The sequence below is a fragment of the Nelumbo lutea genome, chromosome 6 (genome assembly GCF_056320005.1).
Source record: "Nelumbo lutea isolate HS-2025 chromosome 6, American lotus-T2T, whole genome shotgun sequence".
In the NCBI taxonomy this organism is placed as follows: domain Eukaryota; kingdom Viridiplantae; phylum Streptophyta; class Magnoliopsida; order Proteales; family Nelumbonaceae; genus Nelumbo; species Nelumbo lutea.
The window spans coordinates 18,206,065-18,327,960 of record NC_142689.1 but is presented as its reverse complement, the minus strand read 5'-3'; the positions used below and the strand labels follow the sequence as shown (position 1 = coordinate 18,327,960).

The 121,896-nt window shown below is 37.2% G+C and overlaps 3 protein-coding genes across 14 annotated transcripts in view; 2 read left to right on the top strand and 1 right to left on the bottom strand.

Moving 5' to 3' along the window:
• Positions 1-1,407: 1,407 nt before the first annotated feature.
• LOC148847685 (mitochondrial import inner membrane translocase subunit TIM22-4-like) lies at positions 1,408-38,507 on the bottom strand. Of its 2 annotated transcripts, XM_088952611.1 has the most exons (7): positions 38,121-38,350; positions 32,134-32,291; positions 10,166-10,292; positions 9,804-10,062; positions 9,302-9,504; positions 9,136-9,208; positions 1,408-1,809 (listed from the first exon to the last, which is right to left on the bottom strand). In XM_088952611.1, the coding sequence occupies exons 4-7, from the start codon at positions 9,973-9,975 to the stop codon at positions 1,724-1,726; spliced, it is 534 nt and encodes a 177-aa protein (XP_088808737.1). In that variant the 5' UTR covers positions 9,976-10,062; positions 10,166-10,292; positions 32,134-32,291; positions 38,121-38,350; the 3' UTR covers positions 1,408-1,723. The 2 variants fall into 2 exon arrangements, with proteins under 2 accessions (XP_088808737.1, XP_088808736.1); XM_088952610.1 differs by lacking the exon at positions 10,166-10,292 and having other exon boundaries at positions 38,121-38,507.
• Positions 38,508-41,279: 2,772 nt separating this feature from the next.
• On the top strand, positions 41,280-71,668 carry LOC148847684 (calcium-dependent protein kinase 20-like). 2 transcript variants are annotated; one of them, XM_088952606.1, is made up of 8 exons: positions 41,293-41,468; positions 42,137-43,197; positions 49,138-49,281; positions 49,385-49,537; positions 67,790-67,905; positions 68,598-68,765; positions 71,001-71,222; positions 71,295-71,668. In XM_088952606.1, exons 2-8 carry the CDS (start codon positions 42,327-42,329, stop codon positions 71,370-71,372), a joined length of 1,752 nt encoding a protein of 583 aa, XP_088808732.1. In that variant the 5' UTR covers positions 41,293-41,468; positions 42,137-42,326; the 3' UTR covers positions 71,373-71,668. The 2 variants fall into 2 exon arrangements, with proteins under 2 accessions (XP_088808731.1, XP_088808732.1); XM_088952605.1 differs by having other exon boundaries at positions 41,280-43,197.
• A 36,994-nt stretch (positions 71,669-108,662) lies between these two features.
• ABCG22 (ABC-2 type transporter family protein) overlaps positions 108,663-121,896 on the top strand; it is a 14,694-nt gene continuing 1,460 nt past the window's right edge. For 2 of the 10 annotated variants that reach the window (XR_016101373.1, XM_088952251.1), the window contains exons 1-11: positions 108,663-108,801; positions 109,400-109,805; positions 114,986-115,059; positions 115,297-115,365; positions 115,965-116,200; positions 117,751-117,906; positions 118,093-118,276; positions 118,814-119,122; positions 119,351-119,635; positions 121,335-121,447; positions 121,549-121,619. Coding sequence is in view for 7 of the 10 variants with exons in the window: in XM_088952251.1 (XP_088808377.1) it covers positions 109,400-109,805; positions 114,986-115,059; positions 115,297-115,365; positions 115,965-116,200; positions 117,751-117,906; positions 118,093-118,276; positions 118,814-119,122; positions 119,351-119,635; positions 121,335-121,447; positions 121,549-121,619 (1,903 nt within the window). In the remaining 3 variants the exon portion in view is untranslated. Of the gene's footprint in view, positions 108,802-109,399; positions 109,806-114,985; positions 115,060-115,296; positions 115,366-115,964; positions 116,201-117,750; positions 117,907-118,092; positions 118,277-118,813; positions 119,123-119,350; positions 119,636-120,127; positions 120,282-120,508; positions 120,562-121,334; positions 121,620-121,896 lie in introns of those variants that run through there. The other 8 variants (XR_016101374.1, XM_088952249.1, XR_016101375.1 and 5 more) reach the window with 7 other exon arrangements.

Genomic DNA, 121,896 nt, shown 5'->3' with positions numbered 1-121,896 from the left:
CTAAGGGGATGCTTGAAACTTCAATCATGGATCATATGTGTAGTCTAAATCCATTCAAGAAAAATTGAGTGTTTTGTTGAAGAATTTCCTTATTAGCCCCCAAACTTCTAATGCTGTTGTACTTTTTCACTATTTATATTTTAAAGAATCCTTTTTCTTGAATGGATTTAGACTACACGTATGATCCATGATTGAAGTTTCTGGCATCACCTTCGGTTTTATTTTGTTTTGAGAAGTAACGTGACCATTGATATTGACAAAGAATATTATTGTTTTGATACCACACAAATAACATTCATTAATCATTAAAAAACTTTAAGTACAAGGAGGGAGAGATAAACTGTCTTAAGTCCCCCAAAAAAGGCCAAGGCCACCAAAAAAAAAAAAAAAAAGAATGAGCCCAGAACAAGGATTTTCTATTTATCCCTTGCTTGGCTAATCCATCAGCAAACAAGTTTTGCTTGGTTAATTCATCAACAAACGAGTTAGCAATTCTCTTCACCCAACTACAATTTATCTCAATATCCTTAGCCAGACATTTAAATGTTTTCTTCTCATTGTTGTAACTCCACATTCCAGTCTTAACCAATCTACCACCACTTTCAAGTTACCAGATTGTCTTGAATTCCCAACGCTGCTACCGTTAAAGTTTAGTTTTATAAAGCTAATGGGAAGAGTGGTCCAAGGACTTGAAGCCCTCTTAACCGACGCAGATCTTGCTATATCCCTTTCCAGTTTCTCAGCAAATCAGCCAAGATGAAACCTGTGAACAGGTCCAAACGTTTCAGCCGTTGTGCCACTCTTAAGTGGATCAGCTTATTTTGTTTTGATACCACAATTATTAGAGGACCAATTGAACAGGATTTACCTCCAGCAATGTAACAATGCAAGCATGGCAATCGAAGGTTAAATACTGGTGTTCATTTTGAGTGTAAAATGTACAATAGTACTTTATTCAGTCTGATGTAAAATATACAGTAGTACTTAATTCAATCTGACATTTCAAGAACGTTATTATTATGAATGGAAAAAAAAAATTATTATTATGTGGATTTCTAACATTTAAATCCATAGAAACCCCTAAATAGTGTTTAGTGTCTCTGTGACGCTGAAATCAATACATTTCATACAATACAATACGTGCCAACCATTCCATGACTGCTTCAAACAGTGTGCTACATAACCAACCAAGACAAGGGAAAGAAATAATCAGTACCCCTCCCCTTCAACACACACAAAGAAGGGAAAGGAATAATAAAGAATGAATGAGATTAAACTTTCCGTGAATAACAAGTTTATGCGATCCATACCAAACCAAAGTGCTTAAGGAATTAATCCTGCTAATGGTAAATCAAGACCAGTTTTCAGCCTGTCTTCATGGACATGGAGTAAACCTAACAAAAGGAATTCTTGACATGTTCTCCATGAATTTTATTAAATAGTTAAATTGTTACATGTAGAGTTTCTACAGCATTAAATCACTTTGATTGCTTTGTTAACATTCACCCGACCAAAGAAACCACATCTGAAGGGCTGTAATAAGTTGCTTGTGACATACCCTCAAAAAAATTGGGAAACAAATGAATCATGATTAAGGTTGAAAAATAAGGAACATCCACTTTGATTTGGAACACTCAGTAAAACTGCACTTCATCATATATCAACTCAACTAAATAAGCCGAGAAGAATCAGTATACAAAGTTGCAACAAGATACCCACTGAATCAATTATGTCTGTCAAGAAATTTCTCGATCAGAACTGAAAACGTAGCAAAACCTGCACAACCAACACATGCCGCCTTTGGTCCTCCTAGAAGCACAGATATTAGGTGTCAGAATATGAGTCAACAGGAAGGAAGACCGAACAGCCAAAGTGAATGGCCAAAAAATATAGATGAAAGCCTAAAAACCAAACTCCTAGCATGTGATTTCAACAGGCACGATTATCTAGCTTCCCAAAGAATGGCGCTAAACAGGGGGAAAGATGCAAAATGCCTCTCTATATGTTTCGCTGCAGACATCAATAACAGAAATTAGAGTGCCCAAATACATAGCCCACATTCACACCAAACAGACAAAACAATGAAAAGGGACTTTACTCAGTATAAGAGATCCCATAGATGCCTAAAGAAGTTACTGATGCAAGTAAACTGAAGACAGAATTTCACACCCTTGAGGATTGGACCCACCACATCAAAAACCCATAAAGCTGATGCATTGTCATTTATATGAAATAAAAACCTCCAATAACCTTAAAGATGATGCTCTGGAAGCAAATAAATATATCCAAAAAACAAAAATGCCTATGTAAGTATATATCTGAAATGCATAATATGCAGTCAGTTGTCCTTTCCTTCTAGTTAATCCACCTACAAAGAAACTTTCTATCATACAAGTCAATTAGGACGAATTAAATAACATAATCATTTTTTTTACTAGTTTACTTTCAAATACCATGTAGTCCAATTAGGCAAAAAGGGTAAAAACTTTTAAGAGTTCAAAACATAATTAATCATCGTAAAGATTATTATAGAGCTAAAATAACTGTAAGAATAAATTGGTTTGAAGCTATGGTGCTGCATGTTTTCTGTAGCATGATAATATGTACAAGATCCTGCATGAATTGGTTAAACAAGTATTTGGAAGCTAAATAATTGCCTCCACAGAATTGCACCTCTCTTTCAATCCACATTCTTTTCTCTTCTAGGCTTTCAGAAGTTGCCATGTCCCAAAATCTCTTTCTTTGAAGAGCACAATCATCATTAGATAAGGGCCTTAGCCAATGTTAGTCCTGGGGTCTCTTTTTTATCAGCAGAAAGTTTATTTTACTAAATTAGTTTTATATGAAAACAGTACAATTTGATGACAAGAATGTCATCCCAAATATCATAAGCTAGGTTAAAAAGAAGCCCAGTACAAATGGAGTTTTACTTAGCTCCTCAAAGAAAGGATGCTTTCGTCCTAACTGTGTTTATTATTGGTCCACATCAATTTTATTGCCACATCAGATAATAAAAAAACAGAAGTGACTTGATAGCTCTACAGACATAACTTTAAGAACGCGTTAAGTTGGTTCTTTTTTTTTCTTTCTATTTCTAAATAAAACACTAAAAACAATCTCACTTTCCAAACTGAAGCTCATTCTCTACTGACTAGACTTTTCATCATTGGTGAAGGCTAATTAACCATCCATTGTCTTCATAATTTCTGGTGAAAAAATGGTAAACTTATACCTCTGCTATTGTCTTCATCATCTCTGGTTTGCAAAGAATAAGCTTCAGTAGTGAAAACTGAAAAGTGGAATTTTGTTTTCCCGTTTTTTTCTTTTCACCAGACACCAAGAAAAGGACGGCTGGTGAACATGGACTCCAAAGTATGAAATCTGGTTTACAAAGAATAAGCTTCAGTGGTGAAAGCTGCAAAGTGGGATTTTATTTTTAGGGTTTTGTTTAAAATTTGAAAAGCAACAGCTAACGTCCATTATGCATTTCAGTCCATTTGCAAACCAGTTATATCTATTTTCATTAATATTACTTGGCACTAGAAGTGATGTGGGCCAATCATAAACATATTTAGGACAAAAGCATCTTTTGGTTAAGGAGCGAAAGTGAGCCCGTACAAACGCTGCCTTGTTTATAAAGGGTACCGGCTTAACCCATTTGCACTCCTTTGCAACCCTTTCAACTTCTTAATAAACATGTTTGGGAGTCCAAGGAATATATCTATTACATCTCGCCCATGAAATAACTACTTTTGAATCCCCTTCCACCTCCACCTGTCTGAAACTTAGGAGCTTTGCCAGCTGGAGACCATGAAGCAATAACATCAATTCAGCACTCACAGAGTTTGCAATACCAATTGACCTTGAATCATTCATCATTCATCATCCATGTCTTATCCCAACTATATTGGGTCAGCTACATGAATCCTGTTTCGCCAATCCGTTCTATTTAAAGTCACATCCACTATTAAATGATTAGTGCTTCTTTTAACTGGCACAGTAGCTGGTCTTCCATGCACGTGTCCAAACCATCTTGGTCTACTCTCTCCAATAGGTGCTCATTTTATCACCTATTGGAGCTACTCCTCGGTTCCCATGGATAACTTCATTCCTAATCCTATCCTTTCTAGTTTTTCCACTCATCCATCTTAGCATTCACATTTCTACCACATTCATTTTTTGGACATGTTTCTTGATTGCCCAACACTTCACTAGCCTTACAACTGTTTTATAGAAATTTCCTTTTAAGCTAAGTGGTATTCGCCTATCACAGAAAAGTCCAGATGCACCCCTCCATTTTGCCCATCCTACTCCAATTCTTTGGGTAACATCCTCAAATTTTAATTAAGAAAACTAAAAGAAACTTTCTGTGGGACAGGAGAGGGGAAAAAAGAAATCATTTGGTAAGCTGAGATCAAGTTTGTAAGCCAAGGGAGGAAGGGAGTCTTGGAGCTGGACATCTAAAAGACTAAAAAAAGAAAACATCTCTTCTGGGTAAATGGCTATGGAGATTCCCCATTGAATCCAGTGCTCTTTGGACATTCCGGGTAAAATCTTCAAACCCTTGGAAAGGTTAAGTCTCCTCACACCCTTCCTTCTTTTCTTTTGTTAGATAGACTGGGGAATGGTTCAAAAACCAAATTCTGGAAAGACCTTTGGTGGGGGAATTCTACCTTAGCAGCTTCCTTCCCTAGACTTTTCAACCCCTCCCTAGATAAAGACTCAAGTGTTTCCTCTTGCATTCCTGACATTCTTGCTGTCAACAATCTAAATATACGGCTGAGAAGACCCCTAAGGGACCAAGAATTCCCTGATCTTGTGTCCCTCTTCCAAGCCATAAAAGAGGTCTATATCTCCCCCCACTCCCTTGATACCCGAGTGTGGACCCTTCACCCAAATGGTGAATTCTCTTCCAGGTCGCTATTCAAGGCTTTAACCACTGGGGAAGACAGCTCAACATTCCCATCCAAGAAAATCTGGTGCAGCAACATCCTTTCTAGAGCTTGCTTTTTTGTATGGGAAACCTGCCTTCAAAGAATAAACACCCGTGATCTCCTTCAGAAGAAGAGTTTGGGAAGACGTTACACTTCTCCTTACGCCTGTTGCTTGTGTCTGCAAGATGGAGAAACAACCGATCGCCTTCTTATACACTGTAATTTCACTCAAAAGATCTGGTAACACTTTAAACCTGATAGGCTATCATTGGGTTTTCCCAGAACATATTCAAAACCTTACTCATCAGTGGCAAGGTTATGGTCTAAGCAGAAGACACAAAGTCTACTGGAAAACGGTACTACATGCAGTAATGTGGGGAGTTTGGGAGGAAAGAAATAAGCGATTATTTGAAAATAAACTCAGATCTCTCGATGAATTGATTTCAGATATCTTTTATCTCTGAACTTCTGGGTGGCTAATTCAGAGCTGTTCCAAGATCTGTCAAATGATGATCTTAGCAGAAATATTCAAACCATTCTTTTTCTTCCACACTTCACTCAGACTCCCATAAGACAACCGGTAGTATTCAGGGACGGTGGGGTGATCTTACACTTCGACGGGAGTGCTGCAGGTAATCCAGGTTTAGCTGGGATTGGGGGCATCTTAAGAGATGAAAGAGGTGATATTCGCTGGACTTTCAGTGGGTCAATTGGATTTACAGATTCAACCAAGACTGAAGTGCTGGCTGCTCTAACTGGAATCAGAAAAAAGTTTGGGTATTCAGAATCTCTCCATAGTAGGGGACTCAGCAAATACCATCAAATGGATGAAGGATAAGGAAAGGGGTCCTTGGAGGTTGAACCGTTACCTGGCAGAAGCAAGGAACTCCTTGAATTGTCTAAATGCAAATCTGTTTTGGATCCTGAGGGAGTTAAATCCTATTGCAGATGGCTTAGCCAAGCTAGGTGCTCGCTTAGAAAATCTGTGTAGTGACAGAATTCCCCTTGTAATCTCTTTGGGGTTCTCCCCTGTTTTGTACATCCTCTCATATTCTCTTCTAGTTTAATGAAATTTGATTAAACTTTTCTCAAAACATCATCCTCAAATTTTCCCTTGTTATGAATTATTGAACCAAGGTAAAAGAAATGGTCACATTGAGTTATCTCTTCCTCTCCAATTCTAAGTGGAACCAATTGGCCCTAAATAAAATGCCAGTATGTAAAATAAATAAATAAATATATATATACATTTTATATTTATAATTTTTTAATTTTATAGGAAGCTTAGCTCATGGTCGAGCTCGAGCTTACGAGCTTTTGAGTCAAAGCCGAACTCGAGCTCAACTCTCTAGCTCGAACTGAGCTCTAGATCAAGTCTCATGGCTTTCTGGTGAGCCGAGCTCGAATAGCCAAATATTCAGCTTGGCTCAGCTCGAATTAGGGGTGACCATTCCGCCCGCACAAGCCCGGCCCAGAAATTCCAGGCATGGGCCTGGGTTTTTTGTTCAAACCCGGCCCGGCCCGCATATATTTAAACTTACACATTTTGTGTATAATGTATGCATATGTAAACATGTTATTTTACATTAAATTATATATTTTATATATAAATATTATAACATGACATGTATAATTTATATTATATGTAATATTTATATTATATAATGTATAAAATAAGTTTATATGCATGTTATGTCATTTAATATAAAATATTATAGATATGTATGTTTTAAATATGAAAGACATTGGCCCAAAATCAGGCACAGCCCGGGCCCGGGCCGAGGCCGTGTAGACCTAGGCTAGGGCTTATGTTTCAGGCCCGGAACCCCAGGCCGGGCCGGGCCCGAGCCTAAACTATAGCCCTTATCATAAGTGCAAAGCCCGGCCCGGCCCATGATCACCCCTAGCTCGAACCCACCCCTACCTCCTCGAAAGTCTTGTACTTTCCTATGAAACTTCTATTATTCCTCTCTTCCCACACCACCTAAGTAACTGTTGTCTTAGTAGCTCTCCACATTATTCTCCCCCTCTTCTTTGGTTACCTTAAGAAGTTTTAGTTGAAGATGTCCACCACCTACCTATCAAAACCAAAAGATGTCCACCGCCTCTTGAGGGAGTCTTACCTACAGCTAAAAAGAGAACAGAAAATCTCCCAAATACAAAGTACAAAGGAATAAGAGATTAGTAAATGGGAGAGGGTTTCTCCACTACCCCTACATAAGAAGCACATATGAGGAGAAAGGCAAGAAGAGGGCCTTCTTCTCTATAGCACATCACATGTATTACCTTCCAAGGAAAATTTCCCAACAGCAAGCTTGAATTATTGGTGGGATGGAATAGGCTTACTCCAAATTTCTTTCATTGGGAAGCATGGTTTAAAATGTCCCTAACTTCCCTAATATTTCCATGACATTTTTCCATTTCCATGGGTAGCAACACGAAATTTTACTGGAATCAACATTTCCCCAATGAACACTACCAACACTGTGGAGTACAAGAGATAGCTTCCACGACATATTTTCATTTCCACTTCCATGAGTGGCAACATGACATTTTACTAGAATTGACATATTCCCCAATGAACACTACCAATACTATGTGCAATACAAGAGATAGTATTATAACATAAGTTGGTGACAATATTGTAGGTATGTGAAGTAACAAGTTATTGTCCACCTAACTTATATGGTTACCACTTTGATCTAACACAATATTCATTATTTCATTTCAAATGTGAAGTTAAATATTAGTTTTTATTTGTGTAATAGATTATTTGGTTGATCTATTACAACTATTTACATCTTCTATGAGTTTAAATTTTGCTTTAACTCATTTTATCATGAAGCTCTAAATCTTAAGGTTTGCGGGGCAACTTCGAAACATACTCTTTTGTCTATAACCTTAGTTTCTTATCTTTGTTTAAAAAGGTGTGCCTATGCTTTTTTTATCATTTCATAAAATACCGTTCAATATTTTGCATATTTTCCAATGTTTCCACCATATCTATAATTTTTACAATATTTCCATTCGATATTTCCGACATGTTTCTTATATTGGATGACCGACATTTCCATCGACATCGATATTTCAAACCATGCTGGGAAGTCCACCCCTTGAGAACCAAGTAATGCAAGATTCTTGATAAAGGAGGAGCAAGAAAAGAGTCCATCTAGGGAGACTACCCAAATTCTAGACTCTTCCAAGTTTGGATCTAGGAAAGCTGCCTCCAAAATGTCACGTAGGTCACTCAAAGAAGTACACTCACTCTCCCTTAGGCCTCTTCTAAAACCAAGGTTCCAGTTGAAACTTGAAGGAGAGGGTGTTCTCTATTTAGACACAATTTCATCCTTGAGGTTAGAGAGGGCAAAAGGTTCAGGAAATTGATCTTTTAAAGGTGTTTCCCCTATCCAAAGGTCTTCCCAAAAACAGATCCCTTCCTACATCATAATGAATAGAGATAAGAAACAAAGGATATACCTTATGAATTGCTTTCTGAGGAGAGCACCAAACAATGGAATATCTATCATAATTCATAGTAATTGCTTCAAAGATAAAAGCTTCACTAGTGCACATGAAGACTCCACTCCATAAATGAATTCTTAACTCTAGATAACATTGTTCCATCAATTCCTATTCCAGAATTCCTTCAACCTCTTCTTTACTAAACAATATAAAAGGGAAAAGATCTCTTGGTTTTCTAACCTCCTCTGCTTTAAGAGCATTCCATTCCTTAATCACCCATTCAGCAACAAATTCCTTATAAGGATTATAATTTACAAATAATCTGACAAGATATGCTTGTCTTTCAGCAGCCTTAAACACTCTTTTGCCTTTCAAAAGCTTGACTTCAACTCAATACATGGATGCACTCCTCAAGCTAGACTCAATAATCAAATCAAACCAATGGATTATCAGGTTACAACAGAAAATCCATAGAAGATCATTTAATCAAGTTAATCGATCAAAAGAGTTATAAGTGACCTCATTTTGTTTTCTAGAAATGGATGCTGAATTTCATTCAAATTATCCTTATATGACAAGTATATGTGCTATACATTACAATAGTTCATTTTAGGACATTATGACTTCAAGATTCCATATAGTTGGTAGGAACATGAGTACAACAGTAATTATTAACTGCATATGTTACCCATAAATGCATTATATCAACTTTCTGGAAATGATAGAGATAAAAAGTTACCCTTTGCTGATAATGACCCTCCAGTTACACACCCAGCAACAACAGTATTTGTCATGTCATGCTTCGCCCGTGCCTAAACACATAATCACCAATCAATTCCAAGGCAAAGAAATATAATCTTATAAACATTAGCACCTTCAATCAGTTATTTATGCATTTATTTCACCTTCTCAACAACACATTCTGCAGCTGAGAAGATCAGTCCCATCAATGCAAAGGTCTTGGCCGAACTAATACTCCTTTTCCCCATTTGCTTTGCCGTATAGATGAATTGTTGCTTTGCAGTCATTTCCTCTTGCACCAGGGGGTTCGTTAAAGGATTATCCAGTGCCCCAAAAAACAGACCCATGAAAAACCCTAACCCACCTCCTACAAATTTCCATACAAGAAAACCAATACTCAAAACTTAGAGCCTACAACTTCATAACTCGAAATCCACAACCTATCCAAATGCAAATAGATATCAAAGAACAGTAAATAGAACTCACAAGGACCAAAGAACATAAAATGAAAAACAAAAACAAAAAGCAGCATAATATCAACAAACACCAGTTAACAAACCAAAGCTTCAAAAGTTCCAATTAGAATCTTGCAGGAAATCTATCAAAAGCTTAGCATTAAAACAATCTACACAAAAGAATATTTTAAGCATAAGTCTATTTTATTACCCATAACTCCACTAACTACACTCCGGACAGCACAGTTGTTCCAGATGTCTTGGCCACGGATTTCCTCAATTGTGGGCAGCCGTAACGGCTCTATCTGAGGCTTCTCTGCTTCTTTTGAGCTCAATGAAGATATCGGAGCTTCAGTAGATTCAGTTCCTGAAGTGGATGCCATGGTAGTCTGTAACTCAAGGACTTCAGGAAGTACCAACAAGCAATTAATAAACCCTAGTTTCACCGCCGCAGGAAACTTGTGGTTTTACTGTAAAAATAACATGACATGTGGATTACTGATACAGCCAACACAAAGGAAAAAGCAACTAAAGAAAGTAACAAATATCAAAAAATCTAAAAAAAAAAATTACAGAATCCTCTTTTCTGATTTTTCCCCCTCTTTTCAAGCTTTCTTCTCTGTTTGATTCCATCAAAATGCTATTCTTTTCTCCTCCATCTTCCTCTTGTTAAAAGAGTTTAAAAACAAGAAACCAAAACCTACATGAATAATGATGATTTAAATCAGATCTACGTCCATTGTTTCTTGCTGAAATAGCTTGAAATATTCAAGAGCTCAGATTTTGTCATCAGTTTGTTACTATGTTCATGAAATTCTTTCGGGTGTTCCTTTTTCCATTCAGATACTATGATGGATCTCCCCCTCATCAATAATGAAGAGAGAAAAAGGGGAAAGTACATAACATAACAAGGATCAAAATCCAATATGATATGCTCCATATTGGGTGTATCATATCATATTGGCAAGTCCCCGATACCTTAAATATGAGGCATTTGGGGTTTTGACCAATTTCAAGGGATAGGCACTAGGCAGGCCTAAGGCTGACACCCTGACTATTTTTTTTGAAAAAAAAACTAAAAAAAAAAAAAAGGAATGTGTGGTTGAAACACCCGATACACACCATCCACTGTATTGAGGTGTATCAATATTTTGAACCTTGAACATATCCATGAATGAATACAAAGAAAACATCAATCGTGGCACTTTTGCCAAACTTTTTGTTGGATATGTCCTAAGGACTGCTATAGAGGAATATGTAAGGCATTCTCTGATTTCTTTCTTTAACATGCCGGAAAAATATTCTGATTTGGTTCTACAAAGAAAAGAAGGGAAATATGCCTTTCCACATCATAAGAAGCCTATTATTAGATGTCTCACAAGAAACTTTATTATATTTATATCATGAATCAATTAATAAAATCATTTCTTTCTTTCTATTCTTCTTGTTTCTTTGTTTTGTAATTAATGATTAAAGAACGAAAGTGTGCAAGAGGATTAGTTTTCAAGAAGGTAAGGGAATGGAGTTTGTGCAGGCAGGTCAGTGGAGGAGATCCTTGAAGATAGATGCAAAAAATTTCCTGTTCGAAAAGATGAGAATAAAGGGGAAGGTAAGCCTGAAGGCAAGGGAAGCGAAAAAGGGTACAATATTGCTGGAAGGATTAGAAGTGATCGAGTGGCTAAGAGAGTTCATAGCTGGAGCCTGTTCAAAAGGTAAACAGATAAACTGGCAGGATTTTAGTACATTAGAAGGGAGAAGATATGTTGTTGAATGTAAGAGGAATAGAAAAGGCTTCTTCATAGCTTTGTCTGAATTTTTTGGTAAGGGACGAAGGCAACTGATGTGTCTACCAGCAGGAAAACAGAGCCAAGGATGGGGGCAAGTTGACTAGTTGCTCAAAGAGTAGCAAATGATAAAAAAGCCTCCATAAGGGAGGAAAAGGCATATCTCAGCAACAGTAGGGTAGAACAAGGGCCAGTGGTCATGGCAAAAACAAAAGGCCAATGCAGAATGGTGGGAGGTCTAGAGAGAGAAGAGTGGGATAGTAAGTTTGTGATACAAGCCAAGGAAAAGGTTAACGAATGGAGGAGGGTAGCTGACTTACTGGAAACCAGGTTGAAGCTGAAGAGTGTCTTCATAGTAACCCCCTTCGATAACTGCAAAGCCCTCCTAGATCCAGTAGAGAATGAATTGGAAATATCAGATATCAATATTCAGGCTGATTTTGGATCATTCAGTCTTTAAATGGAATCCAACATCCAACTCCAAGGATTTCTTTGTCGAAGATGGTGTGGTGATGCATGTAATAGGCTTGCCATTTCATCTGTGGAAACAAGAAGTAGCAGAGTCTATAGCAGTATTGTGTGGAGGAATCTTGAAAGGAGTCTATAGCAGTGGTGTGAAGTCAGAAGACATTCCACGAAAGGTAATGGTATGAACAGAGGGGAGTTTTGTCTCTGTGTGGCTAGCATCCTCCATTGAAGTAGGGCTGTGGAAGGAGGCTCATATGGTAGGTGGGGAGAAGGAGGAAGAAGCATTACGTGGACTTGTGAGATTGGTTAATTCAAATTAGGAAGGAATGTTTCACTAAAAAGGGCCAACAAATTCTGGGAAGCCAAAAAGCTTTGGGGCAGATGGAAGGTCAAACTTGTAGAAAGCAAGAAAAGGCTATGACAAATGGCAGATCTTTTGCACAGGTGGTGTCGGGGGAAATAGACAAAAATATACCAGTTAAAGGGAGAGGGCTGAACCAGCAACCTCAGACTGATGCAAAAGGGAGGGTTGCTGGTTCGACCATTAAAACAATGGGATGTGACTTGTTAAGATGTCACGTGGGAGGAAAAGACTTAGAAAATGGGCCCAATCGAGTGGATCCCTTTTCTGGTGGGCCGGAGGAGGCAACTCAAGTAAAGGTTTTAAAGCTGGGTTCTTATGTTACAAGTTTTGAGCCCAAGGCCCATCAAAAGACAGATGGGCCAAGGGACCCTTTAAGTAAGCATGTGACTAGGAGGAGGGATGAGCTGATAGACGAGATTAAGCGTCTATCTTCCTCTACCTCGAATCCCTCCTTCCGGTCGAACAGTCAGGCGCAAAATCTAAACACTCTCAGTCTCGAGGCTCTCTATAGTGGGTCCCATCCAACCTGGCGAACCGTCTCTCACCAGATAGGTGCAACCTAAAATACCTGAAGCCTAGTGATTTGAATAGAACAGGGTTTGAAGATTGGTTGAGTGAACAAAACAGCAGTGACGATTCTGATAGAGACGAAAATGTAAGTCTAGGAAGTCTGTCTCTAAAAAGCAACAATGATTTACTTGAAATAAAAAGTTTGCATACAGAGCTGCTGTTTTTAGAGGAAGAGATTGAAGAGGCAGGTGACAGGAAGACTAGAAATGGCGAAGAAAATGGTCATATAGCTGTGAAAACTCCTCTTCCCTTCATCAAGGGAGCTGAACCTGAGTCTAATGAATTACAGGATGTTGGTGGAGCGGGACAAGAATCGGCCGTGAGGATGGATGTGGGTATTCCAGTGTCGTAAACAGAAAGAAAGGATTTCCAAGTGGGTAGGTCGCCAAGAAGTGATTCTTTCACTATGTCTACTTCACAACTTTGTCCAAAAAGGGGAAAGGCCTTAAAACCATTTGTCGCCTGTCAGCAACTCAATTCCAGTAATTCTAGTCCTGCCCCCGTCCTACCAGGTATGGATGTTGTAATGATTCATGGAGAGTGGGAGAGAAAGAGAGAGAGAGAGAGAGGGAGGGAAGAAGAGAAGGAAAAAGTCACTACTGGCAGCCACCAGTTTTCTATTTATATTAACTTAATAAAAGAGAATAGAAATTACAAGTATGCCCCTAGCGGCACACCCTAGAACCAAACTAACAAGAAAAAAAGACAAGTAACTAACTGATAGTATCTTAAGAAGTCAGCCCACTAACAATTAAATAAGCCTTACAACACTCCCCCTCAAGTTGGGCTGAATATGTCTGTCATGCCCAACTTGTCACATAACTCATTGTGCCATGAGTATGGAAGCCCCTTTGTGAGGACATCGGCAAGTTGTTCCTTGGAGTTGACATAAGGGATGCAAATCTCCCTTTTTTCTAATTTCTCCCTTATGAAGTGCTTGTCCACCTCAATGTGCTTGGTCCTCTCATGTAGGATAGGGTTGCTAGCGATGTTTATTGCATTCTTGTTGTCACAGTAAAGGGACATAGGACTATGAACAACAACTCCAAGCTCCCCTAGAAGATTCTTTAGCCAAAGGACTTCAGCTACCCCATGTGCCATAGCTCTATATTTAGCTTCAACGCTTGACCTTGCTACCACACTTTGTTTCTTGCTTTTCCAAGTCACTAGATTTCCTCCCACAAATGTGCAATACCCACTTGTGGACTTTCTGTCATCCACAGCCCCTGCCCAATCAACATCTGTAAAGACTTCCACCTTTAGGTGATTGTGTTTACTGAATAGTAGGCCTGTCCCGGGATATTTCTTCAAGTATCTAAGAACTCTCTCTGCTGCCTCCATGTGTGGTTTCTTAGGAGAGTGCATGAACTGGCTTAGGACCCCAACGAAATAGGCAATATCTGGACGGGTCATGGACAAATAAATTAGCTTTCCCACTAACCTTTGGAATTGTTTCACATCTTTCAGAGGTTCACCAACACAGTCACCTAACTTGTGGTCAACATCCATGGGAGTATCTGTCGGCCTTGCACCTAATTTGCATGTATCCTGTAATAGATCAAGGGTGTATTTCCTTTGAGAGATACAAATACCCTTTTCTGAGCGGACAACTTCAACCCCAAGGAAATACTTCAGGGGGCCTAGATCTTTCACTTCAAATTTAGATGCAAGGAATTGTTTCAAGTTTTGTATCTCTGAGCTCCAACTTCCTGTAATGATGATATCATCCACATACACTATCAATACAGCAACCTGTTCCTGACATCTCTTCACAAAAAGCGTATGATCAGACTGACATTGTTTGAAGCCCATCTGTTGAACCGCCATGTGAAACTTACTGAACTAGGCTCGAGGAGACTGTTTTAGGCCATAAAGTGACTCTCGCAGCTTGCACACCTTATTTTCACTTCCCTTGGCACAGAATCCAAAAGGTTGAACCATGTATACTTCCTCCTCCAAGTCACCATTCAAAAAAGCATTCTTTATGTCCAGTGAAACTTACTGAACTAGGCTCGAGGAGACTGTTTTAGGCCATAAAGTGACTCTCGCAGCTTGCACACCTTATTTTCACTTCCCTTGGCACAGAATCCAAAAGGTTGAACCATGCATACTTCCTCCTCCAAGTCACCATTCAAAAAAGCATTCTTTATGTCCAGTTAATGCAATTCCCAGTCAAGATTAGTAGCTAAGGACAAGAGAACCCTAATTGATTTCATCTTAGCTACTAGAGCAAAAGTCTCATCATAGTCAACCTCGTATACTTGTGTATACCCTTTGGCTACTAATCTTGCTTTGTACCTTTCAACTGTTCCGTCTGCCTTGTGCTTGACCGTGAACACCCATTTACACCCCACAAGGTATTTCCCCTTTGGAAGATCCACCAATTCCCAAGTTTGATTTTTGTGAAGAGCATTAATCTCCTCCTTCATGGCATATGTCCATTCAGGGCATTTTAAGGCTTCTGCAACATTTCTGGGAATAGGGATGCAATTAACTACAGATAGGAAGGCTCGGTATGAGGGGGAAATGTGATCATAGGAGACAAAATGGGTAATGAGGTGTCTGGTAGTGCATGACCTGACCCCTTTCGTTGAGCAATAGGAATGTCAAGGTCATCCATAGTAGGAGTAGGGTTAGGGAGTGGACTTACCTCTTGGGAGTCTAATGGTGTTGTTTGCTCAGTGTTTGGCTGCTCCATATCTCTATCACACTGTTGATCTCTACGACGTGTACGTTGGAAAACACGAAAGGGAGCAAGGTCCAAAATAGAAAGAAGAGATACCTGGACCTGCTTCTCCTCTTTCACACTACTACTCTCCCCCTGAGGAGAAGCATGGAAGAATGACTCAGACTCAAAGAAGGACACATCCATAGACACAAAGAACTTACTGCTAACATGATCAAAGCACTGATACCCTTTTTGAGAGGACAGATACCCCAGAAAGACACAAGGAATGGACCGAGGGTCTAACTTACCTCGAGATGGAGACAAATCATGGACAAAGGCACGACAACCAAAGACTATAATGGAAATGGAAAATAAAGGAGACTAAGGGTACAATAACTGATGAGGGGCCATGTAGTTCAGCACTTTGGAGGGCATGCGATTGATGACATAAGCTGCTGCAAATATGCATCCACCCAAAACTTTTTTGGAACATTCATGTGTAACATCACCCCGCGAGCTACCTCAAGAAGGTGTTTATTTTTTCTTTCTACAACACCATTCTGTTGTGGTGTTCTTGTGCATGAGCTCCTATGAATAGATTCGTGAGAGGCAAAGAACTCATTGAGCTCCCCATGGAAGTATTCTTTTGCATTATCGGATTGGAAGATCTATATTTCAACATGGAACTGCGTAAATACCATCCTCTAGAAGTCTTTCACAATCTTTGGAACTTCGTATCTACTACGCATAGAAATCACCCATGTATAGCGAGAGTAATCATCGATCAATGTGATAAAGTACTTGTATCCGCCCTCAGAGATTACAATGGTAGGCCCCCATACATCAAAATACACAACATGAAAAGGAACATTTGATCTTTTATTACTTGAATGAAAGTTGTTCTACATTGTTTGCTCAACTGACACGTTTGACACTGGAACTCTGACACTAAACATGACTAAAATAAAACTGGAAACAAAGACTTTATTATTTTGAAAGAAGCATGACCTAAACGACTATGCCACAAAAAAAAATTGACTCTTATTTGATTGACTATGTAACTCTGAGGATGTCACCAAGAGACCAGTTTTGTTGTCGAGAATGTAGAGACCATCCACTAGGCTTCCTCTACCAATCGTCCTCCCAGAAGTTAGGTCCTAAAAGACACATGAGTCAGCAAAAAAGGTTACACTAGAGTTTAAAGAGCTTGTAATGCTACTAATTGAAAGCAAATTTATGGGAAGTTGAGGGACATGCAATACACAATTCAGGTTAAGGCCATGGGGAAGAGATATTGATCATTGGCCTGCAATGGAGGAAAAAGAACCATCTGCAAGTCTCACTCTATCCCTTTCCGACAAAAGGCTATAAGACTAAAACAAGTTGGGCTTACCAATCATGTGGTTGGAGGCCCCTGAGACAATGATCCAAGGGGAATCCATGGGAGTGACATGGAATGCAGAAGTCGTATTACCTGAAGTAGATGCAAATGAAGTAGAGGGAGTACCAATGACTGAGTTGTCCATTTGTCGCAGAGCCCTACCATAAGATTCCAGGTGCTCTCTGAAGGAATTCAATATATCTTCCTTGGGGTCAGACCTATTAGGGTGGTCCCGGGTACTACCGGCAACCTGAGTATCTTGGGTTGCAACATGTGCTGCATTCTGAGCTGCGTTCATTTTCTTCTGATGACCAGGACCTTTACCCTGTTCTTGATTCTTCACTGCCCACTAAGGTTTCCCGTGGATGTCCCAACAAGTGTCACGTGTATGCGTGAACGACGACAGTGGGTACAAAACAACTTATCCTTATCGTCAGTCTTCTTAGTGTCACTTTTCTTCTCCGTGGAGTTATTATTCATTGCAGCCAAAGCAACTTGTTGCTCCCCCTTAGCTATAACCATTACATTCCGCATGCTTTCTTCCAATTGAACAAGGGAGTATACCTCGTGAACCGTCGGCAACTCTTTGCTTCCTAGGATCTGAACCCTCAACGGTTCATATGTAGGGTTCAGTACCAACAAGAAGGCAAACACACGTTGCTGAGAGACCAGCTTCCTGTGGGCCTTAGCATCATCATCATGTTTCCACTCTATAGCCTGATAATGATCCAATTCATTCCGTATGGAGGTAAGGGCTGAATAATATGAAGACAAGCTACAGTTTCCCTGTTTACAGGTTGAAGATTCAGCTTGTAACTAGTAAACCTTGGCATAATGCCTTTGCTCAGAATAGGTAGTTTTGGCCTGTTCCCAGATCTCACTAGCGGTGTCTGCCCACATAAAGTTCTTCTTCACATCAGGTTCCATGGCTGAGAGGAGCCAAGACATCACCATACTGTTCTCTTGGTCCCACCTATCATGTTCTGCTGTCTCACCCTTGGGTTCTTTCACCCTTCCATTAATGTAACCAGCTTTACCCCTTGCCGTTACATGGAGTTTTACGCTCTTAGCCCACTCCAGGTAGTTCAGACCATTTAAAGGAGTAATTGGCATGGGAAAAATCATGTTTTCACCTCCCATACCCGCTGTGCTACGGGTTAGTGTAACCCCTGATGAAGTTGATTCATAGTTTGCCATCAAAAACTGCTGAAAAACAGTCCAAACACCACACAACTACACAGCAGCCACAAACAGAATACCAACTCTCAAGGAATTTACTTCTAAGGTGTGAGGAAGAGAACAAGACACTACTGGAATCAACTCTGAGAAGATTCAGTCATTAAACCAGCCCAGTAATCAGTTCAACACAACCAAGGCAGACATTACTATCAGTCCGACTGCAGTTCATACAGCCCAACAATCCAACATCCAAACCAATATATATATATAACCAAGGAATAAGCCCTATACATCATCGGCCAAAGAAGACAAACATAAAGAACACACCTATTCAGCACTTGTATGAAGGTGCTAACCTGAAATCGACTTCACAGCATCAAACAGAGAAGGCAGGGAGTTTGTATCAGCATCGCCCTTCTCCTACTAGGGTTTCCTTGGTATTACAACCAAGGAAAAAACACAAGAAGTGCCGCCAGAAATCTGCTAGGGTTTCCACCAATAACCTACTAGGGTTTCCTTGTCTTCCACATCCAAGATTTTTAAGAAGGGAACCTTGCTCAAAACAATAGGGATCATAGGTCTTTTACAGCCCAGAAAACCTGCTCTGATACCATGTAATGATTCATGGAGAGTGGAAGAGAAAAAGAGGGAGAGAAAAGAAGGAAAAAGGAGATACGATTGAGAGGAAAAAATCACTACTGGCAGCCACCAGTTTTCTATTTATATTAACTTAATAAAAGAGAATAGAAATTACAAGTATGCCCCTGGCGACACACCCTAGAACCAAACTAATAAGAAAAAAAGACAAGTAACTAACTGATAGTATCTTAAGAAGTCAGCCCACTAACAACAACTATAAAGTAACAATTAAATAAGCCTTACAACAGATGCCAATTCTTTTTTAGGTATTGACTTGTGTGTTATGCCTGTAACAGATATTCCAGCTTCCCATCCAGAAGGTTCTGATGCAAGAGAGAGGGTGATGGAAGGAAGTAGTAAGGAAGAGGTAGACAGGATTTGGAAGTTGATTTGTATAATGATGGGGGAACTAAAAAAAAGGAAGGATTCTTAGAGAGATGTAGCCAAAATAAGTGTGAGCAGGGTAAAATTCTTATTCAGACGTTGGCTGGAAAGGATGGAGAAAAGAAAGAGGGCGATTGTTGTATTAGGAAGGGGGGAAGGAACAAAGAAGAAAAAAAGAGCTGAAGTGGAAAGGCAAATCTCAGACATTGAGAGAGATTTAGAATTTAGTGGTAGAGGGGATAGGAGGAAGGGCCTAAAATGAGGAGATTATGGCCTTTTCATGGGTGTTTTTGCTATTTTGTCTCGACGAAAATTATTAGCTGAAATGTAAGAGGGTTAGGGAGTGCAAAAAAAGAGAAGGGTGATCAAAGACCTACTCCAAAGGGAAAACCCCGATATTGTGGTGTTACAAGAATCCTAAATGAAGGAATTAGATGGGAGATGGGTGAGGAGTTTTTGGAGGTCTAGAGGTTTAGGTTGGAGTTCGTATCCTTCTTGGGGAGCCTCAGGGGGGATCGTAACACTGTCGAGGGAGGATGTGGTGGAAGTAGTGGAAGAATTGATAGGTAGATTCTCAATTTCCATTAAGTGTAAGAATGTAGAGGATGGGTGTGTATGGGTCTTAACCAATGTTTATGGCCCTAGATCCTATAGAGAGAGAATGAGATGTGGGAGGAACCATATGCAATCAAGGGGCTATGGGATGGCCCTTGGTGCTTGGGCGGGGATTTTAATGTCATTAGATTCTCCGATGAAACCAGTAATCCCCAATAGGTAATTACAACAAGCATGAGGAAATTTAATGGTTTTGTTGAAGAATGTGAATTGAAGGAAATACCTCTGTCACAAGCTAGTTACACTTGGTCCAACCTTTAGAAAACCCCTTTGTGTTCGAAGTTGGACAGGTTCTTATTTAACTTAGCCTGGGAGAATAGTTTGGAAAACTTGGTTGCTAGAGCGTTACCTAGGGTCACCTCTGATCATTGTCCTATCCGGATAGGTACTGAGTTTTTTCCTACAGGACCCAAACCTTTTAGATTCGAATATATGTGGCTTACCCATCCAGATTTTGTGAAAAAAGTGAAGGAATGATGGGGTGAGTAGGAGAGGGGGGTAACATGGAAGGGGATCAAGTTTCATAAGAAATTAAAAAGGTTCAGAGCCAAAATAAAAGAGTGGAATAGAGATCATTTTGGTAGAATTGAGGAGCAAAAATTGTGCCTAATCTCTCAAATAGAAAACTTGGATGTAAAGGAATCTCAAAATGGGTTAACTGAGGATAGAGTGTTAATGAGATAATTGAAAAAGGATTTAGAAGAGGTGTTACTGAGGGAAGAAATCAGTTGGAGACAAAAATCTAGACACAAGTGGATTAAGAAAGGTGATGGGAACACTAGATTTTTCCATGATTTGGCAAATGGGAGACGAAGAAAGAATCTTGTGACCAAGCTAGAGATAGGAGAGGAGGTGATTACTAACCAGGATGACATAGCCAGAAAAATTGTGGACCACTTCAAATCGACTTATAGAAGACCTTTGAGTGAAAGAGCAGTCGTGGAAGGGGTGAAATGGCCAAGAATTGATGACGGAATGGCAAAGTGGCTGGAAAGGGATTTCGAGGAAGAAGAGATTAAGAAAGCTGCCTTTCTAATGGATAGATCCAAGGCTCCAGGTCCAAACGGCTTTACAATGGGTTTTTATCAAGACTGTTGGGAGGTGTTGAAAGAGGATTTAGTTGAAGTCTTTAAGGAATTTGCAGACAATCACATTATAAGCCCTAGAATCAATGCCACCTTTTTGGCCTTGATACCTAAGAAGAATGATGTCAACCACCTAAAAGATTATAGGCCTATTAGTCTTGTGACAAGCATCTATAAAATTCTGGCTGAAGTGCTCTCATTGAGGATCAAAACAGTTCTCCCTTCTATCATTAGTGAAACCCAGGGGCTTTCATTCAAGGGCGACAAAAAACATATCAGATCTTAAATGCGAATGAGTGTGTGGAGGAAATGAAAAGGTCTAGGAAGAGAGGTTTCATTTGTAAATTGGATCTTGAAAAGGCCTATGATTTGGTGGACTGGGAGTTTCTACTAGAGGTTATGTGAAACTGTGGATTTGGGGACAAGTGGTGTAGTTGGGTTTTTTGGGTGTATCAGTACTTGTCACTACTCTATTTTGGTAAATGACATGGTGAGGGACTTTTTTTCCAGCTTGTAGGGGTGTCAGGCAAGGGGATCCACTCTCACCCTTCCTTTTTACCTTAGTAGCTGATGTGATTAGTAGGATCATTACTAAGGACAACAGTGAAGATGGGCCATTAGGGGTTGGAGAATAGGGAGACACCAAGTCCCCGTCACCCACCTTCAGTTTGCAGATGAGCTAATGGTCTTTCGTGAAGGAGCTAATCAAAGGATTTGAAAGTATTTCTAATTTGAGAATAAATTTGGAAAAGAGCTGCATAGCGGGTATAAATTTGGAGGTAGGGGAGGTCGAGGCTATTGCGGAGTGTCTCAAGTGTTCCACCTCTGCTTGGTCTATGTCATAATTAGGGCTTCCTTTAGGGGCAAATCCTAGGGAGAGTAGATTTTGGACCACAGTGATAGAAAAGTTTGAGAAGAGATTAGCCTCATGGAAGAGAAATTATGTCTCTTTAGGAGGGAGAATTACCCTAATAAGAGCTACCTTGTCTAACATACCTACCTATTTTTTGTTTGTATTTAGGATACTAGTTAGGGAAGCTAGGAAACTGGAGAAGCTGATGAGAGATTTCTTATGGGAGCCAAGACAAGAAAAAAAGGATCACTTGATTAATTGGGAAATTGTGTGCAGAAGTAAAGAAGATGGAGGTTTGGGACTTGGGAGGGTAATTGGAAAAAATCAATCTCTATTAGGGAAATGGTTGTGGTGATGGCCATTGGAAAGAGAGAGATTATGGCATGAGGTGGTAGGAAGCATTCATGAAAGGTCAGAGAATGGATGGGATGCTGGTGTATCAAGGCGGGCTAACCTAGTAGCACCTTGGAAGGCCATTCACAACACCCTTCCTCAATTCCTAAAATTTATAAGGTATGAAGTTTGTTCTGGCAACGCTGTTCTTTTTTGGGAGGATATTTGGGTAGGAGACACACCTTTAAAGAATATGCTCCCTTTGCTATTTTTTGTTTCTATGTACAAAAAAGAGGTGGTCTCAAAATTTGTCTCACCTTTGGGAACACCCTTAGATCCTACTTGGGATTTTGGGTTTCATAGAGGACTTAGGGATGATGAAATTGAATCTCTTTATGTCTTGCTTGGTTGTCTTAATCAGGTTTGTTTGGATCCCTCCAAGCCAGATAAGAGGGTAGAGACTCCTAGACCCAATGGAACCTTCACTTGTGCTTCTTTCTTCAAGTCCATCTCTCAACTTTCTACTCACCAACCCTTTCCGTCAAAAGAAATTTGGTGCAAGCCAGTTCCCCCAAAAATTATGGCGTTTTGTTGGGAAATATTCCATGGGAAAGTAAACACTCTAGATAACCTACAAAAGAGAAGACATTTCCTCTGTATTTCTCCTAATTGGTGTATCCTCTGTAGAGCTCACGGTGAGGATTGTTACCAACTATTAATATCTTGTCCCTTTTCTGCAAACCTTTGGGCTTGGCTACTTTCGTGGTTTGAGAGTAGTTGGATTCTACCAGCAGAAGTACACATGCTCTTCAACCATTCTACCTTTTATTGGCCTACAAAAATAAGGAGAATTATGTGAAAATGTGCTCGTGTTGCCTTGATTTGGACTCTTTGGGAAGAAAGGAATGCTAGAATTTTTCAAGAAAAGGAAAGGTACAGTCAGAAATTGAAAGACTGTGTGGTGAATAGGGCAATACCTTGGCTGAAGACCTTGGAAATCTTTCATCAATTCTCTTTTAATGACCTTTGGAGAAATTGGTCAGCAATAGCGAGGTGTTCATCCCTAAAGGATAAATCAATTACAAGCTAGTCTCCTCCATCTGAAGGCTCACTGAAGTTGAACTTTGATGGAAGTAGCATGGGTAATCCAAGATTATCCGGAATGGGGGGCGCTTTGAGAAATGAGAAGGGAGAGATTTTGTTGCTCTACTCAGGTCCCTTCGGAATTAGAAACTCCATCAGGGAAAAACTATTAGCTGCTATACTAGGGGTGCAATTTGCAAACCAGCTGGGGATACAACACCTAACAATCGAGGGGAATTTCAAAGTGGTGGTGGGTTGGTTGAAAAATCCTGAAGAGGCTATGTGGCGTTACAAGAATGAAATGAAGAAATTTAGTTGGTTGACAAGGAATATGTTGGTCACTGTACAGTGGGTGGGGAGATCAGCAAATACTTTGTCAAATGTGTTTGCCAAGCAAGGGGTAAATAGGGAAGAATTGTTTTGGGCTCAGTTTTTATTCTTGCTTTTCTTTCCTAGTTTACTTGTAAGATTCAAGGAGGGGCTGCAGCTCGCACCTCTCCCTGGGATATTGTATGAACTCACTCTAAATCTGTTTATGAATTAAAAAAGTTATTATCATTCATCAAAAAAAAGTATGAATAATCTAGAAAAATCAAGTACAATGATGGTTTGAAAGGAAAGAGGAACTTGTGCAAATAGGAAATTCCAAGGAAATTTAAAGATATATCAATTAGACCTCCAATGAACTACAAGTTATTTGTTTGAGTGACACATGAGAAAATAGAATTTGTCAATTGATTCACTTTGGTGGTGGCTGAGAGTTCTACTTTTCCCTGAAAGGCCTTAGGCTGAATCCATTAAACATCAAACATAGTTACATCCCTATTCCACCAAAATGTGTCTAAGAAAAATAGGAGGATCATGCCACCATTCATTACAAATTTACAATGGGTAGCTTAGGCTAGGTTTGATTTGGTAGAAAATAAGAGAGAAACAGAATCTACAAACCAAAGGCAGCCTTTTGAATATGACAGGCTAAGAGATGTTCAGATCTCTTACAAGAATGAGGAACAAATTTATAACTGATGGGGACAAGTTCATTTATAGGACTCCTACATTCCAAAATGGTAATTTAGATTAGCAGATATCAAATTGCCCATCCAACGGGTAGTTCAATAATCAATTGAGAATCACCTTCAATGCATAGCCTAAGTGTCTTTCCAACTGAATAACTGATTTGCCATACTATGAATAAATAAAATTTATATAAAATATTTAATTGTGTTTTAAATTCTTCTAATTGTAATATTACTACTATCATTAGTGCAAAATGAATTGTAAGATTGTCATGTAATGTTTTCTACAATATTGCTTGGGTTTTTTACAATATAAATGATAAGGTTTGGTAAATTGATGATTTCAGTTACTTTTAGAAAACAGTAGTGAAATCAGTGAAAAGGAGAAGAGTTAAGCTGTATCAGATAACCGCCCTTGTATCTAAGATACAGTGTCTTTGTTTCTTCTCTGCTATGGAACAAGATCTGCAACTGAAATGGGGGGAAACTTTAGAAAATAATTTCTGCCTTTCACTTGATTGAACAATATTGTATTGGTTGGATAAGTTCTGCCTTTTACTAGATTGAACAATCTTGCATTGTTCTCTTTAATAATATTTACCTTACCTTTTTCAGAAAAAAAAAAAACAATCTTGCACTAGTTGAAGAGCTATGAATTTTGGAGTCTTTTGAAATGATGACGCCTCATCTACAAGTCTCTTTTATAGGATTCCAAAGGGGGAGAATCACACAATGTTGTACCGACTTGGAAGCTTCAAAGTCTTGTACCTCTTGGATTCATTTATCCATGTTTCTTTAATGTGATCTGTTATCCTTAGTTCCATTTGAAGTATAAAGAAGAGTGATTTACGAGCTACATAAGATCTACTGCACATCTGAAAAAATCTCTGATTCAAATGCCAAGCAGTTTTTATATAAAGCTTTTCAATATTTTACAGAACTTTTATATTTTGAACTCATAATATTAACATAGCCAATGATACACCGTAACATTTTTTTCAGTAACAAAAAACTTTATTAATGATGTGAATATTTATGAAGTTTTAGATACAATAGGGGAAGTAAAAAGTCTTAACTCCCCATCAACAGAATACAATGACAGAAAGTTAAAAATTAGCCCAAAAGATAGCCTCCCCATTCACCCCCTGCTTGGCCAGCCCATCTGCAAATGAGTTAGCAGTCCTCTTCACCCAGCTATATTGTATCTCAATGTCTCTACCCAGCCAACTGAACTTTTTTCTTTTCATTGTTATAGCTCCACAAGCCACTGTCCTCTTCCTTCAGCCAGCTAATCACCACCTTCGAGTCACCTTCCAGGACCAAACATCTGAAATTTAATTCCCTTGCTCTTTGAATTCCTTCCAAAGCTGCAAGGATCTCAGCCTTAAGAGAGTCTCCTTCCCCAATGGGGCCTGAGAACAAAGCAATAACAACCCCTTCCTCATTCCTGAATACTCCCCCGATCCCAGAAGGCCCTGGATTCCTCAAACTACTGCCATCAAAATTCAGTTTTATAAATCCAGAGGAGGGGACCATGAGGGACTAGGAGTCCTCTTACACAAAGCAGAGGTAGCTCTCTCTTTCCAATTTCTTAATAAGTCTGCCACAGGAAAGTCTGAGAACAGCTCCAAAGGTTTTAGCCAATGGACAGCCCTTAAAAGTATTAGATCTAATAGGTTTTCCAGGGTTCTTTCCTTGTATTAAAAAAATCGTGAGTTTCTTTCTTCCAATAGGGACCAACATACAGCTGCCCTAATGCTCCTCCACATAATCTTCCCTCTCTTCTTAGGCCATCTGAAATACGTAGGAGAGAACAGAGTTTGGACACTCTTGGGGGGATTCCAAGAACACCCAAAGAGGGAAAGATCCCACTCCCATACAGTTTTAGTGACCTTACAAGAAACCGTAAAGTGATAACTAGTTTCCCCATTAGCTTTACATAGAGTTTACCAATTAGGATGTTTACTTCATAAACAAGATGTCCATTTTAGCCAATGGACATCCGTAACATTCTTTTAATTACTTCATAAACCAATGTTTTTGTTAGTTTCTTTTTTTATTAGGGTTCTAATGATACAGAACTGAAGTTTGAAAATTTTTAAGACGAACAGTGAAGAATTAGAGAAATCAGAATTGATGACTTCACCTTGTAATCAAGGAACACCAATCAATTGCAGGTATGTCCTCCTCCTTGTCGTCTCTTACTCTCTTTTTCCAAAAACCAAATTAGTATGGGAATGAACTATGGGAAGAACTCTATGGAATTCAAGGAGTATGGGAAAGCCCTTGGTGCTTGGGTGGAGATTTCAATGTAATAAGGTTTCTAAATGAGTCAAACAATCCCCAACAATCTATCACAACTAGCATGAGGAGGTTCAGTGGATTTATAAACAGTTGTAATCTGAAGGAGTTCCCTATGCTATAGGCTAACTTCACTTGGTCCAATTTCCAAGAGAATCCATCTTGTTCAAAACTGGATAGATTCATTTTCAATGAAAGTTGGGAAGTACACTGGAGGGGTTTGGTGGCTAGAGCTCTGCCTAGAATTACCTAAGATCATTGTCCCATAGAGCTAGGCCAAGAGACCTTTTTGGGATTGGACCTAAACCCTTTAGGTTCGAGAACATGTGGTTGACACATCCGGACTTTGTGCTTAAGTGAAGGAGTGGTGGAGAGAAGAGATTGGGAGAGTGAAGTGGAAAGGGGTTAGATTCCACAAGAAATTAAAAAGTCTGAAATCAAAAATAAAAGATTGGAACATGGAGGAATTCGAGAGATTGGAAGAGCTAAAAGCCAAATTGTCAACCTAAATTAAGGATTTAGATTCAAAGGACCATTAGTGCACAAGAAAAAGAATTGAGATGGAAGTTGAAGAAAGATTTGGAAGAGGTCCTGTTGAGGGAGAAGATATCTTGGAGGCAAAAATCTAAGCATAAATGGATCAAAGAAGGGGATGGGAATACCAAGTTCTTTCATGCTATGGCCAATGGGAGAAGAAGAAAAAATCTTGTGGCCAGTGTTTTAAAAGCGCAAGGCACAAAGGAGGCGCAGAGGTCAATTTGCTCTTGAGGCGCAAGGCGCAAGGTGAGGTGCACATCTTTTTGAAGCAAGGCGCAAAAATATGAAAAAAATGTTAAAAAATAAAAATTGTCAGAAAATTCAAAAAAAAAAAACCAAAAATTTCAAAAAGTAAAAATTATTAAACATAATATTAATAAAAAATATAAACTTAAATTTTAAAATAAATATTTTAAAAAACCTATTGTCTAAAATTAAAATACATAAATATAAGATGTAAAACATATTCAAATGAGAATTTAAAAATAAAATCAAACATATAAAACATTTTCAAGCATGTAAAACCTCTAATCTCTTTTTTCACTCAGTTGCATTACTTCAAGTAGCTAATGTAATAACATATTACATTTCTCATTCTACGAGCTGCCTTTGTGCCATGCCCCTCGAGGTAAGCCCAAACAAGTCCATGCTATGTATTAAATTCTTAATTCTAACATGGACTTGTTTGGGCTTGCCTCGAGGGGCGTGGCATGGGGTATGGGGGCGGAGCCCTCAGCCCAGTAGCTATGTTAAAAAAGAAAAAAAAGCAAAGAAGGCATCAAATTTTCAAAAGGCGCACGCTTGGGCCGAGGCGCAAGGCATTAGGCGTGCGCCTTTTGAAAGGGCTGCACCTAGGACCTAGGCGAGGCACTTACCCTAAAGTGTGCCTCGCCTGTGCGCCTAGGCACGCCTTTTAAATCATTGTTTGTGGCCAAGATTAAGGTTGAAGGAGTAGAAATTGAGTCACAAGAGGAGATAGCCAACTGCTTTGCAACTCGCTTCAAATCCATTTTGAGTAGGCCGCTGGAGAGACGAGTGAGAGTGGAAGATCTATATTGGCCAAGTCTATCAGCCGTTGAGGCGGATTGGTTGGAAAGAAACTTTGAAGAGGAAGAGATAGGACAAGTTGCTTTCTCTATGGACAGGTCAAAGGCTCCTGGACCAAATGGTTTTACCATGGCTTTCTATCAAGAGTGTTGGGACATTATCAAAGAAGATTTGTTTGAGGTGTTTAGGGAGGTTGAAAACAACCATGTGACTAGTCGCGGAGTTATTGCCACTTTCTTAGCTCTCATCCCGAAGAGATTAGATGCCTAACACCCTAAAGATTTCAGGCCCATTAGTTTGGTGAATAGCATCTATAAGGTTGTAGCATAAGTGCTTTCTTTAAGGATTAAAAAGGTCCTCCCGTCTCTCATTACTCAAACCCAAGGAGCCTTTGTACAAGATAGGCATATTATAGACCAGATATGAATGTTTGGAGAAAATGAGGAGATCAGGCAATCAAGGTTTTATTTGTAAGTTGGGCATTGAGAAGGCTTATGACTCAGTGGATTGAGATTTTCTATTATAAGTGCTAAGAAAATGTGGATTTGGGGATAGATGGTACAGGTGGGTGAGTGGATGCATAACATCTTACCAGTTTTTAGTTCTAGTTAATGGAGGGGTCAAGGATCTCTTCCCAGCATGTAGAGGGCTCAGGCAAGGAGATCCCCTTTCACCCTTTTTGTTCACACTTGTGGTAGATATGCTTAGTAGAATGATTTCTAAAGCAGATAAAGAAGGGCTAATAAGTGGTTGGAGGATAGGCAAGAATAATGCCTGGGTACTCATCTTCAGTTCACCGATAATATCGTCATTTTTGTGAAGGGGGAGACTTAGTGAGAGTCAGGAACCTAAAAGATCGTCTTAAATCCTTTGAGTCTGCTTCAAACTAACAATTAACTTTGACAAAAGTTGTGTGGTGGGAATCAATTTGGAAGTTTGGGAGGTAGAGGCTATAGCAGGTTGTCTAGAGTGTTCCATGTCTGATTGGCCTTTAACCTACTTGGGTCTTCCATTAGGAGCTAACCCAAAAGAAAGTCAGTTTTGGTATCCAGTTGTTGAAAAGTTTGATAAGAGGTTAGCTTCTTGGAAAAAAAAGTTACATTTGGATAAGGGGTAGAGTAACCTTGATTAGGGCAACACTTGCTAGTCTTCCGATTTATTTTCTTTCAGTATTCAAGATGCCCTCAAGGGAAGCCAAGAAGCTAGAAAAGGTGATGAGGGATTTCTTGTGGGAGCCAAGGGAAGAGAAGGATCATTTGATTAGGTAGGAGATAGTCAATAGGAAGGAAGAAGGGGGATTAGGATTGGGAAACCTAGTTCTTAAGAATGAAGCTCTACTAGGGAAGCGGTATTGGAGATGGCCATTGAAAAGAGAGAGGTTGTGGCACAAGGTGGTGAATAGTATTAATGATTATTCGCAGAATGATTGGGATGTTGGGGTATCTCAATAGGTGACTCTTGCAACACACTGGAAGGCTATACACAGAATCCTTCCCCATTTTCTCAATCTGGTTAGGTATGATGTTAATTCTGGAAACAATGTTCTTTTCTAGGAAGACATTTGGGTAGGCAATCAACCTCTTAAAGACCTTTTTCCCTCTCTTTACTCTCTTTCCCTTTATAGGGAAGAGCTGGTTTCCAATTTTATTTCCTTCTCAACTTCTTTTGTGGCCCTAAACTGGGCTTTTAGTTTCCGTAGAGGGTTACATGATGATGAAAGTGCTTGTGTTTCAAAACTATTGTCTTCACTTGAACCTATTTGTTCAGATCCCTTCAAACTTGACACAAGAATTTGGACACCTAACCCCAAAGGCTTTTTCACTTGCTCCTCTTTCTTCAAGTCCCTTTGCTCCACTTCTGCACCCCAGAACTTCCCAGTTAAAGAATTCTAGACTAGTCCCATTCCCCCAAAGATTGTTGTTTTTTGTTGGGAAGTTTATTTTGGTAAGATTAATACCTTTGAAAACTTGCAAAAGAGGATACCAAAATGGTGCTTATCCCCTAATTGGTGTGTTCTTTGTAAATCTCAGAATGAGGACTATCACCACTTATTGATCTCTTGCTCCTTTGCTACAGCTTTATGGAATTGGAGTTCTATATTGTTTGAGTGTAGGTGGAACCTGCCATCTGATACTAGCTTATTGTTTAGCCCGTCTATCTTTGAATGGCATACAAATAGAGGGAGAATTATGTGAAGGTGCATGAGAGCAGCTTTGTTATGGACAGTTTGGGAAGAAAGGAACACTAGAATTTTTTGTGAAAAAGAAATGAGCTTCTCAAAAGTTAAAGAATGTACTCTGACAAGGGCAATTCAGTGGCTAAAAACTCTAAAGCTCTTTGATGCTTTTAATGACCTATGGAGAAGCTGGTTAGCAGTGGCTAATACTTCTACCAAGAAGGAAAGAAATGTGGTTGAATGGATGCCACCAGGGAAGGAGTTTATTAAGCTAAACTTTGATGGAAGTAGCCGAGGAAATCCAGGATCTTCAAGCATAGGAGTGCTGAGAAACAAAGACAATAGCATTATATTTTTGTACTCAGGTCCTGTGGGTGTGGAAGTCTCTTTAAGGGTCGAATTACTTGTTCTTGTACAAGGAATCCAGCTTGCAAATCAGCTAGGCATAGAGCATCTGATTATTGAAGGGGATTCCTAGGTGATAATGAGTTGGCTAAAGGATCCGGACATTGTGATCTAGGTTTTAGAGATCTTCTCAAAAAGGTTAAATGGCTAACAAGGAATATGACAATCAGAGTTCAGTAGGTAGGCAGATCAGCAAACTCAATGGCTGATTCACTTGCAAAACAGGGGGTTTTTTGGGCTACTTTACTTTGGGCTTCTGTGTAATTTCTTTTGTACTTATAATTCTGTAACTAGTTTTAAAGGAAAGGTCGCATCTTGTGCCTTTCCATGGGTTACATGTAACTCTTATTTGCTGGTTTAATAAAATCTTACTCATTTATCAAAAAAAAAAAAAATAGAGGATCAGTGCCCTCTTTATCTGAGATAGGAAATAACCCTCTCTGCTTCAGAAATTTCTGATTCTTTTCCTTCCTTTTTTAGGAACAAACAGGGGCTCCGCTCCTTCACAGGGGCTCTGCCCCTTCATCATTTTCAAGTTTCTATTTGTGCATTCTTTTTTTAAGACAAGAACAGGGGCTTCACCCTTCTCCTTCATCATTTTTTTGGGGTTTTGCTTTCTTTTTTCTGAGACAAAAAACAGAGGCTCTGCCCTTTCTTCTCCTTATTTGTTGTTTTTTTTTTGTTCTTTTTTTTCTATGACAAAAACTGAGGCTTAGCCCCTTCTTTTCTTAGACAACAGTGATTTCTGAGACACTACCTTTAAAACATTAGGAAGAAAAGGGCTATTTTTTAGACATTAACCTTGAAACATTAGGAAGAGAAGATTTATTTCTGAGACACAAGCCTTGAAACACTAGGATAAGCAAGGTTGCCTCTGAGACACTAGGTGACTAAGTGCTTCCCTGTCGCCTAGGTTCACCTTGGCACCTTAAAACTGTGGAGTAAGATAGTTTTGCCTAGGCTAGCTCAGCATAAGGAAGTATTGATGGGGCTTCTTTGAAGTTTCTCAATGCTTCCCCTTTTAGCTGTGCATAACCCACTTCAAAAAACATAAACCCAGGAGACAAGATTATCCCACACTTGGCAGGGATTCAGTTTCTTTTGGAGAGGGCAAGAACTTCTTTTTTTTTCTTTTTTCTTCTTTTTTCTTCTTTTCTTTTTTTTTTCTTTTTTTCTTTTTCTTTTTCTTTTTTCTTGTCTGAGAGTGCCAAAACCCAAAGGTGTAGATTAGAAGAGAAATGTCAACAGGGGGGACTCTAGTCTCATTTTCTTATTCTTGGAGTCACATAGGAGCAATCAGCCACCCACCCATTTGGAGTCAAAATCAGATGACCATGGAAGCTTGCGACCTAGGAGATAAAAATAACTCTACAAAAGAAAATAAACAAGAGAAATAATATTTGAGAAAGTGGGATGAATAGCAACCTTGATGACAATAGAAAAATGTAGAAACAAAACTGAGAATCAGAGAAAATGCAGAAAATTGCAGGAAATTGTATGGAAATGTATAAAATTGCAGAGCATTTGTAGAAATGCAAAAAATGCAGGGAAATTGCAGAAAAAATGCAGTGAAAAACCATAAACAGAACCTCCTTCTCAGGTTCAAGTTTTCATATTTACGTAGGAAAACATTGAAGAGGTATATCAAACTACCTTAGACAGTGCGATTACATCAGCCAGATAAACAGAAGTTAACTCTTAGTGAGTTGCCATCAACATTTCTTCTGACATTCTGCGTTAACCTTTCTTCCAAATGTTATTCTGTCCATACTCTACTTGTAGCATTCAAGTTTTGCTACTTTGTAGTGCATCTGTATACATGATGTAACAATTCCTTTACATAAATGAAATCTTAAGCATAGCATATCAGATTTGCAGAATTGGCATAGCTTTCCATATATGATTTCTATCACATAACCCACTTAAATGTATATTAGAAAAAATACTCATAGATGCCAACTAAAAGCCAGCCACTAAATTGTGATATATGAATATAAAACAAATGATAACAAATATTCAAATTCCACACATATCATTTGCTATTGTGATGCAAGAATATGAACAAGAATTGACACTAGGAGAAAAAACAACTTATAAATATTATATATTCAGCCAAAAAAAACAGAAGTTCTGGAAAAATACATAAATTGATAAAAATGACTACAAAAGGCATAGAAACAAGTGAATTGAGAGCTGATTAATCGAGCAAACAGAATTAGTAGTATTGTTTGGGATATTTGAAGGCCAAGACCAGTAGAAACAGATAGGATTTTCATCCATTTGCTCTTGTACAAACAAACCACAAAGGATTATTTTGTATTGGTGTACCTAGCAACCACTACACTAGGCTATTCACTGGACTGGAGTTGCATCCATTGAATTAGATTTATGATCGTTTTCAATTCAGCTCCTCATTCTCACCATTTTGTTTCTTTGTTTGACTGTAGTAACTTGTATACTATATTTTCTTGTTGAACTTCTTATATACTCCATAAAAGAGTCTGAACACCAAGCACCACGCGGTTGTATTTGTGATGTTCTGTTACAAGATAACATGTTGGGTTTTTTATATGGCTGGAGGTCTCTGCCTACTTATTATCAAGGTGTCACCTAGGCGACTAGGTGCCCTTGGCTGGGCGCCTTGCCCAAACGCCCTGAGATATAGCAACTAGTTGCCCATCTAGAGGACTAAGCACCTGCCTAAGCAATAAAAATGACAAGGAAAGCACCTTATTATAATATCATTTTACTGCATCTTATTAATATGTGTTGTAATGTAATACATTCTATTATACACTATTTTATATCATTTAGACTTTGTTATAATGTTTTACTATTGAAATTTAAAAGATCAAAGGATCTTGAGAAGAGAAAAAGAAAGTATGAATAAATAGATGTATAGAGTGGTTTCGTTTTTTCTATTCTCTCTCCCTCTCATCAATTAAATAAAATAGCACTCCAGCCTTTTTTTTCTATTTTACTTTCCATCTTGAAATTTTATCTTATAAAGTTAATGGCCTTCTTTAGTTGCTAATTGATACTAAATACTTATAATAGCAGCGTTTAAAAGATTTTTATCTTTTAGATAGGATAATTTGCCACATTTTTAGAGGAAATTTAATGTTCTTAATAAAGAGACTTACTATTGTTTCAATTGATATGCATGCTAAATGGTCAAGGCAGTCTCTAGTCGTCTACAAAGTATGGTCAAACTGAAGACAGCAGAATATGGTTGGTGTCTTTCCCTAGTTGAAGGTGCATTATTATCACTTCTATTTGGCCATACTGTTTTTGTTTGTCTTCAGTTTACCTGTACTGGTTGTGTTTCCCAGTATTCTTTGTGTAATATTGTTGTGTGGTTAGAATCTACTCAGGTCTAGAATTATAAGATTTAGAGACATGAGTTAATAGGATGATCAACTACTATGACTTCTGCAGCAACCATATTAATCTTTTTTTTATCAAAAACAGAACTTCATTAGAAATATTTAAAAATTACAAGATAGGGAGAGGTAAACTTTCTTAACTCTCCACGGACATACATCTATTACAGTTGAGCCCAAAATAATTGGTTCCTCCCCACCCCTTGTTTTGCTAAGACATCAGCAAGACCATTTGCTGCCCTTTTAACCCAACTGAAGTGCACTTCCATTTCTCCAGTCATCCACTTGAATCTCTTTTTTTCATTATTGAAAGTCCAGAAACCTTTTTCTTCCTTTTGCAACCACTCCAATACCAACTTTGAATCACCAACAATCAGCTTTCTTACATTCAAATCTTTTGCATTTTGCAATCCTTCCAATGACAGCCATAACCTCAGCCCTTAGGGAGTCACCTACTCCAATTGGGCATGAATATAGACCAATGATCTTGCCTTCACTATCCCTAAACACCCCACCAATACCAGATGGGCTTGGATTTCCTGCACTACTCCCATCAAAATTCAGCTTGATGTAGTCAACTGTTAGAGGAGACCAAGCAGGGCTTATATTAAATTTTTGGCAATCAAAACTAGCCACTTCCTTCCATTTGTTCATGATATCACCTGTTGAGAAATCAGCAAACATCTCCATAGATTTTATCCAATGAACCACTCTTACCATAATGGTTTCAATGCCAGTTTCTCTTATTCTTTCCTTGTCTAAGAATAGTCTTGCATTTCTTTTTTCCCATATAGTCCAGCTCACAGCCGTCCTTACACATCTCCATAACACTCGCCCCCTTTTCTTTGGCCATCTCAAGAAAGTAGGAGCAAATAGTCAAGGGAGACCACCTACACCCAAACAACAAGAAAAACTATTCCCAAATAAAAAGCTACAAAAAGGCAGGAAATCAATAAGTGAGCAAGTTTTTTTAATAGATAAAAATTCAATTGATTTCATTAGAAGCAAATGATAAGGAGTCTGTTACAAGCATCCTGCATCCCAATATGAGGTGCGTAGTGCAGCCTCACTCATTAATACAGAAACATCATAAAGTTACAAGTGGGCCCAGTACAACCGATCCCTAGTTACTTCTTGTTTAACTAGGGAATCAGAAAAAGCATTTGCCTCCCTCCCCACCCATTGTATAGTTACATCCATCTGCTAAGTTATCCATTTGAATTTCTTCATTTCATTTCTGTAAGCCCAAATCACTGAATCTGGATTTTTTAGCCAACCCACCACCACCTTGGAGTTCTCTTCTATCACCAAATTTTCCAATCCTAACTCTCTTGCAATCTCTACTCCTTGTAAGTGAAAGCAAGTTTCTCCACTAGCCTTACACATAACACACCAATGTGGGGATAAGCACCAATTAGTTCGTTCCCTTGGGAGTAAATTGCAAGTATTAATTCATTCTAAGAAGACTTCCCAACAAAAACCTCCAACTCTTGGAGGGATGGGATTACCCCATACCTCCTTCACCAGGAAAGGTACCCCCAAAGAGTCAAGAAGTTGAATCAAGGCCTTAAAGTAAGAAGCACAAGAAAAGACCCAGAGGAGGATAGGATCCAAATACGACTGTTAGAGGAATCCAAGTAAACCCACCATTAAGGATGCAACCATATTAATTACCTTAATTGTAAGTTTGTAACCATACTTGTACAATCCAGACCAGGCTTGTCTAGACCTAGCCCCAATTGTCATGTTACACATTAAGTATTTACATATAAGATAATTTTCATGGTTCTAAGTCTAAACTTCTTGCCTAAGGCCATGGATTGGGAAATGAAGGCCGCATGTCCAACTTAGAAGGTGGACAATCATCTAGAGAAGCCTAACCAATCCACTAATCTCTAAATCAACAGAACTTTTAAAGTAATCATTCATTGAAAGGTACACCCTTATCAACCTCTAAAATGCAGCAGCCTCTAACTCTACCCATTTGCTAATGTTGTTCATTCATTCATTCCAATAAAATATCTTCTTAAAAAGCAATTGAAGTTATAAAATCATTATTTTTATGTGAGAAATGAGAATTTAAGAACTTAACATGGACTTGTTCGGGTTTGCCTCGAAGGGCATGGTACAAAGGTGACTCATATGATCAATAATGCAATATGTTTTACATCACATTAGCTACTTGAAGCAATGCAATTGAGGATAAAAAAGAGATTGTGGGTTTTACATGCTTGAAAATGCTTTATATGTTTGCTTTTGTTTTTAAATTTTCATTTGAATACGGTTTACATGTTATGTTTACGTACTTTAATTTTATATAATGGGTTTTTTAAAACATTTATTTTAAAATTTAAGTTTATATTTTGTATTAACATTATGTTTAATATTTTTTGCATTTTAAACTTGGCATTTTTTTATTTTTCTGACTTTTTTATTTTTTAGCTTCTTTTTTGTAGTTTTGCACCTTGCTTCAAAAAGGCACATGCCTCACCTTGCGCCTCGGGCGCAAATTGGCCCTTGTGCTTTTAAAAAACTAAAGCTAAGCAATGACCCAATAGGTATCCTCAACCCAACCCACCATAACTCTTTTCCCCTAACCCCAATGGGTTACTCTATCCATATTTGACTTGCGTGATAGATGGGTGGATTTCAAGTGAGTGGGTTGGGTAGGTCAAATGGATTGGGTGAAAAATTACCACCCCTACAATAGAATAACTTGGTTCATAGAGAAAGGTGTCAGCAGTATTGTTCTCTAAAGCTAGAAGGTTTAAACACAAACACAAACAAAAATAGATGAGCTATCATAGAAAACCATGGATAACTAAGAACATGGTTGAAAATATGGATTGAACACACAAAATCTCTTCCTCCAACATATAATGAGTTAAAGCCACTGTAAGAGCATAAACATGTGAACCAACAGAGACCCGGTTTAATCCATTATGAACCTAAACTGTCAAACTGATCCAATAACCAAACAACAATTCAGAGCAAATTATAGGAGTAATGTAAAAATAAACTAGTGGCCGACAGCTAACCACCTTAGCTGACATGGCCTGGAAGATTCTAGAAACCTGAATTCACTTAAGAAAAGAGGAGGAGAGTATAAACAATAGAAATATCCTAGAATCTAAGGGGGGGTCTGGCTGTCTTTCACTTTCTCACACACCCTCTCAGTCTCTCCCTTTCCCTCTCCAAAGAGTAAGTTGTGCAGCCCCTCCGGGGTCTGACCACTACCTTTCCTCCTCCGACCAACCCTGCCATCTTCCCTCAGTCGTTTGGATAACATTGGCCACCGCTAATCCATGTTGAAACACCCACCAAGGGTACAATCATTCCTGGCAACTTGAAATCTTTTTTGGATTCAACAAGCAATGCATTTGCATGGAAAAGGTCAGTAAAATGTTTCTCTGAAAAAGGAAACCAGGAAGACATTGTGCTTTCAACTTAATTAATGCCACTGAGCAAGGTACTCTCAATTCTCAGCCTGGTTTCACGTCCCCAATGACCAAATATCCTTCAATTTTTTTTTCTTCACTTGATTGCTTTATATATTTTTCTATTTGTTTTTAGAACTGGGTTTTCTTGGTTTCTGCTTCGTAGTTCATTTCTGTCTCTTTTTCTTCTTCTTTCATGAAGACCCATTTCCATTTGGTAAAACTTTCCAAAGCATCATTTGCTTTGTTGGGATTTCCGAGTTCAGCTTCTACAATGGTTGGTTCAATTTCCAAAAGAAGGGCACGTTGTTACGACTGCTTTGAAGTTTGAAAGAATCTATCTTCATGATTGTTTAATGAAAATTTTTGAGTTGAAACTTGTTGTAGTTGAGATCTTACTGGGCTGGTTGATTTACAAATAAATATTGCAAAAAAACTGCAGATACGGAGGTTTCGTTCCTAAAATATAAAAAAAATTAGAGTGGCTTTCCTTATGTTCTTAGCACTAACATGCCTTGAAACAAAATCTCTAGGATTGGAATCGGATGAATGAGTTTCCGATGGAATTCTAACTCGAATTCTGGGACAATACAAGAGAATGGCTTACTCATGATTTATTCCGCAGAACAGAAGAGACATCAAAATTGAAAGAAATTCGGAAAACAGTCATGACACAGTTAAAATGATTACAAGGGCAGAGGGAGAGATGAATTGTTATTTCTAATGAGAACTGTGTCAGGTAAATCCCCAATACAAAACACAGGAACCGTGAAAAGAAAACGCAGTTCAACTTCGTTTTGCTCAGTGAAGAAGGAAAGACCTGAGGTTGTTTGGAGCAAACTGTGAGAAGAAAACGCAGTTCAACTTCGCTTTGCACGGCGTCTGAGAAAGAGGACGATGAATACAGAGATTCCGTGAGATGATAAGCGGCGAGTTGGAAGGGAGAAGGGTCGTCGCCTCGTCGGTGGTGCTGAAGATAGAGTTTTAGACAATGGTAGCTTCGAAGCTCTTCTCCTCCTCTGCAAACAGTGAAGAGCGGCGGTTAAGATTGGAGAAAACTCGGAACAATCGACCCTTAAACCTAACGACCCGATGGGCGATGGTACCCTCGATCCAATCCACCTAACCCATTTTCTGACGACCACGATGGGTACTCGATCCGTAGTCGACCCAGAAGGGTATGGATGAGATGCAAATGGGTGAAATTGATGGATCAACTGGAATCACTATTCTTAAATACATAATCACTATTCTTTGATTTTTTTGGGGTAAATTGCTGATTAGTACCTATAATTTGGGGTTAGTGTCACTTTAGTACCTAAGGCTATGTTTGGTTATACTGCAAATTTAATACCTAAGGCTATGTTTGGATTTTACTTCATTTTGCTTCATGTTTTAATTTACTTCATTTGTAGTGCAATCAAACAAAATAAGCTAAATTTTATATGTGTGTGTGTCAGAATCTACACTCAAATCATTTGTATTGCGACAGTTTTGCACCAGTGCAAATTTATTTGCATTGCAACCAAAGACAGAAAATTCTTTCCCCTTCATCAAGCTTTGCCATGCCCAAGAGGGATGAGCTTCCATATCTGCCCCCCAAACTCCTTGTGATAAAAATACTAACCCTTCAACACCTTGAACAATGAATTATGATTCTAAATGAGATTCCACACTATTTTTGCAAAAAGAGCCCTGTTAAAGGCTTTAAGGTCATGAAAATCCAAATGCCCCTCCATTGATTTATAAATCCCCTCATCTAACCTAGTGAAACCCCTTCATGTTTTCCCTACCACTGATAAAATTTTGGCATTCTACTATTTATGAGAAAATGGTACCATGTAAGCGCCATTAGAGAAAGCGGTGCTTCAAACAACGTCATCTTGTTTGGTACCGTTTTTCTAAGAAAAAAATATTGCTCCAAGCCATACATTGGAAATTGAGAAAGTGTAGTGTGAAGCAACACCGAATTCAATATTTTTTCTGAGAAAACGAAGTATTGTTGTCAGCAGTGCAATGATGTGGCATCATCTTGGATGCTAGATAATATAAACCATGTTGAAAATGTTGCTGCCACCACTGGTACCAAACAAAACCAGTGCTGTTTTATCAAAAAAAAAATAGTCTATGTGGCAACACTGGTTCCAAACAAAAATAAGCACCTCTTACAACTCCACATTCCCAGCATCATTTTCTCATAAACGGTGTGACGTTCCTAGAACCGATGCCAAACACTCACTGAAAATGTTGCATTGTTTAAGTGGGAGTTGTCATTGCTACAACATTGATTAATACCTCCTTACTTGCCTTAGAAAGTATATCACTTTGCTAGTTTGCCACTCTTGCATCCAATCTCTCTTGGATATTTGGAAAGACCTCTCGCCTATTCCTCCCTATTTCAGGGGGAATGCTTGGATAATTTGATTAATTTCCACCCATTGGGATATGAAGAATTCAGACTGGAATACATTCAACGTATTGTTGATCTCTTTACATTGGACTAGATTTACTTTGGTTAAGACTGAAGTGTCATCTGCAAAAAAAGGAGGTGGGAGAGCTTTGGGCCACTTTTGCTTAACTTAACACGTTCTACCCTTATTTTGACCATCTATTGCTTCCCGAATTTTGAGAAACCTTGCATCACCATCAAGAATATGCAAGGCAAAGGAGGGTTTTCTTACCTAATACCTTTTGAAGGTTTAAATTCCCCATATGAGCTTCCATGTATTAATATTTAGTAATAAGAAAAGAGGGGAATACATACCTCATCACCAAATCAATCCAACCATCTTTAAACCCCAATGTTGTATTACCCTTACTAGGAAGGGTCACTCCACACTATCATAAGCTTTCTATCTATCTACATATCTCTCTATCCATCTATCTCCCTCTCTCTCTCTCTCCCTCTATATGTATAATTTATTGTTTGTATTTTTGTGTGTAAAAATAGTTATGATATGTCACACATACTTTTTGTTTAATATGATAATTATATTATGTTATATATATGCACTATTTTTTTTTTACAAAATTGATGTATTTTTTCATTTTTTGTATTTTTATATTTCATTAATTGTTATTACTTATTTATAAAATTAAATGTTAACACAATTGATAAACAACTTGAACTATTGGTATTTATCAAACAATAAGATAATTCCATTTTTGGTCAGTTCTAAATTATGTATTTCATTTTCAGTATCAATAATAATTATTGTTTATTACACTTATATTTTAGTTTAATTAATAAAAATATTACATGTGTGCATATTTTCTTTTGTATTTTTTGTAAGTTTATATATTTACTTATATTTTTAAATTTTTATTACCTAACTGTAACTTCATAGGTTGATCAATTTGATTTAGATGGTTAAATTACTTAACCACCACTTGGATAAACAATGAAATTGTTTTTTAGTCATTTTTAAAATATATGTGTTTATATTGTTAACTATATTGACATAGATCTAATTGATAGCATTTATTAGTGAAAAATAATTTAAATATAGAATTTAATAAGAGAAAATTAGAGTCAATACTTTAAGTATACAACTTAATGAGAGGGGATTAAATAAGGTGGAAAGTAATAATTGAAGTTATATTTCGACCAAATACACAAATATAAGTATTTTAATATCCATTAAAATTGTAATAAAATAACTTTTATACTCATTCTTCAAAAGATATTTTTAATAAAAAAAACCTCCAATTTACATCAACATTTTTATATATTGGTATAGATATAAACAAATGGTTTGAGCGAGCTTATGCAATGACCAATGAGGTCAATTCTTAGGTTTGGTCCCGGATTGGGCTGGGCCGAGCCAGATTCTTTTTTCGCGGGTTTCAGATTCCAATCCACTTGCATCCCTCCAGCGTGGTAGGTGGGACCAATCAAATCACACTAAACGGAAATACGAAATGCAGTGTTTTTATGTTATTTAATAAATATTAATTAAAATAGGGCGCCCATTAAAATATGGGGAACCAACGTAAACCTGGTGACTGGGGTTTGTAGCGGAGAAGCCTGTTTCTCTCCTTCTCTTCCCAGCCTAAAAATTAAAAATTAAAAAATAAATAAAAAAAATAAAACACAGAAATAAAGCGACCTCTGCATCTTCTTCTTCTCCTTTTCGACTCAAAAACTTGGGAAAGAAAATTTGATCCGGTACTGTGTTCATCTTCACCCTGAATTTATTTATTATTTTTTCCTTTTCCCCCTTTTTTGTAATATTTATTCCCTGCATTCCAATTTATTGTATTTTTCTTTTTTTTTTTCCATAAAATTTGCGGTTTTTCGTTATTATTTCATTTATCAAATTGTTTCTGAAATTCAATATTTCTGTTTATTCGAATGAGAATCTTGACGTAGAAAACATTATTCTTGATTCTTTTTTGTATTCATTACGTTTTGGATCGGCAAGTTTGAATTTTTGCTTACCGAATTGAGTTTCCGTTGTTTTTTTCTTGCGAATTTGATTATTCTGCGAGAAAATTTATTGAGTAATAGCTTCTTTTTGTCAATTTTTTTCTGTTTTTTTTTTTCTCATTGTTTATTTGTATTATATTCAATTTTACAGAAGAATTTGATCTTACATTTCACGATCTTTTTGAAAATCTGTAACTTGAATCACATTGTTTCTCTATTTCGTTTTTGATTTTGGTGGGCATCGTTTTTCATATACAAATTACTTCTGCGACGAGCAATCAATAAACTGTACCGATAAGGGGAGAGAAAAAAAAAATCTTTCCTTTCTTCCATACTATCGTCCACATTAGCTGCATTTTGATTGACAAGGTCGACCTTTAATTTCCATGCAACGTATTGGGTTGCAGTTAGAGTTTCGAGCTACGTTGTTTTTCACCGGAATACTGAGATATTTAAGGGTTGTCTTCTTGAGGTGTCTGGTCTGACGAAATTAGGCTTTTTCTTTTTTTACGTTACTCTTTGATGGGATTGAGAAGGTTGGATTTCGATGTTGGAAATCAAGAAAGAGAATTCAGAAGGATTTGAGATATATTTTTGATGGGGAACACATGTGTTGGACCGAACGTGGGGAACAATGGATTCTTACAGTCGGTCTCAGCTGCAGTGTGGCGACAACGTGGGACCGAGGAATTGGTCCCTACTCAAAAGGAAGCGGATGGTAGCAGTAAGGCTTCTGCTGCTGCTGCAGCGACCTCTGCCCCGAAAGAATCTCAAACTGCTCTGCCTGTCCAAAGTACACCACCTGAACCAGTTACGATCAGTGAAGAGGTACCTAAGCGTGTAGAAGCAATAAGTCCTGATAAGCCAGGTGAAAAAGTGCAGGAAGCTAAACCAGTGGAACCCACAAAACCTAAGAAACCTCCAAATTTTAAGAGAATGGCAAGTGTAGGGCTTAACATAGATTCTGTGTTACAGAGGAAGACTGAGATTCTGAAGGAGAAATACAGTTTGGGGCGGAAGCTCGGACAAGGGCAATTTGGCACAACCTTTTACTGTCTGGAGAAAGGAACTGGGAAGGAATTTGCATGCAAGACGATCGCAAAAAGAAAGCTCACAACTGCAGAGGATGTAGAAGATGTGAGAAGAGAAATTCAGATAATGCATCACTTGGCAGGCCACCCAAATATCATCTCAATTGTGGGTGCTTTTGAGGATGCTGTTGGAGTTCATGTCGTTATGGAGTTGTGTGCTGGTGGAGAACTCTTTGACAGGATTATTCAGAGGGGGCATTATTCAGAAAAACAGGCAGCTGAGCTTGCGAGAGTTATAGTTGGTGTTGTTGAAGCATGCCATTCCTTGGGTGTCATGCACCGAGACCTGAAGCCTGAGAATTTTCTATTTGTCAGCCAGGGAGATAACGCACTGCTTAAAACAATTGACTTTGGACTGTCAATATTTTTTAGGCCAGGTACATGTTTGAGAGTCTCTTTTTACGCTTACATTCTTAAGTTTGAAGTGTTGCTTTTGGAATACTTGCCGACTAGTGTTTTAGTCCTATTTATGCACCAAAAATTAAAGATAAAAAGCACCAATTTATTTTGGTTTTCTGAATAGTCCATCTTACATGATTTTTCTATCAATGCTATGTTTTTTTTTTGATAAATGTTCTATCAATGCTATGTTGCATGATTGGCTTCAATAATTTAAACTTTTGGGTTCATTATTTGGGTATAGATATTTGCTCTAAGAAGGGGAAGAACAAACCGCTAAATTTATTTAATTCCTTCTTTGCCTATAACAAAATTTGAAATACAATAATCAATAATGAATAATTTCAAAAAGAATGAAAGATACATAAAAAAAGTCATTACCCAATGCTTGTCCTGGCTGTTCAAGGTGTAGGGAGGGGTGGACTGGATATAGATGTAACCTAGAGCACTATTCCACATGAAGTGGCCACTCTCAGACTTGAATCTGTACCATTGCACATTTGCACCAAGCAATGACCCTAATAAAGTTACATAAATAATGTACTAGTAGTACATAAATAAAAAAAAAATCTCAGTATATTGTACTTTTCAATTATTAGTTGTCAAAAGGATGTGTAATTGTAAATGCCATTTAGTTCTAAAGTCCAAACCATTTTTGTAGGACTGCATGAACAAAATGCTTGTGAATGAAGGTATTATAAAAACAATTGGTTTTAGATTTATTAACACAATTTATTTACTTTCAATAAGGACTCAGGAGGGAACATTACTTTGAAATGGTAAAATATCAGGCTGACAAATGCGAGAATGCATGCTTGAGGTTGAGAGCAATCACTTTGTGAAAAAAATGCCAAAGGTTAGGTCCATATCCTAGTCTACCCCTCCCAAGATCCCAGATAGCTGGGACCAATATTAGGTAATGACCTTTTTTAAGGACACTAGGACTTTTGATTGATTAAGTATTGTGGTTGTAGTTTCTCTTTTTATATATTTTGAAAGCAATCAAAGCACATTAGGTAGAGTTATGTGGTAGTGATGTAGAGGGCTAGAATTAACAGACACAAGATATAAAGAGAGAGGAGAAAGAGAAAAGATAAAGAAATGCCAATGAATCTCACTCTAAGGGTCCTAGAATCACTCCATACAGCAAACTTGCAAAAGAACTTTCAAGAAATCTTCATTCATTGGAATCTTTTATTTTTTCATCCATTGGAACCAAGAGGAAGAGAATATATCTATTTTTTGCTTAAAAAAAAAAGAGTGACTTGTGTGATCTGGAATATTGTTCACCATAATTACAAAAATGCCACTCCTTGTCTTGTACATCAAGAAACACAATAACTTTCTACCTACAAATGCAAACAAACTGAAAAATGAAATAGAAGCACTAATAAACTAGAGGAACAAGATGTTATAGCCCAGGACCACATGGGGCAGGTTAAAATTACGAAAATACCCCTGCATTAGATGGTCAAGACTGGATCTTATGCAGTAAAAAAGTGAAAAGCTATGGTTAGATTGGGTAAGGCACTATGCCTTAGAGGCTTCACTGCCAATGTGTTAGGACATGATATATCTTTCATTTTCTGTGTTTGAAGTTGTATTTTGACATTGTATTAAGTTGAATAATTTCAAGCTGTACCATGAATTCAATGGCTGTAGGAAGAATGCTTTCAGAGAATTTTCTTGAACATGACATCCTTAGAACTGTCTCCATCCATCACAACTTAGTCTACAATCTACATGGATATAAATAGATGATACGAGGTAATGGCTACATTGGTTTTGTGATTTTATATGGTTGGAAATGATAAATCTCATTCCAATTTTTAGACTAAAACAAAAAAAAAAATTAAGGTTGTTTTTCCCCTAGGCCTGTCAGTGAGAGATTCAGTCAACTTACAAGTATGGTTCTCAGTTTTCTTTATCCACAAGTTATTATGGAAGGCATTAATTGATGTCATGGAAAAAGATCTAATATATTATATATTAAGCAAAGTGGTTTTGTTGTATGCATTTGGAGGCTTTTTTTTGGCCAAAAAAATTCTTTTGTAAGTTCTATCTTCTAATCTAATATGTTTAAGTAATCACTGTCTGTTACTTTGGCTAAAAACAGTAAAAACATGTAATAAACTCAATTCAATTTTACAAAGATTTATCTAATTATCCATGTCAGATACGTGAATATTGTTTTGTCATTCTGATATCTCAGGATTGATTTCTTTTCCTAACTGTGAGCCCTTAGGCCTTTTCCTACTTCTCAACTTATTTCCTTTTCACCCTTCCCCTAGCTCAACTTGCACCAAATCAGTCTCCTCTATGGTGCAATTCATATCATTCCATACACATGGCAAAAATATTATATTTTATTTTCTCTCATTGTTACACATTGGGGTTATTTTTATGTTCCAACAATTAATTAATTTCTAATTCTATCCTTTCCACTCTTTCCATATATTCTCAGCATCCTTATTCAGATACTCTTCTATGAACATGGTGCTGTTGGATGCCAACATTCTTCTATATAAGAATTTCTGCTCTTATAACTGCTTTATGGAATTGCTCTGTGATCATAAACACTCTAGAAACACATATTCACTTCATCCATACTTTTTCAATTTTGTGGATAGCATTGTATTAACCAGGGTGTGAAAATGACATCTGAGGTGTTTCTTGGTCATCAATGTGAATTATTTGGTTCTACTTTTATTGCTAAAATTATCTTTCAAAACTAATCTAAAGCAGTTAACAGACAAGCAGGAGGCAAAAAGTAATTGAAAGAAATGGTTTGGTTGCAACTCCAGGTCTTACTTTTTTGCCTCCTTATGCATCTTTAAGACTCCAATGTTTTTGGTCCTGCAACGAACACAATATGATTTTCTATCTACTGAACGTGCTACTCTTTCTTTCTCCATCAAACATGCAAATCTGTTCTCAACCCAGTTGAGGGTCATCTATGCTGTGCACAAACCAAGAATAATATAAAAGTTTTGTTCTAGCCTCCTAAGTTTTTGCCTTTGAACAGTTGGGTTTTTCTTGATTTCATACATTTTCTAAGAAAGACAAAGCACAATATTTTTGACTGATTAGAGGACTTGTATCTTTGATAAATCTGAAGGATCATGCATGATCTTTGCGGCTAATGCTCAAGTTAGAAATTGTTTTCTCCCTTTTATTTTCCAAATAAATAAGTAATAGAAATTAAGCTTGAAACATAAAATATAGTATGGAATTCTTAATAGTTGGATATTCCCAACTGCCTAGTGGTTGGAGGAAATTTGAAGTGATAGAACTTGATTGATTGAAACAAACCATTTTTATATTATGTATCAGTCTTATAATGATTAGACTGATTAGTTGGGACAGATATCTGTTGAGTATCTGTCTTAGAAGACAATTGAACATCACATTTCATTGGTATTTTTTCGATTTCTTATTATTTCTGTCTTTTCTGTGAGACATTAAACATTCCTGTATGGCACAAGCCGCACAACTCTATGCTGTCAATTACAAGATTGTCTTTTTTTGCTGTATAGCTATTAATTCCTGTAGAATGTATGTGCTTAAGTTTTCTGAACATGAGTTATCCTCTCCCTTTTGTTGTCATGAGGAGGTAACAAATACAAGAGATAAGGCCAGGAGATGAAGGTGGTTCATAGGAGTTCTGAGTTGTTGTATAAGTATAAGTGATTCTGTGGAAGATGAAGACATGGAAATTAATACCTTCTAAAGAGCACAAAAGTGTCAATATGGTTGATGAGATTGCTTATGAATTCATAATCAACAAAAACTTTGTAAATTTCCTTTTAATTTTCATGCACAAACAGATAACAGAAAAATCTTTTGTTTCTATAGTTTTATTTTTTTCTTATTCTCATTTCTCTTCTTTCCTTTTCTCTCATTTTCTTTGCAACCACAGTGCAATGAATAGAAGGCAAGGATACTCCTTAGGACATAGAACATAAAAGGATTACCACGGTTATAAATTATGCATACCATTGTACTGTAAACCACACATTGTATGCATTATTCCCTTGTGGATGAAAAATAGATGTCAGACTTGACCATATGTTGAGGACAAATCTATCCGTAGGCCCTTTTAACAATATCATCTAATTTAGCCTCTGACCAAATAAGGAGTCATTAGCAACATAATGCATACTTGCTCATGTAAACATTATGAGTAGCTTCTGTCAATGTCAAACATGGCTATATTATGAACAATACAAAGGATTTTGGGTGTAAAGTCTGTAGACTTTTGGTTGAGTTTACAAATTGTTTCTGTCGATGCATAAAATCTTGGTTTCTGGATGGTTTCTTGTATTCTGGTCATTTTTTTTTTCTGTTTTTCTCATGTAAACAATTATGAGCTGCAGCTGGGAAGGTACTTATCATATGCTAATCTCTTGTTCATTTGCATATAGTATTTGGGATTGGGTTTTTGATCTTTTTGGGTGCAGTGGATCCCTCCATCAGAACTGGCGGCTCCATTCAATAATGCCTTGTTCAATCAAACAACAAGAGAGGGAAAAATATTATGGAGATGCACTAGGGCAGCAGTGTTTTCATCCATTTGGGAAGAAGGGAATGGGAGATTATTCAGATATAAACGCCGAAGATAGGAGAGTTATCATAGACAATATCACTATGGAAGTGGTTTATTGGATAATTTGGATTAGAATAGTGGAGATATTTTACTCATTTCCACTGGTAACATTATTAGAAAGTAATCAGCTGGTTGCAAACTCCTCCGCTATGAGAGTTTTTGTTTACTCTCAATGTGAACCTCCACCAGTTAATTCAATCAAACCTAATTTTGACAGATGCAATAGGGGTATCCTAGGCCCATCTAAAATAGGATGGGTCTTTAGAAAAGTAGTATGAAAACCTGAGAATAAAGTTAGAAAAGAGAAGAAAAATTAGGTTGTGTTTGGTTTGAAGGAAAAAGTAGGGAAAGGTAAGGAAACCTTTACAAATCTTGTATAGGTTCCCTTGCCAAAAAGTACTGGATTACATATGGGTACAGAAGAACAAACAGCTGATTTAGGAAGCTCTAGTCACTTGGCAAAGATTTCCGCCTCATGAAGATGCTACATGGGAAGACTGTTCACTGCTGTGCCAACAATTTCCTCACTTCACCCTTGCAGATGAGGATGCTTCGGGGTGGGGGGGGGGGTGGGGGACCTGTTAGAAACCAAAAACAAAGCAAACCAATTATCCAGAAGGTCTACTCAAGGAAGAAAACACGTGGGGTTAAATCTGTTGTACAACAAACTAACTGATGCAAGTGGGATTCTTGAATTCTTAATTTTGATTCTTGAACTACTACAAATGTCATTGTACAAGTATAAATAAGTGGGCTGGGAATAAGAGAGGTTACCTTGAGTTCAAATAGATCTGCTCTCTCTCTCTCTCTCTCTCTCTCATTCTCGCTTCTTAGGAGATTACACTCTCTCGAAGTAGTATCTGAGTTGGGCAGGAACCTAACACATATCTTGTAAACCATGCAAGATCATTGTTGAATTGCCATAGGGTGGATAGCCTACTTGAAGTGGCTCTGGAGTCCTAGAACTGTGAGCTTGATTGAATTCTCCATTGACCTTCTTATGCCTTTGGGTTTAGACCTTTTGGCCTGTGGATCCTGCTATATTACAGTTAGGTTCATATTACATTTCAAAATATTATGCCTTTTTGTTTACCATGCAACTTTATTTCTGCAAATATGTACTAGATCCATTTCCACGTCCACATGAAAAAACGTTTTTTGAGTGTTCAGAGCATAATTTCACCATATGGATGCAAGAAAGTTATAGTTCTGGACTCTCAGTACAGTTGATACTAGATTTTTCTTATTTTTTAGTTAAAAAGATTTTATGTGTCATCCCACATTGATAAAAAATTAATAAAATATTCTTCAGGGGAAACATTTACTGATGTGGTTGGAAGTCCTTATTATGTTGCCCCAGAAGTTTTGCGAAAGCATTATGGTCCAGAATGTGATGTTTGGAGTGCAGGGGTAATTATTTATATTTTACTAAGTGGCGTCCCTCCATTTTGGGATGGTAAGGATTTTATCTCTCTTTTTTTTCTTCTACTGACTAACATTGATATAGCAAGCATATCTAATTTTATTTTATTTTTTGTTATTCCAATATTCTTGTACAGAAACGGAGCAGGGAATCTTTGAACAGGTTTTAAAAGGTGAGCTTGACTTTGTATCAGATCCATGGCCTAGCATCTCTGAGAGTGCAAAAGATCTGGTCCGAAAAATGCTTGTAAGAGACCCCAAAAAACGGCTAACTGCCCATGAAGTTCTCTGTGAGTATATTACCTTGTGATATGAATTTTTTATTCCATCTGCAAATTTCAAAACAGTTCAAGGAATCGGGACATCGGTTAGTTTAAAGAAGTTTGTGTCATTTTTCCACTCTTCTCTACTGCGAATTTATAGCCTTGAAAAAGCCATACATATCTTTCCACCTTTGTATGGTTGAAAACATAATACCAAGGCTCAACATTTCAATAAATACGTATCTTTTAGTTTCCATTACACCTAATTTAAGGTGTTTTAAGATATCTTTTTAATAATTAAAACACATAAAAAATGGCCCCCTCTAAAATTTTGAAAAAAACTAAAAAAATAAAAATGCACAAGGTTCAAAGTGTCAATACACCCCTTTCGGCGTATCAGGGTGTATTGATATTTTGAACCTTGCATAATACTGTAGAGGCACAGTACAATAAACTGGTGTGATCGCTCCTTATGTTTTATGTTATGGTCTTCTGTTTTTTTTTTTTTTTTTTCTTTTACTAGTTGCTGTTATTTTTTTTTCTTTTCTTGTTTGGGTGGCAGGGGTATTAGTGCCTTTGTACTGCTCTTTAATTTGCTAAGATATTAATGCTGATAGTGGGGTGGCAGGAACACAATAACTGCACCCCTTTTTTCTCATTCTCTCATTCTCTTTCTCTTCTCTGTTCTCTTCTTCTCTTTTCTCTTTGTTGAATTCACATCAGAACGTAGATCGGCCGTGAACCCATTCAGCCACCTTGATATCATAGCCAAGTCTATGGTTTGTAATAGGGTTCTCATGTGGGCTTGGTCCAGCCGGCTGCATGAGAACTTCTTAGGGCTGGAGATTTCAGTCTTGTTTGCCTGATTCTTGGAGGTTATTGGAGAGTCCTGTTGGCTGTTGCTACCCAAGACTTGTGGAATCTTGGAGATTGCCCATAGCCAGGAAGATTCAAAGATTTTGGGTTGATCAAAGGTTTAGGGATTAAACTGTTATGCAGGAGAGAAGAAGAGAGGAAGAGATAAGAGAGAGAGAAGAAGAGAGAAGAGAGATCTGAGAGCCAAAAGTACCGCTTAGGGATTAAACTGTTATGCAGGAGAGAAGAAGAGAGGAAGAGATAAGAGAGAGAGAAGAAGAGAGAAGAGAGATCTGAGAGCCAAAAGTACTGCTGGCGGTGCCAGCTTTTGGTATATATACTAGGGCAATAGGATATACAAAAATAAAAGGAGAAATTTACAATAGTATCCCTGTAGTACTATACTTAGAGAATTAACAGCTTTTAACACTCCCCCTCAAGTTGGGACATAGATGTCAATCATGCCCAACTTGTCACATAAATTATGATGCCATGAGTGGTGTAACCCTTTTGTAAAGATTTCTGCAAGTTGATCTTCAGAGCTAACATAAGGAGTACACACTTCCCCTGTGACAACCTTTTCTCTGATAAAGTGTTTGTCGAATTTGATGTGTTTAGTTCTATCATGCAGCACTGGATTAGCAGCAATGTTTATGGCTGCTTTGTTATCACAGAATAGGGTCATAGGTCCATCAACTGGAAAACCCAACTCACTCAACAAATTTTTTAGCCACATAATTTCAGCCACTCCATGAGACATTGCCCGATATTCAGCTTCAACACTAGATCTAGCTACCACATTCTGCTTTTTGCTTCTCCAGGTAACTAGATTACCTCCTATAAAAGTACAATAGCCACTAGTTGACTTTCTGCCATTCAGGGATCGCCCAATTTGCATCAGTATACACTTCAACTTTCAAATGTCCATGCTTTTGAAACAACAAGCCTGCACTTGGGAACTTCTTAAGATATCTGAGAACTCTTTCTGCTGCTTCAAGATGGGTAGTCTTAGGGGCATGCATGAACTGGTTAAGAACACCCACTACATAAGCTATGTCTGGTCGAGTCATAGAAAGATATAACAATCTTCCTATAAGTCTTTGGAATTGTTTCACATCCTTGATGGGTTCACCTTGACAGTCACCTAGTTTGTGGTTAGGATCAATAAGGGAATCAACTGGCTTCACTCCCAATTTTCTTGTATCCTGGAGTAGATCTAGGACATACTTTCTTTGGGAAATGAAGATACCCTTTTGTGAGTAGGCTACTTCAATCCTAAGGAAGTACCTTAGAGGACCTAGAACCTTCACTTCAAACTGGGTAGCAAGAAAATTCTTCAACTTCTGAATTTCATCATTCCAATCACCAGTGATAACTATATCATCAACATATACTATCAGTGCTGCAATTTTCCCTTCCCCTCTTTTTACAAGCAATCAGATTGACATTGATTGTGTCCTCTTTGCTGTATTGCTACATGGAACGTATTGAAACATGCTCTTGGTGATTGTTTCAGCCCATATAATGATTTCTTTAACCTACACACTTTCTGGGTTGTACCATGTATACTTCCTCTTCAAGGTCACCATTCAGAAAGGAATTCTTGATGTCAAGCTAATGGAGATCCCAGTCATGATTAGCAGCTAGGGAGAAAAGAATTCTAATGGAGTTCATCTTAGCAACAGGTGCAAATGTTTATGCATAATCTACTCCATACACTTGTATAAACCCCTTTGCTACTAAACGAGGTTTATACCGCTCCTCAATGCCATCAACCCTGTGTTTAACTGTGAAAACCCATTTACATCCAATTGGATTCTTCCCCTCAGGAAGATCTACTAGTTCCCACGTGCCATTTTTATGTAACACATTAATTTTTTCCTTCATAGCATCCGTCCATTCAGGTACCGAAAGAGCTTCTGCCACATTCTTAGGGATATGAACAGTGTCAATGGAAGAGAGAAAGGCCCGAAAGGAGGGTGAAATGTTTTCATAGGAAACAAAGTGGAAAATGGGGTGTTTAGTGGTGCAAGATCTAACACCTCTTCAGTGAGCAATAGGAAGGTCAAGGTCATTAGCAACAGAAGTATCAATAGCAATAGGGTCCGGAACATCAACAGGAACCAAGGTACCTGAATGGGTATGATCTGCCCTTGGAAAGTCTGATGGCATTGGTGGTACAGCTTCTAGGTGCTCCACCGCTCTTGAACATGGTTGGCCTTTGTGACGACGAAAGAAGACATGAAAGGGAGGAGGATTAGGAAGATGAGGGAGCTGAACCAGTTTCTCCTCATTCCTACACTCCCCCTGAGGAGAAACAGGGAAGAAAGGCTCACTCTCAAAGTAGGAGACATCCATAGAAACATAAAATTTCTGAGAAACAGAATCAAAGCACCGGTATCCCTTCTGAGTGAAAGAGTACCCAAAGAAGATGCAAGGAATGACATGAGGATCAATTTTCCACGAGTGGGTGATAGATTTTGAACAAAACAATGACAATCAAACACATGAGGAAGAATAGAAAGAAGGGGAGCCTTAGGAAAAAAAAGCTGATATGGGGCTTTGCACTCTAACCAATGAGAGGGCATACAGTTGATGAGAGATAGGTAGCACAAAGGACAGCCTCAAGCCAAAAACGTTTCGAGAAATTCCTATGAAATAGTAACCCCCGGGCCACTTCAAGAAGGTGTCGGTTCTTTATTTCAACAACACCATTTTGTTGTGGTGTTTGGGCACAAGAGCTATGGTGAAGTGAACCACGCGAAGCAAAAAACTCCGTAAGATCACTATGGAAATATTCTTTGGCATTATCTAATTGAAAAATTTGGATTTCAGTTTGAAATTGGGTGAAGATCATCCACTGAAAATCTTGGATAATTTTTGGTACCTCATCCCTGGTTCGCATGGGATATATCCATGTATATCTGGAGTAATCATCGATAATGGTAATAAAATACTTGTAGCCACTCTAAGATGATAAAGTAACAGGGCCGCAAACATCAGAATGAACAATGTGGAAAGGAAATTCAGATTTATTATTCTTTGAAGAGAAATGAGTTCTACACTGCTTACTCAATTGACAAGTTTGACAAGTAAATTTTGACACTAATACTTAAACAACTCTGGAAGCACAATTTTTAAAGACTCTAAAAATAAATGACCAAGACGACTATGCCATAAATAGACCTGACTCTTACAAGACCGACCCTTAGACTCTGTGACATGAAGACCAGCCTTATTTTTTTTTATTAATAACCACATTTCATTAATTAATCACAAAAATATTACAAGGATGAAGATAAACTTTCTTATCTTCCAGCTGGAGCTTGAGCTGCCAAGAACAAAAAACGGAAAAATTACACTTGTGCCCAAAACATTAACTCCCTCTCGACTCCTTGCTTAGCTAATCCATTAGCAAAGGAGTTAGCTGATCTTTTCACCCAGCTGATCTTGATTTTCATCTCTTGAACCAGCCATCTAAATTTCCTCCTCTCATTACTATACATCCATAAACTGCTATTTTCTTTATTCAGCCACCCTACCACCACCTTTGAGTCCCCTTCAATGATGAATTTTCTTATATTCATCTCCTTGGCTCTTTGGACTCCTTCCAGAACTGCAAAAATCTCAGCCCCGAGAGAATCACTCACTCCAATTGGGCCTGAAAACATGGCTGAAACAAGCCCATTCTCATCCCTAAACACACCTCTAATCCCTGATTGTCCAGGATTCCCCTAACTACTCCCATCAAAGTTTAGTTTTAAAAAACCGGCTGGTAGGGGGGGTCCAAGGGACACTCATTACTGTTTTGGGTTGGGTGCAACTAGCAATCTCACTCCACTTCCTCAATAAATCATCCACTGTGAATTCTGTAAATGAAGACCAGCCTTATTCTCTAGCATGTAAAGCCCATCCACCATACATCCTCTACCAATCGTCTTCCCCGAGGCCAAATCCCGGATCACACAGTAAGAATGGAAAAAGGTCATTGAGCAGTTTAAGGAATTAGTAATACTACTAACAAAGAACAAATTAATGGGAAATTTTGGGAAATGTAAAACATTAGACAGGGTAAGGCCAAAAGGAAGAGAAATAGTTCCTTGACCTGCTATGGTAGAGTATGATCCATCAGCTAGTCTCACCTTGTCTCTTCCAAAAAGGAGGTGATAGGTTTGAAAGTAAGAGGACTTACCAGTCATGTGTTTAGACGCTCCAGAATCAATGATCTAAGGAGTGTCAGGGGTATGAGATGCTACATGGAAAGCTGTGGCAGCTGATTTAGACGCAAATGAAGTTGAGGGAGGAGCATCCATCTGACAAATTGCTCTACCATAGAGCTCTAAATGGTCACAGAAGGAATTAATAATATCCTCCCTTGGGTCAGATCGAAAGGCGTTTGTGTGAGTCACAGTACTAATGGGGGGTTGATTCTCTTGAGTAGCCATATTTGCCATAATGTGCTTTCTTGTACCTTGTTGTCCTGACTTTATATTCAGATCTAAACCTTGCTTCTTATTCAGATCTTGAGCCCATTTCGGCTTTCCATGAAGATCCCAGCATGTGTCTCGGGTGTGTCGGGGTTTCTGGCAATGAGTACACCACAGTTTGTCCTTGTCATCCACCTTTTTTTGAAAATCCCCCTTCTTAAAGGTATTCCCCCCACCTGTAGTAACACTCCCTTTCGTTGCCAACACAACTACATCCCCTCTAGAATTGTTCATCAAATTTCTTCTACTTTCTTCTGATTGTACTAGAGCATAAACTTCCTGGACAGATGGAAGATCCTTGCTACCTAGGATCTGGACTCTGATAGATTCATATGCAGGGTTCAATCCATGTAGGAAAGCAAACACTCTTTGTTGGGAAACAAGTTTTTTTATACAATTTTGCATCTTCATCACACTTCCAGTCCACACTTTGATAATGGTCTAACTCCTTCCTGACTGAGGTCAAGTCTGAATAGTACACAAACAGACACCTCTCCCCCTGTTTACAAGTGGACGATTCTGCCTGTAATTGGTAGATTTTTGCAATGACGCAGTTTAGATGTTTAGGGCCCGCGAATAGGATCTCATCACGGGTCGGTCCACGGGGAAAACCTCCTGTTTTCCCTTGTTCCTCCCTTTTCTTGAAGAACCTATCTTGCCGCCCTAAAGGTGATTTGTTCAAGAGATCACCAACTCTTCTTTGCTCTCTTTCTTGACTGAAATTTTCGATGATTTTATTCAATATTCTCTCCTCCTTAAATAGGAGTTACAAGAGATAAGAGTCGTCCTTGTAGGAAGACTCCCTGCTAATCTATACCACTTACAGATAAGATAGATAAGACTCCCTACTTAAGATAGATAAGACTCCCTAAGATAGATCAGACTTCCTACTAATCCTTACTGAAAATAGATAAGATAAGATGGACTGAAAACAGATAAGATAAGATGGACTGTAACTAGCTAGAATCCGATGAGAACACCAAATCACTACTGTTGCCGGCGACGATATTTCTTCCCAATAAACGCGTCCATATCATTACTCCCCTCCTCGACTAAGAGCTTGTCCTCAAGCTCGAAATTCGGATATGTGTCTTGGAACTCAGTCAAGGGGAGCCAGGTGGCCTCGGCTGATGGCAAGTCGTTCCATTCCACCAGGACTTCAAGAACACCCTGATTGATTTTGGAGCGAACAAGGGCCCGAGGTTGGGGGATGAGTTTGCCGTCTTTCAAGGGTGGTAAGGGGGGAACTCGGTCAGGAGGAATACCCGTAAACGACTTGAGCAAGGAAATGTGGAAAACATCATGGATTCTGCTGTGCTCTGGCAGTTCCAGTTGGTATGCAACCGTACCGATCCGTCGCAAAACCTTGAAGGGTCCATAAAATTTAGGAGCTAATTTAGGAGCAGCCCTTGTGTCGCAAGGAGTGTTGCCGATAAGGCTGAAGCTTCAACCACACAAACTGTCTTGGGTCAAATGACAATTCCCGATGATGTTGGTCATAGGCATGCTTCATGCGTAGTTGTGCCTGTTGCAAGCGAAGAGAAACTTCAACTAGAAGGGCATCGCGCTCTTGTAGGGAATGATCAATCTCCTCCAAACGTGTCGAACCGGGCTCATAGGATAACAAACGAGGAGGGTCACGACCATAGACGACCTGGAAAGGTGTCATTCCGAGGGAAGAATGATAGGCAGTGTTATAACAATACTCGGCCCAAGGAAACCAATCAACCCACCGTCGTGGTTGATCTCCAACAAAACAACGGAGATACATTTCGATCGTACGGTTCACCACCTCCGTTTGGCCGTCTGTCTGAGGATGATACGCGGAGGAAAAAGCTAAGGTGGTACCATGTAACCGAAACAATTCCTTCCAGAAGGCACTAGTAAAAACTGGGTCCCTGTCGCTGACAATAGATTCCGGCAACCCATGTAAACGGAAAACATGCGTAAAGAAGACGTGGGCGACTGATGTAGCACTATATGGATGTGACAGAGGGATGAAATGGGCGTACTTAGAGAAGCGATCCACAACCACATAAAGAACTGGTTTTCCGCTAACCTTGGGTAGGCCCTCAATGAAATCCATGGAGATATCAGCCCAAATTTGTGCTGGAATCGAGAGGGGCTGAAGAAGGCCAGTCGGGTGTAGATTCTCCCATTTGTGCTGTTGACACGTGGAGCAATTATGGATAAAGTCCCGAATAGAAGTTTTCATACCTTGCCAATGGAAATCAGCTTGGACACGATGAAGTGTCTTCTGAATGCCTTCATGGGTGGAGTTATGAATACTGGAGATGATGGAAGGAATTAAAGAGGAATCTGCTTGAAGATGTACCCGACCTTTGTACAGCACCAGACCGTCATGAAGGGACCAAGTGGAGTTGGTCGCTCTGGACTGAATTTTCTGAACAAGGGCCGTCCACTCTGGTGATTGTGGCAGCGCCTTGTTGATGTCGTCTAACAAGGTGATTCGGGGATCGGAAATGCCACAAAGGAGCATAGTGTCTTCGTCACGCCTAGACAAAGCATCCACGGCGCGATTTAAGGATCCCGTCTTGTAGTCTACCCGGAAATCAAAACCAAGCAGCTTGCTAACCCAATGTTGTTGAGGAGAAGTGGTGAGTCGCTTCTCCAACAAGTACTTGAGGCTATAGTGATCAGTTTTGACGACGAATGACCTTCCCCACAAGTACGGTCTCCAGTGTTGGACTGCTCTAGCTAACCCAATCAGTTCGCGTTCGTAGGCGGGTAATTTTAAATGTCGGTCAGCAAGTTTGCGGCTAAAGAAGGCAATCGGGTGCCCTTGTTGTTGTAATACGGCTCCAATACCTATTCCGGATGCATCTCACTTGATTGTAAACTCGAGGTCAAAGTTTGACAATTGCAGAACTGGGGTGGAGGAGAGGGCATCCCTTAAATTTGCAAAAGCTGCATCGACTGCGTCGTCCCAATGAAAGGCATTCTTCTTTAGCAGGTTGGTTAATGGGGCAGCCAACAGGCCATAATTTTGTATAAATTTGCGGTAGTATCCTGTTAGACCCAGGAACCCACAGAGAGCCTTGGCGGATTGGGGTTTGGGCCATTCCTTGATTGCTTGGATTTTGGAACTGTCCACCGTGACACCTTGCCCATTGATGACATGACCTAAGTACAGAACCTGGTGCTCCCCGAAAGAGCACTTGGACCATTTAAGGAAGAGCTTGTGTTGGCGCAGGAGCTCAAAAACAGTCCGTAGATGATGCACGTGTTCTATCCAAGATTTACTGTAAACTAAAATGTCGTCAAAGAACACTAAAACAAATCTGCAAAGGTGGGACTGAAATACCTCGTTCATTAGAGACTGGAATGTGGATGGGGCGTTGGTGAAACCGAACGGCATAACTAAGAACTCAAAGTGGCCATGATGAGTTCTGAAGGCAGTTTTCTCTACGTCCTCGGAAGCCATTCGGACCTGAAAGTATCCCAACCTGAGGTCTAATTTTGAGAAGTACTAGGCACCATGAAGTTCATCCAACGGCTCATCCATAATGGAAATAGGGAATTTATCCTTGACAGTTCGGTTATTGAGCTCTCTGCAGTCCACACAAAACCTCCAAGTACCATCCCGCTTTGCTACCAACAGAACCGGCAAGGAGAAGGGAGAACGGCTAAGGCAGATTATCCCCTGTTTCATCATTTCAGCACACTGCTTCTCTATCTCGTCTTTCTGCAGATGTGGGTAGTGATAAGGCCGGACGACGACTAGTTTTGAACCCGTCACCAGAGGGATCCGATGATCGCACGCTCGGGAAGGAGGAAGTTCCTTGGGTTCTTGGAACACATCTGAAAAGTCGGTGAGGAGCCTTTCCATATTCATTGTATGCGTCGTTTTCCCCTGTAGCGTATGAACCTGTGGTTTTTTTGCTTCTACCCTGGTTCCCTGCCAAGTAACTTGTTTCCCATTCAAGCGGAATGTCATCGTTAGGGCGCTGAAATCCCATAGGATTGGGCCTAGGGTGATCAACCATTTTACTCCAAGAACTATATCAATTTCATCCAAGGATAGCACAAATAAATCAGCAGAGAAGGATTCATATTCGACCTGTATTTGGGTGTCTTTACAGATTCCGGGACTATGAACCCTTTCACTGTTTGCTACGACTACCTGCAGTCTTGGTCTGATTTCCATAGGTAATTTCAACTGAAGGGCAGCTTGCTCACTTACAAAATTGTGTGTGCTTCCTGAATCAACGAGGATCTGTACTGGTTTCCCTGCCACCCGTGCCCGTAACTTCATAGTCTGAGAGGTCTTTATTCCGGTGATTGCGTGGAGGGAGATCTCGGGTTCGAACACTGCGGGTTTATCCTCGTCTTCCTCTTGTTCATCCACCAGGAGGCAGAAAAGTCTCTTGCACTTGTGTCCCGCCAAATAAAGATCGTCACAGTTGAAACATTGCCCCCTTGCCCGGCTATCTACCATCTCGGCTCTAGACAAGCGTTTAATGGGGGGTACCACCATGCTGCTTCCTATACTGGATGCCGACCTGGGGACATTGCTCTTATGAGGCTTCTGTTCTCGGCTAGTTGTAGAAGAAGGGGCCATTCAGGGTGTTTTCGAGGGTGCCCATGATGTCGGCGGCCGCCCCATACTGAAGGTTCCGTGACTGAGTTGCAGCTTTCGTTTGAAGGCGTGAGCTAGATTCATGGCTGTAACTAGGTTGGGGGGGTGTTGCATCTCCACATCCACCCTCAAGGGTTCTGCTAACCTTGTGGTGAACATGTCTACCTGCTGGTCCGGTCGCACCGAAGCTGCTCTGGCAAGGAGAGTCTGGAATTGGCGTTGGTATTCAGCCACTGTTCCCATCTGTTTGAGGTTGATCAGTTCACCTAACGGGTTGCTCGTCAATGGGGGCCCAAACCTGAGGAGGCAATAGGATTTGAATTGGGCCCAACTGAGCCCGGGTTCCTCCTGTTCCAATCGATAGAACCAGAGTCTGGAATTGGTGTTGGTATTCAGCCACCGTTCCCGTCTGTTTGAGGTTGATCAGTTCACCTAACGAATTGCTCGTCAATGGGGGCCCAAACCTGAGGAGGCAATAGGATTTGAATTGGGTCCGACTGAGCCTGGGTTCCTCCTGTTCCAATCGATAGAACCAGAGTCTGGAATTGGCGTTGGTATTCAGCCACCGTTCCCGTCTGTTTGAGATTAATCAGTTCACCTAATGGGTTGCTCGTCAATGGGGGCCCAAACCTGTGGAGGCAATAGGATTTGAATTGGGTCCAACTGAGCCTGGGTTCCTCCTATTCCAATCGATAGAACCAGAGCTGCGCCTCTTCCGTCAAGTGGAATGCAGCTAGGCTTACCTTGTCTCTGTCCTCCGTCCGCTGCTTGCGAAAGAACTGCTCACATCGGTATAGCCACCCCAAAGGGTCTCCGGTGCCGTTGTAAGAAGGGAACTCCAGTCTACTGTACTTGGGAACAACCGCGGCTACCGGGGCAACGACCTGCTGTTCGCCGGATGACTCCGTCAAGTTTGGTCGGCGGCTGTTTGTGGTTGCAGCCCCTTCTGGATTCCTTTCCTTGTTAGAGAAATACAACTCCATCAAGCGCCGTAACTCTCAGACATCGTCCTTGATTTCGCGTACCTCCGTGCTGTTCTCCACGAGCCTATGCTCCAGTTAGTGGACCCTGGACGTCAACTGCTCCAGATCGCCCATGACATTTGGCTTTGATACCAAACTGTTTAGGGCCCGCGAATAGGATCTCATCATGGGTCGGTCCACGGGGAAAACCTCATGTTTTCCCTTGTTCCTCCCTTTTCTTAAAGAACCTATCTTGCCGCCCTAAAGGTGATTTGTTCGAGAGATCACCAACTCTCCATTGCTCTCTTTCTTGACTGAAATTTTCGATGATTTTATTCAATATTCTCAGCTCCTTAAATAGGAGATTACAAGAGATAAGAGTCGTCCTTGTAGGAAGACTCCCTGCTAATCTATACCACTTACAGATAAGATATATAAGACTCCCTACTTAAGATAGATAAGACTCTCTAAGATAGATCAGACTTCCTACTAATCCTTACTAAAAACAGATAATATAAGATGGACTGTAACTAGCTAGAATCCGATGAGAATACCAAATCACTGGTGCTGCCGGCAGCGATATTTCTTCCCAATAAACACATCCATATCATTAGAGTAGGTTGATTTTGCTTGTTCCCAGACCTCATTTTCCATTTCAGCCCACATAAAATTCCTTCTTATTTGAGGTTGCATAGACACTAAAAGCTAGGACATGACCATGCTGTTTTCCTGGTTCCATCTGTCATATTCAGCACTCCCAGAATTTGGTTCTTTGGTTATCCCATTTATATAACATATCTTTCTCCTTGCAGTGATGTACAACTTGATCCCTGTTGACCACTCTAAATAATTTAAGCCCTCGAGAGGAATAACAGCCATGGGAAAGGATAGTTCCACACCCCCACTCATCCCATTCTGCATTAAGGAAACACTTGATGTAGCAGAATCTTCACCACTCATGATTACAGATTCAAAAACTCTTAAAGTGGGCACAAAACCTTAAAGAAAAAGGTCTAACACCAAGGGAGAAAGGAAACCCCTTTTTTCTTCGGAAACACAACCCTTTTCTGTAAAACACAGGTGCTGTTACAGCACTAATAGGTCATCTCTTGACCTACGCATCAACAGAAATGCTGTTACAGCAAGTACAGGTCACTCTCTGACCTTCAGTGCACCATAAAAGCTGCTATTGCAGCACACAAAAGGTCTTCACGACCTACAGTTTATACAGGGGTTAGTCGACCCCACAAAAAAGGAAAGAAAGAGGTGTTGATCACCTCACATCCAACCAGCAGACCTAGTACAGATTCTGATCAGAAAAAAAGGAGAATGAGAGAAGTTACTTCAGTGCGTGAGAAAACCTTGATCTTCAATCAGCCGAACAGTAGATGAGGGTGGCAGATCTGGAAATCTGGTGCGAAGGAAACTGTTCACTCGACCTCTCCTTTCAGATCTGATAGTCCCGCTTTGGTACCATGTTATGCAGGAGAGAGGAAGAGAGAAGAGAGAGAGAGAGAAGAGAAAAGAGAGATATGAGAGCCAAAAGTACTGCTGGCGGCGCCAGCTTTTGGTATATATACTAGGGCGACAGGATATAAAAAGTAAAAGGAGAAATTTACAATAGTACCCCTGCGGTACTATACTAAGAGAATTAACAGCTTTTAACATAAACCTTTAATTGGTAGTGGCGCTCAGTGTTTTCTGAGCAGAAAATACATCTCTCTTGAGATTGACAGCTTGTAAGAGTTGATTGGATTCTTCTGGAAGGAATGGCTGAATTTTTTGTTTTCTCCAGGGCTGGTTCTAGGGTTTTCATTTGGGAAACTGATCAGTTCTACAGTTCCAGCCTCTCTTTAGCTACTTATTCCGTCCCCTTGGTTTTCTGAGAGCCAGCTTGAGAGCTGTAATTCGTGTCAGGTTGCTGTACAAACATCTTTCAGCCTGAAATTGGTGTGTTTCTGAACCTCTTCCCTATAGATTTGTGAGTTCTTGGTGGTTGTTCAGCATGGAGACAATCGGGAAGGAATCAAAATCACTTGGGGAAGAATTCTATGGGGTTTGGAAATGTGTTAGACAACTCTTTTCAAATTACTATTGTTAAATTTGATGGCACAAATTACTTGGAATGGTCTTAATTGGCCATGATGGCTATTGGAGGAAGGGCGAAACTTTAGATATGTTATTGGAGATACAAAGAAACCAGCCAAAGAAGACCTAACTCATGCTAAATGGGTTTAGAAAAATTATTTAGTGATGACTTAGCTATGTAATTCTATGCTACTTCACATTAGTAGGAATTACTTATGGGTGAAGACTACTAAGGAAATCTGGGAGAGTATAAAGGAGACTTACAACCCCTTAATATTGCTAGGGCTTATGAGTTGAAAAGTGAAGTGAATAATCTTAAACAAGGGGAGAAACCTGTATCTGTTTATTTCTCCACCTTGAAATCTTTGTAGCATGAAATTGATCACTTAGAGACTATTGAATGGGAAAGCCATAAGGATGCAACAACATATAGGAAGTTGGTTGAGACAAATAGAGTGTTTGAATTCTTTGCTGGCCTGAATTCAAATTACGGTATTGTGAGGCAGCAAGTACTTATTATAGAAAGTATCACTTTATCTCACGCTTATTCATTAGTACATAGTGAAGAGAGTATGGAGAAAGTTATGTTACAGATTTCACCCATGGAATCAGCCTTGGCAGTAGTAAAACCAAAGCTTGGTGGTGATAAGGAGAGGGATATGAAGAAGGAAGACAAAAGAGAGATAGTCTGTGATTTTTGCAAGAAGCCAAAGCACACCCGAGACACTTGTTGGAAGCTGCATCTTCATCTTATTCTAATAAGAGTGCAAGACTCAAGAATAAGAAGGGGAGTGCCAATGCAACTGTTACTATTGATGGTGCACCTTCCTTTAGCCCAAGATCCACACCGCTGGATGCTTTAATTGTAGTTAGAGCTGCCTTGACTTAGTTGGAGAGTGTGGTTGGAGTTTCAGGGTCATCTCATCCACCAGCTACTATACCCATTATTCCTACCTTAGCTTTTGCTCACTCAGGCACAAGGGCTACCGTCTATCATGCTTCAATCCAAGGTAACACTACTCTTTTTTGGATTGTTGATTCGGGTGCCTTTGAGCATATGACTAGCTTATCCTCTTATTGCTTATCTTCTATTAGACAGTTTCTATTGTTGATGGCTCTCTTGTTCCTGTTTTTAACAAGGGGGATATCAAAGTGGGTCCCATATTCCTATTTTTGGCAAGGGAGATATCAAAGCGGATCCCTTGTTCCTATTTTTGCTAAGGGAGATAATAGAGTGTTTGATTCTATTTCCTTGTCCTCAATCCTACATGTTCCTAAACTTGGTACCAATTTGCTTTCAGTTAGTAGTATTACTAAAAATCATAGTTCTCAAGGCACCAATGTTTTAAAAGTGTAAGGCGCAAAAAAGGTGCAGAGCTCAATTTGTGCCTGAGGTGCAAGGCGAGGCGTGCACCTTTTTAAGCAAGGTGCAAAAATTAGAAAAAGGCTAAAAAATAAAAAAATTATTAAACATAATATTAATAAAAATATAAACTTTAATTTTAAAATAAATGTTTAAAAAAACCTATTATCTAATATTAAAATACATAAATATAACATGTAAATCATGTTCAAATGAGAATTAAAAATAAAATCAAATATATAAAACATTTTCAAGCATATAAAACCCACAACCTCTTCTCTCAATTGCATTATTTCAAGTAGTCAATGTGATGTAAAGCATATTACATTCCGGATTCTACGAGCCGCCTTTGTACCATGCCCCTCGAGGCAAGCCCAAACAAGTCCACGTTAGGTCTTAAATTCTTAATTCTCACACAAACAATAATGATTTTATAGTTTTAATTGTTTTTTAAGAAGACATTTTGTTAGCATGAATGAATGAACAACATTACCAAATAGGGGGTTCTCGAAGCATTGTAGATCAACTTATTAGGATGAATGAATGAATGAATAATCGATTGACTCATTATCTTTTGGGTCTTTGAAGAGTCTTTTTTTTTCCTATTTTATTTGAGTCAATCCAATTGTCCAATTTGAAGTGTGAGAATTATGAATTTGCAAAGCATTGTAGATCAACTTATTCTTTGAGTAATAAAAGAAGCGTTGTTCCTTTTGAAATTTATACCGATGTTTGGGGACCATATACTGTTATGGGGTGATACATATATTTCTTGTTATTTGTTGATGACCATTCCCATTTTTTATGGGTTTATTTTATGCGTTCTTGAGATGATGTTCCTTCTTTAACCTGTGCTTTTCACTAGATGGTTTTGACCTAATTTGCAATCAGAATCAACGATTTTAGGTCAGATAATATCAAGGGAGTACTTAGCAAAATCGCTGGCTTCATATTTCCTTGAGTATGGGGTTATCCATCAAAGTACTTGTCCTCATACACCTCAACAAAATGGACTAGTTAAGAGAAAGAACAGACACATCTTGGAAGTTGCTAGAAGCATCATGCTGAATTCTACTATTCCATACATTTCTAGGGGGACGCCATCCACACAGTCGTGTATCTCATCAATAGGTCCCCTTCACGAGTTGTAGATATGAAATCATCTTTTAGGCTATTGCATCTAGATAAATACTTGTTTACTATTCCCCTTAAGACCCCTGGGTGCACTTGCTTTGTTTAAATCCTTGCACCTCATTGCTCTAAATTTGATCATAAGGTTGTAAAGTGTATTTTTCTTGGGTATGCACAAAATTGAAAGGGATATTGTTGCTATGATTATTGATAAAAAAATTGTTGCTATGATCCAGTCTTTGGGATTTGTTTCATCTCTATGATGTTATCTCAGGGTTTCATTTCAGGAGGAGAGTTGCAAGAAGGTTATTTTTGCCCTGGAAGTTCATCACCTGTTCCAATCACTGAAGGAGAGAGTTGTGCAGGGGATTGTTAGGGGTGTAAAGAATTATGGGTGTTTCATAGATGGTGGAGGCAGGTTGATTTTGGTCATGAGAAATCCATGCTAGTTCCTCTCTCCTTTACAACACTAGATCCAGGTACTACAACCTTTTTGCCTATTGCTATTGCAAATGACATTCCTACTACTATTGAGCCTTAGCCTCCCTCAGATGATCTTGACCTTCCTATTGCAATTTGCAAAAAGAAGCGCTGTTGTATCTCATCTATTGCTCATTATATATCTCAATTTCTTTCTTATGACCACTTCTCACCATCTTATAATTCCTTTTTGGCATCTATCGCAGCTATATCTATTTCTAGAATAGTGCAGGGAGCTTTGTTGGTGCTTGAGTGGAAGGATGCAATGGGGGTGGAGAGGGATGCCCTCATTAAAAATTATACACGAGAGTTGGTAGATCAGCCAAAAGGGAAGAAACTTGTTGGGTGTAGATTGGTACTTACAGTGAAATACAATGTAGATGGCTCGGTTGATAGATACAAGGCCCGATTAGTTGCAAATAGATACACATAGATTTACTGTATTGATTACATGGAGACCTTTGCACCAATCACCAAGATGAACACAATTAGGTTATTGCTATCTCTTGCTACAAATTTATCATGGCCACTATTCCAGATGGATGTTAAAAATGCTTTCCTTAATGATGATCTACAGGAGGTATATATGGAATTGTTCCTAGGTTTTATGACGTAGATGCAAGAAAGAAAGTCTATTGGTTGGAGAAGGCTTTGTATGGTCCAAAGCAATCTCCAAGGGCATGGTTTGATAGATTTAGACTTGCCTTAGAGAAGTTTGGCCGTGTGTAGGCCTAGTTAGACCACACTCTTTTCATCAAGAAGGCAGGTGCTTCCTTAACTCTCCTTGTAGTGCATGCTGATGATATTGTGGTGACAAGCAGTGACATTGGTGAGATTCATTCTCTTAAGTAATTACTTAACAAGGAGGTTGAGGCAAAAGACCTAGGTGCTTTGTACTATTTCTTGGAAATTGAAGTGGCTTAGTCTAAACATGACATCTTTATCTCTCAAAGAAAGTATGTTTCAGATCTATTAGAGGAAACTAGGAAATTAGGAGTTAAGCCTGCCGAGACACCTATTGAATAGAATCATAAAATAAGTGCAGAAGGTGGTGAGTCTCTTGAAGACAAAGCTATGTTTCAGCAGTTGGTAGGAAAATTTCTTTATTTGTGTCTAACATGGCCTGACATTTCTTATGCTGTTAGTTAGTACATGCATTTTCTCAAAAAATCCCAACTACTTGCAGTTGAGTAGATTTTTGCTCACTTGGAAGAGATGTCTAGCTAAAGCATACTCTTCAATGATAATGGTCACATAAAAAATAGAGGTGTACACAGATGTTGATTGGGCCAGGTGTGTTGATGATAGGCGATCTACCTCAGTTTATTGTGCCTTTGTTGGAGGGAATCTTGTTTCATGGAGTAAGAAACAAAATGTTGTTGCTCGTTCCAGTGCCCAAGACAAAGTATAGGTCCATGGTTAATGGTGTGGCTGAAGTGTTATGGCTAAGATCCCTACTTGGAGTTAGGAATTAAATATGAAAGACCCTTGATGTTGTATTGTGATATCCAGGCCACCATTAATACTGCTCATAATCCAATACAGCATAATAGAACCAAACATATCGAGGTGGACTGGCACTTTATTAGAGAAAGAGTTGCTTCTCAAGAGGTGTGTCTTCCCTATGTTGCTTCCGATATGCTGCTTGTTGATCTCTTCATCAAAGCTGTTAAGAAGTTAAGTTTGAGGCAGATTTATGCAAGTTGGGAATGACCAATATCTATTCCCAACTTGAGGGGAAATGTAGAGATACAGTACAGTAAACTGGTGTGGTCCCTCCTTGTATTTTATGTTATGTTTTTCTATTTTTTTATTAGTTGCTGTTAGCTGTGGCTGCTGTTATTATTATTTTTATTTTCTTATATGTGCGGCAAGGGGTATTAGTGTCTTTATACTGCTCTTTAATTTGCTAACATATAAATGCTAATAGTGGGGCGGCAGGGACACAATAACTGCACCCCGTTTTTCTCATTCTCTCTTCTCTTCTCTTCTCTTCTTCTATTTTCTTTTTTCTTTGCTGAATTCACATCAGAACATAGATCGACTGTGAACTCTTTCAGCTAACTAATACAACTCCATTCAGTAGCTTCCTTTTCTTTCTTTGGACATATACATGCATGTATTATGTTTTGGTATTCTAGTCTATAGTTCAAAACAATCATCAATTATAATTATTATTCTATATTATAATCCTTAGCTTAAATCTATCCTTGCTGTATCATAAAGGGTCTCGTGGGAGAATTGCTTAAAAATTGTTATTATCATATTAGGTGGATGCCCTTTCGTTTAACTGGTGGTTATATTTCTTGGTAGGTCACCCTTGGGTTCGGGTTGGTGGTGTAGCTCCCGATAAGCCCCTTGATTCTGCAGTTTTAACTCGCTTGAAGCAATTCTCTGCCATGAACAAACTCAAGAAAATGGCAATCAGAGTGAGTATCTTAATATCTCTGAGCCTGTGGTTGTCAAAATGAATATTCACGACTTCAAAGTGAAATTTGCACTCCAAAACTAAAAGGTGCACTTATATTGTGCTCTTAAATCTCTTGCTGACAATCTTTTCTAAAATAGTGGTCTACTACATTTTTTATAATATGATGTGTATGTCTGGATATTTCTGATAGAGAAAAAAAAACATACCGAATTTATTTATGCAATTTGCCTTTGGCCACTTCCTGGATGCAGGCCAAGTATTATGTATCACGTTTGAGTTCTTCAGAATAGTTAGAGACATGTTTGAGATTCGAGATGGCCCAAACATGGTCATCATCTAAAGATGCTTCACATATTTATCTATTTATGTCCAATGATATGTTGTGAGTCTACAAGGATTCTTTATCTCTTATTTTAATCTATGGGGGGGTAGGCTGTGCCGCCCACCCCTAAAGCCCAACCATGTCTTCATTCATCTTTTAGTTAGGTTGGTTTTATTTTTTCCCCTTTTAAAATGATCTATTTTTTGGCTATGTATCCATCCTTCTATTTATCAGACTGTCTATTTGCTGGTTGATTATTTGAAATTTCTCATTATTGTTTAATATGATTGATTTTGGAAACCTTTTTTTTCTTTTCTATGGGTCAAATGTTTAGTTCCTTACATTAGGTATTTGTCCTATTCATATAGGTTATTGCTGAGAATCTGTCTGAAGAGGAAATTGCTGGCCTGAAAGAAATGTTTAAGATGATAGACACAGATAATAGTGGACAGATCACTTTTGAAGAACTCAAGGTTGGTATGGAAAGAGTTGGTGCAAAACTCAAGGAGTCTGAAATATATGCATTAATGCAAGCTGTAAGTTTCTATTCAGAATCCACTTTTTGGTTTTCTATAACATGTAAGGTCTATTGCTTGATGTAATGGTAAAATCTTGGTTTGACAAGCATGATAATTTAGATTCAAGTATAAGAGTGGCCACTGAATGCTAAAAGTCAGATGTTAGGTCTGTATCGATTTGATGTCATAGCCACACCTTGAATAGATGGAATGACTTCTTGGTGGGGCCACTGCAGTAGATCCAAGGCCGTGATTTTCTGTTTTAGCCCTGCGCTACGACAATGCTGTAGCAAAAGTGAACTCATTTGATCAGGATTGGGTAATAGGCTTTTGTTTGGTCCCTGCAATAGTTTCCCTTTTCTATATATTATAAGGAGGTTCTATCATTAATCTCACATTGCTTTGTCAGAAAAAAAATTACCTAATGTTAATTATTTTAATGAGTTCATCACATGGTTGTAAATTTCTATACATTCATAAAAGCTCCATTTTATAAATCTATATAACACTGCATGATGCTAGCAAAATTTAGAAAAATATAAAGATAGCAAAACCAATAAGTAAATGGAAGATATAATTGCTTCTGTCTGGGAAGGCATAGATTCAATTTCTGTTGAATATGGTATGCTTCTGTTTCTCTGACTTTAGAAAGTTAATAATTATGATGTCTGGTATGATTCAAGCATTCATAGTTTAACAATGGATATGCCATTATACAGAACTAGGGGTATAAATGGAATGGGTTTGAATAGAATCAAACAATATTTAAATTCGAATTTAATTAAATATTTGAATATTTAATTGGATTTGAATTTGATCAATGAATTTAGGAAGTATATAATATAAATATTTTACTTATATAAAGTATATGAGCACAAATTATTTATATAATTTAAATATTATATAATTATATAATCAGTCGAATTTGGATGTTTATCAAATTGAATCAGGCCGTATCTGAATTCGAACTCAGATTCTTGAATACCATTGAAACCCCTATACAGAATGGAATGGCGAAATAGGATTCATGTACCCACCCCATATAGTTGGGATAAGAATTAGACGATGTTATGTTAATTTATCCCATTCTTATGGTCATGGATCCTGATTAAAGTGCTCCAACTTGCTAAACCATTAGTTCATGCAATTGATGGTGAAGACTCAGGAAAGAACTTAATTTCACCCTCTAAGCATAGTTTTCAAGGCACCGAGGTGAGGCTAGGTGACAGGAGGGCGCCTTGTCGCCTAGTCACATAGGCAATGGATTTTTTTATGTTGAAAATATAGATCCTAGGGTAGTTCCCTAGGTACCATAACCATATTTTCTTAATAATTATTCATAATTTTCATAAGAAAAAGTATAAAGTTCATATTAACGTATAGAAAATCAACATATTCATGAGAAGAAAAGAAGGAAAATAGAATTCAAAAAATATAGGGGCTCAACCCTTATTTTTGTTATAGGAAAATAAGAAAAGAAAAAGTATTGGTAGTAGTAGTAGTAGAAGAAGAAGTAGAAGAATATATGGAAGAAGAAAATTTGCTGATTAGATAAAATTTTTAGTTCTTCCTTATTGGTTCAGGTTTTGAAGTCATTGAGGGTTCAACACAACATTTAGCAATGTTCGTGTTGATTAAATCCTAATAAATAAGAAAAAATTAAAAGAAATTAGTATATAGACACAAAATGATTATTTTAGTTTAATAATGTCTATTTTATAATTATAATCTCAAAAGTAAACAAAAAAGTATTTTATAGTAGGAAGTAAAAAACTGCTTGGCAATTAGGCGAGGCGAATCTCAAAGGGCACCTTGTCGCCTAGGCGCCCGCCTTGACAACTATGCCTCTAAGTCACTGAGCAATTACCACCAACCCCTGTGCCTTCTATAAATGAGAAAATATCATCCCAGACAAATGATCAAGACCCATCTAGGTCTTTGAAGATGCCTTGACAACTATGCCTCTAAGTCACTGAGCAATTACCACCAACCCCTGTGCCTTCTATAAATGAGAAAATATCATCCCAGACAAATGATCAAGACCCACCTAGGTCTTTGAAGATGATAAGTGCAAATTTATGCTTAATTTGATCTCTATGGCATCTTTTCATGTCCTTTTCTATCATCATACCCTATGGTTCCAGAGTTGTTTTTATCTAGTTTTGGTGGGGACCAGGAGGAATTTTATGATGGCACAAGGAACTGTTTATTTAGACATTTGTTTAACCTTCCACTTCTACTGAAAATCCACAGGCTGATATTGACAACAGTGGTACCATAGATTATGGTGAATTTTTAGCTGCAACTCTACATCTAAATAAAATCGAAAAAGAAGATCATTTGTTTGCGGCTTTCTCATACTTCGACAAAGATGGAAGTGGATATATAACTCAAGATGAGCTCCAACAGGCTTGTGAGGAATTTGGTATAGATGCTCATCTTGAAGATATGATACGAGAAGTGGATCAGGACAATGTAAGTGGCTTTCTTTGAAGTTCCTCTTCTGTTTTCTGGAGAATAAATTGTTAATCAAAATTGTTTTCCCAGGATGGGCGCATAGATTACAGTGAATTTGTGGCTATGATGCAAGACAAAGGTTTTGGCAAGAAGGGGCTTTTCAAATGACTATGGCTCTGGGTTTAAGAAACCGTAAAGCTTGGTTGATGCCTAGTCGTGGTCATGTATTTTCTAACCTTTTCTTTTTCTTTTTCTTTTCCATTTTTGTTCTTGTTATCAGTAGAATCGGTTGGGACAAGGTCTTACCAGAGTTGAGTTGGATAACAGTAGAACCATGCATAGCCATTGTAAAGATCAGACACTTACAAAACTAAAATAGGTTCATAGAGTTTTTTTTATTATATATATGAACTTTTGTTATGTTTTGCTTTAGTTTAATGGTAAAATCTTTGGGTTGACAAGCATGAGAATGTGGGTTCAATCTGAGAGTGGCCATTTTGTGAAAAAAAATTGCCAGAGGATAGGTCTGTCTCCAGTCCACCCCTCCCAAGGTCCGAGATATCAGGGACCAACCTTTGGTAGTGGTACATATTTTGGTGAGACTTAATGTCCTAATTGTAAATTTCTTTTTCCCCTTCCATGTACATTGTCCATGATAATATCTTTTAAGGAGCAGACTGACTAAAAACACCTTGTTTTCCTTATTAGTTTTAGTTTTGAATCTTTAAAATCTTATTGATATTTTCTTGGAGTGAATGTAAGAAAGAGATATCTTCCTGATGTTTCCAAAATGTAACTTAAGATCAAAGCCACTGAATGTGACAGAGGAGACGGTTTCTGATGGAGATTGAGTGCATGTATTTGGATACGTTTTTCTTTTACCACAACATATAATGCTAGGAATGCTATGTTGGTATATGAAGTTTGATCATTTGGGAGTAGAACATGTCAATTGTAACAATCACCAACTTTATGAGATTCAATTTTGACTGTAGTAAATATTTCTTATTTCAAGTTCACAAAATTACTCTGCTGGTACTTTTCACGACAGTGAACACAACAGTTGCCACAATAGCAGTAAAGCACAAGCAGCTCTAAATTGGATTCCTTTGCAAATGGCAAGTATATTCTATAAATAATTGTCTGTTTCTTTTTCACCTGGTTTGCTCTCATTTCATTCAAAGTTTATGCAACAGTGTATCCAAGGTTCAAAGTATTGATGCATATCGGCCTATATAGGTCAATACGCGTTGGATGTGGGTTGGGCAATACGGACTGATGCTGTCTATTGATCTGATATACATCAATACGGACTGATGCTGATCTATATAGATGGACATGCATGCTTAAAATACTAGGAATAACCCCGTACTAAGTACGGGACCATTAATCTGAATTATTTTAATTATTTATATTAGACATTTAGATTAGGCTTTATTTGATTTAGGAGATTTACCATGTTTTATTTAGAGAATGACCCCATATTAAGGGGCAACTACAATATTATTTAATTTGAAATTTACTATTTAATTATAAAAAAATTAAATTAGAAAAATTAACATAGGTCTTACATCTTTGTAATTGACAATCTATTCTGATCTACTTTGTTTGAAAATCACTATTAATTTATATTGTTTTTAATATGATTTAAGAGATTAAATGAAGTCTTATTTATAAACAGTAACCCACTTTAATTGGTACTTACTATTTATTTGATAAATTTATTTTTCAAAGCTAAATTAGGTTAGACTTCCAAAAAAAGTTAAATCTAGTTTGTAATTAATAAACTATTTCATTTAAAAGAATGAAACTCACAGTCTCACACCATTTGTATTAATTTTTTAGTCATTTTTATGTATTTTATTTATTTTTATTTTCATCCATTTAATATTTTGAATATTTTTAAGTTAAATTATTTGTTTAATTGTTACTTTTGAAATTGTCGTGTTTGAATAAAATTTAGTTACTTCCATAACATTTGAAATGACCACTTCTTAGAGATTAAGATGTTACTTGTGTGAGTTTTAAGAGAGTGGAGTTATCACTTTTTTGTGAGTGAATATACTTTTTTAAGAGTGAGAGCTTAATCTCTTGTAAGATTATATCTATTGAAAATTTACAATGTCACGTGTTTGAAGGGTGGGGGCTGTTATACTGCTATAGATATTGGATTTTCAAGGGATCTTCGACACATGGCATGGGCGGAATGCTTGAGTATCTATGGAGTTTCACCCATGGCAGATAGTATTTGTCAGTATCATAGGATGATTATCATAGGATGATGATTCATATCGGTTAATACAATCTTATCCATTCTGTGTGAGACAAAAATTGAAAGAGAGAAAAAAAAAGTAAAACAATGAAAGAAAAGTTAATCGATCATTAGCATTTTTAAGTATTAATGTGATTTATTCAATTTCCTAAAGGGGTGCAAGTCGGGCTGGTTGGGTTGGGTTTATGGTTAACCCAGGCCCGGCCCTAAAACATGGGCTTAAGGTCGAGCCCGAGGTCAAGCCCAATTTTCCCAGCCCGAGCCCAGCCTGCACTGTAATTTGATGCATTTGGGTTAGGCTCGGGTTGGTCAATGAACCCACTCTAAAATTATACATATATGTAAATATATACATATATTTATGTATATATGTAAATATGTATACAAATGTTATATAGACAAAAATGTATATATGTGTACATTTTTATGCAACATTTACATATATACACATATATGTATAATTGGGCTGGGCTTGAGCCAAGTTTGGACTACAAAAGGGCTAGGCCTGAGCCCAGTCCAAAAGATAAAAAAGTTTGATTTCTTGGGCCCAAACCCAGCTCAAGGACTGAAAATCTAAGCCCAGCCTGTATAAAATTCTGGGCTGGGCTTGTCCAAGTTGCACCCTTAGGTTTATCCAGGGATATCGTTGTTCTTCCACCATTGACTATCTAGATAACTGGGATAAATATTGGGTAATGATCTTTTAAGTACAATGCACCCATTGACTGAAGCAATGTTAATGAAGCACATAAAGTAGCTTAAGAAGTTAAAACACATGTTTTCTTAATTGACTAATACATGGCAATAATTCTAGTCTTTCAGGTTTTAACCAGTGTTCAATTCATGCAAATTGCATGTAATTTTTTTGGGGTAAAATATAAAAATCTCCCTTGAGGTTTCTAATAATAATAAAAACCTCCCCTAAGATTTCACTTTAATAAAAACCTCCCTTGTAGTTTTTGAACAAACCTGCAGTTACCTCCTTTTAAGTGCAAATGAGACAAAAGGCACAAATATTTTATCAGATAGGAGTAGGGATGGATTCAAGCCAAGCCGAGCCGAATAGTACCAGGCTCGAGATCGGTTCGAGCTAGAACCTTGAGCTCAAGCTTGGCTTGTTTTATATTTTATAAAAATATTTTATTATAAATCATATACAATTTTTTTATTTTATATTTTAAAAATAAAAAATTATAATATTTTTATTATATATATATATATATATATATATATATATATATATATATATATATATATATATTCAAACCGGCTCGTGAGCCTAACGATCCGTGCTCTAGTAGGCTCGAGCTTTGCTCGTTTAATAATCGAGCCACTGAATTGGGCTCGACCTCGGCTGAAACTGAGCTGAGCCGAGCTTTTCACGAGCCAAGCTCAAGCAGCTTGTGAAAAGCTTGGCTCGTTGCCACCCCTAAATAGGAGTACAAATCATAGTTACAAGCAAATGAGTGCAAAAATGAGCCAGATACAAAATTTGTAAAGTTCAGATTTGCATTGCAAACAAACATAGCCTTATTCATACCTAATACAAAATATGTACCTTTTGTGTCATTTGCACTCATTACTATTGCAAATCTGGATATAACCTTTGCCTCAATTTGTTTGTAAAAATGATTTGCATTCTTATGCAAAATGTGTACCTTTTGCCTCATTTGCACTTGCTAACAATGCAAATTTTGCATTCCAAAAACTAATGCAAAATTTACCTTTCTCCTATCTAATTTTTTTCTCATTTAAAGTGGCGACCACATTATGTTCCTTCCGACCTCACTCTGAAATAAATAATCCTCCTCTTACCTCCATTCTCTCACATATGAGGTGGGGCCAACATCATTTTACTTCTCGCAAACAAAAATTTGAAGCAAAAGTAAGTCAACTTATTAACGGTAAATTAAAAATATTAATATTAAATTATTAATATGCTTGCTAATGGATATATAATTTATAAAAAAATACTAATGCATGCAATTAAGTTAAATTTTGTGAATACTTTTTATTTCTTTAAATAATAAATTTATTGTTATTTTTTGTAATTAAATTATTAATTAACATTTAATAGAAATATATAATCTTAATTTAAAAATATATCAAATCATTATAATTTTTAAGATATATATCATATGCAATTCATAAATTTTAATTACTAAAATAAGTATTCTATTTTTATTATTTTATATTTTTTCTAAAAATTATCAAAAGTAATTGTACAAATTTTCATATAATAACTTAGATATATTGAAATATATCCCAATAGTATTTCATGTTTCTTGACAAATAATTTGGATATTTTCCAGTATGACACTATAAAACAAATAATTGCACTTACAGCTTAATTTCTTTGTAGTGCAAATTCAAACTGGATGCAAAATTTTCACCCAGTTGAAATTTGTGTGTTTTTGTTTTAACTATGATTTGCACCTTGCCTAACATAAAATTTGCACTTTTGTCTCATTTTTCATTGGTAGTTCAAATTTTGTATTAAAAAAAAAAAATTATGCAAAAATTTCACCACCTTCCTCTTAGCTTTTAAACCCTCTCATATGCAGACCACATCATTTGACTTCAAATTTTACTCCTCCCAAATAAACAAAACAAAATAAAACCTGAAACATAGGTAAATCAGAATGTGCACTCAGTGCATTTGCATTCCCAATTCAATGGCCAAATGTTTTTTGTAAACAAAACCCAATAGGAAAATGATACATAAAATAAAAAAAAAAAAAAGGTATAGGGCCCATTCTGTTTTTGGATTTTGAGAGGGGGGAAAGTTGGCCAATGGGACTTTAGTTCCCATTGATCAAGATACCCATGTTATTTTTTCAGATTTATATGAGATCCATGAAAAATTTATTTTCCCTGAGTAACAAAATTGCTCTTAACAATGGCTTTCTATGGTTAAAACAATCATTTTCTTATTTACATAGGAAATAAAAGAACATGGATAAATGCACTTACCCAAGTAAATGCGTGCATTTACCCGAATAAATAACTTCCTGAAAAGCAAATGGGGTTTTATAGTAACACTCAAATTTTCCTTCTCCTATAACCTAGCTAGTACACCTTTTTTCTGAGGCCAAAAGCACATGAAAGTTAAACCTAACACACCATCTTTTACATACAAACCACCTTACTTTTTCTCTGAAACCCATCACACTAATCCCCTGCCCCTGCCCCTTGTCTGTTTCAGCATCTTAATGTTTTGAATGAAAAAGAGAAGGACCTACTTTGTTACCTTTCTTTGTCATTTTTCCTTTGTATTATTGTCTTTCTGTCTCCACATTCATTTCCTTCCAAGAAAACACTGGCCACAAAGAAATACTCCTAGTGGATGAGGTTCCATGAAAACCTTTTTATGATTGTCATCTAACATGACAATGATCACAATCCACAAGGTGACACTTAGGTGGGAACCGAAAAGGACAGCATGTAGTAAGCATTTGGTTCCAATTTACAATCACTGAGTTAACCCGGATTATTCAATATTTTATATAAATCACTGAGTCTACCTAACTCATTGGATAAAAGCAAGTACATGACCTAGCTTCCCTTCTTAAGGCTGTTCCACTCCCTACATAGAACATTATTATTTTCAAAGCAAGTGCTTTAGTTTCCCTTTCTTATTACAGATCTTTAAATGCTGATTGAGTAACTTGTAGTAGCTCATTGGTATGGTTAGAAGAATTCAATTTCACAATTTGGCTGGTTCTTGGTCCAGGAAATCCCCAAAGAGATAGATTGAAAGTTACAGTGTCCAATCCTTTAGTTGAGAATTGATTTCTCAATCAGCTGAAGATTAAGATTTTTTTTTTCCTTTTTTGACTACACTACCTACTCTGTTTCTGCCAGTTGGAAGGAAAACGTGGTCGATTGAGCCAATATCCAATCCCCTGTCCATACCAGCCAGACCAACCCATGCCCAACAGGTGTTAATGGCTTCCTCAAATGATTCCTCAAGTGAGATATCCATGGTTTCCATCGTTTGTATCCACATGGAAGAGCTTATTCTGGACATGGGTAAAGAGAACACAGAGAATTGTATTAGGTCCCAAACAATATTGCATCAGTAAGATTCCAGAGTCATTTAGGTTGTCTTTGGTTTGAAAGAAAAGGTAGGGAACCAAACACAGCCTTTATTTATAATTCTTCTCTAGCTGCCTCAACCGGCAAATTGAACCTGTGTTTGCATAGAAAATATAAACCTGTGGAAAGTATGTATGCTTATTGAGACAGAAACGTTAAGCATGCAGTGCAAATTGTCTTTTCTTTGCATATCTTATCAGAATAAGATGTAAGTGCCGTAGGACTCTGGTAAAGCTGCAAGGGAGAGTAGAAATGAAATACCCGTGTCAAAATCACTTAAATGCGTAAGAGTATGTTGAAGATCAAAATCTCTAATAGTCTATGGGAGGGAGTTAAGTGTGTAAATCTCTTAGCTAATTTTAATTTGGGTATATCTGAAAAGAGATATCATATTTAATTCTTTGCTTTAGTTATCTTTGTTGAAAGTTATTTTTTCTTGTATTTTGCAGCCTTTGGGCAGGGATGAGTGGGTTAAGAATAGGGATGGATTCGAGATGAGCTGAGCCAAATACTTGGTTATTCGAATTTGACTCACAGGAATAGTATCAGATTCGAGCTCAATTCGAGTTTGGTTCATAGCTCGTTCGGCTCGAGCTTGACTACAAGTCAAGTTTTTTTGAAAAATAAAAATTATATGTAAAATTATTTTTATTTTTAGACAAAATTAAGATTTATAAAAATTATTTATTATTATACATAAAAAATAAAAAAAATATTATTATATATATAATAAATATATATGTATCTATGTATATATAATAAAAATTATTTATTTAATACTAGGCTCGCGAACCTCATGAACCGAACTTGAATAGCTCATAAACGGCTCGGCTTGTGGCCACCCCTAGTTAGAAAGTATGTTTTTGTATCGGGTTTTGGGGAAGGTGGGTTACATCCTCCCCTTCACTTGCTTTACCTTCCTTTTGAGGTTGAGTGATTAATAAAATTTTCGTGGCTGTCCCTCCCCCTAGAGTAAAGTTTGGTTAAGAAAAACTAACAAGAATACACAACGAAACAAATGAAAGGGCAAAATAGGATTCATGCAACCAACCCTACATAATTGGGACAGGGCTTATATGATGATGATGACCACCATGATAAATGCATAGGAGTGTAAATGAGAAAACTGCAAAATTTGGTTTATTTTATTTCAGGTTTTACTTTGGCTCGATTGGTTGATGGTTACAAATCTGAAGCAGATACAAAAAATTTGCATCTATTTATTTGTAACTATTATTTATACTCCTAACTTTTGTCTCATTTGCATTCATTGGCAATCGATGCAAAACTTACACCACCTTCCTCCTACATTAATTTTCTCTCATAAAATGGGATTACATCAACTTTCTTATTTCACTTCAAACAAAGAACTCTCCATCCACCTCTGTTCTCTTTCTTTTAAAGATGGCACATCATTTACTTACTATTACACTTCTCACAAACAACTAAAACAAAGTCTAAATCATAAGCAAAAAGTACACCAGAATTTACACAGCCTGCTTATACTAATGCAAACGAAATTTACACCGCAATTAAACCAATTGAGCCTTTACTTCAATCTGCAATGCAAACAAACTAAACAATTTATAACCTATTATAACATTAAACCAAAATTTAGACTTAGATTCAATTCATTTGCATTCATCAAAAAAGGGAAAAAAAGAGAGAAAAAACTCATTTACACTCTCCTACTTCTGCACCAATATAAAAATAATACTGAAAATAAATGAGGCCATAGAGCCATTAGATTCAAACTTGTTACATTTGTGTGAAATAAGCAACTTGCCACCAAATGAAATGGCACTAAGGGGTCGTTTATCAGCCCTGAAATACACCTTTTAGGCTCAGTTTGGAAAGAGTATAAATACAAATATGTACAGTGCAAATACATACATATTTGTATTTGTGCAAAATACAATATACAAAATACAAGATTTTGCACTCTATATATTTGATTTGTACTCTTTCCAAACTGAGTCTTAATGCTATACAAATTGTTTTTGCTCAACAGTAAGAGCAGTTGGTAAAGGTCACTAAAATAGTTATTAACATGCTTAGAGTTATTATATTTACTATGATTAATTACTTAATTTTTTAATTATGAAACCATTTTATTAATTATTTAATCAATTTATTAAAATTTTGTCCATTTTTTATCTTTTAAATGCATCCTTAAGCATGTATTTGGTTTGAAAAAAAAGATAGAGAAAGGTAAGGAAAAAATAATTGATAAAATTGTAGAGTGGTCATTGTTCAAAGTTCAGAATTCACTACTCAAAACAATAATTCTTACGTTCATGCATTAAAAAAAGAAACAGAAAATTTACACTTTGCTCAAATCTTTTTTGCATTTTGAATGAAGCATCAAAATTTTGTCATGTATCGGTCGATACATATAGTATGTCTTCCTGATGTCCCCCTACAGAGAGTGTTTTGGGTTGGAAAGTGATTCAGAGGGTAAACCAGCCTTAAACTGGCCCCTTTGAACCAGTTTCGAAAAAAATAAAAAAACACATAAAAAACAGTACCGATACAGGCCAATATGCCCTATTGGCATATCACCCTGTATTGATATTTTGAACTTTGTTTTAAACCAATTATTGATAGAGTTAGTTCTAGATCTACACATCTTGGGTTGGAATTTGACAAGAGAGAGCAAGAGATATAGAAGGTTTATTATCAAATTACAAAGCTAAATACTTGTCAATTATAGTATTACACTTTGAAGCTATTTATGGTATTAGTCTAGTAGAATGACACTTAAATCCTCATGGAACAACAATGTATAAGAATTGTGACTAACCCAAATTGGATCCAAACTTCTTAAGGATTTAATTTGGCAAGCCGCAAGCATACCTCTACCATAACCTGATTAAGGGAATAGTAGACCCATAACAAAATAGGTTGGATCAGGCGAGTTAAATCAACCTGCTCCATGAGAACGCCAATCAATTGTAACGAATATTTTCTATTTTTGCTTATAAATAGCAAAGACCTACCAAGGAGATGTAATTTTTTCACTTACAGTGAAAAGACGCAAAAACCCTTGACATAATTTCTAAAAGCAAAGGTCACAATATACGATTATAAGGCCATGTTTGAGAGTGCTTAAAAATATGTGCTTATTTGGGACGGGATCACACTATTAAGTACTTATTGGTGTTTGGGAAATAATTCTGAAATAAGTCCTTATTTTTTTAAGCCCAAATTTCTATCTTTTTTTAAGTGTTTATACAATAAGTACTTTTTCATTTTTTTTCTTCCAAAATTATCCCTAGTTGAATTTTATAGAAGTACTTCAATAAGTGCTTTTGTAAAAGTATTTTTGAAAAAGTGATTTCATAAAAGCACTTTCATAAATGTGCTTTTATAAAAGTATTTTTAAAAGTTTTTATAAGAATGCTTTTACAAAAGTACTTTAAAAAAAGTGCTTTCATAAAAACGCTCACAAAAGTGCTTCCATAAATTTTTTTTTTAAAAGTGTTTTTGTAAAACCGCTTTCATAAAAGTGTTTTTATAAAAGTACTTTCATAAGGGTATATTTTGAAAATTTGAAAGAAAATGAAGGGTAAAATAGTCAGAAATGCTTATCTAAGTATTTATTGAAGGACTACCAAACGCCCAATATGAAATAAGTGTTTATTTTATTTTTTTTAAATAAACACTTGAAAAAGTTGGGTGCCAAATGCAAATAAGTGCTTATTTGAATAATCACTTTTTTTAACCACTTATTGTTAATATAAGCACCCCCAAACATTGCCTAAATTATGGCAATTTCGATGATATCAAAAGTAGGGGTGTCATTGGACCGGTTTTGGATTGGACCCATCCAATCCAAAATCAATTTGGACGGACCAACAAGAAATACCGAATTGGACCAGTCCAGGCTTAATGGTCCAAAGTATCTATTGGATGGGATTGGGCCTGGTCCATCTATAATAAATTTACATTGGATTGGATTGAATGGAGCCAATATCTGATCCAATTATAGAAGATAGGAATATAAGAGTCAATGGACTAGGTTTGAGTTAGAATTAATCTAAATTAAAACAAATTTGAACAGATTTGATGGTCCAACATTGAATTGGACCATTCCAAAATGATCCAAAACATTCATTAGATTGAATTAGACCTAGTCCATTTGTAATGGACTCACATTGGACTGGATTGGATTGGATCAAATCCAGTCCAATTGGCACCCCTAATCGAAAGTGTATGATACCAGTAGGGCTGCAACTTAATTGGGCGGATTAGATTGGGTTGAGGGTCAACCCAGACCCAATCTTAAAGGTACAATCCTTGGAGTCGAAGCTAACCTGAGTTTAACCCATCACAATTCAAGGCCTGGTTAGGGGCAGGTTTATTTGAGCTTAGGTGGGTTGGTTGGATTTGAAAGAATACATGAATATATTTTATATAACAAAATTTCGTTGGACCTTATGTGCCAATTTAGGAGTAGAATTGATGTACAAATTTCATTTACAAATGCGCATATACATGTATAATTAAAAAAGATATTTTTATATAAAAATGCATGTATTTATTTGTTTGGGTGGGCAAAGGTTCGGTTGAGCTAAGCTCAGGTTGGGCTCAAGCTACTCAACGCCTCAACTCAATCCCAACTTAAGTTTAGGTAAGGCCTAAGTTTTTGTCCCTAGCCTAGCCTATAACTCAAAAACTTATTAAACTAATCCATGCAAAAATTCGGATTAAACCTGCTTAAGGCCTCATTTGTTTTGCATCACTAGGGTAACGTGTTCCCCCAAGCAAGTGCCGACAAAATGTCTAACAATTTCACCAAATATTCAATAAACATAATATATTAAGAAAAATCATAAAATATATTAAGACATCATATAATTGTACCCTATGTTTTTCATTTTCATTCTTTAAAAAACTGTGTGGGCACTCATAAACTACTGGCCTAGGACTCCAAAATGATTTGCATAAATATTTACCAACAGATTGCCAACAATCAACGCCCATTGGCATAAGTTGTTATGACAGTCTACTAATAAACACCTATGCCAACAGTTTTGGGGACCTAGGCCAATGGTTTGAGTGCCGATAAAGAGCTTCATTGAAGAATGAAAATGAGCAACATGGGGCACAATTATTTTTCATGCTGCAGGTTAACTCAAATTTAGTGCCATGGGATGATTTTTCATTCTAAAAAAAATGAGATACATGGCAAGACTTTTGTAATCAAATGTTATAATGTTATTCATTTTGGCCCAAAATGAGTAAAAATTGAAATAATAAAGCCCAAAACAGTAAACCAAATATGGTCTTAAGTACAACCCCCATCGCGACCTTTGTTCAACGAAGTAACCCACTTTTTTTATAAGACCCAACAATAAAACCCACATAAATAAAGTGAATCACCTTTTTAGGGGTAACTAAAGAAGACTCATGCCATGTAGGGACTGTTGTTAAAAGATGGCCATATTACATTTAGTTTCTTAACTAAATTTTTTTTGAAGGCTTAAAATACATTTCATTCATTCAAGAAATTGATACAAGTACATAGATTCACCAAAAAGGCCAATTAGAACCCAAATACAATTTCTCATGAAGAACAAAATATAGAAATGAATGTGGGAGAACAAAAGAACTTTTGCAATCAAACAAAGATAAAAGATCACCAACTGAAGTAGAAAAGCAGAACTCTAATTCACTATAAACAGAAAGAGAAAAGACAGGAGAGGTTCTCATAAGAGATTGCAAAGAGCTGGTAATAGCATGATTGGGGTAGATCCACAAAAGATGACAGAGCCCCAAACATGACAACCGATACCAAATACTATAACTGCCTTCCATAATGACATTCACCGGAGAATTATGAATGAAATAGACCATGAATTGTTTCTGCTGGAGAACTGTGGTCGGATTTAACCATGGAGGACACAACGAAAAGCAACACCCACTAGTATCGAAAGCCCAATATAGAATAAAAGAGCAAGTGGCCCCCTTGTCAAAATGCCTGTAGAAAGAAGAAAAAACAAACAAGAAAAAAAAGAGGTGATAAAGGAAACACCCCAACAAAGAGATTGATAGAACCTCGAGCAACGCAAGAGAGAAACTCTCTCTAAACAGAGAGAGAGAGGGAGTGGTTGTGTGACTTGTAGAGAGGGAGTGATTTCAGAACATTGGCACGTATTTCAAAGATGGAGCGGTGTCTTAACTGAATTGGTTGTAGGTAAGTTTAAACAACTTCATAATTATTTTTAAAAGTCAAAAATATATATAAAGGACTTGAGAAGCAATATGAAGAATCTCATGTGGGTTAGACCCAGTCCATCCTTAATAGATTTATATTGTAGGTAACTCTATTTTAGAATTGGACCAGATTTAATGGTCCAAAATATTTATTGGATTGGTAGACCCAGTCCGTCCGTAATAGATTTATATTGGATTGAGTTGGATTGAGAGTTCAGATCTCCTATCCATTCAAACTTTGTCCATGTCTACCCACATAACATCACGGCTACATACTAAGAACATCTCATCTCTTACATACAAGGGGAGATGTTTCCAATTCACAGAAAGTAATGTGTTGTAGATAAACATGGACAGAATTCGTGTGGGCAAGAGATCCTGAATCGGATTGAGCCTATATCTAGTCTATTGATAGAAAATAAGAATACATGTATAAATGGACCATGTCTGATTTTGAAACCAATCTAAATTAAAACCAACTTTAACAGATTAAAGCGGTCCAGACATTAAATCGGAGTAGTCAAAAGATTCAATGGATCGGATTGGATCTGACCATGTATATGACCCTTGACAAATTCACTGTGTCAGTGTGCTGATCTACGCCGGGTGCTCCGGTTACTCTGGGAATTGACCACGAGAATTTAAAACCACAAAAGGTCACGAGAAACAGAGGATATATTTCTAATAATTATGAGAAATTGAAACTATAAATCTACTATAATTTGCTCAAGCCTGAATGAATAAGCTTCTTACATCGACACGCCGAGGTTTTCCTATTTCCCAGATGGTGGGGCCGTAGCCGTGGGGGACGACAGACGGGATGTAAGGTCAGGATCACAAGTACGTGACCCCAGTACACCACGTGGGGAGCACAAGAAAGAAGGTAGAATACGATTGTAGATGTCCACGTGTCGTTAAACGATCCGTGACTATATCCTGTCCAGTCAAGGTATGATAATGTGGGGATTGTACACGTGTTTACAATACGATGGACTGTTGGAGACAAATAAGTCTAGTCCTTGTCACGTGACTTTCCTTGGAAGGGCGGCACCGACGCTTTTATTTGGAAAGGAGAAGCGTCCTGCTTGGTCAAGGCACAACTATTTCTTTGGTCCAATCTTCTTTTTCATTTTTTTTTTTTTGGGGGGTGGGGGGGAGGAGTATTAATTTTGTTACCTTTATTCTTTTACGGGTTTTTACCGTTCGGTCCACCTTATAAATTTTAGCTTTAGGGTGCAGGTGAAATGAATGTTAGTAGTTCACCTAGGTATTTCGGGACCTCACTTATTTTTAATAAAAAATATAGGTTAAAAATTCCCCAAAAAACAAATTTTGAAAAAAATAAAAAAAAAATCATATTCTTGCATTGTTTAAAGTATCAATACGCCTATGCCGATATGCAGAGGCATATTGATACTTTGAACCATGCTTATCTCTTATTTTTTTAATGAATTCTAATTACCTGGTTGAAGAGGAAGGATTTGTTCGTTTCTTCCTAACTTTTATCTATTAAGAAGAAGAAAATTGGTTGTTCGTTTACTCTTATCCCTTATCTCTTAAAGTGCAATCATACAACTTTTTATTTTCCAATAATAATCTCAAAAAAAATAAACAAAAACTCTCATATATGATGTCAAAATGGATATTTGATTATTTTCAAAATTCAGAAGAACATTTTCATTTAGAGTTTATAAGAAAGAAAAATTGACCAATACCAATATAACTCTTAATGTAACTATGTCAAACTTTAGAGCAAATGAATAGGCCCTAAATTTATCCCTTAAACCTATTTTTTATTCAAAAAAATCTATGATCCTAAAAAGGCAATATGATAGAGAGGCTTTGACTGATCGCAACTCTATGTGGATTTTGATGAAAACCCATCTGATTGGTTTATACTTTTATGATGTCTGTTGATTGGTTGTAAGTTTTTCTAGTAATCAAACCCTTTTTATTCATTTTTAACACATTTTAATTTAAAAAGTTGGAATGAAATTTGACATATTTTATACGTAAATTTGTGTATAATATGTATTAAATATTTGCATACGTGAAAAATATTATTTTAAATGTTTGTTCAATAACCCTTCCAAGTTAAATTCATTTGTATTAGGGATGAAAGCTAGGCTAGGTAACATCAGGTGGAAGACAACATGAACCCACCCCAAGTTCTAACTAAACCCTCAACCATGACCCAACTTCACATTTTTGGCTTAGGTTGGGATTACTAGTGTGGTCTAATCAATTTATTTTGTTAAAATGTTTTTATTTCTTAGACTTAAGATTTATGGATTAAGGTTCATTTATCTTAGAATTACCATATCAGCAAGGACAATGTTATAATGCTTTAGAATTTATATTTATATAAGACTATAATATTTCTCTTAGGCTCAATTTGGAAATACTGTGAATACAAATATGTACAGTACAAATACACACAAAATAGTACAAAATACAAGGTTTTGCACTCTATATATTTGTATTTGTATTCCTTCCAAACTGAGCCTTTTTTAATGCCCTAAGGCTGATTCCATTCTTCATCAAAATAAACTCAGTGCAAGATTAATCATCCTCTTGAATTTTTAAGAGAAATTCTAGTGTACAAACCTTCTTTAGACACTAGTACCATGGCAACATAAATGATCAAATATTCAGCATTGGGCAAAGCAATTGACAAGAGCTTGGCACTCTTAAAGCACTTTGGATCTCTTAGATGAACCCAATACATGGTGAGCGGTAATGTCTGTTGATCCTATATGTTTTGATGATGATGAACACATTAAAAGTACTAATGATTTGTTCTAAGTGTGTAGTTGTACTCATTGAGTTAAAAATAAATAACAAATTAATGCTAGTAGAAACAAAAACATGAATAAAGTGTAGTATAGCTATCAATCATAATAAATCTTTCCAAAAGAAGATATTAACTACCATGAGTTAAAAAAAGAAGAAGAAAGCATTCAAGTCCAAGAAATCTATGTTGTGTCATGTCATGTTTTATTTAGGACTTAATATAAATCATAAGCTTAAAATGACCAAATTTGATTAACCTAAACTTTAGAGGCTAATGGTTAGATTAGGCCTGGTTCTTAGGTGTTTTTAGACTTAAAAAATGTTTAATCTTATTTTGGAAGCCTAAGGTAACAAAATTTGAACCTTTGAAATGAAATTATGTAAAGTTATAAGGTTGTGGACAGTGAGTAGTCAAGTACTTATAATCATGACTTGACTACCCTAAACAGCCAGGGCATATATTTGTAAAAACATTAATTGTTAATGAGTCGACTGCCTTTAATAGTCAAGGCACGTGTTATGCTGTCATTGTTCATGAGTCGACTATAGGTTTTTAATGAATCAACTACCTTTGACAATCGAAAGTTGGCATAAATTATTAGTTGGCTAATAAGTGAGATTTATTGACTACCATAGGAAAAGATTCCCACCTACAAGTGATAGTTGACCAATAGGGTGTATGAGCTGACTAGTTACAATAAAACTTAACCATGGAAATGTATAAGCTTATTTCCTGTTTTAGTATGCCTTCTACTCATTGAAAGATTGATCTTAAGAATTACCAAGATTGGTTTGAATTCTCCCAAATGTTTATCTAACAATGAAATGCTCTCACCACTATAAAAATGGTTTTGAATTAAAAGAATAACAGAAGCTTATTTTGTCATAATCAGATAATAAAATATACTATTATTGTAAGCAAGAGTATCTTGAGAAAGAAGAATTTTTTATTGTGCTAAATCAGTAGTAGTGAGAAAACTGAGTAGCCATCATGGTTTATATGTTTATCACTTAAACTTGAGAATCTCTTCAAGAGTTGAGTTTATCAGTTTGCAAAATCTCTTGTTTTGATTATTAAGAAGCTTTGTTTCATTTGTATGCTTACATTGTAATATCCTTTGTATTTGAGGTGTTCTAAGAAGTAAACACTAGAATTGGTAGGGATATCACCAGGGAAATCTATTCAGGTATAACAGGCACCCGAATGTCCTGGTTTGTAAAGGTTTGATTGGCACCCAAGAAGTTCAATCGGTTGTTAAAGGAATTTTTAGGAGATAACATAAGTCAAGGTTGGCCAAACCTCTATAAAAATCTTTGTATATTTTATTTCTCTGCAATTTTTACTTTTCTTACTTATTATTGTTTATTTTTTAATTTGCATTATATTTCTTTGCATTCACATAGTACACACATAGCCTTCAGATTCATTGTTCTTACATTTATATTGTTAGAAGGCGTTATAAGAAAGGAGGAAAAATTTTCCAAATACCCAATTCACCCCCTTTTTGGGTTGGTTGTCTACACAACAATGTATTGCGGGATAGGAGATCTAAGCTCCTCTTAAATTATAAGGGGGATCATAGAAGGAGATTCAGCTTGTTGTTTAATTGCTTTCATGATGACGATGACAAAGAGTATTTATCTGGACATTGTTGCATCCTAGCTCAAAAGCCAATTGAAAAACCATCTCAAAATGCCCAACTTTCTACCTCCATCGGGCTGCTGTTTGTATAGGATTAGCCCTTGCAACATCCATTATATCCTAAGCACAATTCTGTTAGCGGCCTTCAATATGATCTTTATCCACCTGCATGTATAGAGTATAGACTAGAAAGATTTGTTTTCAAACTTAAAATTGTACATGCACTATATAATTATATATATTCATGGATGCATAGTTCATTCATACATATTTATGTAATGACAAAAATCTATAGTGAATTCTATGAAAATTGTTGCAATATGACTCCAACATGAACCAACTAGTGATAAAGTGACATGCTATAATGGCACTTTTGATGATGTTAAAGTTTCTAAGGGTGAATACACGTTTTGTGTAGCATGAATCAATGAAAATTAAATAAACCACATGTGACGTATTAAAATTTTGATTTGAAATATACCATATAGTTAGATTCTTATATAATATATATTGATATAAATATGAAGACATATTGGGTTTGGAGCCTTTGAGCTAGGTCAGGTTGCCCAAAGCTTTAATCCTAACCCAAGTCGAAATTAAGCCAAGTTCATATTTTCAACCCTAACCCTAACATTAACAGACCCTACTTTTGAATTAATTTGACCTAAGTTGCAGCACTAATTTGTACAAAAACTCTCAGATAGATATGCAAGGTTCTTGGGTTCATCATGGATACTGCAGTATGGATAAATCCATATAGTTGTATGGTATCATCCCCCATGACATGTCTCCATTCGGCCGATCATCCATGGTAATAAATATTATCTAAATGACTTTGTTTGCAAAATTATCCTGATATGACAATATGTTTACAAAATTGACCATATTTAAATGAAAAATTTACTACCTTATTAGATTCATTGGTTTAACTTGTTTGCACTGCAACTTCATTTTTACCAGTTGCAGAATTATGGGAATACAAATTCTGATTTAACTTTGATTTTAAATTTTACTTTATTTTTTGTATTATATTTGCAATGTTAAGTGAGCTAAAATACAACTTAAAGCGAAGTAAAACCCTAAAAAAATATATGTAAACTAGAATCATTCTTCTGAAATATACCCTATACATTTTTACTAGTGCAAATGAAATTATGTTTCAAATAAATGGAGCCATTAGTTAGTATGAAAGCAAAGCATATATATATTTGATTGATCCATATTTCAACCAAGATGTGGATATGCTTCTCATGGTCATTCATTAGCACGGTTGAAGCAATCAATTGCTGCTGATTTAGAGTTAAAGTATAGGCCGGTCACCCTCTCCATCTAGTCAAGCCCTAGTTATTCCTTCAATAGCTTGAATCTTATGGACAATGATCAGAGACAATAGGCATCATGCTACAATGACAGCAGGAAAGGTGGCCTAGGTTTGGGATTTGCAAATAAAATAATGCACACTTAAACCCAGCCTGGTCCCAATGCACCTACGAGACCCATCTGTTCTGCGAGGCCACGTTACCAGATTAGGTGGTTAGGTGAATGCCAAGAGCACCAAATTCTTGGCCGATGAAGAAGAGGATGCAAGTGTCACATTTCCATGAAAAGTCCATCAATTACAGGTTGAGTCAATACCATTAAAAGGAGTCCGGGTCTTCTGAAAGAAAAACATTGGCATCCAGTCATACATTGGTAACATCTCCCCCATAAAATAAAATAAAAGGTGTGTTTCTGATGTACAGTTGGATGTCATTCTCTCAGAGGTCATGCATCCAACCAAATGCATACACTAATTTTAGGTTTTAAGGTTTTAGATGCTGAGAATATAGATGTTAGGGTTTAGGGTTTAAGTTTTAATACTTAGGGTTTAAATTTTAGGATTGATATATAAAAGGGTAAATTGCTGAAACCTCTCTTAAAGTTTCTGACTGTTGCTGAAACCTCCACATAAGTTTAGTAATTGCAATACTTCCCCAACTTTTTGATACTGTTGCAATTAAAATCCCTTTGGTAAAATATTCTAATAAGGCATTAAAATGTCCAAAATACCTATGCAATTACTATTGAGGCTGGTTTTTATGATAAAAATAATACAAATCTTATGAACAACAAATACAAAGGGAATTTAAAGTTGTAGCTTTACGTTTGAGTGATTGATATAAAGGGCAAATTTGAAAAATAAGTCAATTTTAGAAAAGAGATTAGAAGGGTTTGGGGTAGTGATTCATATGAAGAAAAATTAAACATGAAAAATATACATTTTTGTTAATTAAAATTAATTGTATGAATATTTTGAACATTTTCATACCTCATTTTAGAATATTCTACCAAAGAGAATCTACTTATAACTATGTTAGAAAGTTCAGGAAAAATAATTTTAATTATCAAATTTCAGGGGAGGTTTCAGACATTTACCCTATATAAAAATAAAGATCTTACACTTTCATCCAGCCATATTAGGATCCAACTAAAGCCTAGCATAGGCCTTAGCAGCGGAGGAATCACAAGGAGACATAGGCTAGGCTGGTAATGCAACATGGGAAACGGCTCTGTCTCTACAAATAACCCCAATGCCACTTCGAATCACTTAAGAGGCCATATCTACATTTGGGGAGGTGAAAATAGTGCTGTCAATGGATTAGGAAGAATTAATGGAAGTTTCCCAATAAAAGAGAGAGAGGGCATGATAGAGCTTGGAAGGATATAAGGAGGGGGCATAGGAGCATTTGATTGGGGTAAGAAATAAAGGAGAGGTCTAGCTGTTGATGTGATATGTTTTGTTTTAATATATATACTAGCTATACCTGATCCATGTGTGAAGTAATGGGATTTGTTTATTTTTATTCAAAATGTCTTTCTCAGTCAGTCATCCGGGTCCAGTTTTAATAGAAACTGGAAAATTGAAAAAAACATTGAAAAGTAAAAAAAACCACTGATCCAGGCGGTTGAACGGCTAAACTGTTCAACCTGGGCAACGGTTCGTGGGTTAATATTTTTATGTTTAATGTTTTAAATAAAAAAAAACAAAAAATATAATGTCAATTATATCCCACAATTTTTGAATCCCAATCCCCAGTCCCTTATTTGGTTTAGCCTTTTAGGTTCCCGAGTTCCCTCCTCATTCCTCAGTCCTCTCAAGTCTCAACCCTCACACCCTACCACCTGCGCTGGCCATCAACTTTGGCATCCGACGGCAACTGGCGAATTTGCAATAACGGAGGCGAGCGACTTGCAGCGGTAGATTGCCCGAGCCCATCGACGACATATCCCTGAAGGTATATTTTTTTTCTGATTTTTTTTGTGATTTAATTGATTTTTTGAATTCTTTGGACCTACTAGAATGGTATAATTTGTTGTCATTAACCCTATATATATATATATATATATATGCTTATGCTTGTTTAGTAAGCATGAATTAATTTTTCTAGAGATTTTTTTCTTTGGTAGGATTTCTACAGACAACTTGAGATTGAAAGAAAATGACTTTAAAGGGGACACTTAACTCCTTAATCCTTATTTTTACTGATTGATGAGGGAGCTCTTGATTCAATTGAATCAATCAATTTTCTTTCTTTTTTTTCTTCACAAAATATGTTTTGATATGATATATATGTTTTCTTCTCAAAATATGTTCAGATAATTTTTTTCTGAACTGATATGTTTTATTCTTCTAAAAAATAGGTGCTCATTACATATTCTTGCTTACATATTTTTTCTATAATTTTTGGATATTTTTTTAATTTTATATTTAGATATTTTTATTTTTTTCATATGTTGTTTTTTTCCTATATTTGTCGTGTATTTTTTGTATCTTATTTAAATTTTTATGTTGTTTTTTATTCTACATAAGTATTTTTTTGTTTATTTATTTATTTATAATATTATGGGTCCAATCACTCAACCCAAACGGTTGAACCGCCGAACCAGACAACGGTGCCCTGACCGGTTCGGTTTTAAAAAACATGCTGATTACAATGCAACGGAGTACTACAAACAAGAAACGTTATATCGTGAAAAGGAGTGTCTGGTTACTCTGGTAAGCAGTTCGCATCATCTTCAATCACAAGGCACCTGTTGGGAACCAACCAAGAAGGGTGCAACAGTTCCTCCTGGCATGTATGCATATTTCCTTACAAAACCTAATTAATAAACATAGTCAGATCTTTCTCCTTATTAAAAAATAAGAAAAAAAAACAATCTCATTATTTTGAACGAATAGACTAATATTAGTGGATAATGAACCCTCCATCAGCGGTGGAGTCTCCTATTTTAGACTTTCACCTTTAGCCTCTCATCTTTTTCTCTCTCTCTTTCTCTTTTGCCTTTCCCTCCCGTTTCCTCTTCTTCCGTTCTCTATTTCGTCATTGTCGAGATCTGTTTCGTCATTGTCGATCGGCTTTTATCCCTCCATCAGCAGGAGGTGGCGGCAAGCAATGAACCCAGGCCGAAATATGATCGGGACCAACGGCTGATGGAGCAATGAACCCAGGCCGAAATATGTTTAGTGAGAGTGACGCAGCGTGAAAGCGATAAACCGGGCTGGCTATGCAAGCACCAGGCGAACACAAGCTTCTAGCGAAGCAAAAACAAAAATCTCTGGAAGAGAGAGAAAATGTGGCAAAATTTTGAAGTGTAAATCTGAAGTGTGTATTAGCTTGGAAAGAGCAACATTAATAGTACATCTGGAAATTGTAGAAGAAGTAGGAAAGAACAACTAAGATAGATATCAAAACATCTAATCTGGATAGGATCAAATTCTTCTTGATCTTGGTCTTGATAGGATCGAATTCTTTGGCTTGATCTTCACCGTCCGATCTCCATGCATGAATCTTGAAAGTCTTGGATTATCTTGAACTCTTGGAAATCTTGATGGATCTTGAATTCTTGGATTCTTGATGAGTCTTGAATTCTTGAATTATCCTTTCTTGAACCTTACCCTTATCCTTATCCTATAAGCTGCCACCCATATGGTGAGATGGGCCTTGGGATGGGCCTCCATCATTCTCCCCCACTTGGAAAGAACTCGACCCCGAGTCGTGACTAGGATATGCAAGTGCCATCTCTGGCAGGTAGCGATGAAGGTCTGCAACATTAAAGGTCTTAGAGATACCCATATGATCTGGTAGGTCCATAACATAGGCATTGTCATTGATTTTCTTCACGATCTTGTATACTGCAACTTGTTGTATTTTCCCACGGGAATCCTTTCCTTCCTTAAGAATATCATAACTTCGTCACCGACGTCAAATACTTGGTGCCGACGATGCTTGTCTGCTGCCAACTTGTACTTGGCGTTGGTTTGTTCAAGCTTCTGCTTCACGGCTTCTTGGACAAATTGGATCTGGTCCGCCATCTGCTCTGTGGAGATACTGACACCGGGTACTCTGGGTAGCTTCACTAAGTCCAGTGCATGATTTGGAACCTTCATGTAAACAATGGAGAATGGAGATCTACCTGTAGAGCTGTGTACTGTATTATTATAGGCGAACTCAGCCTGTGCAATGGCAAAGTCCCATTGTTTCGGTCTCTCCGGACATATACTGCAAATCAAATTACCAAGGGTCTGGTTTACTACCACTGTTTGTTCGTCCGTCTACGAATGGGCTGTGCTGTTGAAACTTAGTGATGAGTCAAATAACCTCCATAGGGTCATCTAGAAGTGACTTAAGAACCTTGTGTCTCGATCTGATGTAATAGTCTTGGGTACCCCATGTAAATGGACAATCTCCTTGAAAAATAATTTGGTTGTTGCTGATGCATCTACTATTTTCTTGCATGGGAGGAAGTGAGCCATTTTAGAGAACCTGTCAACCACCACGAAGACGAAATCCATGTTCTTTTGGGTTTTTGGCAAGCCTAGCACAAAATCCATGGACAAGACTTCCCAAATAGCAGTAGGAACGGGTAGAGGCATGTAGAGACCAGTATTTTGGGTTTGTCCCTTAGCTGTCTGACAAATATAACATCTACTCACAATAGTGGACACATCCCTTCTTAACTTCGGCCAGTAGTAACACCCCTTGACTGCCTCTATTGTCTTGTTCCTTCCCAGGTGTCTTGCTAATCCACCCCCATGCAGATCCCTGGTAATCTTTTCGCGGAGGGAGGTGCAAGGGATGCACAACTGTTCCCCCTTCATAAGGAACCCTTCATAAATGTAAAAATCATCTGCTGGCGGGTGATTCACTCACTTCTCCCATACCTGTTGGAAGTCCTCATCCGGGGCGTATAAGTCTTTTAGGCATTCAAAACCCACAATCTCAATACTGGGGGTCTTGATGAGGGCTACACATCTGCTAAGGGCATCGGCATGCAGATCACTTTATTTTGTTGTCCCGCTTTATACACAAATTTGTAGGGGAATTTGTCAAGGAAAGAAGACCATCTTGCATGCAGATCACTTCGTAATTGTTTCTTCCCACTGAGATACTTGAGGGCCTGGTGGTCAGTGTAAAGAACAAATTCTTTTGCAATTAAATAGTGTTCTCATGTTTTCAAGGCTCTCACCACAGCATAAAACTCTTTGTCATAAGTGGACCACTTTTTCCTGGATTCACATAACTTTTTCACTGAAGAACGCATGGGTCTCTTTTCTTGGGACAATACAGCCTCTATGCCAACTCCATTGGTGTCACATTCAACTTCAAATAATTTATCAAAATTTGGTAAAGCAAGGACAGGAGCAGCACATAACTTTTCTTTTATGAGAGCAAAACTTTGCTCTTGTTCATCTCCCCATTGAAGCGTCCTACATCTATAACATTTGATGAGGTCAGCCACTCCCTAATGGCTTTCACCTTTTCTTCATCTACTTTAATTCCTTCCTTACTCACAATGAATCCTAGGAATAACAAATTATCATTCACAAAAGTGCATTTCTTCAAATTAGCATATAATTTATTTTCCCTTAATGTTTTTAGGACCTCCCTAATATGTTCAATATGCTCGGTGATAGATTTGTTGTAAATTAAAATATCATCAAAATATACAACAACAAATTTACCAGTATAGGGACGTAGTATCTGGTTCATCAGCCTCATGAAAGTGTTGGGTGTGTTGGTTAGTCCTAAGGGCATGACTAACCATTTGAACATGCCATCTCTAGTCTTGAAGGTTGCTTCCATTCATCTCCGGGGCGGATTCTGATCTGATGGTAGCCACCCCTGAGATCGATCTTTGAAAAAACCACGACTCCACTAAGCTGATCTAGCATGTCATTCAGCTTAGGAATGGGGAATTTATAGCCAATAGTAATTTTATTAATGGCCCTGTTGTCGACACACATTCTCCAACTGCCATCCTTCTTGGGTGTTAACAAAACTGGTATTGCACAATGACTCATACTGACTTGAATGTGTCCCTTTTTCAACAATTCTTCTACCTTTTCCTGTAAAATTTCATTCTCCTTAGGACTCATCTTGTAATGTGGGAGGTTAGGTAGACTAGCACCTGGAACAAAATCAATATGATGTTGTATATCTCTCATGGGAGGGAGTTCATTTGATAATTCATCTAGAACTACATCATGGAATTCATCAAGTAGTCCCTGCACTTCTACTGGAATTTTATTTTCCTCCAGGGTCTCGTTCATATTTTCTCCTTTTACTACTAACAAATGTACCTCACGAGTATCCTTACATTCTTTTACAAATTCAACATGATAATGGATAATAGTAAGGAATTTTTTTTCATTTGCTTTTGGGGCCTTAGGAACACTCTTTTTAGCCATGGGTAACAAAGTGTAGCGTATACCCTCTTTTTCAAGTTGGTAGGTATTCTTCCTACCCATGTGCCTTGCATCTGTATCAAATTGCTAAGACGTACCTAACAAAATATGGCAAGCATCAATGTCTACAATATCACAATATACTTCATCATTATACTTGCCAATAGAAAAGGGTACCTTGCAGCGCTCCTCCACCCATACGTTGCTTCCTTCCTTAATCCACCCAATTGTGTATGGGTTTGGATGTTTTTCAGGAAGTAGTTGTAACTTTTGTATTACATCCCTGCAAATAATATTTTTTTGACTGCCACTATCAATAATTAAATCAAATAATTTACCCTTGATAGTACATCTGGTATAGAACAATCTGTGCCTTTGAGAGATTTCTTTATTTTTCTGGGACAGCATTAATTTCCTCACAACACAAGTATACTCTTCATGTTCGTATGGACCTTCTTCATCTTCCCCATCAGGTCCACAGTATACTTCCTCCTCCACATCTTCTTCCTCCTCCCTTTCCACCATATTAACTGCCTTCCTTCTGGGACAGTCAGTAGACCTATGTCCAACCTCATTACATTTAAAGTATTTAAAAGGAGCAGGCTTTGCATAGGGATTACTGGGTTTAAGAGGGTTGGAAGGGTTACCTAGAGTATGTCCTCCTACGATGGCCTTACTGGCGTTAGCTGTACTTGCCGGGTGTGAAGGTTGTATTACCGGAGCTGATTTGTTCCTGTCGACAGTTGCCAGTCTATCGTCGCTTCCGTTGTACCGGCGATAATTATCATTATGGGCCTTTTCTTGGAACATCAATTCCGCTTTCAAGGCTAGGTTCCTTGCTTTCTACACACTAAGAACCATCTGTACACCAATTTTATCTTTGATAGACGGTCTCAAACCGCTCAGATAATGGGCTGCCTGCTGGTTATCACTTTCAAATAATTGATTTCTTTAAGCTAACCTTAAAAATTCAGATGTATATTCATTAACACTACGGGAACCCTGCGCACACTGTTGGTATGATTCAATCATGTACCGTTCATAATCTGGGGGTCAAGCTCTACCTCTGATTAACTGTTTCATGCGCCTCCCTGTTCGAACAAGACCCCTTCCTTCTCTGATCCGAGTCTCTCTCATGCGTTCCCACCAAACGAAATTACCTTGATTGTGCGAATTTTTTCCATTTCTGTCGTTGCCGAGAAAAACTGGAGCACCACCGAATTCTAACTCATTATCACTGTCATTGTCAAGAACTGGACGCCGGGATGTAGTGTTGATGGGTGGTCTATCGGGGTTGTCTCCTTCGATTGGATGTGAATTTTCCCGGTTTCGTGGAACAACCTCCCGTAACAAGGTTCGAAGTTGTTCAGCCATCTCTGCCAACTGTTGTTCGATGTTACATGTGGTCGTGCGTTGCTCTTCGATTGCTCTCCAAACAGTTGGGAACCCCTGATCTCTGTCACGGGGTGGGTTACAAATACTATCGTCTTGGTTGGCCATCTGACTGGGCGAACTCCCTGCTCTGATACCACCTAATGTAGCATGGAAGCGATGAAACTGGATTGGCTATGCAAGCACCAAGCGAATACGCTTCTAGCAAAGCAAAAACGAAAATCTCTAGAGGAGAGAGAAAAGGTGGCAAATTTTTGAAGTGTAAATATGAAGTGTGTATTAGCTTGGAAAGAGCAACATTTATAGTACATCTGGAAATTGTAGAAGAACTAGGAAAGAACATCTAAGATAGATATCAAAACATCTAATCTGGATAGGATCGAATTCTTCTAGATCTTGGTCTTGATAGGATCGAATTCTTTGGCTTGATCTTCACCGTCTGATCTCCATGCATGAATCTTGGAAGTCTTGGATTATCTTGAACTCTTGGAAATCTTGATGGATCTTGAATTCTTGGATTCTTGATGAGTCTTGAATTCTTGAATTCTTGAATTATCCTTTCTTGAACCTTACCCTTATCCTTATCCTATGAGCTGCCGCCCATATGGTGAGATGGACCTTGGGATGGGCCTCCATTAGAGAGTTACCGCTAGATCTTCCTTGCCTAAAACAAAGTTTGTTTCATTATTTTCCAGCATGGATCAACCAATTACCTTCTATTATAACCTCCTTTACGATCCTTAAGTGTAAGAGACTTCCTGCTCTCACCAGAATCTTCCGTCCATGGGTCACCACAACTGGGCAAACTCACTGCTACTCGACGGGTTCTGATAGACCTCTCCAGAGTCAACGGACTTGAGGGCAAACTCAAGGCCTCGCACAAGACCATTGATTAGCCTTTTCTGATTAATAGAGTAATTTCCCGGCCACGAAGGTTCAACTACTGTGTCCATCTCGCTTGGTTTATATGTTATGAAAGGCTTCGTTTCTTCTCCTTTCTATTTGTTTTCCTTCCTCAAGGATTATATTTAGAGGTTGAGGCTGAGGAGGAGAACCCTACGAGCAAGAGCAGAGCATGGAGTGTAATTTTTTATATTTTATATTAGGGCCAGGATGAGTCTAATTCTAGGCCAATGTCTTTCGTATATATAAAACATTACATATCTATAATATTTTATACTAAATGATATAACATGCATATAAACTTATTTTATACATTATATAATATAAAATATTATATATAATATAAATTATACATGTCATGTTAATATATATATATATATATATATATATATATAATATAATATAATGTAAAATTACTTGTATACATATGTATACATTATACACAAAATGTGTAAATTTAAATATATGCAGGCCGAGATAGGCTTGAAGTATTAAGCCCAAGCCTAGCCATAAAATTTGCAGGCCTGATGTGGGCCTGGGCCCGAGCCGAGCCTGAACACAAAACCTAGGCCCAAGCCTGAAATAAAATATGTACACTAGGTCTAGGGCTTTAGAGTTTTAAATTGAAAGGAGAAAATTGGCCTATTGAAACAAAAGTAAGTTCTAAGTTTGTGGTTACAAAACCATGGATTTTGCCTTGTTCCACTAGTAGACCTATTCATGGGCCGGGTGACCTGAGATCTTGAACATACATTTGAGCCCGCAGGTTTAACCTCGGGCCAAAAAGCCTGGCCTGCAATAAATTCGAGTTGGGCTCGGGATTTGCCAAAATAACCTGGCCCGGCCTATAGGTTAAACCCAAAAACCCTAATACCCTAACTCCTAAGTAACCCCTCTTCCTCATTCATCTCTTTCGAGTTAGCTGAACTGTCGAACCTCTCTTCTCTTCACAGTGACTCACATCACATCCTCACACTCTCAGGCAGTCACAAAACCGGCGAACACTCACCAATGCAACCATTAAACTCCGACAGACCAGCAATGAGTCCTCTCTCTCTCTCTCTCTCTCTCTCTCTCTCTCTCTCTCTCTCTCTCGTTCCTCTTCTCACTTCTTCTCTCTCAAATCTCAAACATTGGCGAGGTTGCGAACATAGGCAATGGCGGCGGTGGCAAGTCTGCTCTCTCTTTCTCTCTCTTTCTCTCTCTCTTTCTCCCTCTCTCTCACATATGCGAACTAACTTCACTTTTCATTGTCAAAATCTCAACTCACCGGCGAGCACAGTCACTAGCGGTGAGTCCTCTATTAGGTTGGGTTTCGAGCTTCGAGCTTTTTATCAGGGTCGGGCTTGTGCCCAAGTTATAGGCCCGCTAGTCGGGTCAGATTAGGCTCGAGTCTAACAAAATCATATTTATGAAGAGTAAAAGCCTGACCCAACCCATGTACAAGTCTATCCACTAGCTGGAATTTTCATACCTCAGTCATTCATGTTGGAACAATTCAGTAAGTGAATAGGCAATCAACAAAATCAAGTGGCATGAATGTAATGGAATTTGGACTCTTAACTCAACGTACTTGCATACCTAACCGATACATTCTTTACCGGCCCAATTAATTGGTACTTTTCCTTTCCCTTTTCAAGATGAATACAAAGAGAAATAATAGCCACAAAGGAGCTCGCATTCTGTGCACCCGTGGGTGCACTGCACTAGACGAGTGCACCCGCGAGTGGCGCCTAATGTTAACGTGCATTTGCGCGTTAACGCGGTCTAATCTGGTTTGCAAGGAAACGAACCGGTTTGTGTAAACACGGACCAGTCGAATGTTCAATCAAAAAGTCCTTTTTTTCCAGTTTCATCGACTCTTTTTCCAGTTCTTTTGTCTCTTTCTCTCCATCGAACCATACCCACACCCATACAACAGAGTAACCCTTGTCCTTCGGTGGCGACAAAGCTCCGGTGGTGAATGGACGGTGACAAAGTTCCGGCAGCGGCAACGTATCCTTCTTCTCTTCTTCTTCGATTCTCCATTATTCTTCTTCTTCAACTCTTCTTCTTCATCTTCTCCAGTGGTAGGTCCAATCTGAAGGACGAACAGGTAGGACACGTCAACCAGAAATAGGGGTTTTTTAAAAGGATATGGTAATAGGGGTGTTTAATCTACTGAAAGAGGGGTTAGGGCTTGGGGAGATTAGCTTTGTTCTGATGACTAGGGCTGTTCATAAGAAGACCCAACCTGACTAAACCGACCAACCAAGACCGACCCAACCCGAGTCGGTCGGGTTTTCATTAGCACCGGTCGGTTTCTGGTTGGGCAAATTTATAAACCAAAATATCGGATTGGTTTCGGTTTTCTTGTGTAAAAATCGAAACCGACCCAAAACCAAACCGAACTAGTCTTCCTACTTAACTAGTCTTCTACTAGTTCGGTAGTTCCTAGTTTCCTACTTAACTAGTCTTCTACTAGAACTAGAACAGCCTTAAATTATATATATTCTAGTTTCTATAGTCTTTTACACCAAATAGGCAACCCATTAGCCAATTACAATTAGAATTAGGTGTCATCTTTTACCTAGATTAAATTTAGAAATTTTCTTTAAATATAAATGTTTCAGCCTTCTTTCTATAAAACAGTTTGACTTTCTATTTTATTGTCTTATTGAATATTGATAACTTTTGTCTTATTGAATATTGAATATTGATAACTTTTGTCTTTTATAAAACAATTTTGTCTTTTGTCTTATTGAATACAAAAGCTTTTTGAGTGGAATAGGGTTAGTAAGGTTGACACTGGACCAAAGGTGAAACAAGTTTTAGAAATAAGGTTTGACTACAGGAGCAAAACCAAAACCGATTAGGTCGGTTTTGCCTATCAGTGGGTCGGTTTCGGTTTCCACCTCAGGTAACCCGACCAAGTCGGGTCGATTAGAAAAACCTCAATAAACCGACCCAACCCAACCCGTGTACAGCCCTACTGATGACTGATAACTGCCGATGTGAGGAATAATGGTTCTTGGAAGAAGAAGAAAGAAGAAGATGGGAAGAAGAGGAAGAAGAAGAAAGAGAAAGCGAGACTAACATGCAGGCCACGCATTCTTCCTCATTCTCTCTCCATTTTACAGAGTTTTTGTTCCTTTCCTGCACCAAACCCTATCCACACACCGATGGGCATCGACGGCGAAAGCATCCACGAAACATTTTATAGCCTCCTCTTCTCTTCTTCTCCGTCAGGAATATACGTTCGAGTTTGTGGAACTGGGAGAACCGGAGGTGGAAGAAATGGGAAGGAATGGGGGAGTTCGAATGAAATCCCTTTAAAAAAAATCTTTTAAATATTTTTTTTGTCTTTATGGGCGGTTCAACCGAAGGAGAGTCAATAATAACCAGTTCAACCAGCCAAATTATTAATAACATATAAAATTTCCGTTAATTCATGATTAACATGTGTTCGGCTCTCATTCGCGGGTGCACTCGTCTGATGCACAGAATGCGACCTCGCCACGAAGTATCAACACATCACATCTAATGCAACCAAGCTGTAGACTTTTGTTGCCAATTACGTACGGTTATGTCTTCTTTTTTCAAGCATGTGCTGGCTCATAAAAAGATGGTTTCGGTGGCAAATGGATGGGTTAGGGTGGACTGGATGCGGGTTGAAGATCAACTACCTATCAGCAACCCAACCTAATCCAACCCATTTTAACATTTGAAACCATGTAAATAAATCCTAATGGAGAAAAAAAATTCATTAATTGTTACGAATGTTGCTACTTGTTCTTATTTGGTTGGTTGAATTGGACCAATTCAGAATAGTTCTAGGTATTCATTGGATTATATTGGATCTGGTTCATTTGGATTGGATTCACGTTTGACCGGATTGGGTTGGATCAATATCCAGTCCATAGCCCTATTAATAATAAAACGAAATACAATAAAATTGACCCAAAAGTGAACATATTTTCCATCCATTCAAGTGGTGGGGTAACAACACAACCCTCTAGGCAAGGTTAAAAATTCGATAGGCCAGTAGAGGCGTATCAGGCAGTATCAATAGTTTTTTTTAATTTTTTCTTTTTTTTTTTAATTTGGTTCAGAAGGGTCAGATTAAGGTCCGGTCCGTCCACCCCTGAACTGGTCAAAACCCCAATACACCCTCTGTAGGGGCGTATGTATCGAGAAGCTCTTGATAAGGGCCGATACATATCAATACTTTGAAACTTGCCTCTAGATCAAATGGATTATCCCATGATGTCCTATTTAAGTAATAAAAACTAAAAATATATAGAAAATCAATATATTATAAAAATGTAAAAATTATATAGAAAAACATGAGCACATATCTAATATCATTTATTCATCACATTAATAATATAAATGTGAAATAAAATTATTTAAAATTATTCAAGGAAAAGAAGAATTAATATCTAACTTGTAACCTCCGCTGACCAGGCCAAATTGTTTAATGGTTTAAAGAATTAGGCCATCACATTATTCACTCAAATAGTAATTTTTGCAAGTAAGTATTCTGATAATAAATGGATCCAAAATATTGGTATGATGATGGTTAACTGATTGATTAATTGATTTGACCATGAGATTGAAAACATTGATAAAAAACCAATGTTCTAAAAATTGAACGAAGCGACATTTCTCCCTTAGTCACACAAGTAAACTAGTGATGTCATAATAAATTAAATATTAAAATAAAAACATAGAAAATATTACAAAATTTATAAAAAAAGTAAGTATGTCTTAATACTTGAAAATAAGAATTATTGTGATTAATGATAAAATTAGATAAAATATAAAAAGTGAAAAAGGTAAACAAGTGTCTCATCCATAACCCATTGACCTAATAAATTGGGTCATTCATTTCATTGATACACACCATGCTTCTATTACTTATCTGTATTGCATGGGTTTTGATAAAAACACTGAAATTATTATTATCACTTTTCTTAGCTATTGTGCTATTATTATTATTGTCATTTGAAACTACCACGTGCACGTGAACACTTACTAGTAAAATAAGGAGTGAATACCAAAGCTTGAAAATACATGATATCCAATTTTTTTCTTTCAACCTTGTTTACTAGCAAGAACATGTTTTCCATGTTTTTTGTTAAAAAAAAAAAAACAATTTGTTTTCAAATCAAATAACGTAAGAGCACTCCCTAACTGTCCAACAACAAATGTTATACTCACTTGTATTATGATGAAACAAGATTCATGTAGTTGACACCATGTATTGGGACAGGGTTTTGGATGATGATGACAACAAAACTTGTACCACGGTCATTCATCACAATGCAATATTCACTGAATCTTACCATAAAATTTCTTGCAACAATTGATGAATCTTAATTCATGCATTATCTTTGCAAGCTTCAGTTTGGAAGGAATACAAATACAAATATGTACAATACAAATGTATACAAAATACAAGATTTTGAACTATACATATTTGTATTTGTACTCTTTCCAAACTGAGCCTAAGAGTTTCTTTTAATGTAAAATCACTCAGTACAATACTGTTCTGATCATATTTGACCATTCGAGTTGGTTTTTGAGTCATGAAATGATCCTCTAGCAACATGCAACATGTGGCAAGTTATAGAGGCCGTATATGGGAGGAAGAATGTTAGCCATACAATATAAGCTTGCAACTACAAAAACATACAAGCAATCAAAAGTGCTTTAGTTATTTAATGCTTACTCCAATCATTTCTTATCTTTGTAGAAAAAACAATTTCCTATATGGTATTGTCCACTTGTGCTTTGCGCCTTTAAGCAATAGTGATGTTAAGGTCAACCGTTTTCTTGACCAAAATGTCCTTGTTTCTTTGAATTTAGCCACCCTCTACTTTAAGGGTACAAATTGTAATTTGAATGCAGCTATTAGGTTCATTTTATTCTCTCTCATTAGACCTATATTTATGAGATCAACTCTCTTCTCTCTCATTTAATCTTATATTTAAGTTACTTTTGTTTCTCATCATTAAATTGCATTAATTAAATTCATGAGAAAAAACTTCAATGGTATAAAAACCTATATTTTTAAAACAGACCCACAAATAACATCATTATTTTTCAAGTGGTGGGTAAGTAGTACAACCATTTGAGTTAAATATGTCAACTCATTATGACAAAAGTAAATACTAAACTTTTGAAAATATATAAACATAAAAAAATCATAGAAAACTTTTGGCAGATCTAATAAGAAGTTATTTTTAATGATAGAAGAATACAGAATTTAAATTTAACACAAAAATGAAACCATTTTCATATTGGTGTGGTAGTTTAGTGTGGTTCAGCTATTAGGGTTAAATGGATCAACCCATGATGTCATAGTTAAATAATAAAATTTTTAATGTAGAAAATACAAAGGATTGTGTGAATATAAAAAAACTGAAAATTTTAGACAATTGTCTAATATCATATACCAGTCATATTAAACAAAAATAAGTGTGATAAACAATAATTGTTCTTGTTAATTATGTAAATGAAATACAAAGTTTAAAATTGATCTAAAAATGAAACCATTTCCCTATCTAGATAGTGAGTTAACGTTCCAAATACCATGATAAATTAAATATTAAAAATAAAAATAAAAAATATTACAAAAATTTATAAAAAATAAATATCTTTAAAATTATATGTTTATCATATTAAACAAAAATGTGTTTGAAAAATAAGAATTATTATAATTGATGATGGAAATAACTAAAATATAAAAAAAAAGAAAGAAAAGTAAACAAATGCCTCATCCATAACCCATTGACCTAGTCAATTAGGTCATCCATTTCACCAATACACACCATGCTTTCATTACTTATCTTTATCGTGTGGGTTTTGATTAGAACACTAAAATTATTATTGTCACTTTTTTTGACTATTGTGCTATTATTATCAAGGCTTGAAAACACATGATATGCAAATTTTTCTTATCATGCATCTCAACACTTTGTTTACTACCAAAAGCATGTTTTTCATGTTTTTCATGTTTTTGTTTTAAAAAACAATTTATTTCTAAACGAAATAATTTTCATATTTTTATACTTTTTTAGAACTCCCAAGAACACTCCCTAAACGTCCAACAACAAATATGGTACACACTTGTACTATGATGAAACAGGTTTCATGTAGCTGACGCCTTATATTTGAGAGAAGGGTTAGATGATGATGATGATGACACTTGTACCTTGCTCATTCACCACAATGCAATATTCACTGAATCTTACTATAAAAATTGCCTTCAACAATAGACTAATCTCAATTCATACATTAATATTCCCAAGAGTAAGATCACTCAGTACAGTACTGTTATGATCATATTTGACAATTCGAGATGGGTTTTGAGCCATGAAATGATCGTCTAGTAAAATGCAACATGTGGCAAGTTATAGAGGCCTTGTATTCGAGGAGGAATGTTAGCCATACAATATAAGCTTGTAAAGACAAAACAATCCAAGCAATCAGAAGTACTTTTGCTATTTAATGCTTATTCAAATCATTCTCCATCTTTGCAGAAAAAAAAAATCATTTTTCATAATGATATTGTCCACTTGTGCTTTGCGCCTTTAAGCAATAGTGTTGTCAGGGTCAATCAAACAAGAGGCTTGGAAACAAAAACCAAACCAATTCCCTTAGAACTACGGCACTGCGTGGTAACAAAACAAAAACCAACCTTTCATGCCATTTAAAGCTCAAAGCTCCTTTTTGCCACCTTCTCTCTTTGTATTTATCCAACACTTCACTTCTTTTTCGACTTCTTCCTCTGAATTTATCTACTTAGATTGTCTCAGGGTTAAGGCCCTTTATCTTATTAATGTATTCATATTTGAACCAATTGAGGGTAGCTTAGTTGGTGCGTTGGATGCATTGTCCTAGTGGTGGTGTGGTTTCAAATTCTGCTATCATTATTTCTGTAAGAAAAGAATTGAGTGATCATTTGAGATTGTTGATGTAATGTTGTATTCTGCACTTAAAAAGTAGGGAATCTTATGAGAATGCCAAGCACTAATACCAAAAATGTCTATTCATATTTGGGCATTTAGTTCAAGGCGTCAGCCCTTAGGTTAATTAATTATAACACTTCTTAAATCATTTTTGTCCATAAAATTTAGGTATTTTGCCCAGATTTCACATACCCAAAAATGAAAATATTGAAGATCATCAATACTCACACTAATCCATATTTCCAAACTGCAGTTTTGTGTCCATTTTATCCCTAAATAGTTAATTTGCAAAAGAAAATAAAATTGATTAATTTGGTCAATGACCAAGTGGTCCCTCTGGTTCAACCGCTGAAACTTTTTTCTTTTTTTTTTTTTTGTCTTTTTAACCATTTTCATTATTGATAACAATGATTCTCATTTATCACACTCTCATATGTGGCAGCTTTGTCTGATTATCAACTTAGACAATTGAACCACTTTGCCACCCCTATAGAGAAATGGTTCCATTTCTGGTAGGACTTTCAAGGCTTTGTTTGGATAAGATTTTGCTTTTGAGTTTGGGATACAAAAAACAGAATTAAGCCAAAAATTATTTTGAGCATTTAGCAACGGGTACTTTTAAAAGCATAACAATCTAAAGCCAAAACAATTTCATATTCTAAAACACAAAGCTTAGTGCCCATTTGGGAGGGTTTTCACTTTTCACACATTGCAAGGTGTGGGCTCAAATGAAAACTCATGAAGCAATGTTTGGTGAAAAAGCCCGAAAAGCCAAAATAAAATGATTAGATCAAGCCCATAAATGGACGTTGGATGAAGCTGGTTTTGATAGCTTCTTCCAAGCAGCTCAATATATCAACACAACTCAATAATAAACACTAATTAAAATCCTCTCAAATGGGTTCTTAAATTGTGCTTTGTGTTTTGTGCTAAAAAAAATACTGAAATTTATCCAAACGCAATCTAAATTAAATTTGTTGGTGGTTTTCCTTGTGGGTGCGCAAATGTAAAGATGAAGATCAAAGTAGAAGACAAAGAAAAACTCAAAGATTGCGACGCAAAGGGCTCGCCCCCAACGGAGGGCTTTTTCCGATGTATACGCATGGAATTTTCGCTGTCGGAAATTAAGTATATTATTGGGGTGGCAAAAGAGACAATACCAAATTACCAACCAAGTTGCCTGGGTCGAAATAAGCCCCCATGAATTCATGCTCACCACAATTTCCAATCCCCCCACCCATTCTTTCTTTTCTGGTAAAAAGCGTTTTATTGCCCAACTACAGGGCAGATGTTTCAGTCCACTCATCGGGCGGCAATCACGGTTTCTATGTCACTAACATTCAATGACACCCCCAAAAAAAAAAGTTGATCCACTCACCCACTAACTCGACCGAGTTCACCAGGTTCCTCCCCTCATTACAAATCCCCCACTCAACTGGTCTAAGAAATTAAAACAGCTATAGCATTCTCAATTGAGCCAACTCCGTCTAAGTCCTATTCAAGCTTAGTTATAATTAATGAGCTTCCTAATGGAATCATGGTTTTAGTTAGGGATGATGGCCTAGTATTCCATATCTTAGGGTTAAGTGAGCCTCCTTCTTTCTGTTAAAAATCCAACTGGTTTGTATTGTTATTTTATGTATGGGGTGATCATTTTCAACCCAGCCTGAAAATTCTGAGCTTGGGCGTAGGTTTTATGTTTGGATTCATTCCATTCTGTATATATTATTTATGCTTAGTAATCTATGTTATTTTATTTTATATTTTTTATATAGATATATTATAATATTACTCCTATTAGACATATTATATATAACATTTTATATCATTTAATATATATAATAAATTTTATACACATTTTGTGATAGATAATATATATAAAAAGTAATTATTGATTCTTCACCTAACAAATTTATCATTGTAGGTGAGAGAATCTGTCACAATAGAAGAAAGTATGTGTGTTATAAGTGGGATTTTACAATAAAAAATTATAAGGTAGGATAATTGGGTAAAATATAATTTTTACTATCATATATAAGTAGGCGAGTGACATGTAGCCCTTGTCACCGGTGCTAACCCCAACCCGGCTTGGCCACGATAAACCCTATTTTTATGTCCTTCCCTTAAAAGTGTTTTTTAATTGATTTTTAATAAATTAAAACCTAACGGTGGCTACCCCTCCGCGGGATAAAAGTTTGGGGTAAAAAATAAGTGTAATAATTCAAGCATCATTTTTTACGTTATTACGTTTAGGCCGATCCAAGAGCCCGTTTGGAAGGATTGAAGTATAACGGCTTTTGGCTTTCGAAGGTGGGCCCCACACTAAATCGAGCGAGCCCCAAATGGGCTATGTATTTTTCTGTTTTCTGTAGGTAGACGTCTCAACAGTGGAAAATATGTACTTAAAACATATATATATATAAATATATATTGTTATTTTGTTACGAAGGTGGGGGTACCTTGGTAATTCTATTCAACTTGGCTCTTATAAGAAGCAAGTTGGAGTGTGTTAAGAGTTGCATGTTGGCTTCAAAGGCAGCGCTTCTTTCAGCTCTTCAATCTCCCTCTTCTTTGAATTCCCTTTTCTTCACCAAAAGGTATTTGATTGAGATCCCAAGCTCTTTCTCCTTTTCGTTCCAAACTGCAGTAACTGAGTTGTATACTGTCTCTCTCTTTTCTAGCAAAGATAGTAGTCTCTCTCTCTCTCTCTCTCATCTCTTTTTCTTCATCGAAATATTTATTTTCATGTTTCAGTTTATACCCAAAACACAAGAAACATTCAAAGAAATGTGGCTTACACTTTATGGGTTATTCTTATTCTTATTGCTTTAGCATTTCTCTGTAAACCCAAAGAAGAAGTTCTACGTACGGAATTGATATGTTGAGCAACAGAAAAGTTCTGAAAAAAAAAAAAAAAAAACTAAAGCCAGAAATGTATTTCAGTTTGGACCTGTTTTTGTATTGCTTAAATTGTGTAGAAACTTATCTACGTTCTATATATAAATACGAAAATACAGAAGAAGAAGAAGAAGAAGGAAAGAAAAAATTTTGTTGTTTTGTGTTGATGTTTTATTTTCCACAGTTGGGTTTATGGATTTTATCATTTTGAAACACAAGGTGACGCATATATCTTAGATCAAGAGTTAAGGTTTTAGTCTAATTTGGGTGTTAATTATTTCATTGTTGATGATGAAGATGGATTCAACGACGACGACGGGACTGCCGAGGACAAAATCAGATCAGTTACTGGAGATAATGGCGAGGAAGTCTCCCAGTAGAGGCCTGTCGAGCGAGGCCATCGCAGAAGCAGCGGAAAGTACATCGAGCCTGTCGAGGAAGTCGAGCTTTGGGAAGCGAATGACAGCAGCTTCGCCGGGGCGCAGTGGGGGTGGCGGTGGTGGTGGTGGTGGCGGAAGGACGCACATAAGGAAGTCGAGGAGCGCCCAGCTGAAGCTGGACTTGGACGAGGTGAGCAGCGGGGCGGCACTCAGCCGGGCCTCCAGCGCCAGCTTGGGCTTATCTTTCTCCTTCACTGGCTTCACCGTTCCTCCTGAAGACATCGCCGATCTCAGAGGCTTCAGTGACATCGACGATGAAATCCGTAAGCACATTAATTTCTCTTCTTTGTCCTTTTTTCCCTTGTTTTCATGGGCTGGGGATGGGCAACAAGAACACGGACAAAAGCTGGGGCTCAGGCCAGTCCACGTACTTCACTCACGAGGTTGGCATCACGGCTCAAATCTAATAGATTGTGTTTGGTAAATCGATCTGAAGCCCAAAACCTTACAATAGCTTTGAGCTCAAATCAATGAAAATTTGCTGCTTCTACTATTTGATGGATTGGTTTCAAGTAAAAAAATGGTTTTTATAATCTTTTTGGAATGGCTTTTAATTTAAAAATATATATATATTTAATTTGAACGAATTAAATACATCCAAATTAACTTACAAATGATTCTTAAAATCAGAAAACTCATCAGAATGGGATGTCTAAATGCATGCCAACACAGCCTGAACCAAACCAGCCAAGGATGTAGAAGCCAGTCATCAGCATGGGCCATGGCCAATGGCCACCCTCTAGGGCTGCTGCTGGAGAAAAGTTGGGTTATAATTTAATTTCAAGAATAAATATTATGTCCAACATGTTTAAAATATTATATATTATTTTTAAAAGGATATTATGCAATCTATAATTTTAAGGAAATCCCTGTATTTTTTTCCAATATTTTTGAAAAGCTATAATATTTATTTATTATGCATTTTTTTAAAAAATATATTTTTCTATTTCCTTAAATAAAAATAATAATTCAACATCTAATATATGCTTTGTTAAATTATGAAAAATAAAATTTACTTGACTGGGAACCTTTCAGTCCTAGACCTTGACTCTGGCATGTGACATGTGTGACTAATGGACCTAAACCATATCCCTAGCCTGAATTTCTATGTAGGAGAGTGGTCATGATCACAGGAAAATTGGAGGATTGAAATCTCTCTCTCTCTTAATCAATTTTCTTCCCATCTGTAATAGTGGGAGTGTCTCTATCTCTTCAGCCGTCCTCTATGAGAATAATGATAAAAGAGATGGCCAACAATGGAGGGAAGGTTGAAGCCACAGCTGGCCAACAAGTGGTAGACCATTGAGTTGAGACATCTCTCTTTCTGTCTCTCTGGGTCATAGTCTCATAGCCTTCAAATTTGGTTTCGCCAAATGTCCGCAATGTTAACTACTTTACCTTTCCACGTGAAGTGATTTGGGGCTATGATTTTGAGCGATAGTTTTTTGGGAGAATGCCCAATCAGCCTACCATGAATTGATGTCAAATTCACGGACTGGATGTGATTTATAGTGGGGGGACTGGAATTCAGAATTCTGCACCTGGTGTATTCATGCTTTTTCCGTAGTTTTTTTTTTTTTTTTTTTTTTTCTAGTGAGTGGCGATAATTGATCACTTCACGAGGGACCGCAGTTATATACTAGTCGTGTGTAGGAACGGTACAGAACCTGAATAGAGGTGTGGAGCTCGGAACTTGCCACGTGTCAATGTACTAAGAATCAGGATCAACCATTGAATGGGTCCCTGCTAAATATTTAACAGTATCAAAATCGATTTGAACCATCAGATTACTCTTAACCGTTTAATTTGATCATTCTTTGTTAATTAAGTTACATTTTCCTTTTTTATTTTATTTATCTTTCAGGTATGAACATTTTTTTAAGTATCTTTTCATATATTTTTGGGTTCAGTTTGGAAGGATTATAAATATAAATATGTAGAGTGCAAAACTTTATATTTTATATTATTTTAAATACATTTCTATTGTATATATTTGTATTTGTATTCTTTTCAAACTGAGCCTTAAGCTGTATTTGATTGTGGTAAAATTTTATTTGCACTAATATAAATACAAGAGAGTGCAAATGAAAAAATACAAATTCTCATTTAATTTTGTTTTGAATTTTATTTTATTTTGCTTCATGTCTTAATATTCTCCATTTATATTGCATTCAAATAAAATAATTTAAAATTTGAAACAAAAATATGTCAAAATTTACACTCAAATTATTTGCACTAGCATAATTTTGCACCAATGCAAATTTATTTGCGTTGCAATTAAACACAGCCTACATATATATATTAGATGAGCTGATTACAAGTTTTGTAACCCATAACTTTCCATAAGGCTGTGTTTGATTCTGACCAAGCTAGCTGGGCCAGTTTGAAGATAGCAAATTTCCTCAAAGGAGGAAGTCAAGTCTTCATTTTTGCTTGTTTAAGTATCATTTCATACAAATTATCAAATGCTTGTAATCGCTCTTGGCTTGATACTTCCTTCTATGATGTTGAAAATCGGACTGAACAGTCGGCATGGTTGTTGACTTAGGAATTGCTCATGGTCTCAGGTCTGATTTTGAATTCCAAAACCAGGTTTGAGACTGTTTGACCCGGGAATCAATTAATGGTTAGAACGGTTTAATTTCTTATCTAGTTTTTAAAACCATGCCTCCATCTTTGATTACTGGCTACATATGTCTGTGCCAAGGACAATACTACAATATTGTAGGGAAGGCCTAGACATGTAATAAATGGAATTCGAATCAACTGAACGCTTTACCTGTGGAGAAGGCTGCGGGGCGGGACCAATGATAATGCCCCCAGAGCAGTGAAAAAATATATGGGGCCTACACTGAGAAGTTGAATGGTTGTAGGTCCCATGTCTTTTATGACTATTATTGCGGTTTTTTTCGAATAACTATCGCTAATCTTATCTATACTACTAATAAAAGAGCGAATAATCCTATTTTCTGAATTTTTTATTAGACATTTTTATCTCTTATCTAAGCAATATACAACCGACATAAAAAATGATATATGTGTCTTTTATTCTCATTTCAAAAACTGTCCACTTATAGCAGTTAAAAAATTGTCCACTTATAACTGTTCAAAAACTACTCACTCATAACAGTTAAGAAACTGCCCACTTATAACTGTTTAAAAATTGTCTATGAATTGTAAATAGTTGTCTTGGAGATAATGTTATATGCAAATGCACATACATGTTTACTAGTCTTTAATAAATGTCTGACGGTAAACATGCACAATGACAAAAAGCATTAGCTGCAAAATGGTTTTAAAGGCATCGTTCACTTTTTGTCAAATTATTTATTCGAGTAAATGCATTTATTCATGTTCTTCTATTTTTCATGTAAATAATGTAATGACCATTTTAGTCATAATAACTTGTTATTAAGGGGGCATTTTTTCAGATTTTGAGAGAGTGGAAAGTTGGCCAATGGGATTTTGGTTTCAATTGACCAAGAATCTCATTTTCTTTTTTAAGATTTATGTGGGGACTAGGGAAAGTTTGTTTTACTGAGTACCACTTACCTGGGTAAGTGATACCCATCTCTTAGGTGGGTAAATAACTTTCCCACCTAGGGGGAAAGTTGCCAACACTTGAATGGGACAAAAATGCCCCTTTTAATAATAGATTTCTATGACCAAAATGGTCATTGCCTTATTTACATGAGAAATAAAAGAACATGGGTAAATGAATTTACCCAAATAAGTGTTTTCCAGGAAAAACTTACTCAAAGTAATTGCATTTACCTAGGTAAATAATTTATCGAAAAGCAAACAAGGCCTAAAAGGGACATCCCATCTAAGTATTGGCAACTTTCCCCCTAAATGGGAAAGTTATTTACCCACCTAAGAGATGGATACCACTTATCTGGATAAATGATACTTAGGAAAATAAACTTTCCCCGGTCCTCACATAAATCTAAAAAACGAACATGGGTTCCTTGGTCAATTGGACCAACTTTCCCCCTCTCAAAATCCAAAAAACAAACGGCCCCTTATGGTGACAATGCAGATACGATTTAGATAAGTTGTTTGGGTTTTTCCAAAGCTTCTAACTTCTTAATTTATATAGCCTAAAACAGGTTATGTCTAATCGTAATAAACCCATAATCTTTAGTAACATGGCACACATGAGGAGCGTGTTTGGTATTGTGATATTGCAGAGCCTTTTTGCCGTCACATAAGTGTCAAGTGGGCGTTTTGAGTTTACAAAACAAAACTCCATGTGATCTGGGAAAACACGTCTGCGCCCCACAGAGGGCACCCTACAAATGCCCCACATGCCCATCTCAGCATGTATTGGGAACATCTCTTATGTGCATAGTTGGGATACATTGTGGGGCATTTGTGGGGTGCATATGTAAATTCGTGATTGGATTGATAAAGTACAAAGATGTGTACTGTTATTTACCTCAAATTATGTGAAACTAGACCTATTCATGGGTTGGGTAAGCCGACGGACTGGTCCGGCCTGATCTAAGTCGGGTTTGGACAAGATTTCAAGCCTGTGGGCTCAGGCTCGGGCCCAACTTGATAATATATTATATTAATAAAAATATATTTTATATAATAAAAAATCATATATATATAATATTTTTCTTCTCTTTTTTCAAGTAATAATGAGACTTTTCATTATTTTTTAGATTTTGAGGTCTTTTAGCATAAATGAAACAACTTTTAATTGAATTAAAAAGAAAATTCTTTTTTTTTTTAATTTCTAGTCGAACTCGGTCTCAGGCTCGAGCTAGGCTCAGGCTCAAGACCTAAGCCCAATGGTTGAACTGGGCTCAGGCTCAAGACCTAAGCCCAATGGTTGAACTGGACTCGGGCCTAAATATTTTTTGTTAATGTAAAGGTAAAGCCTGGCCCGAACCGGCCCTGGCAAAGAACAGGACACCACCTTTCAAGGTAACCTTTTGAATGCTATCTAGTGGTGCGTGTTAGATTTATTTATGGACCGAGCTTCGGATTTAATTGTACACTGCTTCAAACGTTAGGTACGTACATTCAAATTTGGCAAAAACTATAAGTCTGAGCGCAGATATGAATAAATCTAGTAAATAACAATAAATAAATGTAATATTTTAGTAGGTATTCCGTATCCATACCTTTTTTTTCATTTTAATATTTAAATCAAGTACTACCAAAAAATAGCAAGGTGAGTGCACGGCTTGAACTCACCTTGTAATAATTGTGTCAAGTCCCACGTTATGACTTATGACCTTACAGAGATGATTTGAAATGAAGGAAAAGATACGAAAACCTATACAAAGTGTGGTTTTGGAGAACATCGTAAGTCCACTTCATTTAAGAATGTCAGATCACCATGGCATATATCGCAGAAGTACTTCTAGCCTGGTACAACAAGCTCCAGCGTTTGTGCTTTTTGACTTAACGGAAGACTGTTTCTTTGCAGCTGAGGACATTGAGGCCGGGGCCAGCACTCGGAAGAAAGTTACCATGGAGCACACATTGCCCATATATCTCAAGGTAATGGAGGTTGTAAAGGATGGTAATTCTCCTTTTCCCTTGTTTAATTCCTGCATTCATCAAGTTATTTTGTGTCAGACGGAAAGGCTCACTTTGTCTGCGGTGCAAATTTAATTTGCACTGGTGTAAATGTATGAGTGCAAATCGGCTGCGTACGTAAATTGTGATTTGTTTTTGCTTTAGATTTGACTTTGTCTTAGAAGTAAGATAAAAAAAGTAAAATGTAATGACTTGCAGACACAGCGGAAAGGACACGAGATTTTACAGGAATCATGGAACCCATTGAACATGGGCTGTAGTGGCCAGGTTCAGTTGCAAGGCTTTTCCCCTCTTAATTTCGGAGTTCCATTAATATTTTCCCCTTATTACACTCTAGTTCTGGTCTGGTCGAGGACAAGAACCATAAGTCTTCTTATAAAATGACTGGTGGGTCTACTGTGGATCCCAATGTGAAGCAGCTTGGATGATCTTAACATCAAGCTTCAGGGATCAAAAACCTTGTAAGCAATGCACACCAAATTTATAGAGCCTCAGGTTGTGTTTGTTTGAATTGAATGGACTTCTAAGGTTTGATAAAATGACTGGTGGGTCCCATGTCTCATTCTTATATATCCAAACTCTCTCTCTCTCTTAGTAAACCATTTTCTTCCTTCTATTTTTTTCTTTATCTAAAAAAAAAAAAAGAAGACGACCCACAAATTAATAGGGGTATCACACGTAAAACAAGCATTTTTTCAGATATCGTAATTTAACATTTAGATATTCAAACAGCTCAACTGCATTTGAAGATCAAAAAAGTTTAATAACAAAATTCTGGCCACTCCCATCATGTGAGTGACAAATCATATTATTGTGGGAATTTTTTTTATGCATTGACTAAGACCATTTTTTCCCTTCTGATGCAGTTTACAGATGTGACATACAAAGTAATTCTAAAAGGTGTGAGGACAACAGTAGAAAAGGATATCTTAAATGGGATTACAGGATCAGCAAGCCCAGGAGAAGTTCTAGCATTAATGGGTCCATCAGGCAGCGGCAAGACCACCCTTCTTAATCTTCTTGGTGGAAGATTAAATGAATCTGCACCTGGTGGCTCGATTACTTACAATGAGAAACCATATTCCAAGTCTCTAAAACGCAGGTAGGATTTCAGCATCTCACTTTAGAATTTTGACTTAAAAAAATATATATATATATGAGAGAAAGTAGATTAAGATGATTTTATGACATGCATAGAAAACCATTGACAGCAGACATAAGAAAAAGTGATCTGATGAGGTAGAGCAAAAAGGACATGGGTCAAAATAATAAGAAATAATTTAAGTGTTCCTAATTTTAACAATAGATACGACACTAAATAGTACAGAATGTTGAAACAGGATTCATGTACCAACCCCATATAGTTGCGATTTGAAAAATAATAAAATCTCAATTCAGTATATCTTAAAACTAATTGGATGATAATCAGACATACCTTCTTGTATCATAGTCAGATGCTTATAATGAAAACCAAACAAAAAGAAGTATGAAGCTTATTAAAAAAAAAGAAGAAGAAGCATGAAGCATCAAGTAATTCGTGTACTGCCAAAAACCAAATGCTATAACAGTCAATAGAGAATAATACAGACCTGGTTTGGCAATTTGTGCCTATGTCCATGGATGAACCTTTATGATGTTCCACTTTATCAATGGATGAACCTTTATCAAGTAAATGGATAATTTATACATGATAAAGAAAATACCCAAAATACACCTACATGAATAATGTAAGACCAAGATCCCTTCAAATTAGGGTTGCAAAGAATTTCAACTACATTGAGCTCGGGTTAGAGTTCAAACCCATTGAAAATTTGACAAAATCCCAACCCAATCCGACCCTAATTACACCCCTACTTGGAGTGCAATGCATGCCTATTGAACCAACCATTCTGTTCATTCGCCAGGATCCAAATTATAAACTATTGGAAATTTATTGATCTGTCCACTTCCATGTGATAGTCATAACCATACAATTTAAATCCCACAAAATGGGGATACCATCTAGAAAACAAAGTAGCCATGAGGATGGAAATAACTAATAATTACATTGTTTTTCTGTAGTATGTCATTGTATAAGAACTTCGTTATGTCTATTTAATCTCTGTTTGTTTGCGGTGCAAATTTAAACCAAGTACAAAATATGCACCCTGTTCAGTTTTTCATCCGTTTGTTTGTAATTACAATTAGCACTCCTGTTTGTTTCAAATTTTGTATTTTTCATGGCACTCATTGGCAGTGCAAATTTTACATCTCAAATACTGATGCAAAATTTGCACCACCTCCTCCTACCTCAATTCTCTCTCATATAAAGTGGAGGTCACATCATCCTGCTTCCTAGGTTACTCCCAAACAAATAATCCTGCTCCTGCCATCATTCTCTTTCATATAAGGTGGGAAACACAACATTTTACTTCTCACAAGCAAATAAGACAGAATTCAATCTGAAGCAAAAGTAAACCAGGATTTACCCTCAGACTATTTGCACTCCCATGCATTTACAATGCAGATGAAATTTGTACTGCAAACAAACTGAGCCTTAGTAGGTAATACTACTATTACTTGTAATATTTTCTGAGATAAATACTGGATCCAACCAAACAGGTAAAAATTAGAGGGGGGAAAATGTTATTGCTTAACATGAATCACATGCAGGATAGGATTCGTGACTCAAGACGACGTTCTATTTCCTCACCTTACGGTGAAAGAAACATTAACATATGCCGCTCTTTTGCGACTGCCAAAGAAGTTGACAAAACAACAGAAAGAAGAACGGGCCATGGATGTCATCTATGAGCTTGGATTAGAGCGGTAATTCTTCTGTTCTCTACCATCACTTAATCTAATTAGGAGTACATAACAATGAAGATTGAACAGCTATTCTTCTGAGGATCATTCATGGGTTATGACAATTCATAACTTATGGAGATATTTCTGACTGGTGACTAATTTTTTTTCTACTGACTAAATTTTTAGTGCTTGAAATGTTGTCTCTAGGTGCCAAGACACCATGATTGGGGGCTCCTTTGTGCGTGGAGTTTCAGGTGGCGAGAGGAAAAGAGTGTGTATTGGCAATGAGATTATAATCAACCCTTCTCTGCTTTTCCTTGATGAACCAACCTCTGGCTTGGATTCAACAACAGCTCTAAGGATAGTTCAAATGTTGCATGACATAGCAGAGGTATGCAGAATTTGGATGTAAGGACATTGTACTTAAAGTTTTGTGAACTTGGCCCAAGTCAACCATGAGTTAAATTGAGTTCTAGCGCAAATCAGTTTTCCTTGTGCACAAAAATGTGGACATCAGATCAGAATGCTCAAAGTTTTAAGCAGACAACCTTGAATTCATTCAAAATATGAATGATTGAGCCTTCATAGTCCCCAGTTAGAATTGGAAAACCTTGATCAAAGCCAATTCTCATCATTTGTTGGCCCATGCAAAAGAAATCATCAGTTATATATCATGAATAACTGGTTATAATTGCACCACATGAGACCTGAAATGGAGTCAATTCAAGTTCAAAATGAGTGTTTCAGTAGTTTCATCCCATTCCGATTTATGCAGAGAAAACCAAAAAAATGAACCCAATAATCAATTTCTGAAAAAAAAAAAGGTTATGCTTAGTAAAATAGAAGTAATGCAGTAGTTTGTTGGAAGGTTATCTGGTTATATTTTATCCTTGAACTCATTATAGCACTGTTTCAATCTTAATGGTAGGCCGGAAAAACAGTAATAACCACAATCCATCAGCCATCCAGCAGACTATTCCACAAATTTGACAAACTGATCCTTCTCGGGAAAGGGAGCCTGCTATACTTTGGAAAGGCATCAGAAGCAATGGTTTATTTCTCGTCCATAGGATGCTCCCCACTTATAGCCATGAACCCGGCAGAATTTTTGCTAGATCTTGCCAATGGAAACATAAATGATGTTTCTGTACCATCAGAACTAGAGGATAAAGTGCAGATGGGAAATTTGGAAACTGAAACAATGAATGGGAAGCCATCTCCAGTAGTTGTGCATGAGGTAAAAAGTTGTATTTGAATCTCCAAAGGACATGATCTCTCTAAAAATAACAGAATTTAATTCACTTGGAATATTAGAATCTGAAATCTTACTTTAAGTCTATACCAACATTTAGAAAATCAAGTTCTCATCAATTTTTATGCTAAATTGTCACGGACATAATACGTCATTCTTGCAGTAACTAGAAAATACTAGGTTCTGACTGTCGCTTATGCTGGATGAAAACAGTACCTTGTGGAAGCCTATGAGACACGAGTTGCAGAGGAGAAAAAGAAGCTTACGGTGTCAATCTCCATTGATGAAGAACTTAAATCGAAGGTATCTTCTCCAAGACGAGAATGGGGGGCAAGCTGGTGGCAACAGTACTCCATCCTATTCTGGAGAGGCCTGAAAGAAAGGCGCCATGATTATTTGAGTTGGTTGAGAATTACTCAAGTTCTTGCTACTGCAACTATCTTGGGTTTGCTGTGGTGGCGATCAGATTCTAAGACCATGAAAGGGCTGCAAGATCAGGTAATGACAGTATAAGTTCTCAAACTTGTTGAAGTTATCACCAAATTGACTAACCACAATCAAATATTTCTCAGCCAAGAAAGAGGCTACAAAACCCATCGTACAGGCTCTTGTTCCATCTCTGAACTCTTCAATGCTCCCCCACCAACCCATCACAAGCACAGCTGGCATGACTCCAGTGGAAATCTTGAGGTGGTCCACAAACCTCAAATGTTACATGACATTATGTGGATTTGGGCGGAGTGGTTTCTAAAGGGTAATCTGGCCTACTTTGAGGTGTCACTGTGTCAGCCCTTCATGACTCCATCAAAGTTATCATTTCATAGCAATTTATTTTAGTATTTGCCATTGGCCTTTGCTTTTTTGTCTTCTAATATGCTGATTTGCAAAGAATTCATTTATGCAGTCAGTTACTACTAAGATTGCTCTCTGATGCCATTTTAGTAGGATACAAATGTTTAATAGTGTCAAATGTCTACATCTATGTACTAGTGCTTCCAACCCACAATCAAACTGGCCTATCACCCGACCAGAATTCCAAGTTGTTTCACCACTGCTTGCCTGCAAAAAACTGTTGGCTTGGTCAGCAATCCAGTGACCCAGATGGTTGAGCAGCTGAACCATTTGACCGGTCAGCGAATCACGGGTTAGATATTAATTCTCTTTTTTCTGTTTTTGTATTTTTATCCATTTCTATAATTAATAAAACTTATATATCACATTTATTTTTGTTTAATATGATGAATATATAATATTAGGCATATGCCCAGTTTTTTCTGAATTTTCTATGTGTTTCTGTAATTCTTTGTATTTTTATCTGTTTTATATTTTTATTATTTAATTATGACACCACAATTGACCCATTTGACACAGATAGTTGAACCACTGATCAGCCACCCAAACGGAAAAGCGGGTTCTGTTTCTAGGTCAGATTTAGATACACTGCTATGGATAGATTTGATTAGAAAAGCTGCTGCCTCTTGCTTGAGAGATTCTGTAGTCTAGAATGTTAGTCCTACCATGATCTGTAAATGAGATGTCAAAGACAGAACAAAATCGTATACATACTTGCAGACCACACATGGATTGATATACATACATGTATTTACAACAGAAAAAAGGATTACAAATCTTTCCAACCATTTTGGTTCATTTAATCCCATCTAGGCAAATATCTCCTTAGATCATGTATTTCTGATTTTTTTTCTAAATACCCCACTAAACGTTATTTTGACTTTTCCCCTGTGTGCTGTAATTATATAGCTCTGAGTCTCTCACTTTGATCTAGGTGATTTTTGTTTGAGCACCAATTTGGAGCTACTTTTAAGATCCTTAGGATGCATTTCTTTCTGATTTTGTCCTTACTAGTCTTGGCACCAATATGTTTAACCATTTCATCTCATCTATACTTGACTTATGCTGCTACGTTGATATGTGCTATGCATATGTTATTTGTAAGTTGCTGCATTATGTGGCACAAACAATATGAGCATTAAGGGAACAACTGCATTTTGAAGCAGGGCTAAACCTAAATAAAATTATTCATGGACATTGTACAGTGTGCCACTAGTCGGTAACTTGACCCAACACCATGGAAAGCAAAACTGAGAATGAAGCAAAAGATATTCTATTATGTTAAAATTGGATACAGAAACAAGTGCAAATTTAATCTGATCTACATTATCTTCTTTAACTGCAGGCGGGGTTGCTGTTCTTTATTGCTGTCTTCTGGGGCTTCTTTCCTGTTTTCACAGCGATCTTTACATTCCCTCAGGAGAGAGCTATGCTAAGCAAGGAAAGAGCAGTAGACATGTACAGGCTAAGTGCCTATTTCATTGCTAGGACAACAAGTGATCTCCCACTTGACCTCTTCCTACCCATACTGTTCCTTCTTGTTGTCTACTTCATGGCAGGATTGAGGCTGAGTATTGGTCCTTTCTTCCTAAGCATGCTGACAGTGTTTCTCTGCATTGTAGCAGCTCAGGTAAGTCTTTTTCGCAGTTAACTTATTCAAACATAAAAGGATTGGCATGATGTACTTAACCAGGACCAACCTAGCTGCTTTAAGCATTGAAACTAGGAACTTGAATGGGGGAGGGGATGCGAAGTGTTTAGTGTAGCCACATATCCAGAATCATAGACCAAGCTAGCATGTTAATCCAAACTTTCGCCAACCAAATTGGACAAAGCAGACAGGTCAAGCCCATCTGATCAGGTCAATGTAACATCTGAATAAAACAAAGTAAAAGAAACACATGATG

Excerpts from the sequence above, each read along its gene's own strand:
- LOC148847685 (XM_088952610.1), bottom strand. The coding sequence starts at position 9,975 with ATGGCATCCACTTCAGGAACTGAATCTACTGAAGCTCCGATATCTTCA. Across the intron at positions 9,505-9,803 it reads TGTAGTTAGTGGAGTTATGG|GAGGTGGGTTAGGGTTTTTC; the intron begins GTAATAAAATAG and ends GGAAATTTGTAG. Across the intron at positions 1,810-9,135 it reads AGGGTCATTATCAGCAAAGG|GAGGACCAAAGGCGGCATGT; the intron begins GTAACTTTTTAT and ends CTGTGCTTCTAG.
- LOC148847684 (XM_088952605.1), top strand. The coding sequence starts at position 42,327 with ATGGGGAACACATGTGTTGGACCGAACGTGGGGAACAATGGATTCTTA. Across the intron at positions 49,282-49,384 it reads CGTCCCTCCATTTTGGGATG|AAACGGAGCAGGGAATCTTT; the intron begins GTAAGGATTTTA and ends ATTCTTGTACAG. Across the intron at positions 71,223-71,294 it reads GAGAAGTGGATCAGGACAAT|GATGGGCGCATAGATTACAG; the intron begins GTAAGTGGCTTT and ends TTGTTTTCCCAG.